The following is a 124,626-nucleotide window of genomic DNA, read 5'->3' on the forward strand; positions in this document are numbered from 1 at the left end:
CACTATGAGACATCTCCTTTACCAGTGGCAAAATATATTGATAGGTTTTTACCCTTTCAACTGGCACAAAAAGGTGCCCTTCAAGTTCGTTGAGATTCCTATGCAGCCAGAATGATCTCCCCCAGACATCGGAGCTTTCACGCTCACGATGTGGAGAGCGCTCGAATCGCCGCCTATCTTGATATCTACACTAATGCTACCCCTATCCCCTCCCTTTGATGCTGCTAATCCTACATAATGCACGGGCATAATATGACTTTGAAACCCCCCGCCCACCTCCTACGCATTTCACAAGTAGTACTAATCCCATATCTGCATTTCCCATAAATATGCTAAATTCCTCTTGATATGCAAATTATTTTGTCAAGGCGCTCTTCTTCCCCCTCCAACCCAGCAGCTTAAATATACGCTCCAAGCCTGGGGTGTTTCATTCAGACGCTGTCTTCCCGACAGCCCTGTTCTTCACCTGAGGACGGCTGCTTGCGTTGTGGCCGAAACGTCGTGAGAATTATTTTATGATGTTTTATTTTTATTATTTTATTATTTCCCTTCTACGTGACTTTACCGAAAGAACCAAGAATGTGATTGTTGCTGTGATTGTTGTTGCTGTGATTGTTGTGATTGTTGTTAATGTGATTGTTGTTGTTATGATTGTTGTTGCTGTGATTGTTGTTGCTGTGATTGTTGTGATTGTTGTTAATGTGATTGTTGTTGTTATGATTGTTGTTGCTGTGATTGTTGTTTCTGTGATTGCTGTTATGATTGTTGTTGCTGTGATTGTTGTTGCTGTGATTATTGTTGTGATTGTTGTTGTTGTGATTGTTGTTGCTGTGATTGTTGTTGCTGTGATTTTTGTTGTGATTGTTGTTGTGATCCTTGTTGCAGTACAGTGTTAATTACAAGACATTGGCTGCTTCCACCCTCAGACTCTAAGCTCCGCTCTGTCCACTCGCCTCCTAATCCCCCCCCCCGATCCCCCTCGAACCCACCACCCCCTCCTCGCACTCACGGCCCCTGCGAGAGATCGTCACGGGCTCCTGGGTGAGGTCAGTGGTCTCCTGATAGAGGTCACGGTCCGTTGAGTGAGGTCACGGGCTCACGGCCTCCGAGTGGGGTCACCACCCCCGGAGGTCTCCTGAGAGAGGTCACGACCCCCTGAGTGAGGTAAGTGGTCTCCTGAGAGAGGTCACGACCCCCTGAGTGAGGTAAGTGGTCTCCTGAGAGAGGTCACGACCCCCTGAGGTCAGCATACCCTGATTGAGGTCACGTCCCCCTGAGTGAGATCAATGGTCCCCTGAGTGAGTACTCTTAGGTTTTTTCGGTAAAGGCACGTAGGTACAAATAAATAAATAATACGGATTATAGAAATAAAATAATACAAATCACGACGTTCATCTTCTTGGTTCTTTCGGTAAAGTCACGTAGAAGGGAAGTAATAAAATAATAAAAATATAACATAATAAAATAATTCTCACGACGTTTCGGCCACAACGCAAGCAGCCGAAACGTCGTGAGAATTATTTTATTATGTTTTATTTTCATTATTTTATTACTTCCCTTCTACGTGAGTTTACCGAAAGAACCAAGAAGATGAATCCCTGCAGTCACGAAAGCTTTAAATCGAAATAGAATAGTACCTGTCAGATAAGATGGTACAAATATGTGTAGTTAAATCTTTTATTCATGGTTAATAACATCTTTCCAATGATTACTCAGTTTGTACCCATTATCACGGTTGAAGCTATGTCTATGTTTGTATATCTCGATGGCTTCGTGCACAAACCTCTGATGGTAGCCAGAGGGTTTGCAGAGCACCTTGGTCTCGGAAAAGACAATCTCATGAGAACCCACAGCGTTGTAGCAATGATCGGCACCCTCGACCTGAGTGATGTCGAGGTGGGGGGGGGGGGGTGTGTGACACGGGACAGGGCGGCTCCTAGCGGGCTTAAGGAGAGCCCCTCCCCCCTCTTAGGGGGCTAAGGGGACCCCCCCCCCCACCTCTAATCTGATCCCCTTGAGCTGCTGCTGCTGCTGCGACTGAACGCGTCTCCTCCTCGACCCCGATCCTCACCTCCCATGGGTAGGAGACTTCTGAGACACACACTCACTCACCAACACACTCACCAACACACTCACCAACACACCAACACGCTCACCAACACACACACCAACACACTCACCAACACACCAACACACTCACCAACACACCAACACACTCACCAACACGCTCACCAACACACTCACCAACACATTCACCAACACACTCACCAACACACTCACCAACACGCTCATCAACACACTCACCAACACACTCACCAACACACTCACCAACACACTCACCAACACACCAACACACTCACCAACACACTCACCAACACACTCACCAACACACTCACCAACAAGCTCACCAACACACTCACCAACACACCAACACACTCACCAACACACTCACCAACACACCAACATACTCACCAACACACTCACCAACACACCAACACACTCACAAACACACTCACCAACACACTCACCAACACACTCACCAACACACTAACACACTCACCAACACACTCACCAACACACTCACCAACACACTCACCAACACGCTCACCAACAAGCTGACCAACACACTCACCAACACACCAACACACTCACCAACACACTCACCAACACACCAACATACTCACCAACACACTCACCAACACACCAACACACTCACCAACACACTCACCAACACACCAACACACTCACCAACACACTCACCAACACACTCACCAACACACTAACATACTCACCAACACACTCACCAACACACTCACCAACACACCAACACACTCACCAACACACTCACCAACACACCAACACACTCACCAACACACTCACCAACACACTAACATACTCACCAACACACTCACCAAAACGCTCACCAACACACTCACCAACACACTCACCAACACACTCACCAATACACCAACACACTCACCAACACACTCACCAACACACTCACCAACACACCAACATACTCACCAACACACTCACCAAAACGCTCACCAACACGCTCACCAACACGCTCACCAACACACCAACACACTCACCAACACACACACCAACACACTCACCAACACGCTCACCAACACACTCACCAAAACGCTCACCAACACACTCACCAACACACTCACCAAAACGCTCACCAACACGCTCACCAACACGCTCACCAACACACCAACACACTCACCAACACACTCACCAAAACGCTCACCAACACGCTCACCAACACACCAACACACTCACAAACACACCAACACACTCACCAACACACTCACCAACACACCAACACGCTCACCAACACACTCACCAACACACTCACCACTACACTATACACTACTATACACTACACTATACACTACTACACACTACACTACACTATACACTACACTATACACTACTATACACTATACTATACACTACACTATACACCAAACTATACACTACACTATACACTACACTATACACACTACACTATACACTACACTATACACTACACTATACACTACACTACACACTACTATACATTACTATACACTACACTATACACTACACTACACACTAGTGCTGTACTAGTCACGAATTGTCCACGTTCTGTTGACGTGACACGAACCCTTACTAATTGGCTGTGTCGGGTGGTGGCGGGTTTAACGACACAACATTTATATATTTACACGATCTAACACCCCAAAATCCTCTATCATGGTTGATATCGGTCGCGAAAGCGACGATCAAATGACGATGGTGATGATGACCAAGGCACGGAGATGATGACGATGATGATGATGTTGTAGCTGATCGTAGGGTAACGCTGTCGGCTCGCGCGCGGTCACGTGCGCATGTCTTTGTATGGACGCAAGCGACGTATGAAGACGATAAAGACAAAGGTCCCCCGTATAGCCTCCGCATACTTTTCGGGCAAGTGCTGTTAGCGACTAGCGCCTATGAAGTTCCACGAGGGGGGTGGGGGTGACCATCACCACGCCCGACCGCCTTTGTCTCCCCAGTGGCGATGTTTACTACACACCGCACCGGGTACACATTTGAGGCTGAGTCGACCTAAGGGAGGCCCAGGGCCGGTTCAGATAATCGCCACTTGGTGTTGGTGGGTGGTCGTGAGCGGGAATCGAACTCGGCCTTATGGTCGATTCACACCGCAGCGCGCTAACCGCTGCACCACCGCTCCCCACGCATGGAACCCCTATCTACAGCACAGTACGTGTGTTTGCCGATATATATTTGGATATTTGGAACACGCAAACATTATTGCGTGCACATATACGACACGCGATCGGATGCACGGATGCATGTATATGCGTGCATATGGATACTTGTGCATACGCATGCTACACGCATGTTACACGCGTGCACGTGCGCGTGTGTGTTTGCAAGATTTCGGAGCTCAGAGCAGATGACGTCGTTGCCTTCAGCTTCACCCCCCCCCCACTACTCACCTCCCCCCCCGATTCCCCCCCCCCCTTCACTACCCCTCCCCCCTGACTCCCCCCCCTTCACTAACCCTCCCCCTGACCCCCCTCTTCACTAACCCACCCCCCTGACCCCCTTCACTACCTCTCCCCCCTGACTCCCCCCCCCTTCACTACCACTCCCCCCTGACCCCCCTCCCTACCCCTCCCCCCCTCACTACCCCCCCCCCCCTGCATCCCCCCCCCCCCACCTGAATCGAGAATCTGTGAATTTCACCAAACCCTGGGTCTGCTTTCCATTCCCTTCTCAAAATGATAATACATTTATTTTAAAATATATAAAATAAAATTAATACAAATCTTCAAATGTTAATAGACGCGCATTCAGTTCGTTCATCACCGCTCCGTTCATTCGTTCTCTCTCTCATTCGTTCATTCATTCATTCCCACCCCCTCTCGATCCCTCCGTGCACCACCAACTCCTCGCTCGTGCGTTTCGTTCCTTGCGTGGTGCGTCCGAGACTCGGTGCCATTCTCCCCGGCGCGATCTGCAAAATTTCATTCGCCCACTCGCCCCATTCATTCATTCACAGCGGCTGGGAATTGTTGTCTGAGCGAAGGGTTAAACGGGGAATTATACAAAAAAAATCCTTCATTAATAATTCATTCATTCACTTACTCATTCAATCACGCGGCCACCCCATTGCACGGTGGCGAGCATTGTGGTTGCGAATGATGCGGCCAGGTTAGCTGACCCGTTCACCACCTACGATTGTAAGCAGGTAAATAAGGCTTTGTTGACACACTAAGAGCTTAGTGTCTTTGGAAGACAAGACCCCCCCACACCCCCCGTTGACCCCCACCCCTCCCCCCGGCCCCTCCCCCCACACAGCCCCCCACCCACCCACCCACCACCCCCTTCAGTCGACCATTGTCTGCGTTCCGCCAAGCGTAGTTTGTGAATTCTCGTCTGCAGACCGGCTCGGTCACGTGGCCTGGTGGCAGATTTCTACAGATTCCCACGCTCCCCCCCCCCCCCACAACGACCCCCCCTCCACCCCCCCTCCAACCCCCTCCACCCCTCCCCCACCCCCCCTTCACCCCCCATCCCATAGCAATTCACAAATCACGCAATTGCACCAAAGATTGGATGGATGATCGACCACAGACTTGCACAGAGACGTGTAGACACACAGAGACCCATAGACTCACACAGAGACCCATAGACTCACACGGAGACCCATAGACTCACACAGAGACCTGTAGACTCACACAGAGACCCATAGACTCACACAGAGACCCATAGACTCACACATAGACCCGTATTCCCTGACAGAGACCCATAGACTCACACAGAGACCCATAGACTCACACAGATACCCACAAACTCACACAGAGACACATAGACTCACACAGAGACCCATAGACTCACACAGAGACCCATAGACTCACACAGAGACCCACAGACTCACACAGAGACCTATAGACTCACACAGAGACCCGTATTCCCTGACATAGACCCATAGACTCACACAGAGACCTGTAGACTCACACAGAGACCCATAGACTCACACATAGACCCATAGACTCGCACAGAGACCTGTAGACTCACACAGAGACCCAGCGTCCGCGTAGTGGCTCGGGGTGGTCACTCGGGACCGCTGGGGTTATCACTGATGTCGTCGGCCGTGGCCCGGAATCGAACTCAGGCCACTGGGTTCGTGGCGCGGTGCGCTAACCACTGCGCCACCGCTCCATTGAGTTCCACACTCGTGTTTGTGTAAAACAAACTTTGTATTTTTATTTTGGCAGGTAAGGCCTCCCACTCAACTGCTACGTAGCCTGTTTTCTGAAGCCACCTGGCCATCACAAATGACAGCTCACCAAAGTGGGATCATCATCATCGCCACGTGTCGCCTCGACGGACCTGGTTTTCACCTGATGACGCCTGCTTGCGTTGTGGCCGAATCGTCGTGAGAATAATTTTATTATGTTTTATTTTTATTATTTTATTACTTCCCTTCTACGTGACTTTACCGAAAGAACCAAGAAGATGAATCCCTGCAGTCACGAAAGCTTTAAATCAAAATTTAACTAGGTGAGGTAGTCAACATCTCACCACGGAGAGAGAGAGACGCAAACTCAAAATATACAGCAGCAGGCATCGTCAGGGTCGGGATCGAACCCACGGCCTCCTGTAGACCAGGCGAGGTAGTTAACATATCACCATGGAGAGAGAGAGACACGCAAACTCCAAATATACAGCAGGCGTCAGGGTCGGGATTGAACACACGACCTCCTGTAGACCAGGCGAGGTAGTCAACATCTCCGAGCCACCGTGGCGCACAGACATCGAGTCTCAAGACTTGTTAAAAGGAGGCTGCTGCTGCTGCTTGATCGATGCGTGACCAGGTCACATTTCCACATCGTGAGTGGTGGCAGGGCGGAGCGGTGGCGCAGTGGTTAGCGCGCTGCAGCAGAACCCCGACGGCGATTCCCGCTCACGGCCACCAACAACACCCAGCGTGGCGATTATCTGAACCGGTCCCGGGCCTCCCCTAGGTCGACTCAGCCTTAAATGAGTAACCTTGTGCGGTGTGTAGTAAACATCGCCACTGGGGGAAGACAAAGGCGTCCGGGCGTGGTGCTGGCCACCTCCCCCCCTCGTGTGCCGTGCCGGCCTTCACAGGTGCTGCTCGCTAACAGCACTTGCCCCAACAGTCTGTTAAGGCTACACGGGGGGTCTTTATCTTTGTTGTGTGTGTCTCTCGCTATGTCAGTGTTTCATTATACATCTGAGAGGATGAAGGTGGGGGGCGGGGGGGGTTGTGTGGGGGGGGCGGGGGGCTGGGGGGGGGTCTCCCCTCATCACTCGCCCCCCCCTCTCCACCCCCTCCTCCACCCCCCCTCGCCCCGCCCCTCGCCCCCCCTCCCCCCTCCCCCCTCTCTGCTGCTCCGCGAGCCAAGCGCGCGGCGCTCACTCTGCACGCGACGCGGATTGAGGAGGATGTGAATCTGGGATCGAACTGAGATAGAACTAGGATCGGATTGAGGTAGAACCAGGAGCGGATTGAGGTAGAACCAGGATCGAACTGAGATAGAACCAGGATCGGATTGAGGTAGAACCAGGATCGGATTGAGATAGAACCAGGATAGGATTGAGGTAGAACCAGGATCGGATTGAGGTAGAACCAGGATCGGATTGAGGTAGAACCAGGATAGGATTGAGGTAGAACCAGGATCGGATTGAGATAGAACCAGGATCGGATTGAGGTAGAACCAGGATCGGATTGAGATAGAACCAGGATCGGATTGAGGTAGAACCAGGATCGGATTGAGATAGAACCAGGATCGGATTGAGATAGAACCAGGATCGGATTGAGGTAGAACCAGGATCGGATTGAGATAGAACCAGGATCGGATTGAGATAGAACCAGGATCGGACTGAGATAGAACCAGGATCGGATTGAGATAGAACCAGGATCGGATTGAGATAGAACCAGGATCGGATTGAGATAGAACCAGGATCGGATTGAGGTAGAACCAGGATCGGACTGAGGTAGAACTAGGATCGGATTGAGATAGAACCAGGATCGGATTGAGATAGAACCAGGATCGGATTGAGGTAGAACCAGGATCGAACTGAGATAGAACCAGGATCGGATTGAGATAGAACCAGGATCGGATTGAGGTAGAACCAGGATCGGATTGAGATAGAACCAGGATCGGATTGAGATAGAACCAGGATCGGACTGAGGTAGAACCAGGATCGGATTGAGATAGAACCAGGATCGGATTGAGGTAGAACCAGGATCGGATTGAGATAGAACCAGGATCGAACTGAGATAGAACCAGGATCGGATTGAGGTAGAACCAGGATCGGATTGAGATAGAACCAGGATCGGATTGAGATAGAACCAGGATCGGATTGAGGTAGAACCAGGATCGGATTGAGGTAGAATCAGGATCGGATTGAGGTAGAACCAGGATCGGATTGAGGTAGAACCAGGATTGGATTGAGATAGAACGAGGATCGGATTGAGATAGAACCAGGATCGGATTGAGGTAGAACCAGGATCGGATTGAGATAGAACGAGGATCGGATTGAGATAGAACCAGGATCGGATTGAGGTAGAACCAGGATCGGATTGAGATAGAACCAAGATCAGATTGAGATAGAATTCGGATCGGAGTTGAGATAGAACCAAGATCGGATTGAGATAAAACCAGGATCGAACTGAGATAGAACCAGGATCGAACTGAGATAGAACCAGGATCGAACTGAGATAGAACGAAGATCGGATTGAGATAAAACCAGGATCGAACTGAGATAGAACCAGGATCGAACTGAGATAGAACCAGGATCGAACTGAGATAGAACGAAGATCGGACTGATTTCTAAACCCAGGACCGGATCGTAGGTGGGGAGGCATGGATGAGAATGAAGAGAAATGTGGACAGAAGCGAGGTAGGCACTCTGCAGCAACATTCGCATCAGCAGCAGCATCAGCAGCAACAACATCATCATCAGCAGCAACATTCGCATCAGCAGCATCATCAGCAACATTCACATCATCAGCATTATTCAATCAGCAGTAGTAAAACCATCATCAGCAACAGGCCCATCAATCATCTACACCATCATCATCAGCATCATCATCATCAACATCATCATCAGCATCATCACCGTGAGCGAGAGGACCAAGTGGGATGTGTGTGCGTGTCCGAGTGACCGTCCCACATCAGCGGCGGGTCACGGGTTACGTAACACGTGACACAATATCCAGGCAGGTGACGTGCCGACGCGATGGTGATTTGTGGTGGTGGTGGTGATGGTGGTTGTGATGGTGGTGGTGGTGGTGATGGTGGTGGTGCGTAAAACATCGCCACTAGGGAGACAAAGGCGGTCGGGCGCGTTGCTGACCAACCCACCCACTCGCGTGCTTTCGTGTCGGCCTTTATCGGTGCTACTCGCTAACTGCACTTGCCCCAACTGTCGGTTAAGGCTACACGGGGGATCTTTGACTTTGGTGGTGGTGAGGGTGGTGATGGTGTGGGGAGCGGTGGTGTAGTGGTTAGCGCTACGAACCAGACGACCCGAGATCGCCAACACCGGTGACGATTATCTGAACCGGTACTGGGCCTCCCCTAGGTCGACTCAGCCTCAAATTAGTACCCGGTGCGGTGTGTAGTAAACATCGCCACTGGGAAGACAAAGGCGGTCGGGCGCGTTGCTAACTGCACTTGCCCCAACAGTCTGTTACAGGCTATACGGGGGATCTTTGTCTCTGATGGTCATCACGGTGATGGTGATCACGGTGCTGATGGTGATGATGGTTGATGATAGTGATGATGGTAAACAAGATAGTAGTGATGATAGGGTTGATGATGATGGTGGTGGTGTTGATGATTGACACAAAGTTCTCCCTACGTAGCTTGCACAGCGAGTTGGGGGCGAGTGCTCTTGCAAGCGAGTAAACCACTCATACACAAGACAAAGATCCCCCGTGTAGCCTTAGCAGACTATTGGAGCAAGTGCTGTTAGCGAGCACCTATGAAGGCCGGCACGGCACACGAGGGGGTGGGTGGCCAGCACCACGCCCGGCCGCCTTTGTCTCCCCAGTGGCGATGTTTACTGCACACCGCACCAGGTACTCATTCGAGGCTGAGTCTACCTAGGGGAGGCCCAGTACCGGTTCAGATAATCGTCACTGGTGGTTTTGGCCGTGAGCGGAAATCGAACCCGGGTGGCCAGGTTCGTAGCGGCGCAGCGTAGCGCTAACCACTGCACCACCGCTCCCCACAACAACCGCCATTCGCCACTAAGTGGCGGTGATGTCACCACGACGCTTGTGCCAGGCTATGTGAACACACACACAGACACACACAAACACACACACAGACACACACACAAACACATACACACACAGACACACACACAGACACACACACAGACACACAAACACACACACAGACACACAAACAGACACACACACAGACAGACACACACACAGACACACACACAGACACACAAACACACACACAAACGCACACACAAACACACACAGACACACACACAAACACACACACAGACACACACACAAACACACACAGACACACACACAGACACACACAAACACACACACAGACACACAGACACACACACAGACACACACACAAACACACACACACAGACACACACACAAACACACACACAGACACACACACAAACACACACAGACACACACACAGACACACACACAGACACACACAGACACACACACAGACACACACACAGACACACACAAACACACACACAGACACACACACACAAACACACACACAGACACACACACACAGACACAAACACACACACAGACACAAACACACACACACAGACACACACACAGACACACCCCAGACACACACAGACACAAACACATACACACACACACAGAGACACACACACACAGACACACACACAGACACACAAACAGACACACACACACAGACACACACACAGACACACACACAGACACACACACAAACACACACAGACACACACACAGACACACACACAGACACACACAGACAGACACACACAGAGACACACACACACAGACACACACACAGACACACAAACAGACACACACACACAGACACACACACAGACACACGTACGTGCACTCTCTAATAATATATTTCGTGACCACAACGTGGGCTCTGCCTCTTGAAGTTGTTTCAAAGGTGGCTCGCTCAGCACGTGAGCTGGTGGGAGGGGGGGGGGGAGTTAGGGGGGGGGGTTAGGGGGGGGGGGCTCTGCACTGCCCTCACTACACAGCCCCTGACCCTTAACCCTGCTGACCTTGACCGTAACCCTGACTCGAACTGACCCTCACCATGTAATCCTCCGCCGATAGGCAGCACGTACAACGCTGACGCCATCCCCAGCCCTCGCTCTTCACCTGAACTCTCACCTCTGACCTGGATCGAACCCCGAGTCCATAAACCACGATTATCGCACGAAACTCAAACTCGTTTCCGTACTGGAATTGAAGTTTTTGTGACTGCAAGGATCCATACTCTTTGGTTCTTTCGGTAAAGTCACGTAGGTAGAAAATAAAAATAACAATAAAATAAAAATTAAATTAAATTAACTAAATAAAATCTCGGCATTTCGGAAGCAACACAAGTCTCCGTCATCAGGTAGGACAGCCACAGCAAAACATATTTTCTTGATTTAATTTAGTTTTAAAGCTTTCGTGACTGCAGGGATTCATCAGCCACAACGCAAGCAGCCGCCTGAGGACGGCTGCTTGCGTTGTGGCCGAAACGTCCTGAGAATTGTTTTATTATGTTTTATTTTTATTATTTTATTACTTCCCTTCTACGTGACTTTACCGAAAGAACCAAGAAGATTAATTTAGTTATTTTAATTTTTATTTATTATTATTCTTTATCTAAATTTCGATTTAAAGCTTTCGTGACTGCAGGGATTCATTTTCTTGGTTCTTTCGGTAAAGTCACGTCGAATGGAAATAATAAAATAATACAAATAAAACATTATAAAATAATTCTCACGACGTTTCGGCCACAACGCAAGCAGCCGTCCTCAAGTGGAGAACAGGTCTGTCTACGTGACTTTACCGAAAGAACCAAGAAGATATTTTTATCTAGTTACTTTCATTTTTATGTTATTTTTATTTTCACCTACGCGACTTTACCGAAAGAATCAAAGAGTGTCGTATCCGTACCCCTAATTCTAACCCGATCTTTAACAGCATCCCCAACTCTAACCTCAAACGCTGACCCCAAAAATATAACTCTAAACCTGACCCTAACCATACCCCTCATTCTAACCAAACCCCTACCATGTACCCCTAACTCGAACCCGTAACTCTTCTCCTAAATCTAATTCTATCCCTGATCTAATTGGAATCCTTAATAGAAATAACCATAATCCCAATCTCTAACAAACCCTAACCCCTAACTCTAACCCATAACTCTGAAGCCAAAATCCCATAGCCCCACCCTTCACCCCCCGGGGGTGCCACCGTCACCGCCACACCACCCATCTCCCTAGCAACGGTTGCCAGGGCGATGCACTACCGTTGCCACGGCAACCTGGTCCCCCCTCCCCGCCCTCGCCTCAAAACGGGGGCAGGTAGAAACCTGCGGCAGCCCTCGCGTTGCCAGGCAACGATCAGGGCTCGAGATGGAGTGTGTGTGTCAGATTGTGTGTGTGTGTCAGAGTGGTGGTGGGGAGCGGTAGTGTAGCGGTTAGCGCGCTGCACTGCGAACCTGGCGACCCGGGTTCGATTCCCGCTCACGGCAAACACCAGTGACGATTATTTGAACCGGTCCTGGGCCTCCCCTAGGTCGACTCAGCCTCAAATGAGTACCTGGTGCGATGTGTAAACATCGCCGCTAGGGAGACAAAGGCGGTCGGGCGTGGCGCTGGCCACCCACCCCCTCGTGTACCGTTCCAGCTTTCACAGGTGCTCGCTAACAGCACTTGCCCCTACAGTCTGTTAAGGCTACACGGGGGATCTTTGTGTGTTCAAAGAGGGTGGAGCGGTGGTGTAGTGGTCAGCGCTACGCTGCGCTACGAACCTGGCGACCCGAGTTCGATTCCCGCTCACGGCCAACACCGGTGACGATTATCTGAACCGGTCCTGGGCCTCCCCTAGGTCGACTCAGACTCAAATGAGTACCTGGTGTGGTGTGAGAGTAAACATCGTCACTGGGGAGACAAAGGCGGCCGGGCGTGGTGCTGGCCACCCACCCCCTCGTGTGCCGTTTCGGCCTTCACAGGTGCTCGCTAACAGCACTTGTTAAGGCTATTCGGGGGACCTTTGTTTTTTTTATTTTTTTTGTGTGTGTTCAGTGTGTGTATGTTTGTTGTCTATAAGTGAGAGTGAGTGGGGAGCGGTAGTGTTGTAGCGAGCGCTACGAACCCATCGGCACCGATTCCCGCTCGCGGCCAACACCAGTGACGATTATTTGAATCGCTACTGGGCCTCCCGTAGGTCGACTCAGCCTCAAATGAGTACCTTGTGCGACGTGTAAACATCGCCACTGGGGAGACAAAGGCGGCCGGGCGCGGTGCTGGCCACCCATCTTCTCATTTGCCGTGCAAGCCTTCAAAGGTACTGGGCAACAGCACTTGCCCCTACAGTCTGTTAAGGCTATACGGGGGATCTTTGTCTTTCGTCCACTGTGGTGGCGGGCATCCACATAGGATCCCATTCAAGCCCACAATAGCCTGGTCTCCTGGTGCAGAGGGGGCATGGGTGAGGTCCAGGACTGTAACTACCTCGCCTGGTCTGCAGGAGGTCGTGGGTTCGATCCTGACCCTGACGCCTGCTGCTGTATATTTGGAGTTTGCGTGTCTCTCTCTCTCCGTGGTGAGATGTTGACTACCTCGCCTGGTCTACAGGAGGTCGTGGGTCCGATCCCGACCCTGACGCCTGCTGTATATTTGGAGTTTGCGTGTCTCTCTCTCTCTCCCCGTGGTGAGATGTTAACTACCTCGCCTGGTCTACAGGAGGTCGTGGGTTCGATCCCGACCCTGACGATGCCTGCTGTATATTTGGAGTTTGCGTGTCTCTCTCTCCTCTCCACATTTCGAAACATGAGTTGAGTATTTGACTGCTGCAATACATTCGCACACGATGAGCCACTTCGTTGAGCTATCATTCGTGGCCAAGTCGCTTCTGCAAAAGAGTTACGTAGCTAAGTGGGCCTTACCTGGTAAAAAAAATTGAAATATATAACAAAAGAGTTGAGTTTGGTTTTTAGGGTACACGGTGCAGGCCTCCCCAGAGACCCTGGCTAATGGAGGCGTATGCTGCTGGCGAGCTGATCGAAGGTGACAGGCCCACTCCCACCGTCTCCAGCATCCCAACATCCGAGAATGAGGCTTTACCAGAGCCTTCGCTCGGAGGTTCGGAGATCCGTGCGGCGCTGAAAGGGCGAGTGGTGGTCGCGGGTCGCTGAGAAGGGGATGGAAACTGCATCGGCATTGCCCGATCACAAATCACTCTTTGATTCCATCAACAAATGACCTCGCAGCGCCACACATATCACCGTCGTTCATAAACAGGTCCGCACGTGCACCGAGCATTTCTTTGAGCCTCTTAGAGGAGGCGAAGCCCCTCGGTCCAGTCGCTATCACGGGGCAAGGTGGGAGTTGACCCTTGCTGTGGCTGCCGTGCCTCAAATGTTGGAGGAAGTAGTCACCCAGTCCTGTGAGTGGCTGGCTGCTGTGCCATCTGTTGAGGAAGTGTGCAGGGCGATGTGGTGCTCGAAACCAGGTAAAGCCTCGGGTCGAGGTGCTCTCCCAGGTGAAGTGTTGTGTGCAGGCTGCCCCACGTGACATCATCACAACAGTCTGCACCGCAGGACGGTTTCCGCAAGGGTTGGAAGGATGCCCTGGCGGTCCCCGTTTATGAGAAGGGTGACCGCACTGATTGTAATAACGACAGGGGCATCTCCGTCCTCGGTGTGAGGCCGGGGGAGGTCCTGGCAAGGATCATTCCACATCGTGTCCTTACCAGGCACGTTCAGAAGAGTCTTGCGGAGCCCTAATGAAGATATCAGACCGGGACGATCCTACACGAACGCCATACTCTCTAGAAAATTTCAAAAGGACCTCCATCTCTGCTTTATTGAGCAGGTACAAGGCCCTATGATACCATGTGCCTATGTTTTGTCTCTCTCTCTATGTATCTCTGTGATATCTGTCTCTACTTATATGTCTGTCTATATGTCTCTGGTTCTGTGTTTTATTTCTCTCTCAAATTTAGCATTCTCAGGAAGAACGTAATCAACCAGGTAGGGTGTTGACTGTGATGTTATCCGACTCTCTGCTGTATTACATTACATTTCTAAGTATACTAGATTTGTGTTTTTATTTCATTTATACCTGATGATGATTGCTTGTGTTGCAATCGAAACGTCGTATGGTAGTATTTAATTTATTATTTTATATTTATACGTCACTTTACCGAAAGAACCAAAGAGTACCATCAAATAGGTCAGGGCTGTGGGTTGTTCTGCGTGCTTTCGGGGTCCCTGACCCTCTGCTCTGATGGTGGCTGAGAGACAGAGCCATTCCCCCTTCGCCCTGGGGTGCGACAGGGATGTCCTCTGGCCCCCACACTTCTCAACAAGTTCTTTGATCAACCTTGGTTCTTTCGGTAAAGTCACGTAGAAGGGAAGTAATAACATAATACAAATAAAACATAATAAAATAATTCTCACGACGTTTCGGCCACAACGCAAGCAGCCGTCCTCAGGTGAAAACCAGGTCTGTCGAGGCGACAGCGTCTGAATGAAACAGCACACGTGCTTGGAGCATATATATAAGCTGGGTTGGAAGGGGGAAAAAGGGCGCCTTGACAAAATAATTTGCATAGCAAGAGGACTTTAGCATATTTATGGGACATGTCGTTTGTCAAGGCGCCCTTTCCCCCCCTTCCAACCCAGCTGATATACATGCTCCAAGCACGTGTGCTGTTTCATTCAGACGCTGTCGCCTCGACAGACCTGGTTTTCACCTGAGGACGGCTGCTTGCGTTGTGGCCGAAACGTCGTGAGAATTATTTTATTATGTTTTTTATTTTTTATTTTATTACTTCCTTTCTACGTGACTTTACCGAAATAACCAAGACGATGAATCCCTGCAGTCACGAAAGTTTTAAATCGAAATTCTTTGATCAACTTGGATCGAAAGGAGTTCCATGGCTGTAGCGGAAGAATGTCCGTCCGGTTGGCATTGCGGGTGGTGCCGAGGGATGGCTCCCTCCCGGTCGGCCGTGTCGTGCGCGCTGATGTCCTGGTGGTCGCTCCTCACTCTGAGAAGGAGTTTGCGACTCTGCTGCTGAACCTGGAGCGAGAAACTAAGTGAATAAGAGATGGGGGGAGGGGCTGAGCATTGACGCCCTCCCACACAAAAACAAAGCACCCGCCTGCGTGTTTTGTGCCATCACACGCTGGTTGTGGCTAGGGTTGTGGTTATATTGTGGCCGTTGTCGTGGTTGTGGTTATTGTGGTTGGGGTTGTTGTGGTCACTGCTGTGATCGTGCATCTGATGATGATTACGATGGTGCTGCTGAAAATGTTAATGCAGCTGCTGCTGCTGATGCTGCTGCTGTTGCTGATGATGCTTCTGCTGATGATGATGCTTCTGCTGATGATGCTTCTGCTGATGATGATGCTTCAGCTGATGATTCTGCTGCTGAAAATGATAATGCTGATTCTGCTGCTGCTGATGATGCTGCTGATAATGATAATGCAGCTGATGCTGCTGCTGCTTCTGCTGATAATGCTGCTGATAATGAAGCTAATGCTGCTATTGCTGCTGCTGAAAATGCTTCTGCTGCTGATAATGCTGATGCAGCTCTTGTTCCTATTGCTGCTGCTGATGATAATGATGCTGCTGATCATGATGCTGCTGATGCTGCTGCTACTGCTGCTGCTGCTGATGATGATGATGCTGCTGCTGATGATGATGCTGATGATGCCGTTGGTGTTGTTGATGAACCCACAGCTGCCTCCCCCCCCCACTGTTGATGGGGGAGTGGAGGGGGGGGGGCTCTAATCACGTGGTGCGCCCCCTCCCCTCCACCCCCACCGAGAGGGGGGGAGAGTGAGGGGGGGGCAGCCTCGAGCGCCACGGGGAGAGCAGTGGAGATACAAAGACTGAGTAGAAGGGGGAGGGGAGGGGGGGGGAGGGGAGGGAGAGAGGGGAGGGAGGGGATGGAGGGGAGGGACGAGGGAGGGGAGGGGATGGAGGGGAGGGACGAGGGAGGGGAGGGGAGGGAGGGGAGGGGAAGGCGGAGAGGGAGACATCAGAAACAGCAGCAACAGCAGTGGTATCAGCAGCATGCTTAGCAGTAGCATCAGCAACAGCAGCAGCAACGGCGGAAGCAGCATCATCAGCATCATCAGTTGCATTCCCATTACAATCACCATCAGCATCATCAGCAGCATCATCAGCAGCATGGTGGGCAAGAGACGGCATTGCAGACATGGATTATTGGATCTGTCTCCTGAAATTCACGGAGACCCACAGACTCACACAGAGACCCATAAAGTCACACAGAGACCCATACACTCACACAGAGACTCATAGACTCACACAGAGACCCATAGACTCACACAGGGACCCACAGACTCACTCAGAGATCCATATACTCACACAGAGACCCATAGACTCACACAGAGACCCACAGACTCACACAGAGACCCACAGACTCACACAGACCCACAGACTCGCTCAAAGACCCACAGACTCACACAGAGACTCATAGACTCACACAGAGACCCATAGACTCACACAGGGACCCACAGACTCACACAGACCCACAGACTCGCTCAAAGACCCACAGACTCACACAGAGACTCATAGACTCACACAGAGATCCATATACTCACACAGAGACCCATAGACTCACACAGAGACCCACAGACTCACACAGAGACCCACAGACTCACACAGAGACTCATAGACTCACACAGAGACCCATAGACTCACACAGAGACCCACAGACTCACACAGAGACCCACAGACTCACACAGACCCACAGACTCGCTCAAAGACCCACAGACTCACACAGAGACTCATAGACTCACACAGAGACCCATAGACTCACACAGAGACCCATAGACTCACACTGAGACCTGTAGACTCACACAGAGACCCATAGACTCACACAGAGACCCATAGACTCACACAGAGACCCGTAGACTCACACAGAGACCCGTAGACTCACACAGAGACCCATAGACTCACACAGAGACCCATAGACTCACACAGAGACCCATAGACTCACACAGAGACCCATAGACTCACACAGAGACCCATAGACTCACACTGAGACCTGTAGACTCACACAGAGACCCATAGACTCACTCAAATACCCACAGACTCACACAGAGATCCATAAACTTGCATAAAGACCACGCTCCCCTTCTATGCCCCTCCACCCTGTGCCCCCCCCCCCCGTGCCCCCCCCCGTGCCCCCCCCCCCCCCCCGTGCCCCGCCGCAGGCTGTGCGGACTGCTGCGTGCGCTGCCTGGGCGGGGTTCCCTACGCCTCGCTGCTGGCCACGGTGCTGTGCTACGCGGGGGTGGCGCTCTTCTGCGGCGGGGGCCACGAGGCGCTGTCGGGCACGCTGGCGCTGCTGCAGGCAGACTTCGGATTCCCGCACGACCCCGACCTAATCTTCTTCACCGTGTGCGCCCCCCGTGACCTCGCACCGCGACCTTTCGCCCTGATTGCACCGCAACCTTTCGCTTCACCCTGACCTCACCGCGACCTCATCGCGACCTTTCACCCTGACCTCACTGCGACCTTTCGCTTTACCCTAACTTCACCGCGACCTTTCACCCTGACCGCACTGCGACCTTTTACCCAGACGCTGACCCTGACACCATGACCCTCACTATGACCCAACGCTCACCCTGACACTCACCACCAGCCTCTCCGTGTGACTCTCCGCGCTCACGAATCCCTCGTAATGCCTCCACGTGTCTACTCTTAGGTTTTTTCGGTAAAGTCACGTAGGTAAAAAATAAAAATAATAATAATAAAAATAATAGAAATAAAATTATAAATAAATGTGCTTTATTATTTTACTTCTATTATTATTTTTATTTGATTTTTATTTTTTTACCTACGTGACTTTACCGAAAAAAAAAACCTAAGAGTATGAATCCTTGCAGTCACGAAAGCTTCAAATCTAGAATCTCCACGTGTCTTTCTCCCGCCCCACGTGACTGTCTTCCCGCTCCACGTGACTGTCTTCCCACGTGTCTCCTGCCGCACGTGTCTCCCGCCCCACGTGTCTCCCGCCCCACGTGACTGTCTCCCCACCCCACGTGACTGTCTCCCGCCCCACGTGACTGTCTCCCGCCCCACGTGACTGTCTCCCGCCCCACGTGTCGTCTCCCGCCACAGCGTGGAGGTGGTGAGGTTCGTGATCTACGGCGTGGCGGCCGCCTTCTTCCTCTACGGGGTGCTGCTCTTCACCGAGGGGTTCTTCACCACCGCCTCCATCCGGGACTCCTGCGGCGACTTCAAGACGTCCGCGTGCGGGCGCTGCGTCAGCGCCTGGGTCGGTGGCGCACGCACGACTCCCCCCCCCCCCCCCACTGCCAGTCAGACACTCACCCAGCCACTCACTCACCCAGCCACTCACCCAGCCAGACACTCACCCAGCCACTCACCCAGCCAGACACTCACCCAGCCACTCACCCAGCCAGACACTCACCCAGCCACTCACTCACCCAGCCACTCACCCAGCCACTCACTCACCCAGGCACTCACTCACCCAGCCACACACTCACCCAGGCACTCACTCACACAGCCACTCACTCACCCAGCCACCCAGCCACCCACTCACCCAGCCACTCACTCACCCAGCCACTCACCCAGCCACTCACCCAGCCACTCACCCAGCCAGACACTCACCCAGCCACTCACTCACCCAGCCACTCACTCACCCAGCCACTCACTCACCCAGGCACTCACTCGCACAGCCACTCACTCACCCAGCCACACACTCACCCAGGCACTCACTCACACAGCCACTCACTCACCCAGCCACTCACTCACCCAGCCACCCACTCACCCAGCCACTCACTCACCCAGCCACTCACTCACCCAGCCACTCACTCACCCAGTCACACACTTACCCAGCCACTCACTCACCCAGCCACACACTCACCCAGCCACTCACTCACCCAGTCACACGCTCACCCAGCCACTCACTCACCCAGCCACTCACTCACCCAGCCACTCACCCAGCCACTCACCCAGCCACTCACCCAGCCAGACACTCACCCAGGCACTCACTCACCCAGCCACTCACTCACCCAGCCACTCACTCACCCAGGCACTCACTCGCACAGCCACTCACTTACCCAGCCACACACTCACCCAGGCACTCACTCACACAGCCACTCACTCACCCAGCCACTCACTCACCCAGCCACCCACTCACCCAGCCACTCACTCACCCAGCCACTCACTCACCCAGCCACTCACTCACCCAGTCACACACTTACTCAGCCACTCACTCACCCAGCCACACACTCACCCAGCCACTCACTCACCCAGTCACACGCTCACCCAGCCACTCACTCACCCAGCCACTCACTCACTCACCCAGCCACTCACTCACTCACCCAGCCACTCACTCACCCAGTCACACACTCGCCCAGTCAACTTGCTGTGTTTTAGCCACCCGGCGCTCCGCTCGTTGTTGTGAGCGTCGCTCCTCCGCCCTCCGTTGTTGTTGGAGGGCGACTGCCTCCAACTGCCCAGTAGCGTCCTTCACGAGCCTCCTCCACAGAGGCCGATCTTGACACCGCTGGTACCAGTCATCGGCAAGTCCACTCAGCTCCACGTCCTCCTGTACCACATCACTCCATCTATTCTCTAGCCCGTGCCGCGCCCATTTAGTCCCCTCGATCCGGCCGAACAAAAGCTGTTTAGGCATGGGGTGGCTGGGCATGCAGGCTACATGACCCAGCCAACGCAGCCTTGCCTGCCGGAAGAGCTCACCAATCGGACTTTGCCCAGATCTTTAAAGGATTTGTGAGCTCTTCACACAATCCAGCCTGGTTAAACCCAGGATGGATCATAGGCAGGCCAGCCTAAATGTTTCCAATCGGCGAAGATGCTCCATTAGGGGGGTCCACGTTTCGCAAGCGTAGAAAAGGAAGGGAATGACCGTGGCCGAGAAGACCTGAAGCTTCGTGCGGAGCGACAGACCAGGTAGCTTCCAAACAGCGTTACGCTGTCAAACCGGAGCCGGTCATGAGCGCGCTGCCCAGGTATGGTAAACTCTCCACTCTCTCCACAACTGCCCATCACCGATTGGGAGTTGTGGGGGTGGAGTGCCCGATGGTACAAAATACCCAGGCACGTGCTTAGTTTTGGTGGGGCTGATGGTAAGGCCCCACCTCTTAGTGGCACGCTCCAGGTTCAGCAGCAGTGCCTCCAACTCCTCTGAGTGAGCGGCAATTAGCAAAAAAAAGTTTTTTTAAATATTATTTATTTCATATTGTTGTTGTTGTTACTGTTGTTGTTGTTGCAGTTCCTGGGCATGACGTACGCGCTCGCCGTGGTGTGGCTGGCGCTGCTGGTGCTCTCAGCGCTGCCAGTGTTCGTCGCCTTCAGTGTGCAGGCCTCCTGTGACGTCATCGCGCCCCCCCTCTTCCTGCCAGCCCCCTCCTCCTCATCCTCATCCTCCTCTTCATCCACCTCCTCCTCCAACGCCACACGCGTGTGCATCGACATGCGCCAGTACGGTGCGTACTGAAGCTTTAATTGTAATTTTTTTCTTGGTTCTTTCGGTGAAGTCACCACGTAGAAGGGAAATAATAAAATAATAGAAATAAAACATGATAAAATAATATATAATATTATATATTATTTTATTATGTTTTATTTTTTTTCTTTCGGTAAAGTCACGTAGAAGGGAAATAATAAAATAATAAAAATAAAACATAATAATATTATATTACTTTATTATGTTATTTTTATTATTTTATTATTTCCATTCTACATGACTTTATGATGATGGTGATGATAATAACGATGATGCTGCTGCTGATGATGCTGCTGATGCTGCTGCTGATGCTGCTGCTGATGATGTTAATGATGCTGATGCTGCTGCTGATGATGATGATGTTGCTGATGATGATTGCGCAGGGATCATCCCGTGGAACGTGAGCACAGGGCAGCTGTGCGACGCTCAGCTGGCCAACCTCTGCAACTCCCAGACGGTGAACACCCACAAAGACAAATCTCCCCCGTGTAGCCCACACACGGCTGTTGGGACAAGGGCTGTGAGCCAGTGCCCGATTATTGTCGTTGCACAAGTAGCTTACTATGTACTAGCTCCTACACGTGTAGTAGCCACTACACGTGTAGGAGCTACTATACATAGTAGCTGCTACATATTTAGTAGCTAGTACACGTGTAGTAGCTACTACATATGTGTAGTAGCTACTACATCGTAGCTACTACACGTGTAGTAGCTACTACATATGTGGTACTACATGTGTAGTAGCTACTACATATGTAGTAGCTACTACATATGTGGTACTACATGTGTAGTAGCTACTACATATGTAGTAGCTACTACATCGTAGCTACTACACGTGTAGTAGCTACTACACGTGTAGTAGCTACTACATATGTGGTACTACATGTGTAGTAGCTACTACATATGTAGTAGCTACTACATATCTAGTAGCTACTACACGTGTAGTAGCTACTACATATGTGGTACTACACATGTAGTAGCTACTACATATGTAGTAGCTACTACATATGTAGTAGCTACTACATATGTGGTACTACATGTGTAGTAGCTACTACATATGTAGTAGCTACTACATATGTAGTAGCTACTACATATGTGGTACTACACGTGTAGTAGCTACGGACCCCGTACTTTCAAGGGCCCCACGCTAAACGGTGGTGCAGCGGTTAGCGCCACGCTGCGCTCTGAACCCAGCGACACGACTTCGATTCCCCTAGGTGGACTCAGCCTCAAATGAATACCTGGTGTAGCGGTGTGTAGTAAACATCGCCACAGGGGAGACAAAGGCGGCCGGGCGCGGTGCTTGCCACCCACCCACCCACCCCCTCGTGCGCCGTGCCGGCCTTCATAGGTGCTACTCGCTAACAGCACTTGCCCCTGCAAGTCTGTTAAGGCTACACGGGGGACCTTTGTCTTTGTGTGTTCTCAGTTCAAGCTCACCTACAGTCTCTACATCGTGGCCTGTGCCGGTGCTGCAGCAACTGTCATCGCCATGGTAACGGCCCCCACCGCCTCTCCAGCCCCCCACGGCCCCCCAAATCCTAACCCCCTTAACCCCCTTGACCCCCTTCGCCCCCCACTGAGGCCCGAACCTCGAGCACGCTCCACTCCACGTTCCCACCCCGCACCCACTGCACATTTGGTGAGGGTGAGGGTTAAGATCATGAGAGTTAGCGTCACCATCATCATCAGCAGCGGCATCATCAGCAGCAGCATCATCAGCAGCATCATCATCATGATCAGCACCATTAGAAGCAACAGCATCATCATCATCATCAATCGCATCGTTAGTAGCATCCTTCTCAGCATCATCATCAGTAGCATCATCGCCAGCATCACCAGCAGCAGTATCCACATCATCATCAGTAGCATCATCAGCAGCAGTATCCACATCATCATAAGTAGCATCATTATCAGCATCATCAGCAGCATCATGATCAGCATCGTCATCAGTAGCATCGTTATAATCATCATCATCATCATTATCAGCATCATCATCAGCATCATCATCAGCATCATCATCAGCATCATCGCCAGTAGTAGCATCATCATCAGTAGCATCATCGCCAGCAGCATCATCATGAGCATCAGCAGCAGTATCAACATCGTCATGATGAATCACAAGGAGAACACGGCCAATAATAAACCCCCACGATCATGCCCATTGGAGACGATATTCGCATGATTGTGCCTTCCTTACGTAACTCTTACTGGTAGGAACCTCCTGGTTACACGAGCCCACAGGGGATTATTGTGTCCGTCGTGCAGGGAGGAGCTGGGTGGGGAGAGGAGGGTGGGGAGGGGCTGGGTGGGGAGGGAGGGTGGGGCTGGGTGGGGAGGGGCTGGGTGGGGAGGGGCTGGGTGGGGAGGGGCTGGTCACCCCGTGGTGCCCTTATAAAACTCAACGTTTAACATACTCACGCCGGCTTGTGCCCGCCCTCACAGTCGGGCATATTTGCGGAATACACCACGCCGCCGTTGACCCTGCAGGCCATTGACCGAGCGACCCAACGTTCCTACCAGCTCCCTCCGCAGGACAATGTGTTTACACCACACGAGACGGGCACCCTGACCCAGGGATCAGACTCGGGTGGTGGCTACACTGCTGCACGCTGCTGACTGCCGTGGGGGTAACAGCAGCAGCTAGGGTAGGTGGATCACGCGCGGATGGGCTGTGAAAGTCCCTCCCTACCCATGACTCTGCGAGGCGGTGTGGGAGCGAGCGTTTCCCCCTCGCGCGCACGTGGGTTTGACCCCGGGCGCTCCGGTATAAGGCGATCGTCAATTGACCGGTAACATCTGAGCATACGTAGAGGACCGCAGAGCTCAGGCAATCGTTGGCTCATCACCACCGCGTGGCTGCTGCTGCTGCTGCCTTCATGTTCGTCTCTGGCGCCTTAGAGTCGTCGATGCCGCTGATGATGCTGGCACCACCGATGCTACTGCTGTTGCAACTGCCGATGATGATACCCCCCTCACCCCCCCTCCTCACCCACCTCGTCTTCCCTAACCCACTCAACACCCCTCCTCCCCCCTCCTCCTCCCCCCTCCCTCCTCCTCCTCCTCCTCCTCCCCCCCTCTTCCTCCCCCCTCCTCCTCCCCCCTCCCCCCTCCTCCTCCTCCTCCCCCTCCTCCTCACCCACCTCCTCCCCTCCTCCCTTCTCCCCCGTCCTGTCCCTCCTCCCTAACCCGCCCATCCCCCCTCCTCCTCCCCCCTCCTCCCCCCTCCGTCCCCCCTCCTACCCCCTCCTCCTCCTCACCCACCTCCTCCGTCCTGTCCCTCCTCTCCTCCCCCCCTTCTCCCCCCCCCTCCTCCCCCCCTCCTCCTCCCCCTCCTCCTCCCCCCTCCCTCCTCCTCCTCCTCCCCCTCCTCCTCCTCACCCACCTCTTCCCTAACCCGCCCATCCCCCCTCCTCCCCCCTCCTCCTCCTCACCCACCTCCTCCGTCCTGTCCCTCCTCTCCTCCCCCCCCTCCTCCCCCCCTCCTCCCCCCTCCTCCCCCCTCCTCCTCACCACCCCTCCCCCGTCTTGCCCCTCCTCCTCCCTAACCCCCCCTCCCCCCCGCCCCCCGCCCCCCTGCAGGTGCACTACCTGCTGGCGCTCTCCGCCAACTGGGCGGCTGTAGGCGCCCTGCGCCGCCTGGGCCACGAGGCGGCGCTGGGCTCCCGCGAGCAGCAGCAGCAGCAGGAGCCGCGGGACGTGGAGTCGGCACGCTCCAAGGAGCGACTCAACGCCTACGCCTAGACCCCCCCCCCCTAGACCCCCCCCCCTAGACACCCCCCCCCTAGACACCCCCCCTAGACCCCCCCCCCTAGACCCCCCCCCCTAGACACCCCCCTAGACCCCCCCCCTAGACTCCCCCCCTCGCCACTCCCCTCCTCGCCACCCATCCACAGACCGTTTTTGTCGACCTTTGACGACCCTGGCCACTGGCCACCACCAACCCAACCACCCACCCACTCAGCCACCCACCAATCCAACCACCCACCCACTCAGCCACCCACCAACCCAACCACCCACCCACTCAGCCACCCACCAACCCAACCACCCACCCACTCAGCCACCCACCAACCCAACCACCCACCCACTCAGCCACCCACCAACCCAACCACCCACCCACTCAGCCACCCACCAATCCAACCACCCACCCACTCAGCCACCCACCAACCCAACCACCCACCCACTCAGCCACCCACCAACCCAACCATCCACCCACTCATCCACCCACAGAACCACCCACCCAACCACTCATCCACCCACCCACGTACCCTCACCACAACCGTGACCTCTGACCCACCATGTGTGTGACTCATCGGCCACAGGGAGATGGATATTAATTAATCACATGCCCCCCCCCCCCCCCCCCGCTAATAATTATCTTCAAGATGCCATCGTCCTTATCACCCCATCGACCCCCCCCCCCCGCCTCCAAAGAAGAAGTCATGTCAAGCAATGTTGGGTGGTGGTTAGGGGCAGTCCATAAATGACGTCACGCACCTAGGGGGGGGGAGTGTCAGACTTGTGACGGGGTTTGAGAAATGTGACGTCACGTAAAAATGCGCAACTTTAAATGAACATTGACAACACCTACTAATTAATTAAATAGACTTTTTAATAAATGTTTAATCCTACGACATCAGAGTGCAGCGACATATTAAATACGCACTACAATGACAATAAAGTCACGTAGAAGGGAAGTAATAAAATAATAAAAATAAAACATAAAATCAAATAATTCTCACGACGTTTCGGCTACAACGGCTGCTTGCGTTGTAGCCGAAACGTCGTGAGAATTGTATTTTATTTTGTTTTATTTTTATTATTTTATTACTTCCCTTCTACGTGACTTTACCGAAAGAACCAAGAAGATGAATCCCTGCAGTCACGAAAGCTTTAAATCGAAATACAATGACAATAGTTTAAAGCGATTTGAAGCATTTTGGGTGGGGGGGGGGGGCAGAGCTTTGTGACGTCATATTTGAGGGGGGGGGGTCTGACTTTTTGTGACGCCGTATGACGAATGGGGCGGGGGGTCAAAAATCGTTCAAAATCGCGTGACGTCATTTATGGACGGCCCCTTATTGGTGGTTGGTGATGGTGGTGGTGAAGGTGGTGGTTTGTTGCTGTCGGATTTCTCACGGGATGATTCCCCCACCCCACCCGCCCCCCACCCCCACACCCCCCCACCCGCCCCCCGATTTCACCCGGGGCCGCGTGACGAACCGACGGGTGAAATCTCCCGGCTCGCGGATTGGCTGCAGCTCAGATCCCCCCATTCCCCCCCCCCCCCCCCGCTAATGTGAACCAATCACAGCGCGGGAGCGGTGCCAGGGGGCGGTGGCCACGACGCAAGCCCCGCCCCGTGTGAACCGAGCCAACCAATCGGGGCTTCGAGCTGGCCTAACCAATCGCAGCGTGAGGGCAGGGCGAAGCTTATCACTGGCCACGGCGGCAGTGATGTCACAATGCCAGCCCCCACGAATGGATGAAGCCGGCCAATCAGGAATGGACGAATCCAGCCAATCAGGGCTCTGATCCATTTGGCACATATACAGACACGTGTGTGTATGTGTATGTTAGCTGGTTATGTAGCGTTGACTGGCTTTGCTTTCCATCGGAACAGGATGGAGTATTCGCCAGAAACCTGTGTGAATCACTACCCAGGGTGTGTGTGTGTCTGTATGTAAGTGTGCGTGTGCATATGGGCATCTCAGTATGTGCGTGGTGTGTGTGTGTGTGTGCTGGTTAGGTGTGCGTGTGTGTTGAAGGATGTGTCACAGAGCGTGCAGGTGCGTGTCTGAGTGTTAGAGTGTATATGTGTGTGAGTGTGTCTTTGTGTGTCTAGGTGTGTGTGAGTGTGTGTGTCCGTTTACCCACTATCAGGGTTCATTCCCTGCGGTTAAAAGTGGAGGGGAATTTACATAACAGGGTTGCTTGTGGTTAAACGGAAGCATTCTAGATTACAGGGTTCAGTAAATGTGGTTAAACGGGAGCATTCCTGGTTACAGGTTTCAGTAACGCGGTTAATTGGGAGTGTTCCGTCTAACAGGGTTTAGTAAATGTGGATAAACGGGAGCATTCTCTATAACAGGGTTCAGTAAATGTGAATAAACGGGAGCATTCCTGGTAACAGGTTTCAGTAACGCGGTTAATTGGGAGTGTTCCGTCTAACAGGGTTTAGTAAATGTGGATAAACGGGAGCATTCTCTATAACAGGGTTCAGTAAATGTGGATAAACGGGAGTATTCCTGACAACAGGTTTCAGTAAAACGGTTAATCGGGAGTATTCCATATAACAGGGCTTAGTAAATGTGATTAAACGGGAGCATTCCAGATATCAGGGTTCAGTTATTTCGGTTAAACAGGAGCATTCCAGATAACATGATTCAGTAAACGTGGTTGAACGGGAGCATTCCAGATAATAGGGTTCAGTAAATGTTGTTAAACGGGAGTTCCATCTAAAATAATTCAGTAAATCCGGTTAAATGGGAGCATTCCAGATACCAGGATTCAGTAAATGTGGTTAAACGGGAGCATTCCATATAAGAGGGTTCAGTAAATGCGGTTAAACGGGAGCATTCCAGATACCAGGGTTCAGTACATGTGGTTTAACAGGAGCATTCCATATAAGAGGGTTCAGTAAATGTGGTTAAACGGGAGCATTCCAGATAACAGGGTTCAGTAAATGCAGTTAAACGAGAGAATTCCTAAAAGCAGGTTTAAGTAAATGCTGTTAATCGGGAGCATTCAGAGAACAGGGTTCAGTAAATGAGGTTGAACGTGAGTATTCCTGATAACAGGATTCGATAAATGCGATGCTATCCGTGCGTTCAGCTGGGTCCACATCTGAGCGAGCGAGTTTCCACGTGACACTCGCGCAATGGGGCCTCTGGCCTCTCAGTTCGTGCGCTATGAAGAAGGGCCATTGCCCGAAACGTCGCCTATCACGCACGGCTGTTGTTCCACCCTTTTTAAGGTCACAAGCACACGCGGAAGGCGTTGGGGTCGTCTTGTCGTGTACTCACAAAGCGTGCCACCGGTTAATATTGGGCAACTGGCGGCTACTGGATCGTTACGATCCTGATGAGGGGAGGAGGTGGGGTGGGGGTGGGTGGGAGGGGGTGGGAGGGGGTGGCCTGGCGGTGGAGGTGAAGTGGGAGTGGGGGCGGTGTTACCCAGGGAAAGGGCGGGGCCAGACAACACATCCATCCATACACGCCCCCTTATTGTTTTGCGCAACTGCTCGCCCAGATGTGGACAAAGCGGCGGGGGTAGCGGAGGCGCGGACGCGGTTTTAGATTCGTCGTGTTGACCCTAGCGGAGTCGTTCTTGCCGACCTCCGCACAATGTCCCCGTTTTTACAGTGCTAGTTTTTAAACTCTCCCTCCCGATCTGTCCCCTGCTCCTTTCTCCGTCGTTCTCTCTCCTCCTCCTTCACCTCCTTGTCTCTCCCTCCTCCTGTCCCACCTTTTTTCTCCACTTCTCCCTCTTCTCTCCTCCTTATCTTTCTGTCCTCTCATCCTCCACCCTTTTGGACGTGAAACTTCCAATCGGAAGCAGCGGTGGTGCTGGCCCAGTGAGGCAGGGGGTCCCTAGTCAGGGAAACAAGCCCCCCCTCGCCCCCCTCTCTCTCCTAGCAAGATAACTGAAGAGACGTAGGCGAGACACAGAGAGGTCGTGAAATGCGTGAGGTTAGACCAGAGATGGAGGCGAGAGACGGATGAATTGGCGCGTCCGTGTCAAATTGATCTCGTTACGTTTATTAGAATTAGAATTTTGTCCCGATATTTGAGTCCTTGTTTTTATGGGGAGTGTGGAGGGGGCAGGGGAGAGGGGGTCTCCCCTGAGTTACTTGGGACCCCACCGCTTTCGCTGGTGTTGCTTGCACCCAGCACCACCGCTGTTTTGTGATCCCTTTGGAATCGTTTCCGCCTGGAATCCGGCCGGACACTCTTTATTGTTCAGGTTCCGCGGTTCTGTTTCTTACGAAAACTAAACAAACAAAAAAAAAGCTGTGTTTGAAAAAAGCGGACGGATGTTGTCATTGATTAGACGAGGTAGCGTACGCGGTTGTGCCTGTTTATATTGTAAGAATAATGCTCGTTGGGGGCCCGGGGGGCAGGGGCGGTCACGGTCAAGGTCCTCGCGGGAACGTGGGTGGCTCTGGACAGGGCGCGAGGTTGGATTTTGTACAACAGGACGCGGAATGCAGAGCGCAAGGACGTCTTAGGACACGCCGCAGATTTGTCGTAAGTTCGTAAGTTACGGATGTCACGACGTTTCCGCATCGTAGGGCCAGCAGAGATCTTCGAAGCGGTCAGGACCACTCGCACGTCAATTGTAACTAAACAGTCATTCATAACACGACGTAATTAATGAGATTCATAATTCGCAACGTTCATAACGAAAATCGTCAACGTTGATGACGTGAATATACCCCAGCTGTTGACCGACGGCCATGTTGCATGGGTGACGTCATGGCGGCCATGTTTTCTGGGGGAGGGAGATGTAACGACGGCCATATTACATGGGTGACGTCATGGCGGCCATGTTGCCTGAGGGGGAGATGCAACGACGGCCATGTTGCATGGGTGACGTCATGGCGGCCATGTTGCCTGAGGGGGAGATGTAACGACGGCCATGTTGCATGGGGGACGTCATGGCGGCCATGTTTTCTGGGGGGGGGGGGGGGACGTAACGACGGCCATATTGCATGGGGGACGTCATGGCGGCCATGTTGCCTGAGGGGGGGATGCAACGACGGCCATGTTACATGGGTGACGTCATGGCGGCCATGTTGCCTAAGGGGGAGATGTAAAGACGGCCATATTGCATGGGGGACGTCATGGCGGCCATGTTGCCTGAGGGGGGGATGTAACGACGGCCATATTGCATGGGGGACGTCATGGCGGCCATGTTTTCTGGGGGGGGGAGATGTAACGACGGCCATATTGCATGGGGGTAATTGGCTGGTACAGTGGGAGTGTAATACGTGCTCCTGAGCGACCGTTCTTAAACTCACAGTTGCAGCGATCTCTCAACGCCCATTTTCCTTGGACTTTCGCGCCGTTTTATCTTACGACGGTTCACGATTGTGTGGCAATCGTAGCCTTACGAGACTTACGACAAATCTTAAGGCGATGCTCTGTGCACTCTGGCTTCAAACAAATTCAAGAAATTCCTCTAACCCCCCCACCCCTCTACAATCAGCATGGCGTGGGGAGGACCTCATCCAGCAGCGGATTGAGAATGCGGGGAACTGTACATGATGTGCACTATGAGGAAGAGGAATGGGTCATAGCCAGGGCCGCCTATAGGGGGGGGGGGGGGGGCTCGGGCCAAAGCATCCCGCTTGCCCCCCAACCCCAGCGCCTTCAAACTAAACCGGAAGTATTACATCTACTGGGGGGGGGGGGGGGTACCCCCAAAGCGCGGGGCCTGGGGCAGTCGCCCCGATTCGCCGTGTACCCTCAGGGACCGCTCTGGTCATAGCCTAGGTCTTTGCAAGCCCCCCACTGTCCCCACGCGGTATGCCCCCCCCCACCCCACCGCCTCCCTCCCCTCGCTACCGCCCCCCTTGCTGGCTGAAGACGTAACCCACAAAAAACTACGAGCGTGCCATTCCTTTTTTCGATTTAAAGCTTTCGTGACTGCAGGCATTCATCTTCTTGGTTCTTTCGGTAAAGTCACGTAGAATGGAAATAATTAAATAATAATAATAAAACATGATAAAATAATTCTCAGACTCTGTCTTCTCGACAGACGTGTTCTTCACCTGAGGACGGCTGCTTGCGTTGTGGCCGAAACGTCGTGATAATTATTTTATGTTTTATTTTTATTATTTTATTATTTCCATTCTACGTGACTTTACCGAAAGAACCAAGAAGGTGCCATTCTTTTTTTTGCGTAGCGTTTCTATCGGGTTCTCCCAATCACTGGGCAGCAGACCACGCCTGGGTGACGCCGTCTTGGCTGGGGCGATGCAACGGGGCAGATGCGATTTGGTTTACCGGAGTCGGGCCGGGCTAAAGTTGCTCGCGGGAAAAGGAAGCCCTTCCTCTACACGCGTCATCACACAGCAACCAACCCACGCCTCTCATTGGTCGAGGAGCCACGTGCTTTATTTTTAAATCCTCTATATTAAGTTCACTTGCTTGCTTGCTTGCGCGCTTACGACCGTGCAAATCTTTCGGTCGTTTTTTAACCCACTTCCCGTGATCCAATCGAGCTGACATTTTGCACACAGACTCGTTGTGCGTGACAATTTATTTTCGTGAAAAAAAATTTTTCCAAAATTTTCCACTTTTTAGGAAAAAAAAAATGTCATATTTAATTTCAAATACCAATGTGATAAAAATGAAACTCTTACTCAAGAAAAACAGAAATGAATAATAAAATAAAACGGATGCCACGCATATTAAGGATTTATAGTGAAAAACTTTGTTTTTACGGGTTAATGTTTTGTGGGTTCCGTCTTCCGACGATGCAGGAGGCCGGAGGCGATCGCCTCCACGCTCGGTGTCTCAATATAACGCGTCACGTGAGTCAGTGGTGTCCGCTAGCCCGATGGGTAGTGGGGGGGGGGCACCGGTCCCACAAGGGCCCCCCACTCCACACGGTCTACCCCCCCCCCCCTCCCCAATAGGAGCAGTGTTAATTGCGTCATTCGCGACAATTATTGACGGAAAATGTTCGCGTTGTGATTTGAGTCGTCGGTGACCGAGTGGACGGAAATCATCAACGTGACGCCTACGGCTACTACCCACGCAGTACCACCATCATCACAGTCATCACCATGATTATCACTATCATCATCACTACCATCATCATTACCATCATCATCATTACCGCCACTACCATCATCACCACCATCAGTATCAACACTCTCATCATCATCACCATGACCCGCACCACTACCGTCATCACCACCATCATTAGTATTGACACTACCATCATCATCACCATGACCGGCACCACTACCATCATCACTACCACGACCATCATCACCACCATCAGTTTCAACACTACCATCATCATCACCATGACCCGCACCACTACCATCATCACCACCATCAGTATCAGCACTACCATCATCATCACCACTATCATCACCACTACCATCATCACCACCATAAGTATCAACACTACCATCATCATCACCACTATCATCACCACTACCATCATCACCACCATCAGTATCAACACTACCATCATCATCACTATGACCCGCACCACTACCATCATCACTACCACGACCATCATCACCACCATCAGTATCAACACTACCATCATCATCACCATGACCGGCACCACTACCATCATCACTACCACGACCATCATCACCACCATCAGTATCAACACTACCATCACCCTCACCACTACCATCATCACCACTACCATCATCACTACCATCAGTATCAACACTACCATCACCCTCACCACTACCATCATCACCACTATCATCATCACTACCACTACCATCATCACCACTATCATCACTACCACTACCATCATCATCACCATCAGTATCAACACTACCATCACCCTCACCACTACCATCATCACCACTATCATCACTACCACTACCATCATCATCACCATCAGTATCAACACTACCATCACCCTCACCACTACCATCATCACCACCGCGACTTCACGAGTCGTGATGAAGGTGCAGACCCGGACAGCCGAGGCCGCTCCGCTGGAGACCGCGGGGCCGTTCGTTGCGGGAGACGTCGCGCGCGCCGATTGGCTGCGTGCGAGTATGACGAGTCATCATCCGGGCTCTCCGATTGGCTGACATCTCTCGCCTGTCGCCTGATGATGCTGGTTGTTGTGATTACCGGTGAAACGTCGTACTCAAGATTGTAAATGTCGTGGCTTTGCTCTCCAACACACAACCGGTGTAGTGCTGTACTAGTGACGAATTGGCACGTTCTGTTTACGTGACAAACCTTAACAATTGGCTGTGTCGAGTGGTGGCGGGTTTAACGACGCATTTATATTTACGTGATCTAACCCGAAATAAACCCGTATGATGGATCTCTCGTCTGTTCGACTGGAAGCAGTGGCTCTTCTTCTTAACCCGGGGTGCATCTCGCTTAGAGAGCCACCGCTGATCCCCCCCCAACGAACTCAAAGTGCAAGCCCCAGTTCTGAAGAAATTTCCTTTTCCCATCAAGATGATGATTTAAAAGACCACAGCGCTAGCGGCTTCCGAACATCGCACACAAGAGCGTTCCAGACGGCCGCAGAAGCACATCTGAAAGCGCTGTTTTCGTTCCATGGCTGGACAAAAGCCACTGATTTAACAATTTTTGTTCAACGAAACTACTTTTGTATTTGACCATGTAAGGCCCACTGAGGTGTGTGGCTCTCTGGAGCGATGTAGCTCCGATCACAAATGGCAGCTCAGCGAATTGGCTCATCATCATCACGTCGAAATGTACAGCAGCCAAACACTCGAAACGCTGTGACGTCGATTCTGAATGTGTTGGGGAAAACCCGAGGACGCAGAGACAAAATCAACACGCGACCACGGGGAGAGAGAGACACGCAAACTACCAAATATACAGCAGCAGGCGTCAGGGTCGGGATCGAACCCAAGACCTCCTGTAGACCAGGCGAGGTAGTTAACATCTCACCACGGAGAGACATGCAGACTTTAAATATACAGCAGCAGCAGTGGCGGCTCCTGCAAAATCTCTCAGGGGGGGCAAATGTCTGGATGATTGATAAGGATAAGGTCCACCCTTGCAATGGATAAATTAACAGCTTAAGCATGTAAAGGCAACTTCACTTCTTTAATATTAATGAAAAATAAAGTGACTCTTACAATACATCTTGTTTGTTTCTATACTCACTATTAATATACAATCCACTCAAGTTTCTTTTATTAAAGATTCCACTAGGTGGCGACAAATTATATTGTTGGATGAAACGTGCTTACGTATGATGACGTAAGCACGTTAGGGCGAGCCCTCTCGGAAGCCATAGAGAATGCATTGCAGCGCCCCCGTTCGAAAAAAAACATCTTTGAACGTAAGTCTATGGGAACACTCTGGGCGATTCTCAGCCGGAGTGAAATCGCCCAAAAAGAGGCGGTACTCCACAGAACGTGACATGACGCTGATTGGACTATATCCAGAGGCACAGTGACGGCTAGCGTGACTCTGTGGTTGAATGACATTGGTGGTGCGTCGCCCAATCGCCCTAATGAAGAAACTGCCCCTGAGCAGCAGGCATCAGGGTCAGGATCGAACCCACGACCTCCTGTAGACCAGGCGAGGTAGTTATCATCTCACCACGGAGAGAGAGAGACACGCAAACTACAAATATACAGCAGGCATCGTCAGGGTCGGGATCGAGCCCACGACCTCCTGTAGACCAGGCGAGGAGACGTTCAAGGGAGGCTCCTGCCACCTCTTTCCCGCACCTCCCATCGTCGCGGTTGGCCACGTGACGTCGCGAAAGAAGTGAAACACACGAACGAACCCGTTCGGTTCATGGAACCCCCCGGATTACGATTCGTGATTTATTTATTTTGGGGGGGCAGGAGGGGGGTCACATCGCCGCGTTCAGTGAAGTGTGTCGTCAACCCCTCCCTCCACCCGGCACAGCCCAATCGATGCAGACAATCGCCACCGGCGATGCTGGCCACGGCTCCCACGTTAGCACACTGCACCGGATGCTCACTTTAGGCCGAGTCAACCTAGGGGAGGAGTTGGTGGCCGTGAGCAGGGAATCCAACTCGGGCCCGCCCGGTTCGCAGCGCTGTGCGCTAACCGCTGCGCCACCGCTCCCCCAAATGTCACCTCCCGACACACGAATAGCTCACGTGTGGACCCGTAGAATCACACACGTGTGGACATACACACACGTGTGGACATACACACACGTGTGGACATACACACACGTGTGGACATACACACACGTGTGGACATACACACACGTGTGGACACGTGGACACGGGTGCGTGCGCGCTCGTGTTTATTTGTTTACAGTGCAAATTGAAGGCCTCGGTCAACAAACACTACCGCGTCACCCGTTCAGACAGTAGCCCTTTGAAAATTGCATTGTGGGAAGTTGTAAACATGGAAGCTACCGTAAGCTGGATGCTGATTGGTTGGCTGCCATCTCCCAGCAGCCCGTGCTGTCCCACAAACTCACACAGTGACCCATAGACTCACACAGAGACCCATAGACTCACACAGAGACCCACAGACTCACACAGAGAGCCACAGACTCACACAGAGAGCCACAGACTCACAGAGAGACCCATAGACTCACACAGAGACCCACAGACTCACACAGAGAGCCACAGACTCACAGAGAGACCCATAGACTCACACAGAGACCCACAGACTCACACAGAGACCCATAGACTCACACAGAGACCCATAGACTCACACAGAGACCCAAAGACTCACACAGAAACCCACAGACAGACCCACAGACTCACATTCCACCATCCACACGAGGGTTGCCACCTGTGCTGTCTGGCGCAGTTTTTCAGCGCCAGTTTCATTCAGAGTTCGGTGGGAGGGTGGGAGGGGGTGGGGTGGCGTGGGGGGTCAAGTCCCTGACGAGGTGGGGGGGGGGGTCACGGGCCCCCCCGGGGTGCGGCCGCTGCGGCTGCTGGAGGAAGGCGACGACCCGTGGGGGCAGGGGGAGGCGAGCCGCGAGGCCCGGGGCCCCCAGCTGGGAGCGCACCAGCCGGCGGCACAGCTGGGTCAGCGGCGCGGGAGCTGCGGGGGCACACAGGTAAAGGTCCCCCGTGTAGCCCACGCAGAGCTGCTGCTGCGGTGGGGGCAAGTGCTGTCGGAGGGCGACAGCCCCCCAGGATTCACCAACTCACCCCCCGTGCCACCTACCCCCCTTGCCCCCCCATGCCCCCCTCACATGCCCCCACCAACCCATGCCCCCATAGTTCACTCCCTCATCTCAGGGCCCCCTAAACTCTATCACTGCCCCCCCCCAATGCTCCCCCGTGACTGCCCCCACCCCCCGTGCCCCTCCCCCTCCCCCCCCCTTGCCCCCCCCCTCCCCCGTACCATCCCTGCTGCGTCTCAGCAGCGCCCCGTGCCCCTCCCCCCCCGTGCCCCCCCTCCTCCCCCCCCCGTGCCCCCCCTCCCCCCCCGTGCCCCCCCCACCCCCCCGTGGCCCCCCTCCCCCCCCCGTGCCCCCCCGTACCATCCCTGCTGCGTCTCAGCAGCACATCGTGCTCCAGGCTGCCGGGGGTCGCGAGGTCAAGCGGCCGCCTGCCCTCGGCGTCGCGAGCCTCAGGGTCCGCGCCGAACTCCAGCAGCAACGACACCAGGTCGTCGTCCGGGGGGCCCCCACTGGGGGGGGCCCGCGGGGGGGGGCCGGGCGGAGGGGGGGCCGCAGGCGGCGGTGTCGGAGCGGAGCGGGAGGCGGCGGAGTGGAGCGGGGTGCGCGCTCCGTCTCCCGCGTCCGGGTTCGCGCCTGGGGCGCGGGGCGAGGACCGCTCATCGTCATCGGCGGCAACAACAGCGACATCATCAGTAGCAGCAGCAGCAGTAGCAGCAGCAGCAGTAGCAGCAACATCATCAGTAGCAGCAGCAGCAGTAGCAGCATCAGCAGTAGCAGCAACATCATCAGCAGCAGCAGTAGCAGCATCAGCAGTAGCAGCGACATCATCAGTAGCAGCAGCAGCAGTAGCAGCAACATCATCAGTAGCAGCAGCAGCAGTAGCAGCATCAGCAGTAGCAGCAACATCATCAGCAGCAGCAGTAGCAGCAACAGCATCATCAGCAGTAGCAACAGCATCAGCAACATCAGCACCATCGTCATCATCAGCAACATCAGCAACATCAGCACCATCGTCATCATCAGCAGCATCACCCCCTGAGTCACCCCCCTGAGTCACCCCCCTGAATCACCCCCCTGAGTCACCCCCCTGAGTCACCCCCCTGAGTCACCCCCCTGAGTCACCCCCCCCCCCGTGAGTCACCCCCCGAGTGAGCCTCACCGGCCTGCAGGAGCTGCCTGGCACAGCCGAGCCTGCCGGCGTCACACGCCAGGAGTAGTGGGGGGCCGTGCCCCCCCTCGCTCGAGTTCACTTCCGCGCCGGCGCCCAGCAGCAGCGACACGCAGCCCTCGTGGCCTGGGTCACGGGGTCACGGGGTCACGGGTCAGGGGGTCAGGGACACAAGCAGAGGGACGTGGGACACGGGGACACGATGAGGGTCACATAGTGGGCTCAGCGTGGGGGTGACAGCCACGCTGCCTACCCCCCCCCCTCAACCCCGAGTCCACCCGTGACCCCGAGTTCACCCGTGACCCCGAGTTCACCCGTGACTCCGAGTCGACCCATGATCCGAGTCAGCCCGTGACCCCGAGTTCACCCGTGACTCCGAGTCGACCCATGATCCGAGTCAGCCCGTGACCCCGAGTTCTCCCATGACCCCGAGTCCACCCATGACCCCGAGTCAGCCCATGACCTCAAGTTCACCCATGACCCCGAGTTCACCCGTGACCCCGAGTCAGCCCGTGACCCCGAGTTCACCCGTGACCCCGAGTCGACCCATGATCCGAGTCAGCCCGTGACCCCGAGTTCACCCATGACCCCGAGTCCACCCATGACCCCGAGTCAGCCCGTGACCTCGAGTTCACCCGTGACCCCGAGTTCACCCGTGACCCCGAGTCAGCCCGTGACCCCGAGTTCACCCGTGACCCCGAGTCGACCCATGATCCGAGTCAGCCCGTGACCCCGAGTTCACCCATGACCCCGAGTCCACCCATGACCCCGAGTCAGCCCGTGACCTCGAGTTCACCCGTGACCCCGAGTTCACCCGTGACCCCGAGTCAGCCCGTGACCCCGAGTTCACCCGTGACCCCGAGTCGACCCATGATCCGAGTCAGCCCGTGACCCCGAGTTCACCCATGACCCCGAGTCCACCCATGACCCCGAGTCAGCCCGTGACCTCGAGTTCACCCGTGACCCCGAGTTCACCCGTGACCCCGAGTCGACCCATGATCCGAGTCAGCCCGTGACCCCGAGTTCACCCATGACCCCGAGTCCACCCATGACCCCGAGTCAGCCCGTGACCCCGAGTTCACCCATGACCCCGAGTCCACCCATGACCCCGAGTCAGCCCGTGACCTCGAGTTCACCCGTGACCCCGAGTTCACCCGTGACCCCGAGTCAGCCCGCGACTCACCGAGCTGAGCGGCGACATGCAGGGGTGAGAGTGAGGCGGGGTGGGGGGCCCTGGGGGAGGCCCCCCCCCCCCAGCAGCAGCTCCACGCAGGGGGGGCTCCCGGCGCGCGCGGCGCACAGCAGCGGCGTGGCGCCCTCCACGTCCACCACGTCCACCTGGCCCCCACCCACCACGCGGGGGGGGGGGGGGGGGCGGGGGGTGGACGTCATCGTTACCAGCGACTTCAGCAGGAGCAACAGCAGCGGCAGCGGCAGGGGATGAGTGTCTCGTGTGGGTGAGTGGGTGGGTGGCTGAGTGAGTGGGTGGATGAGTGAGTGGGTGGGTGAGTGATTGGGTGGGTGGATGGATGAGTGAGTGAGTGGGTGGATGAGTGAGAAGGTAATAAGTGAGTGGGTGCATGAGTGAATGAATGGGTAAGTGAGTGGGTGGGTGGATGGGTGAGAGGGTGAGTGGGTGGATGAGTGAGTGGGTGAGTGAGTGGGTGGATGGGTGAGAGAGCGAGTGGGTGGATGAGTGAGTGGGTGAGTGAGTGGGTGGATGGATGAGTGAGTAGGTAATAAGTGAGTGGGTGCATGAGTGAATGAATGGGTGAGTGAGTGGGTGGGTGAGAGGGCGAGTGGGTGGGTGAGTGAGTGAGTGAGTGGGTGGGTGGATGGGTGAGAGTGTGAATGGGTGGATGAGTGAGTGGGTGAGTGGGTGGATGAGTGAATGGATGGGTGAGTGGGTGTGTGGATGCGTGAGTGGGTGTGTGGATGAGTGAGTGGGTGTGTGAGTAGGTGATGAGTGAGTGAGTGATTGAGTGAATGAGTGAATGAATGGGTGAGTGAGTGGGTGGGTGAGAGGGTGGGTGGGTGAGTGAGTGGGTGCATGAGTGAATTAATGGGTGAGTGAGTGGGTGGGTGGGTGAGAGGGTGAGTGAGTTAGTGAGTGGTTGAGTGGGTGGATGAGTGAGTGGGTATGTTAGTAGGTGATGCGAGAGTGGGTGCATGAGTGAATGAATGGGTGAGTGAGTGGGTTGGTGAGTGAGTTAGCGAGTGGTTGAGTGGGTGGATGAGTGAGTGGGTATGTGAGTGGGTGCATGAGTGAATGAATGGGTGAGCGAGTGGGTGAGTTGGGTGGGTGACTGTCTGAATGAGTGAGTGAGTGGGCTGGTGGGTGGGTTAATAAGTGATGAGTGAGTGTGTTAGCGAACGAGTGAGCGAGCGGGCGGGCGTGTTGGTGAGTGAGTGGGGGTTGGGGGGTTATAGCCTGGTGGGGGGGGGGGGGGGGTTGAGAGCACTCACCCGGGCCCCCCCTTTGAGCAGCGCCTCCACGCAGCGAGCGTGGCCCCCCAGACACGCGGCGTGCAGCGGCTCCATCCCGCCACGCGTGCGCGCGTTCACGCTCGCCCCCTGCCACCAAAGACAAAGGGTCCCCACCGCCCCCAGGTAGCCTTAACAGGGCCGTCGGGGCAAGTGCTTGTTTGGAGCGAGCGGAGTGCGACACCAACGCTCACCAACGCCCACCAACGCTCACCACTACTCACCAGCACTCACCACCACTCACCACCCTAACCACCGCTCACCACCCTCACCACCACCACTCACCACCACTCACCACCACTCACCACCACTCACCACCACTCACCACCGCTCACCACCACTCACCAGCACTCACCTGCCCTCACCACCACTCACCACCACTCACCACCACTCACCACCGCTCACCACCCTCACCACCTGTGCTCACCACCATCGCTCACCTGTGCGAGGAGGTGGGTGAGGTTGAGGAGGTGTCCGTGCAGGGCAGCCTCGTGCAGAGGAGTGTAGTCCCAGAATGCACCTGCACACACACACACGTCATAGCCATCATCACCGCCACCACCGCCACCACCACCACCACCGCCACCACCACCGCCGCCACCACCACCGCTGACCACCACCACCGCCACCACCGCCACCACCACCGCCGCCGCCACCACCGCCACCACCACCACCACCGCCGCCGCCGCCACCGCCGCCGCCACCACCGCCGCCGCCACCACCACCGCTGACCACCACCGCCGCCACCACCGCCGCCACCACCGCCGCCACCACCACCACCGCTGACCACCGCCGCCGCCACCACCGCCGCCACCACATCCACCGCCACCACCACCACCGCCGCCACCACCGCCACCACCGCCACCACCGCCACCACCGCCGCCACCGCCACCGCAACCGCCACCACCGCCGCCACCGCCACCACCGCCACCACCGCCGCCACCGCCACCACCGCCACCACCGCCACCACCACCGCCACCGTCTGGCACGCAGTGGCGGTGACATCACCACAGCGCGTGGGCCAGGCCGGGTTCAACTTGAGTAAAAGTGTAAACACACAACAACAGCAACAAAGATAAAGATCCCCCGTATAGCCCGAACAGACTGTTGGGCAAGTGCCGTTAGTGAGCAGCACCCTACGAAGGTTCAAGCAATCCTGACACTGCTGATGAGACAGTGCAGTGTGGAAACCGGTGCAGAGTTTGTGGCTGTGTTGGAGAGATGGTTCAAGCAAGTCTGACACTGCTGATGAGACAGTGCAGTCACTCACCACACACTCACTCACCACACACTCACTCACCACACACACACACTACACACACACAGTCACCACACACTCACACCACACACTCACCACACACTCACCACACACACACCACACACACACTCACTCACCACAAACACACACTCACCACACACACACTCACACTCACCACACACACTCACTCACCACACACACACACTCACTCACCACACTCACCACACACACACTCACCACAAACACACACACACTCACCACACACACACTCACTCACGACACACACACTCACTCACCACACACGCACTCACCACACACTCACTGACAACACATACACACTCACCACACACTCACTACAATCACCACACACACACTTGCCACACACACACACTCGCCACACACACACACTCACCACACACTCACCTCACTCACACACTCACCACACTCGACACACTCAGCACGCACACTTGTACAACACACAGACGCACACTGTTACGTAACACACACACACGCTTACACGCTTTTTCAAACAGCCACACAGCTTAGACAAAGACACTCCCAACACACACACTCACCACACACACACACACTCACCACACACTCACCACACACACTCACCACACACACACTCACCACACACACTCACCACACACACTCACCACTCACCACACACACACGCACTCCCCACACACACTCACCACACACACACTCACTCACCACACACACTCACCACACACACTCACCACACACACTCACTCACCACACACACTCACCACACACACTCACCACACACACACGCACTCCCCACACACACTCACCACACACACTCACCACACACACACGCACTCCCCACACACACTCACCACACACACACTCACCACACACACTCACCACACACACACACTCACTCACCACACTCACTCACCACATACACTGTTATACAACACACACTCACCACACACACACTCACTCACCACATACACTCTCACTCACCACATACACTGTTATACAACACACACTCACCACACACTCACCACACACACACTCACTCACCACACTCACTCACCACACACTCACCACACACACACTCACCACACACTCACCACACACCACACACACTCACTCACCACACACTCACCAGACACACACTCACTCACCACACACTCACCACACACACACTCACCACACACACACTCACTCACCACACACCACACACACTCACTCACCACACACTCACCAGACACACACTCACTCACCACACACTCACCACACACACACTCACTCACCACACACTCACCACACACTCACCAGACACTTTGGGAAAACAACTCCGTGCAAGGGTCACGTGGCAGAGACCGGTTTTGGTATTGAGCCTCGGGATATCTCACACGGTATCACATTGATCATGATTGTGGTGATGATGATGGTGATGATGATGATTGTGGTGATGATGATGGTGGTGACAATGATGATTGTGGTGATGATGATGGTGGTGACAATGATGATTGTGGTGATGATGATGATGGTGACAATGATGATTGTGGTGATGATGATGGTGGTGACAATGATGATTGTGGTGATGATGATGGTGGTGACAATGATGATTGTGGTGATGATGATGGTGGTGACAATGATGATTGTGGTGATGATGATGGTGGTGACAATGATGATTGTGGTGATGATGATGGTGGTGACAATGATGATTGTGTGATGATGATGGTGGTGACAATGATGATTGTGGTGATGATGATGGTGGTGACAATGATGATTGTGGTGATGATGATGGTGGTGACAATGATGATTGTGGTGATGATGATGGTGGTGACAATGATGATTGTGGTGATGATGATGGTGGTGACAATGATGATTGTGGTGATGATGATGGTGGTGACAATGATGATTGTGGTGGTGGTGGTGGTGATGATGGTAACAATGATGATGATTGTGGTGGTGGTGGTGGTGGTAATGATGATGGTGGTGGTGACAATGATGATTGTGGTGGTGGTGGTGATGATGATGGTAACAATGATGATGATTGTGGTGGTGGTGATGATGATGGTGGTGACAATGATGATTGTGGTGGTGATGATGATGATGATGCTAACAATGATGATGATTGTGGTGGTGGTGGTGATGATGATGGTGGTGACAATGATGATGATTGTGGTGGTGGTTGTGATGATGGTGGTGATGATGATGACAATGATGATTGTGGTGATGCTGATGGTGATGATGATGGTGGTGACGTTGATGATTGTTGTGGGTTGGTTGTGTTCTTACTCAAATCGCTGTCTCCCCATGGACTTTCTCCTGCCATAGCATCACCTGGGCACAGAGGTGAGCACACGCGTGTTAACTTGTGTGCGTGTGTGGTGAGTGTGGTGAGTGTGGCATGGTGGTGAGTGTGGCGGGGTGGTGAGTGTGGTGAGTGTGGCATGATGGTGAGTGTGTGGGTGTGTGGGTGTGGTGAGTGTGGTGAGTGTGGCATGGTGGTGAGTGTGTGGGTGTGGTGAGTGTGGTGAGTGTGTGAGTGTGTGAGTGTGGTGAGTGTGTGGGTGTGGTGAGTGTGGTGAGTGTGTGGGTGTGGTGAGTGTGGTGAGTGTGTGGTGAGTGTGGTGAGTGTGTGGGTGTGGTGAGTGTGGTGGGTGTGGTGAGTGTGGTGGGTGTGGTGAGTGTGGTTAGTGTGTGAGTGTGGTGAGTGTGGTGAGTGTGGCGGGGTGGTGAGTGTGTGGGTGTGGTGAGTGTGGTGGGTGTGGTGGGTGTGGTGAGTGTGGTGAGTGTGTGGGTGTGGTGAGTGTGGTGAGTATGTGGGTGTGGTGAGTGTGGTGAGTATGTGGGTGTGGTGAGTGTGGTGAGTGTGTGGGTGTGGTGAGTGTGGTGAGTGTGTGGGGGTGGTGAGTGTGTGGGTGTGGTGAGTGTGGTGGGTGTGGTGAGTGTGGTGAGTGTGTGAGTGTGGTGAGTGTGTGGGTGTGGTGAGTGTGTGGGTGTGGAAAGTGTCTGGTAAGTGTGGTGAGTGTGTGGGTGTGGTGAGTGTGTGGGTGTGGTGAGTGTGTGGGTGTGGAAAGTGTCTGGTAAGTGTGGCGAGTGTGTGGGTGTGGTGAGTGTGTGGGTGTGGTGAGTGTGTGGGTGTGGAAAGTGTCTGGTAAGTGTGGTGAGTGTGTAGGTGTGGTGAGTGTGGTGAGTGTGGTGAGTATGTGGATGTGGTGAGTGTGGTGAGTGTGTGGTGAGTGTGGTGAGTGTGGCGAGTGTGTTGGGAGGCGGCGTGGTGAGAGAGTCTGTGAGTGAAAGGGTCTGTGTGAGTGTCTGTGTGTGAGTGAGTCTCTGTGTGTGTGTCTCTGTGTGAGTGTCTGTGTGTGAGTCTCCGTGTGTGTTTCTCTCTGTGTGAGTGTCTGTGTCTGAGTGTCTGTGTGTGAGTCTCTGTATGTAAGTGTCTCTGTGTGTGTCTCTCTCTGTGTGAGTGTCTCTGTGTGAGTGTCTGTGTGTGTCTCTCTCTCTCTGTGAGTGTCTGTGTGTGTGTCTCTCTGTGTGAGTGTCTCTGTGTGAGTGTCTGTGTGTCTCTCTCTGTGTGAGTGTCTCTGTGTGAGTGTCTGTGTGTGTCTCTCTCTGTGTGAGTGTCTCTGTGTGAGTGTGTGTGTGTATAAGTATCTACCTGAGTATGTCTGTGTGTGAACTACATCAGTTTTGCTGCTCAGCCACTCCCCGTGCCTCCACTCCCGTGTCCTCTCTCCCCCTACTCCCTCCCCCTCTCCCCCTACTCCCTCCCCCTCCCTCCCCCTCTCTCCCCTCCTACTCCCTCCCTCTCCCTCCCTCCCCCTCTCCCTTCTCCATCACCACCGCTAGAGGGCGCTCCGAGCCCAGGGTTCAGTGAGGACTCAGTCAACTCGTGCCATTATTTCAGCGCCCAGGGCGACTGAATTCTTGATGAGTATTTTTATTAAATCCTTTATATTAAGTTCGCTTGCTTGCTTAGGACCGTGCAAATCTTTCGGTCGTTTTTTAACCCACTTCCCGTGATCCAATCGAGCTGCCATTTTGCACACAGACTCGTTGTGCGAGACAATTAATGTTCGTGAAAAAAAATTCCTAAATTTTACACCGTTTAGGGAAAACAAATTAAATATTTAATTACCAATTGTTTAATACTGCAGACAATCATCTGACCCATAGGTGGCAGCCATCTCAAGCCAGAGGACGAGAGGACTCTAGCCGCCACGCATATAAAGGATTTAGAGTGAAAAACTTTGTTTTTACGGGTTAATTTTTTGTGATTATTGAAGTGGAACGGGGGGGGGGGGGGGTTTGTGTGGAACTCATAAACGGCGACTGTTCGCACAGCCAACTCAGAATCGGTATTAACCCTCCGCAAACGTCTCCAGCAAAATGTTCTTGTGTCTTTCGGTAAAGTCACGTAGAAAAGCAATCGTCATCAGGAGGGGGAAAAAACTGAGTGAGAAAGCTGAGAATAGTTTTTTTTTACCCATTTTTCGTCAACAAAACTGAAACCTTTTACGAGTAATCACGTCTGCATTGACCACACTGCTTGTGGTCAGAATGCAAACAAAAAAACACACTGATAAGAAATGCATTGTCTTTGAAGCTGATTGGTCCACACCAGAGACAGCTTTCTTTTGAGCCTCGTCTCAAAACGGTGTTAGACCCACAGGTCCGTCCTTGGGGGGGGGGGGGTGGGGGGGGTGCTGAGGACAAATTCCACCGCGACATCGAATCCCCCCCCCACCGCCTCCCCCCAACTCGTGGGGCGCGGGGCAGTCGCCCCGATTCGCTGCTGTACCCCCGAGGGACCGGCTCTGGCGACTGGACGTGAAACCCAGGGGGCTTGGGACCGAGAGGACCTGGGGCCTTGGGGAACCATGGACACACGTAGAGGTACGTGGAGACTCAGAGATACACAGCGACTCAAAGAGACACACAGAGATACACAGAGACTCATAGAGTCTCATAGAGATACATGGAGACCCATAGACACTGGTAGAGGTACGTGGAGACTCAGAGATACACAGAGACTCATCGATATCCACAGAGATACATGGAGACCGATATACACTCGTAGAGATACACAGAGACTCATAGGAGATACACAGAGATACACGTAGACCCATAGACACTCATAGATATACGTGGAGACTCAGAGATACAGAGACTCATAGAGATACACAGAGACTCATAGAGTCTCATAGAGATCCACAGAGACCTATAGAAACTCAGAGGCACGTGAAGAATCAAAGATACACAGAGACTCACAGAGTCCCATAGAGATCCACAGAGATCCATAGACACTCATAGAGATACGTGGAGACTCAGAAATACACAGAGACTCATAGAGATCCACAGAGATTCGGAGACCCACGAAACTCAGAGATACGTGGAGACCCATAGACACTCATAGAGATACGTGGAGACTCAGAGATACACAGAGACTCATAGAGATAGAGACCCATAGACACTCATAGAAATACGTGGAGAGATGCACAAAGATGCACAGAGTCTCATAGAGACTCACAGAGATCCACAGAGATCCATAGACACTCGAGATGCGTGGAAACTCAGAGATACTCAGAGAGTCTCATAGAGATCCACAGAGATAAACAGAGACCCATAGAAACTCAGAGGCACATGAAGAATCAAAGATGCACAGAGACTCACATAGTCCCATAGAGATCCACAGAGACCCATATACACTCATAGAGATACGTGGGAACTCAGAGATACACAGAGACTCAGAGAGATACAGAGGCCCATAGACACTCATAGAAATACGTGGAGAGATGCACAAAGATGCACAGTGTCTCATAGAGACTCACAGAGATCCACAGAGATCCATAGACACTCAGAGGCGCGTGAAAAATCAAAGGTACAGAGACTCACAGAGTCTCATAGAGATCCACAGAGATCCATAGACACTCATAGAGATACGTGGAAACTCAGAGATACACAGAGACTCATAGAGTCTTATAGAGATCCACAGAGATAAACAAAGACCCATAAAAACTCAGAGGCACGTGAAGAATCAAATATACACAGAGACTCATAGAGTCTCATAGAGATCCACAGAGATCCATAGACACTCATAGAGATACGTGAAGACCCATAGACACTCATAGAGATACGTGGAGACTCAGAGATACACAGAGACTCATAGAGTCTCATAGAGATCCACAGAGATCCATAGACACTCATAGAGATACGTGAAGACCCATAGACACTCATAGAGATACGTGGAGACTCAGAGATACACAGAGACTCACAGAGTCTCATAGAGATCCACAGAGACCCATAGACACTCGAGATGCGTGGAAACTCAGAGATACACAGAGACTCATAGAGTCTCATAAAAATCCACAGAGATCCATAGACACTCGAGATGCGTGGAAACTCAGAGATACACAGAGACTCATTGAGTCCCATAGAGATCCACAGAGACCCATAGACACTCATACAGATACGTGGAGACTCATGGAGACCCATAGACACTGATAGAGATACGTGGATACTCAGAGATACACAGAGACTCACAGAGTCCCACAGAGATCCACAGAGAAACGGAGGCAGCTGCAGTCAAGGCACTGTACCTGCAACCTGCCCTCCTCGACGGAGGAGGAACAGTCGCGTTGATTACCCCCCTAGCCCCTCCCCCCTCGCCCTCACCTGTCCGCACAGGTGTGGCGGCTCAAGGTAAATCAGGAAACTCAGGTGAGGTCACGCACTGTAAAAGCAGCAGCATCAGCATCATCAGCGGCAGCATCAGCATCATCAGCAGCAGCAGCATCAGCATCATCATCAGCAGCAGCATCAGCAGCAGCATCAGTGTCTGGATTGTCCAGGTGATTGGTGCGGTGGGAGGAGTGGAGGTGGTGGTGGCGGTGGGGGGGTGATGTTTGTTTTGGTTGACAAGCTGGCGAAGCGGGTTTGTGAGTACGAGTGGTGTGAGAGTGCGAGTGTGTGTGCGTGTCAGTGTGTGTGTGTCAGTGTGTCAGTGTGTGTCAGTGTGTCAGTGTGTGTGTGTCAGTGTGTGTGTCATGAGTGTGTGTGCGTGTGACAATCAGTGTGTGCGTGTGTCAATGAGTGTGTGTGCGGGTGTTAATCAGCGTGTGTGTGAATGAGCGTGTCTGTCAATAAGTGTGTGTGCGTATGTCAATGAGTGTGTGTGAATGAGTGTGTGTATCAATGAATGTGTGTGTTTGCATCAGTGTGTGTGAGTGTGCGTGTGTCAGTGAGTGTGTGTGTGAATGAGTATGTGTGAGTGCCAATGAGTGTGCGTGTGTGTCAATCAGTGCGTGTGTGAATGAGTGTGTGTGAGTGCCAATGAGTGTGCGCGTGTGTCGGTGAGTGTGTGTGTGAATGAGTATGTGTGAGTGCCAATGAGTGTGCGTGTGTGTCAATCAGTGCGTGTATGAATGAGCATGTGTGAGTGCCAATGAGTGTGCGTGTGTGTCGGTGAGTGTGTGTGAATGAGTATGTGTGAGTGCCAATGAGTGTGCGTGTGTGTCAGTGAGTGTGTGTGCGTGCATATGTGCCGTGCCGGCTTTTATAGGTGCTCGCTAACAGCACTTGCCCCAGCAGTCTGTTAAGGCTACACGGGGGATCTTTGTCTTTGTGCGTTAGTCAGTGGGTGTGAATCTGTGTGTCAACGTGTCAACGTGTGTCCATCAGTGTGCGTCAGTGTGTGGGGAGCGGTAGTATATGAACCGGTCGTGGGCCTCCCCTAGGTCGACTCAGCCTCAAATTAGTACCTGGTGCTGCTCGCTAACAGCACTTGCCCCAACCTTGCGTTGAAGCTATACGGGGAGTCTTTGTCTTTGCAGGGGTTCAGCGTTGCACTGCGATCATTCCTTCACGCTTTGCAACAATTATTCATTCAATTCCCGTCGTTCTTGAACTCATGAATTCATTCACACGCGAATGCTCTTCTCGGTTTTAAATTCATTCGCTCAGGGCTTTCATTCATTCATTCACTCGCACGCGCATTAAACTATTAATTCCTTTATTTACTGACTCGTTCATTGTTTCATTCATTCACTCCCTCATTCATTCACCCATTCATTCGCTCAGGTTGTTAATTCACAAATTAATTAACTCGCTCATTATTTTATTCATTCACTCACTCATTTATTCGTCAAGTTGCTCAATCATTCACCCATTCATTCACTCGTTAAGTTGTTAATTCACTCATTGTTTCATTCATTCACTCCCTCATGCATTCGTCAAGTTGTTCATTCATTCACCCTTTCATTCCCTCATTAAGTTGTTCATTCAGATAATAAATTCACTCGTTCATCAAAGTCGTTTGTTCATTCTCTTCTTCATTCATCCTCAGCGCCCCCCCCCAGCCCGCATGGAGCGGCACTTTGAAGACCCCTCAGCGGGACCCCCTTGGGAGGGGGGCCCGTGGGACGGGGGCCCCGAGGGGCTCTGGGGGACCCCGGGGCACGATGAGGAGGGCGAGGATGAGGCGGTGGTGCTCAGCGCGCACCTGGAGAGGGTCAACTCCCGGTGAGTGGGGGTCCCAGGCCCCTGGGTCACATGATCCTTGAGTCCCAGGTACCTTGTTCCCAGGCTCCCTGGGTCCCAGGTTCCCTGGGTTCCAGACTACCTGGGTCCCACCAAGCCACAACCGACAAACCACAACCACCAAGCCACAACCACCAAAACACAACCACCAAAACACAACCACCAAACCACAACCACCAAACCACAACCGCCAAACCACAACCGCCAAACTACAACCACCAAACCACAACCACCAAACCACAACCGCCAAACCACCAAACCACAACCACCAACCCACAACCACCAACCCACAACCAAACCACAACCGCCAGGCCCAGCGTGTTCACCCTTCCCCGAGCGAGCGAGCGAGCGAAGGTCAAAGATAACGCAGCCACTACAATCACAGACACGACGTAGATAACGCAGCCACGACAATGCCCCCTCCCCCCGCTGCCCCTTAACCCCCACCCCTCCCCCGCTGCCCCCTGCTGCCCCCCCCAGATTCTCAGAGCTCCAGGAGGGGGTGCGAGAGGCGGCGTTGGGGACTCGTCGTGCCGAGGAGGCTCGGGACCGCGCTCGCTCCTCGCTCGCAGCGAGCAAGGAGCGAGCGCTCCGAGCGGTGGCGCAGCGGTGGGGAGAGCTCGGGGAGAAGGTCGAGGAGGAGCACGCCCGGGTCCAGCGGGTCAGAGGCCAGCACGAACATCGTCGTCATCACTATCATCATCACCATCATCGCCACCAACATCGTCATCATAATCGTCATCGTCATCATAATCGTCGTTCGCATCATCATAGCCATCACTATCATCATCACCATCATCACCATCATCACCATAATAATCGTCATCATAATCGTCATCATCATAGCCATCACTATCATCATCACCATCATCACCATCATAATCGTCATCATAATCGTCATCATCATAGCCATCACTATCATCATCACCATCATCACCATCATAATCGTCATCATAATCGTCATCATCATAGCCATCACTATCATCATCACCATCATAATCGTCATCATAATCGTCATCATCATAGCCATCACTATCATCATCACCATCATCACCATCATCATCAGAAGGACGGCGACGCTTGGGATCCAGGGTCCTGTCCTCAGCGCAGGTCTTTGGTCTTCATCTTGGAGGTGACTGCCCCTATCGTTCAGAGGTCCGACTTCTACACAGGCCCGGGGCTTGCTCTGCCCCGGCCACGCCTTCCTTCCAGAACCTTCCACAGGGTCCTGGAAGGGTGACGTCACCCCCCAGTGCCCCCTCCCGGGGTTTGGGGATTGTGTCCCAGGATCCGTGATCTCAGAGATCACCGGTGGCCCCTTTGACCAAAGCCCCTGAACATCGGCGCAGCCACTCTGCTGCTGCCGCCCCCTGTAGCCCCCTGTAGTGATGCTACCCGCTGACAACATGGGGAGTCATCTTCTTGGTTCTTTCGGTAAAGTCACGCTGTCTCCCCGACAGACCTGGTCTTCACCTGAGGACGGCTGCTTGCGTTGTGGCCGAAACGTCGTGAGAATTATCTTATTATGTTTTATTTCTATTATTGTATTACTTCCCTTCTACGTGACTTTACCGAAAGAACCAAGAAGATGAATCCCTGCAGTCACGAAAGAAGCTTTACATCGAAACATGGGGAGTGCGGAATAACACCTCCACGCAAATACATGGCACCCCCCCCGTGCCCCCCACTTACCCCCCCCCCCGTGCCCCCCACCTTCCCCACCCCCCGTGCCCCCCACCTACCTCCCCCCCCCGTGCCCCCCACCTCCCCCCCCCGTGCCCCCCACCTTCCTCCCCCGTGCCCCCCACCTCCCCCCCATGCCCCCTACCTTCCCCCCCCCGTGCCCCCCACCTCCCCCCCGTGCCCCCCACTTCCCCCCCCTTGCCCCCCCCGTGCCCCCCACCTCCCCCCCCGTGCCCCCACCTCCCCCCCCCGTGCCCCCCACCGTGCCCCTCACCTCCCCCCCCGTGCCCCCCCCCGTGCCTCTCACCTCCCCCCCCCGTGCCCCACTCCCCACGCAGGCCCTGCAGGAGGAGATGGCGCGTCTGTCCCTCGCGCTGGAGTCTCTGCAAGTGAGCTCCGTGCCTGCCTCTCGACACGGAGCAGCCGGGATCCCCTCGGAGCCGGAGAGCCCCCCAGCGGGGTCCCCGGGGTCCCGGGGGTCCGGGGGGTCCCGGCCCCACGCCGAGACCCTAGACTGGAGCCACCTGGACATGGGTCCCCTCCTCGAAGCGATCGCCGCGTTTGGGCCCAGCGCGCTGGAGGAGAGGGGTCGTCCCGCGATGAGGGGGCCGCTGAAGACCCCCAGAGGTGACGGGGGTCCTAGTGGGGGGGGGAGGGGGGGGTCAAGGGAGGGGTAACCCGGGGGATCACGTGGCTAAGGAGGGGGGGGGGGAGTGCAGGTCACGCCGGACTGACGGGGCAGTTGCACCGCCTGCGCACCGCGCCACGAATTCCTTCCCCAACTTTGTCCCTCGCCGTTGTTTGTTGTCGGATGTCTCAGCGCCCCCGGAGGGGACCCCCCGCATCGGGCCCCCCCCTCCCCGCGGAAGGCCGGGGCCTGCCCCGTCCCACTCGACCCCCAAGAAGGCCGCCGCGTCACCGAGGGGGGCTCGCAGCCTCCCCAGGAGCGGGGCTCGGGACCCCTCCCGGGACCCCCCTCGGGACCCCCCTCGGGACCCCCCTCGGGACCCCCCCCGGGACCCCTCTCCGTGCACGCGGGCGCCCAAGTCCCCGCGGCCGAGGGCCCTGACCCCAGCGGGCCGAGTCCGGGTCGCGGGGACGACTCCGCACGCGGCGGCGAGGAGGGATCGAGACGACCACCACCACCAGCACAACCAGCACCACCAGCACCACCAGCACAACCAGCAACAGCAGCAGCAGCAACAGCAGCAGCAGCAACAGCAGCAGCGGGATGAGGAGGAGGCAGATGAGGATGGACTCCTCTTCCAGTTTGGTGAGTGGGTGGGGACACGGGGGGTGGACACACGGGGACACACGGACACGGGCATATAAAGACGTTAAAGCTACCAACATTGTGTGAGGCTCCACATGAACACACACTCACCCCTCCCTCTACCCGGCACCCAGGTAGCCCCGCCCACTACTCGGCTAGCCCCGCCCACTACCCGGCTAGCCCTGCCCTCTACCCGGCTAGCCCCGCCCTCTACCCGGCTAGCCCCGCCCACTACCCGGCTAGCCCCGCCCTCTACCCGGCTAGCCCCGCCCACTACCCGGCTAGCCCCGCCCTCTACCCGGCTAGCCCCGCCCACTACATGAGTGTGCGGCAGGTGTCGCGTGCGCTGGGGTAAAGCTGGTGGCTACTCCCACCTCTCACACCAGAAGTGTCTGGCCAGGGTGGAAGAGTAGACCAAATACACCTGGAGAGGGAGGGGGGTGGGGGCAAGGGGGGGGGCTGAGGTGGGCGAGCGGGGGGGGCTCTCTCCCTGGAGCTCCCCCTCCCTTATGCCGCCTCCAGCAGACACACAGAATCAGACACACAGAATCAGAGACACAGAATCAGACACACAGAATCAGACACACAGAATCAGACACACAGAATCAGACACACAGAATCAGACACACAGAATCAGACACACAGAATCAGACACACAGAATCAGACACACAGAATCAGACACACAGAATCAGACACACAGAATCAGACACACACTCACAGAATCAGACACACAGACACACAGAATCAGACACACAGAATCAGACACACAGAATCAGACACACAGAATCAGACACACAGAATCAGACACACAGAATCAGAGACACAGAATCAGACACACAGAATCAGACACACAGAATCAGACACACAGAATCAGACACACAGAATCAGACACATAGAATCAGACACACAGAATCAGACACACAGAATCAGACACACAGAATCAGACACACAGAATCAGACACACAGAATCAGACACACAGACTCACAGACACACAGACACACAGACACACACACACACAGACACACAGAATCACAGACACACAGAATCACAGACACACAGACACACAGACACACACACACACAGACACACAGACACACAGAATCACAGACTCACAGACACACAGACACACAGACTCACAGACATACAGACACACACACACACAGACACACAGACTCACAGACACACACACACACAGACACACAGAATCACAGACACACAGAATCACAGACACACAGACACACAGAATCACAGACACACAGAATCACAGACACACAGACACACAGACACACACACACACAGACACACAGACACACACACACACAGACTCACAGACATACAGACACACACACACAGACACACAGACTCACAGACACACAGACACACAGAATCACAGACTCACAGACACACAGACACACAGACACACAGAATCACAGACTCACAGACACACAGACACACACACACACAGACACACAGACACACAGACTCACAGACACACAGACACACACACACACAGACACACAGACTCACAGACACACAGACACACACACACACACAGACACACAGAATCACAGACTCACAGACACACAGACACACAGACACACAGAATCACAGACTCACAGACACACAGACACACACACACACAGACACACAGACTCACAGACACACAGACACACACACACACAGACACACAGACTCACAGACACACAGACACACAGACACACACACACACAGACACACAGACTCACAGACACACAACACACACACAGACACACAGACTCACAGACACACAGACACACACACACACAGACACACAGACTCACAGACACACAGACACACACACACACAGACACACACACACAGACACACACACACAGAATCACACACACAGACACACAAAATCGTGGCGAGGTGTTAACCTAACACTGCCCCCCCACCCTCCGCACCGCGTGTGACCCCCGCAGGCAGCCAGGGTCGAGGCATGGGGGAGTTCATGAACCTGCAGGGGGTCGCCGTGACCCCCTCTGGCAGGATCGTCACGGCCGACAGCGGCAAGCACGCCGTGCAGGTGCGGGGAGGGGGGGGGGGTCCCCTGGCCCAGATCCCCTCGACTGGGGTCCCCTTCACCCGGGCCTCCACTCTCCAAGCGGGTCCCCCCATCCGGGGGTCGTCTTCCTTGTGTACCCCCTCTCCACGGGGTCCCCTCTCCTGAATCCCTCCAGCGGGTCCCCTTCACCAGGGTCCCCTTCACCAGGACCCCCTTCACGCCTCCATCTCTCAACGTCTCCCCAACTCTCTCCCCCCTCTTCCCTAACTCTCCCCTCCCTCCCGTCCCTCTTTCTCCCCCACTCCCCCCGCACCCTCTCCCCCCCACTCCCCCCACCCTCTCCCCCCCACTCCCCCCACCCTCTCCCCCCCCACTGCCCCCCCCACTCCCCCCACTACCCCCCCCCCCACCCACTCCCCCCACCCTCCTCCCCCCCACTGCCCCCCATCCTCTCCCCCCCACTCCCCCCACCCTCTCCCCCCCCACTCCCCCACCCCTCCCCCCCACCCTCTACCCCCCACTGCCCCCCCCTCCCCCCACACTCCCCCCCACCCTCTCCCCCACCACCCCCCCACCCTCTCCCCCCCCACTCCCCCCCCACCCTCTCCCACCCACTCCCCCCACCATGTCCCCCCCACTCCCCCCACTGCTCCCCCACCCTGTCCCCCCCACTCCCCCCCCCCACTCCCCCCCACCCTCTCCCCCCCACTGCCCCCCCCTCCCCCCACAAGGTCTTCCTCAGCACGGGCGAGTTCCTCACCCAGTTCGGGGTCAGGGGTCGCGACCCGGGCCAGTTGGTCCACCCCTCGGGGGTGGCGGTGCGAGCCAACGGGGACCTGCTCGTCGCCGACCCCGAGACCAGGTCCATCAACGTCTACGCACCCGACGGCCGCCACCGGGTAGGTCCAGCGGGGGGGCCCCCCACCCCCTCCTCCACCAACACCCCCCCCCCCCCCCACATCCTCCCCCCACAACATTGTCCACCCATCGACGTCACCCTACGCGTCATGCCCCCCCCCCCCCCCCCCGTATGCCACGCTCACGTAGGGACACCTCATCCCCCACGTGTCATAACCCCCCCCCCCCTCTTGTTCCCTCGAGTCCCCTTGCCGCTGTGGCCACGTGTCCCCCCTTAGACCCCCTTAGACCCCCTTGACCCCCTTAGACCCCCTTAGAACCCCTTAGACCCCCTTAGACCCCCTTAGAACCCCTTAGACCCCCTTAGACCCCCTTAGAACCCCTTAGAACCCCTTAGACCCCCTTAGACCCCCGAGGTATTGCGAAACTCCATGCCTCATTCTCACGCTGTCCCCCCGTGTGTGTCTATGAACTTGACCTGCCTCACGTGTGTGTCCCCCATGTGCCCCCCTTGACCCCTCCGTATTCCCCCCACCCCCGGATGGCCCCCCCTCCCCCTCCATGTGCCCCCCCTCCCCCCATGTGCCCCTTCCCCCCCATGTTCCCCTGTGTGCCCCCCCCTCCCCCCCATGTGCCCCCCCCGTCCCTTCCGTATTCCCCCCACCCTCGAATGGCCCCCTCCCCCCCCCCCACGTGCTCCCCCCCATGTGCCCCCCATGTATCCCCTTCCCCCGTGCCCCCCCTCCCCCCCCGCCGCCACGTGTACTCCCCTACCCCCCTGCCCCCCACGTGCTCCCCCCCAATGTGCCCCCTTCCCTCGTGCCCCCCCCTACCCCCCCTGCCCCCCTGTAGTTGCAGCTGGGCGTGGGCCTGCTTCAGGCCCCACGCGGCATCTGCACCACCGACTCGGGCCTGGCGCTGGTGGCCGACAACAAAGCCTGCGCCGTGGTGGCACTGACGGCCGCCGGGAGGGTGCACGCCAAGTTCGGGGGTCGCGCCGCAGACCTGGGCCGCCTCCGGGGTCAGCAGGGGTCGCGGAGAGGGGGTCGGGATGGGGGTCCCCAGGGGTCCGTTGTTCAAAAGAGGCCTCTTGCACCGTTGGAAATTTTGCAATCGGTGCATGACCAGTTCACCGCAGCATTAACCGCAATTTAAAAAAAAACAGCAAACAAACATAGACTCCCACAGAGACCCATAGACTTACACAGAGACTCGTAGACTCACACAGAGACTCAGAGACTCGCACAAAGATCCATAGACTCACACAGAGACTCATAGACTCGCACAGAGACCCATAGACTTACACAGAGACTCGTAGACTCACACAGAGACTCGTAGACTCACACAAAGACCCATACACTCACACAGAGACTCATAGACTCGCACAGAGACCCATAGACTTACACAGAGACTCGTAGACTCACACAGAGACTCATAGACTCGCACAGAGACCCATAGACTCGCACAGAGCCCCATTAACTCGCACAGAGACCCATAAACACACACAGAGACCCATAGTCTCACAGCAGCACTGGGGAGACAAAGGCGGCCGGGCGTGGTGCTGGCCACCCACCCCGCCGTGCGCCGTGCCGGCCTTCATAGTTCCTGCTCCACGCTACTCACAGCACTTGCCCCAACAGGCTGCGTGGGCTACACGGGGGACCTTTATCCGTGTGTCTGTGCCGATGTCTACCGCCCCCCCCCCCCCCCCCCCCAGGGCCGAACTACGTGGCGCTCAACAGCAAGGGCGACGTCATCGTTTCCGACTTCCTCGACCATTCCGTGAAGGTCGTGACCCAATGACCCCCGCGAACCCGTGACCCCGTTTCACCCCCAGTACCCTGCACACCACATCCAGTATCCCACCAATAACTATCAAACATCCACGATCTCCTCCCATAACCAGCCCCACCCCACCGTGACCTGTTGACCCCCGTGACCTTTTGACCCCCCTCCCCCAGGTGTTCTCTGGGGGGGAGTTTCTGTTCCAGTTTGGGGGCTTCGGGAGTGCGGAGGGGCAGCTGCACGGGCCCACGGGCGTCGCCGTCGACCCGGCAGACAACATCCTCGTGGCCGACTGGGGCAACGCCCGCATACAGGTGCCCCCTGACCCCCTGACCCCCTGACCCCCCCCCCCCCCACCCCACCCCACTTGATCCCATCTTGATAACCACTACGATCGCTCCCGGCGCAAAAACTTGATCTCACCTTGATACCCCCTCGCCACCTCCCCATGCTTCCACGTTGACCTCCCTTGATTCCATCATGAGCCCCCCTCGATCCCCCCTCCATCCCAAACCGATTCCACACTAATCCCTCCTGACACTATAAAAGCTCCATGATTCCCGATTCACATTGAGACCAACTTCACCAATCCCCCCTCTGATCCCCTCTCCTTGATCCCACATTGATCCCACATTGATCCCACATTGATCCATCGGATCTCGATTCCTCCTTGACCCCCCCCCCACCCCGCCCCCCTTCCTCCCCCAGGTGTTTAACTGCGTGGGGGCCTTCAAGGGAGTGCTGGCCCCCTCTGTGCACCCCCTCAGCTGCCCCCAGGGCCTGGCGCTCAGCCCTGAGGGCACGAGGCTCGTGGTGGCAGACACGGGCAACCACTGCTGTAAAGTCTACAGCTACCACCAGCACTGAGGGCTCACGCACCACTGCTCGCCACCACGGAGTACTCACCACCACTCACCACCACTCGCCACCACTCACCACCGCTCACCACCACTCGCCACCACTCGCCACCACTCACCATTCGCCACCACTCGCCACCACTCACCACCACTCACCACTCGCCACCACTCACCACCACTCACCACCACTCACCACCACTCACCACCACACGTGATAACCTCACAAGAACGTCTTTTGCCGTCCGGCACTCGGCAATGAAGACATTCGCAAAAAAAATAGCCACGAGGATGGTGACGTTGCCGCGTGGTGACGTCACTGCGCTGTGACGTCACGGTATTGTGACGTCACGGCCATCAGTCAGCAACGACACACGGGGCTCCCGTGGGACCGCTGCCAATCGCCGGCCGTGTGTGCGGACGCGACGCAGGCAGCGTTGACTGCTGATCGCGTCACGTGGGACGTGTTTGTTTGACAATCATCAGGCGCGTGCGGCGTGCAACGAGTTCGTTTTGCATGGGGAGGGGTAAATTGGTGAAGGCGGTGGTGGGTGGCGCGGACGGACCGGAGTTTGGGGAAACCTTCGCCACAGCCGCTCGCGATGAGTTACAATTACGAATTGTTTTCGTATGTTTCATAATAAAGGTTTTTGGGGTGAGATTGCGTTATTTATAAATGTGTCGCACCCCTCCACCACCCGACACGGCCAATCAGTAAAAAAAGTGTCGCGTTGACAAAAGACAAAATAGTTCACAGCTTTAGCCCACCGGTGTGTTGAAGAGTGGATCCACAACATTTACAATGTTTTTTTAGTACTGTGACGTTTCGCTGGTAATTACATCCAGCATCATCGGGCAATTTGCCAGAATAGCGACACATTTTTTATTGATTGGCCATGTCGGGTGGTGGAGGGTTGCGACACATTTATAAATAACGCGATCTAACCCAAAAAACTTCACTATGGATAATATTGGTCGCGAAAGCCTATGTGTTAAACTGTGTTCGTATTTTATACATTTTAATTCAATATCAGACACTCCTCACTTTGTGCACTCGATGCCATCAGTTTAATAACAGGAAATATAATAATCGTCGAGATTAATGTGCGAGCACGAACGCCGAACGTTTGCAACTCTTTTATAACCGACGCGCGAGCGACGTCGACCACGCCGACGGACAAAATGGCGGCACTTCCTGTGATGTCATCCGCGCAATGGCGGCACTTCCCGTCATGTGACTCGCGCGACGGAGGCACTTGCCGTGGTGGAGACGTCACTTCCCGTGGCAGTGACGTCACTTGCCGCGGCGGTGACGTCGCTTGCCGCGGCTGTGACGTCACTTCCCGTGGCTGTGACGTCACTTCCCGTGGCTGTGACGTCACTTCCTGCGGCGTCATACTTTCGGATTAATTCGGAAATTCGGGAACGCACCCCCCCGCTTCGAAGGTGGGCGCACCTCGTTGCTAGGTAACGCAGTCTAGAGCACTGCTTATGTTGCGTCTATGCAATATTAAACACCTTACCTAGAGCGAGGTGTACACACACGCACACATACAGACGTGCGTGTGTGTGCGCATGTAAATACAAAGTTTCCCCCCCCGCCGTGTAGAGTTTTAACAGGCAAGTGCTGTTGGTGAGCACCTATTAAGGCCGGCACGCCACTCCTACTGGTCACCTGCGACGAGGAGCTCAGCAGCTCATCAGATTCCTGCAGTCTCAATAAATAGTCTGAAATCGAGATTCTGGGCGTGGGCAACACTACGCACTCCCGGCCAGTGCTGATGTTGTGTACGCATGGAAGCGGGCACTCATTTAAGGCTGAGTCGACTTAAGCGAGCCCCGTGTCGATCACAATACGTGACGATTGCGCGGCGGTTAGCGCCACGCTGCGCTACGAACCCAGCGACTGGGGGATCGACTCCCGCTCACGGCCAACACCAACACCAGTAAACGATGATCTGAAGCGGGCCCAGGTCTCCCCCTAGGTCAACTCAGCCTTAATTGAGTAGAAAACAAATCCATTACCCCACCACCCACCGTCTCGTGCGCCGTGCCGACCTTCACAGCTGATTCTCGCCTCCAGCGCCCGTCCCAGCAGTCTGCTGAAGCTACATTGGGGGGCACCGTTTTCTTCTTTTGTATAAATACGAGCAGATTCAGTCTCTAAGCGCTACACTGCACGCTGCAACAACACTGAGCTCAGATGGGGGAGGGGGGGCTTCGGGGGGAGGTGTAAGGTGGTTGATGATGGTGGTGGTTGTGGTGATGGTGGTGGTTGTGGTGGTGATGGTGGTAATGGTGGAGGTCGGTGTGGTGGTCTGGGAGGTTGGTGGTTGTGGTGTTGATGGTGGTTAGGGTAGTGGTGTGGGAGGGTGGTGGTGGTGGTGGTGAGGGAGGTTGGTGTTCTTGATGACGGTTGTGGTGGTAGTGATGATGGCTGTGGTAGTGATGATGGTTATGGTGGTAGTGATTATGCCTGTGGTGGTTGTGGTGGTGGTGGTAGTAGTGATGATGGCTGTGGTGTTTAGTGATGATGGTTGTGGTGGTGGTAGTGATGATGGCTGTGGTGGTGGTGGTGGTGGTGGTAGTGATGATGGCTGTGGTGGTGTTAGAGATGATGGTGGTAACAGTTGTGGTGTTGTAGAGGTGGTGGTTGTCATGATTATCATTTTCATGGCTGTGGTTGACGGTGATGGTGGTGAATGATTGTGGTGATGATGGTGTTGAATGATTGTGGTGATGATGGTGGTGATGGTAGGCACCAATTGATGGTATTGTTACCATAGAGATGATGATCAATGATAGTGAGCATTGCGAATTAACGTGCTACAGTGATGCTGATGTTGATGATGGCAAGTTGGTGATGGTGATGATGGTGATTATGATTTTATAGAACTATTGAGGGCCTGATATGATGGTTATGGGACAGTTTGTTGATGATGACAGTAACACAATGTCGGTCATGACGATAATTGTTGTTTTGTTTACGTGAAGTTATCGTTGTGATGACTGCATTGATGATGACGATGGGGTGATGCTGCCGGTGATGTAATTACACGACAGAGGATAATGTTGGTTAAAGTGATGTTTGTGATGATGGCGTTCGTGGTGGTCATTGCGACGACACTGATGGCGATGATGGTAAATTGATGATGGAGGTTACAGCGATGGTAATGCAGGTTACAGCGATGAAGATTACACTGATGATGACGTCACAAATATCAGCGATGAAGACTACACTGATGATGACGTCACACTCATCAGCGATGAAGATTACACTGATGATGACGTCACACTCATCAGTGATGAAGATTACACTGATGATGACGTCACACTCATCAGCGATGAAGATTACACTGATGATGACGTCACTCATCAGCGATGAAGATTACACTGATGATGACGTCACAAATATCAGTGATGAAGACTACACTGATGATGACGTCACACTCATCAGCGATGAAGATTACACTGATGATGACGTCACACTCATCAGCGATGAAGATTACACCGATGATGACGTCACACTCACGGTGGGGTTGGGGGGGGGGCACCCCTCCCCCCACTTAGCCCTGCCCGTGGAAGCCCCCTCCCCCGCCCCTCTGACCCCCGCCCCCCAAAAGTGGCGTCTCAGCCGAGGGGTGGGTGGTGGTGGTGGTGGAAGCACCCAGCCCCCCCTCCCACACGATCTGCACCTCGGCAGTGGGGGGCCCCGTGGGGGGCCCCGAGGGGGGGGGCGCGCGGGAGTTGACGTAGGGGTCACGGGCCGGGGGGGTGGTGGGCAGGAGGTCGCAGAGCTGCGGGAAGGAAGGCCGGGAGCTAGGCTCCTCCCGCCAGCAGCACAGCATGAGCGAGTACCTGGGGGGGGGCGGAGAGAGGGGGGGGGGTGAGTGTGTGTGAGCAGAGGGGGGGGGAGTGGTGAGCGTGGGTGAGCGGAGAGGGGGGGGGCGGTGAGTGGAGAGAGAGGGGGGCGGTGAGGGTGGGTGAGCAGAGAGAGGGGGGGGTGAGGGTGGGTGAGCGGAGAGAGGGGGGGGGGTGAGGGTGGGTGAGCGGAGAGAGGGGGGGCGGTGAGGGTGAGTGAGCGGAGAGAGGGGGGGCGGTGAGGGTGAGTGAGCGGAGAGAGAGGGGGCGGTGAGGGTGGGGTGAGCGGAGAGAGGGGGGGGCGGTGAGGGTGGGGTGAGCGGAGAGAGAGGGGGGCGGTGAGGGTGGGGTGAGCGGAGAGAGAGGGGGCGGTGAGGGTTGGTGAGCGGAGAGAGGGGGGGCAGTGAGGGTGGGGTGAGCGGAGAAAGAGGGGGGCGGTGAGGGTGAGTGAGCGGAGAGAGAGGGGGCGGTGAGGGTGAGGTGAGCGAAGAGAGGGGGGGCGGTGAGGGTGAGTGAGCGGAGAGAGAGGGGGCGGTGAGGGTGGGGTGAGCGGAGAGAGAGGGGGCGGTGAGGGTTGGTGAGCGGAGAGAGGGGGGGCGGTGAGGGTGGGGTGAGCGGAGAAAGAGGGGGGCGGTGAGGGTGAGTGAGCGGAGAGAGAGGGGGCGGTGAGGGTGGGGTGAGCGAAGAGAGGGGGGCGGTGAGGGTGAGTGAGCGGAGAGAGAGGGGGCGGTGAGGGTGGGGTGAGCGAAGAGAGGGGGGCGGTGAGGGTGAGTGAGCGGAGAGAGAGGGGGGCGGTGAGTGTGGGTGAGCGGAGAGAGGGGGGGGGCGGTGAGTGTGGGTGAGCGGAGAGAGAGGGGGCGATGAGTGTGGGTGAGCGGAGAGAGAGGGGGCGGTGAGGGTGGGTGAGCGGAGAGAGAGGGGGGGTGAGGGGTGGGTGAGCGGAGAGAGAGGGGGCGGTGAGGGTGGGTGAGCGGAGAGAGAGGGGGGGGGTGAGGGGTGGGTGAGCGGAGAGAGAGGGGGGCGGTGAGGGTGGGTGAGCGGAGAGAGAGGGGGCGGTGAGGGTGGGTGAGCGGAGAGAGGGGGGGGGTGAGGGTGGGTGAGCGGAGAGAGGGGGGGGTGAGGGTGGGTGAGCAGAGAGAGAGGGGGCGGTGAGCGAGGGGTGAGCGGAGAGAGAGGGGGGGCGGTGAGGGTGTGACGTGGTGAGTGTGGAAGCGTTGAGGGTAAGCGGTAGGTAATGGTGGTGAGTGAGTGGTGGTGAGTTGTGGTAGTGAGCGAGCGGTAGTCAGTGGTAGTGGTGGGTCAGATTTACAGACACACACAAAGACAAATACAAAGATACTCCATATAGCTTTCAACGGGCTGTTGGGGCAAGCGCTGTTAGCGAGCAGCACCTACGAAGGCCCGCCAAGACACACGATGATGGGGTGGGTGGCCAACGCCCGGTCGCCTTTGTCTCCCCAGTGGCAATGTTTACACACCATGGCACCAGATACTTATTTGAGGCTGAGTCGACCTAGGGGAGGCCCAGGACCGGTTCAGATAATCGTCACTGGTGTTAGCCGTGAGCGGGAATCGAACCCGGGTCGCCAGGTTCATAGCGCAGCGCGCTAACCGCTACACTACCGCACACACGCGCGCACACACGCACACACGGACACACACGCACACACGCGCATACACGGACACACATTGAAACACACACGCACACACAGACACACGGACACACACACACGCGCGCACACACGTGTGCTCACATGTCTGGGCAGCTGTGCGGGGGAGCGGACATGCGATGTCCCTGTTTCAGCATCGAGTAGAACTTGGAGTTGACGGGGAGGCCCGGGTACGGGGTGCAGCCTGGGGGAGCAGTCATTGCAGTGATCAGCATCATCATCAGCAGCATCAGCATCATTATCAGCATCATCAGCAGCATCATCAGCAGCATCATCAGCATCAGCATCATCAGCAGCATCATCATCAGCAGCATCATCATCAGCATCAACAGCATCAGCAGCAGTATCAGCATCATCAGCAGCATCATCATCAGCATCATCATCAGCATCATCATCAGCATCATCGTCGTCGTCTTTAAGAGTGAAGGCATTGCCACTGCAATAACCATCATCATCAGCATCATTGTCATCAGCAGCATCATCATTAATAATAACATCAGCAGCAGCATCTTCGGATATTTACAACGTGGACATCATCAGCATCATCACCCCAAAGTGTGTGTGGTGTGGCCAGCATGCAGCGAGCGGTGGTGCAGTGGTTCGTGCACGGGACTTGGTCCTCCGTCACTAGGCCGACTCAGCCTTAAACGACTACGAGGTGCAGTGTGTATAGAGCACTGGGGAGACAAAGGCGGCTGGGCATGGTCCGGGCCCCACCCCACCCCCTCTTGCGCCGTGCCGGCCTGCATCAGTCCCGCTACTCGCTAACAGCACTTGCTCCGACAGCCCGTCAAAGGCTACACGGGGGGACTTTGTCTTTGTGATCAGCACCACGGACAGCTGCTACCACGGGCTCCACGGCACTTGCCCCAGAGGTCGCAACCGGCTACCCGATACCCGTACCCTACCCGATACCCGATACCCGTACCCTACCCGATACCCGTACCCTACCCGATACCCGATACCCGTACCCTACCCGATACCCGGTACCCTACCCGATACCCGTACCCTACCCGATACCCGATACCCGTACCCTACCCGATACCCGGTACCCTACCCGATACCCGTACCCTACCCGATACCCGTACCCTACCCGATACCCGGTACCCTACCCGATACCCGTACCCTACCCGATACCCGATACCCGTACCCTACCCGATACCCGGTACCCGTACCCGATACCCGTACCCTACCCGATACCCGTACCCTACCCGATACCCGTACCCTACCCGGTACCCGTACCCTACCCGGTACCCGTACCCTACCCGATACCCGTACCCTACCCGATACCCGTACCCTACCCGATACCCGGTACCCTACCCGATACCCGGCTACCAGTACCCGGCCGGGTATCGGGTAGAATACCCGTTTGCGACCCTGGTGCGGCCGGATACGGGTACTGGTAAGGAATCAAAACCCGTTTGCGACCTCTGACTTGCCCCGACGCCCCACGTGGGGTCTAGCCGGGAGTAAGGAGCTGAGCCCATTCCGCTGCTCGTGCGACACTCACCGAGAGAGAAGATCTCCCAGAGCAGCACCCCGTAGGACCAGACGTCGCTCTGGGCCGTGAACACGCCCTGGAAGAGGCTCTCTGGGGCCATCCACTTCACGGGGAGACGAGCCTGGAATGGGGGGGGTGTGGAGGGGGGGGGGCAGTTTAGTGCAACGTGGAGACACGTGGGGGAGGGGGGGGGGTAACACGAGTATTGTTGTGATCGATTCATTGATGACACGCCTGGCTTGCTGGAGTCCTGTGGGCAAGTGATGAGTGTGTGTGTGGTGTGTGAGTGTGTGTGATGTGTGTGAGTGTGTGAGTGTGTGTGTGATGTGTGTGAGTGTGTGTGTGATGAGTGTGTGTGGGGTGTGTAAGTGTGTGTGGTGTGTGTGTGTGAGTGTGTGAGTGTGTGTGTGATGAGTGTGTGTGATGAGTGTGTGTGTGATGAGTGTGTGTGTGTGGTGTGTGTGTGATGAGTGTGTGAGTGTGTGTGATGAGTGTGTGTGTGATGAGTGTGTGAGTGTGTGTGGGGTGTGTGTGTGCGTCTCCGTGCGTCTCTCTGCGTGTCTCCCTGCGTGTATCTCTGCGTGTGTCTCCCTGCCTCTCTGCATGTTTCTGTCTCTCCGTGTGTATGAGTGTCTCTCCGTCTCTCGGCATGTGTCTCCGTGTCTCCGCGTGTCTCTCTGCGTGTCTCTCCGCGTGTCTCTCTGCGTGTGTCTCCCTGCCTCTCTGCATGTCTCTGTCTCTCCGTGTGTCTGAGTGTCTCTCTGCGTGTCTCTCCGTGTGTCTCTCCGCATGTCTCTCTGCGTGTCTCTCCGCGCGTCTCTCCGCGTGTCTCTCCGTGTGTCTCTTCGCTTGTCTCTCAGCGTGTCTCTCCGTGTGTCTCTCCGCGTGTCTCTCCGCGTGTCTCTCTGCGTGCAAGAGTCTCTCACGTTTCCCTTGAGCACGTAGTTGGAGTCAGTGGACACGTCCCTGGCCAGGCCGAAGTCACAGATCTTGAGCATGCGGCCGTGCGTCACGAGCACGTTGCGCGCCGCCAAGTCGCGGTGGATACACTGCGGGGGAGACGCGGGGATCAACAGCGGGGATCATCAGCGGGGATCAACAGCGGGGATCATCAGCGGGGATCAACAGCGGGGAAGACACGGGGAGATACGGAAAGACGCGAGGAGGCCCTGGCAGACGCGGGGAGGCACGGGGAGACGCGGGGATCAACAGCAGGGGAGGCATGGGGAGAGAGACGTGGGGAGGCACGGGGAGGGAGACGTGGGGAGGCACGGGGAGACACTGGGAGACTCGGGCAGAGAGACACGGGCCCCAACAGAGAGGCACGGGGAGACACGGGGAGGGAGACGTGGGGAGGCACGGGGAGACACTGGGAGACTCGGGCAGAGAGACACGGGCCCCAACAGAGAGGCACGGGGAGACACAGGGAGACACGGGCAGGGAGACACGGGGGACCAACGGGGAGACACGGGGAGACACGGGGAGGGAAACGTGGGAGGCACGGGGAGACACGGGGACTAACGGGGAGACACGGGGAGGGAGGCGCGGGGAGGGAGACGCGGGGAGGCGCGGGTAGACACGGGGACCAACGGGGACCAACGGGGAGACACGGGGAGGGAGACGGAGGGAGACGGAGGGAGGCATGGGGAGAGAGAGCTCGAGGACAAGACCACGTTACAATTAATAGGCCACAGGGGATCAAGGGGGAGATGTGGATCAATACGAGCGGAGCTATAATGTATAGCCCACATGGGGATCACAGGATCGACAGAGGGATCAAAGGTGATCAGCAACTCTCCCTGTGGGAGGCTTGAAACGGGGGGGGGGGGGGGGGTCATGGGGTATTGGGGAGGATCAGGGGGGATCGTGGGGGATCAGGGGGGGGTCAGGGGGGATCATGGGGGATCATGGGGGGTCATGGGGGATCAAGGGGGGGGGTCATGGGGATCATGGGGGATCATGGGGGGATCAGGGGAGATCAAGGGGGGTAATGGGGGATCAGGGGGGGTCATGGTGGGATCAGGGGGGATCGTGGGGGATCATGGGGGTATTGAGGGGGATCATGGGGGGTCATGGGGGATCAGGGTGGGATCAGGGGGGGATCGTGGGGGATCATGGGGTATTGAGGGGGATCATGAGGGATCATGGGGAATTAGGGGGGATTATGGGGGGGTCGTCGGGGATCATGGTGGGATCAGGGGGGAATCAAGGGGGATCATGGGGGATCATGGGGGGGATCATGAGGGGATCAAGGGGGATCATGGGGTATTGAAGGGGATCATGGGGGATCATGGGGGATCATGGGGGATCAAGGGGGGGATGATCACTCACGCAGCGTGCCGCCAGGAAGGCCATGCCGCGCGCCACCTGCAGAGCGCAGCTGTGTAGGTCGTCTGGGAGCAGGGGCAGGAGATCCCTCTCCTCCTCATGGGAGCCCCCCTCTTCCCACAGACCTCCCGGGGGGGTCCCCAGGGACCCCTCTCCGTGGGGGTCCGGCGGCCACGCGCCCCCCAGAGACGTGTCGCTGCGTGGGAGGAGAAACGCAAGAGCGATCGTTGTTGTTGTTGTTTTATTTGTTGATTTTTATTTGTTTTTGTTCTTGTTGGTTATTGTTTTTGTTGTTGATTTTTGTTGTTGTTTGTTGAATTTCGTTATTTTTGTTTTTGTTTATTTGTAGTTTTTTGTATATTTGTTGTTGTTTTTGTTGTTGTATATTTGTTGATTTTTGTTATTTTTTTGTTTTTGTTGTTGTTTTCTTTGTCGTTGTTTTTTCATTCCTCCTCCTTCCCTTCCCCGGCCGCTGGTGTAATAATTGTATCCCCCCCCCCCCCCCCCCAAGATGATGATGATGGGCTTAGTGAATTATTGCGTGGGATAGGGAGTGGGTGGGTGAGTGAGTGAGTGAATGAGTGGGTGGGTGAGTGGGTGGGTTGGTGAGTGGGTTGGTGGGTTAGTGAGTGGGTGAATGAGTGGGTGAATGAGTGGGTGGGTGAGTGGGGGGTGGGTGAGTGGGGAGTGGGTGGGTGAGTGGGTGAGTGGGGAGTGGGTGGGTGAGTGGGTGGGTGGGTGAGTGAGTGGGTGGGTGGGTGAGTGGATGAGTGGGTGAGTGGGTGGGTGAGTGGGTGGGTGGGTGAGTGAGTGGGTGGGTGGGTGAGTGAGTGGGTGGGTGAGTGGGTGGGTGGGTGGGTGGGTGAGTGAGTGGGTGGGTGGGTGAGTGAGTGGGTGGGTGAGTGGGTGGGTGAGTGGATGAGTGGGTGGGTGGGTGAGTGAGTGGGTGGGTGAGTGGGTGGGTGGGTGGGTGGATGAGTGGGTGAGTGGGTGAATGAGTGGGTGGGTGAGTGGGGGGTGGGTGAGTGGGGAGTGGATGAGTGAGGAGTGGATGAGTGAGTGGGGAGTGGGTGGGTGGGTGGGGGAGTGGGTGGGTGGGTGGGTGAGTGAGTGGGTGGGTGGGTGAGTGATTGGGTGGGTGGGTGAGTGGATGAGTGGGTGAGTGGGTGAGTGGGTGGGTGAGTGGGTGGGTGAGTGAGTGAGTGAGTGGGTGGGTGGATGAGTGGGTGGGTGAGTGGGTGGGTGAGTGGGTGGGTGAATGAGTGGGTGGGTGAGTGGGTGGGTGGGTGAGTGAGTGGGTGGATGAGTGGGTGAGTGAGTTAGTGGGTGGGTGAATGAGTGGGTGGGTGAGTGTATGAGTGGGTTGGTGGGTGAGTGAGTGGGTGGATGAGTGGGTGAGTGAGTTAGTGGGTGGGTGAATGAGTGGGTGAGTGAGTGAGTGGGTGAGTGAATGAGTGGGTGGGTGGGTGAGTGAGTGGGTGAGTGGGTGGGTGGGTGAGTGAGTGAGTGAGTTAGTGGGTGGGTGAATGAGTGTGCACCTGTAGGTGAGGTTGGCGTAGTGGTGGGGGAGTGGGGGGTCGCATGGCCGGTAATGAGCGCGCTTGGCAATGAGGAAGTTGAGGAGGTCTCCATGGCAACAGTACTCGGTCATAACGAGCACGGGCTCTGGGGGTGGGGGGGGGGACCAGCAACAACGGCAGCATCATCGTCGTCAGTAGCAACAATATCATCCATCTCATCCCCCTGGCCCCCACCTCCCCGCCCCTACACCTGGCTCCTCCCCCCCTCACCCCCACCTCTCACCCCCCCGCCCCTGGTCCCCCCCCCCCCACCCGTGGCTCCCCTTGACCCCCACCTCTCTCCCCCCACCCCTGGCCCCTCCCCCTGGCCCCTCCCCCTGGCCCCTCCCCCTGACACGATGCCCCCACCCACCCTTGGCTCCTCCCCCTGACCCCCCCCCCCACCACTGGCCCCTCCCCCTGCCCCCCCACCCCGACCCCTGGCCCCTCCCCCTGGCCCCGCCCACCTCTCTCGGTGCACGCCCCCAGGAGATTGACGATGTTGAGGTGGGATCCCAGGTGGCTCAGGATCTTGAGTTCGGAGAGCAGCGCCTCCTTCTCCGTGGCGTGCGCGCTCGCTGTGCGGGGGAGGGGGAGGGGGGGAGGGGGTGAGGGGGAGGGGATCGGGGGGGCGGGGGCGGGGGGATGGAGGGAGGGGGTGGGGGGTAGCGTCTTCAATATTGGGCAAAGTTACGATGATTGCGGCGCTGACATGTGGACATGAGAGATTAGAGAGATAGGCAGAGAGAGAGAGAGAGTGGGAGACACGTCCCCGGAGTGCCGGTCCTGCGGTAAAGTGGAGAGGGTGGCGCTCCAATACGTGGAGTGCAAGAGCCTGGGGTAGAGAGAGGGGGTAGAGAGAGAGGGGGTAGAGATAGAGGGGGTAGAGAGAGAGGGGGGTAGAGAGAGAGGGGGGGTAGAGAGAGAGGGGGTAGAGAGAGAGGGGGGTAGAGAGAGAGGGGGGGTAGAGAGAGAGGGGGTAGAGAGATGGGGGGTAGAGAGAGAGGGGGTAGAGAGAGAGGGGGTAGAGAGAGAGAGGGGGTAGAGAGAGAGGGGGTAGAGGAGAGAGGGGGTAGAGAGAGAGAGAGGGGGTAGAGAGAGAGGGGGTAGAGAGAGAGGGGGTAGAGAGAGAGGGGGGGTAGAGAGAGAGGGGGTAGAGAGATGGGGGGTAGAGAGAGAGGGGGTAGAGAGAGAGGGGGTAGAGAGAGAGGGGGTAGAGAGATGGGGGGTAGAGAGAGAGGGGGTAGAGAGAGAGGGGGGGTCGAGAGAGAGGGGGTAGAGAGATAGGGGGGGTCGAGAGAGAGGGGGGTAGAGAGAGAGGGGGTAGAGAGAGAGAGGGGTAGAGAGAGTGTGAGCGAAAGGTGGGGCTTTACATAAAGCAGAGTTTAAAAATGTAAATTAAAAAAAACATTTACGAAATGATGAACGAAACAAAGTGCCGACTACACCGAGCATCTTCTTGCTTCTTTTGAACGTAAAAAAGAGAGAGACACGGAGAGACACACGGGGAGAGAGACACACGGGGAGAGAGACACACGGGGTGAGAGACACGGGGTGAGAGACACGGGGTGAGATACACACGGGGAGAGAGACACGGAGAGAGACACACGGGGAGAGAGACACACGGGGAGAGAGACACACGGGGAGAGAGACACACGGGGAGAGAGACACACGGAGAGAGAAACACACGGAGAGAGAGAGACACGGGGAGTGAGACACGGGGAGAGAGAGACACAAGGAGCGAGCGACAGAGAGAGACACGGGGGGGGGGGTGAGACACGGCGGGGGGGAGACACGGGGAGTGATTTTCTGATGGAAAAAAAATAGAGAGAGGAAGAGAGAGAGAGAGACTTTGACTTTTAAACAACTTTTATTGCCGCCAGCAGCAACAGCACTGGAGGCGATTTCAATATGAATTCAACAGTCACCAGCAAACAAATGAAAACAAACGCTACAAATCGACGCGCTGTGGCGCTAAAAGCACCGCGCACAACACGAAAGAAAAGTCACGTGGTTGTGATGTCATCGCGCACGCCACGGTGACGAGCGAGCGCTTCAGAAGGTGAACACCACGAGGGTGCCGTCCACGCTGCTACAGAGAGGGGCTTGCCCGGCTCCCCAGCGCTCGAAGAAGACGCGCTGCACATCACCGACACGTGTGTGAGAGAGAGAGAGACGGAGAGAGATGGGGAGAGATGGAGAGAGAGGAAGACCGTGTGCTCGGTGGCAGATAACGGAGAGCTCTGCATGCAGATATGAGCTACCCGTCGGAGGCTGTTGGCCTGCGAGAAGGGCTGCGTGCAGAACGAGAGTGAGCGAGCGAGAGAGAGAGAGTGAGCGAGCGAGAGAGAGAGAGAGAGTGACCGAGAGAGCGAGTGAGAGAGTGAGCGAGAGAGCGAGCGAGAGAGTGAGCGAGAGAGTGAGCGAGAGAGTGAGCGAGAGAGCGAGCGAGAGAGTGAGCGAGAGAGTGAGCGAGAGAGTGAGCGAGAGAGTGAGCGAGTGAGTGAGCGAGAGAGCGAGTGAGAGAGTGAGCGAGAGAGCGAGCGAGAGAGTGAGCGAGAGAGTGAGCGAGAGAGTGAGCGAGCGAGAGAGAGAGAGAGCGAGTGAGCGAGCGAGAGAGTGAGCGAGCGAGAGAGTGAGCGAGCGAGAGAGCGAGCGAGAGAGTGAGCGAGAGAGAGAGTGAGTGAGCGAGCGAGAGAGTGAGCGAGAGAGTGAGCGAGAGAGAGAGCGAGCGAGTGAGCGAGAGAGTGAGCGAGCGAGAGAGCGAGCGAGTGAGCGAGAGAGTGAGCGAGAGAGTGAGCAAGAGAGTGAACGAGAGTGAGCGAGCGAGAGAGTGAGAGAGTGACCGAGAGAGTGAGCGAGAGAGTGAGCGAGAGGTGGGGCTTTACATAAAGCCAAGTTTAAAAATGTAAATTTAATTTTAAAAAAATTACGAAATGATGAACGAAGCAAAGTGCCGAATACACCGAGCATCTTCTTGTTTCCACTGATCGTAAAAAAAAAGAGAGGAAGAGAGAGAGATGGAGAGAGGAAGAGAGAGCCACTGACGTTTGAGCATCTTGACAGCGACGCGCAGGGCGCTCTGTCCTGGCCGCAGCCCAAACGCCGTGGCCTCCACCACCTTGCCAAACGCCCCGGTGCCGAGCGTGCGGCCTGGGGGGGGGGGCACGGGGGGCACGGGGGGGGGGGCACGGGGAGGGGGTCAGGGGGTGGGGGTGCAAGTGAGGGTGTGATGTGGTGAGTGTGGAAGTGTTGAGTGTAAGTGGTGAGTAATGGTGGCGAGCGGTGGTGGGTGAGTGAGTGAGTGGTGAGTGAGTGGTGAGCGAGTGGTGATTGAGTGGTGAGTGAGTGGCGGTGAGCGAGCGGTGGTGAGCGAGCGGTGGTGGGTGAGCGGTGAGCGAGTGGTGGTGAGCGTACGGTGGTGAGCGAGCGGTGGTGAGCGAGTGGTGAGTGAGTGGTGAGTGAGCGAGTGGTGGTGAGCGAGTGGTGGTGAGCGATGAGCGAGCGAGCGGTGAGTGAGTGGTGGTGAGCGGTGAGTGAGTGGTGTTGAGCGAGCGGTGAGTGGTGAGCGAGCGGTGAGTGAGGGGTGAGTGAGCGGTGAGTGAGTGGTGAGTGAGCGAGTGGTGGTGGTGAGCGAGTGGTGAGTGAGTGGTGAGTACCAAAGTGCAGCTGCTCGCGAGGGAACTCCCAGGCGGAGGTGACGTAGGGGAGGCTGGCCGGGTCGATGTAGCAGTAGCGGCCGCCCTCGCTCGCCGCAGCGTCCACGATCTTCCAGCGCAGCTCGTAGCGCGGCCTCTACGCGGTGGGAGACATGGGGCAGCAGTGGGAGGTGGGTGAGGGAGGTGAGTGAGGGGGGTGAGAGCAGTGAGTGAGAGGAGTGAGGGAGGGAGGTGAGGGAGGTTAGTGAGAGAGGTGAGTGAGGGAGGTGAGGGACAGCGGTGAGTGAGAGCGGTGAGTGAGAGGGGTGAGTGAGTGAGAGGGGTGAGTGAGTGAGAGGGGTGAGCGAGTGAGAGTGGTGAGTGAGAGCGGTGAGTGAGCGAGTGAGAGTGGTGAGTGAGAGCGGTGAGTGAGCGAGTGAGAGTGGTGAGTGAGAGCGGTGAGTGAGCGAGTGAGAGCGGTGAGAGGGGTGAGCGAGGGGTGAGCGCTGAGCGAGGCTCCCCGCGCTCACCCCGCGCTCACCCCGCGCGCTCACCCCACGTGCTCACCCCCCCCCCCATGCTCACCCCGCGTGCTCACCCCGTGCTCACCCCCCCCCCCCCCCGTGCTCACCCCGCGTGCCTTGTGCAGGAAGAACAGTGTGGATGTGAGCAGCGCGCCCGCGAGCAGCGACACGGCGAGCAGCGACCACAGCGACACGCTCAGCGCACCGCCCGCCACGGGGCCTGCAGCCCCCCCTGTCGAGACGCGGGGGGGGGGGCACGGGGGGGGCACGGGGGGGGCACGGGGGGGCACGGGGGGGCACGGGGGGGTACGGGGGGAGCACGGGGGGGCACGGAGGCACGGGGTCACGGGGGGGGGGGCACGAGGGGCACGGGGAGGGTAAGGGGGGTGGAGAGGTGAGGGGGGGAAGGAGGGGCATGGGGGGAGGGGCGGCACGGGGGGGTCACGGGGGGCGCATGGGGGTCACGGAGGGGAGGAGAGGTGAGGGGCGGAGGAGGGGCATGGGGGGAGGGGCGGCATGGGAGGTCAGGGGGGGCACGGGGGGTCACGGGGGGGGCATGGGGGGTCACGGAGGGGAGGAGAAGCGAGGGGGGAAGGAGGGGGACACGAGGAAGAGGGGCATAGGCGGCATGGTGAGGGACAGTGGATAGTGGAGTGCACGTGGCTGTGTGGCTGTGTGGTTGTGTGACTGCGTGTGTGTGCGTGTGTGTGACTGTGTGTGACTGTGTGTGTGTGAGACTGTGTGTGTGACTGTGTGTGTGACTATGTGTGTGTGTGTGACTGTGTGTGTGACTGTGTGTGTGACTGCGTGTGTGACTTGGGGAGCGGTAGTGCAGTGGTTAGCGCGCTGCGCTATGAACCTGGCGACCCGGGTTCGATTCCCGCTCACGGCCAACATCAGTGACGATTATCTGAACCGGTCCTGGGCCTCCCCTAGGTCGACTCAGCCTCAAATGAGTGCCCGGTGCGGTGTGTAAACATCGCCACTGGGGAGACAAAGGCGGTCGGGCGTGGTGCTGGCCACCCACCCCCTCGTGTACCGTTCTGGCCTTCATAGGTGCTCGCTAACAGCACTTGCCTCTACAGTCTGTTAAGGCTACACGGGGGATCTTTATTTTTGTCTTTGTGTGTGACTGTGCGTGTGTGACTGTGTGTGTGACTGTGTGTGTGACTGTGTGTGTGCCTGTGTGTGTGACTGTGTGTGACTGTGTGTGACTGTGTGCGTGTGTGTGTCTGCGTGTGTGTGTTTGTGACTGTGTGTGTGTGACTGTGTGTGTGTGACTGTGTGTGTGACTGTGTGTGTGACTGTGTGTGTGACTGTGTGTGTGACTATGTATGTGTGTGACTGTGTGTGTGTGTGACTGTGTGTGTGTGTGACTGTGTGTGTGTGTGTGACTGTGTGTGTGTGACTGTGTGTGTGTGACTATGTATATGTGTGACTGTGTGTGTGTACTGTGGTGTGTGTGTGACTGTGTGTGTGTGTGACTGTGTGTGTGTGACTGTGTGTGTGTGTGACTGTGTGTGTGTGTGACTGTGTATATGTGTGACTGTGTGTGTGACTGTGTGTGTGTGTGACTGTGTGTGTGTGACTATGTGTGTGTGTGACTGTGTGTGTGTGACTGTGTGTGTGTGTGACTGTGTGTGTGTGACTGTGTGTGTGTGTGACTGTGTGTGTGTGTGACTGTGTGTGTGTGACTGTGTGTGTGTGTGACTGTGTGTGTGTGTGACTGTGTGTACGTGTGACTGTGTGTGTGTGACTGTGTGTGTGTGTGACTGTGTGTGTGTGTGACTGTGTGTGTGTGACTGTGTGTGTGTGTGACTGTGTGTGTGTGTGACTGTGTATATGTGTGACTGTGTGTGTGACTGTGTGTGTGTGTGACTGTGTGTGTTGTGACTATGTGTGTGTGTGACTGTGTTGTGTGTGACTGTGTGTGTGTGTGACTGTGTGTGTGTGACTGTGTGTGTGTGTGACTGTGTGTGTGTGTGACTGTGTGTGTGACTGTGTGTGTGTGTGACTGTGTGTGTGTGTGACTGTGTGTGTGTGTGACTGTGTGACTGTGTGTGTGTGTGACTGTGTGTGTGTGTGACTGTGTGTGTGTGTGACTGTGTGTGTGTGTGACTGTGTGTGTGTGACTGTGTGGTGTGTGACTGTGTGTGTGTGTGACTGTGTGTATGTGTGACTGTGTGTGTGTGACTGTGTGTGTGTGACTTGTGTGTGTGTGTGACTGTGTGTGTGTGACTGTGTGTGTGTGTGACTGGTGTGTGTGTGACTGTGTATATGTGTGACTGTGTGTGGTGACTGTGTGTGTGTGTGACTGTGTGTGTGTGACTATGTGTGTGTGTGACTGTGTGTGTGTGACTGTGTGTGTGTGTGACTGTGTGTGTGTGACTGTGTGTGTGTGTGACTGTGTGTGTGTGTGACTGTGTGTGTGGACTTGTGTGTGTGTGTGACTGTGTGTGTGTGTGTGTTGACTGTGTTGTGTGTGTGTGTGACTGTGTGTGTGTGTGACTGTGTGTGTGTGTGACTGTGTGTGTGTGTGCGTGTCGCACGCCGCAGGAAGAACGGCGAGGTGAAGTGAACTCTGGAGCTGCTCCCCAAGCGGTTCCAGGCGACGCATTCCACCGTGAACCCTGACCCCAGCACATCCCCCGACTCCCCCCCCGTCCCCTCTCCATCGCCGCCCACGTCCGCGCGTCCCTCCGGCTGCCCGGCCCCCACCGCCTCCCCGATGACCCCCGCGTGACCCCAAAGGGCGGGGGTCAAGGTCAACTCGCTGACGACCGTGACCCCCAGCGGCCCGTCGCCGCCCTGGCCCTCCCCGGCCTCGCGTTCGCGGATCGTCGTCCCGTTGCCGGCCTCCAGTTCCCGCGTGTCGTTACTGCCGCTGCAACTGGATTGGGGGGCAGGGGGGGCAGAGAGGGAGGGGGGGCAGAGGGAGGGGGGGGGCATTGAGAGAGGGGGGCGGAGTGGGTGGCGGGAGTGGAGCGTTGAGTTTGTATATTGGGTTTTGGGGAGCAGTAGTGCAGTGGTTATTTGCTACGTGCGTTGGACTTCTTTCGCACCGTACGTATCCAACCGTGAATTATCGGAGGTGAAGTGTTGAGTCTATGGGCAGTGTTGAGTCTATGGGTAGTGTTGAGTCTATGGATAGTGTTGAGTCTATGGGCAGTGTTAGTCAATGGGCAGTGTTTGTCTATGGGCAGTATGTGTCTATGTTGAACTTTCTAGAAAGTGCATAGCAATAGCACTAATATTCTGTTAAAGGCTATACGGGGGATCTTTGTCTTTATGGGGTGCCACGGTGGTGAAATGTTAACTCCCTCGCCTGGTCTACAGGAGCTGTCAATTGTGGCCCAGGCCGCGTCTGTCAAAGGGCTACGTAGCAAGCTCAGCGGGGCCTTACCTGGTAACATAAGTAACAGTCTCGTATCGCGTGTGTGCGTGTCACACCTGTTGCGTGTGTGTGTGCGTGTCACACTTGTTGCGTGTGTGCGTGCGTCACACCTGTTGCGTGTGTGTGTGCGTGTGTCACACTTGTTGCGTGTGTGCGTGCGTCACACCTGTTGCGTGCGTGCGTGCGTCAAACCTGTTGCGTGCGTGCGTGCGTCACACCTGTTGCGTGCGTGCGTCACACCTGTTGCGTGCGTGCGTGCGTCACACCTGTTGCGTGTGTGCGTGCGTCACACCTGTTGCGTGCGTGTGTGCGTGCGTCACACCTGTTGCGTGCGTGCGTGCGTCACACCTGTTGCGTGTGTGCGTGCGTCACACCTGTTGCGTGCGTGCGTCACACCTGTTGCGTGCGTGTGTGCGTCACACCTGTTGCGTGTGTGCGTACGTCACACCTGTTGCGTGCGTGTGTGCGTGCGTCACACCTGTTGCGTGCGTGCGTGCGTCACACCTGTTGCGTGTGTGCGTGCGTCACACCTGTTGCGTGCGTGCGTCACACCTGTTGCGTGCGTGTGTGCGTCACACCTGTTGCGTGTGTGCGTGCGTCACACCTGTTGCGTGCGTGCGTAACACCTGTTGCGTGCGTGCGTAACACCTGTTGCGTGTGTGTGTCACACCTGTTGCGTGTGTGCGTGCGTCACACCTGTTGCGTGCGTGCGTGCGTAACACCTGTTGAGTGCGTGCGTCACACCTGTTGCGTGCGTGTGTGCGTGCGTCACACCTGTTGCGTGCGTGCGTGCGTCACACCTGTTGCGTGCGTGCGTGCGTCAAACCTGTTGCGTGTGCCGGGACACAGGAGCCACGTTACGTGCGCTCGCGGCAGCGCAGTCGCCGTGCAAGTGCGCCGCTCGCTATCCGAGCTCGCCAGCAGGGAGTCGATCTGGGGGGCCGCTGGGGGGCAGGGGGGTGGGGGGTCGGGGGGGGTCGGTGGGCGGGGGGTCGTTTAGAGGTGATTATTTACAAGGGTGCCAGGCCAGCGTCGTGGTGATGGTGGTGGATGATGGTGATGTGTGTATACATGTTCAGCATCTTTAGCCAACCGCATACCTGTCAACCCCTTATCAGTGCCCTACCTTATTACAGACCAACTTATAATCTCAACGTTCATCCCACAAAGTCCCACCACAAGGGAGAAACACAAATGGACGAACATTTTGTCGCCCGTATTGAAACGGTTGCACGCCGTATGGACCTGTACAAGATTGCGGGGTAGACCGTGTGGGTTGACGGCTGTGCGGCCGTGCTAATCGAGATGATGTGATAACGAGGGGGTGTTGATACCGTCGCTGCGCAGAGCTTGGTGGGCTCTGGCCACGCGATGATTAGTGCTCGGAGGAATTCCCGCAGCCAATGGAATGCAGGGTGAGAGGCACGGGTGACTAGCACGTGCGAGTGAAGAGGAGTTGCGTTAAATGGCCAGGATCCAGGCACCGGCCATTCAGGTGGAAGGGGAAGCGGTCTCGTCGGCTGGGGGCTGCGCAAGGCGGCGGGGTAAACGCGGATCGGGAGCACGCAGAGACGCACGCAGGAATTCTGAGAGCGGCTGAGAAATGGGACGAGGGTTCACTCGAGATCGTGGCGTGGGAGAGAGCATGGGAGACGGAGGGTGCGGGGAGACGGAGGACCTGGGACGTGAAGGACACGGGATACAAAAGGCGCCGGAAACAGAGGACGTGGGGAATGGAAAGCGTGCTAAATGGAAAGCACGGGAAACGGAGAGCTCAGAAAACTAGGGCCGCGTAAAACAGAATGTGCAGGAAACGGAGGGCAAAGTAAACGGACAGCACAGAAAACGAAGGGCGCGAAAAACGGAGGTTGCGGCAAACGGAGGACACAGGGAAAAATTGGGCGTGGGAAACGGGGTGAGCGCAGAAAGCGGAGCGAGACAATACGGAGAGCGAGACAATACGGAGAGCGAGACAATACGGAGAGCGAGACAATACGGAGAGTGAGACAATACAGAGAGCGAGACAATACAGAGAGCGAGACAATATGGAGAGCGAGACAATACGGAGAGCGAGACAATACGGAGAGCGAGACAATACGGAGAGCGAGACAATACGGAAAGCGAGACAATACGGAGAGCGAGACAATACGGAGAGCGAGACAATACAGAGAGCGAGACAATACAGAGAGCGAGACAATACGGAGAGCGAGACAATACGGAGAGCGAGACAATACGGAGAGCGAGACAATACGGAGAGCGAGACAATACGTAGAGCGAGACAATACGGATAGCGAGACAATACGGAGAGCGAGACAATACAGAGAGCGAGACAATACAGAGAGCGAGACAATACGGAGAGCGAGACAATACGGAGAGCGAGACAATACGGAGAGCGAGACAATACGGAGAGCGAGACAATACGGAGAGCGAGACAATACGGAGAGCGAGACAATACGGAGAGCGAGACAATACAGAAAGCGAGACAATACGGAGAGCGAGACAATACGGAGAGCGAGACAATACGGAGAGCGAGACAATACGGAGAGCGAGACAATATGGAGAGCGAGACAATACGGAGAGCGAGACAATACGGAGAGCGCACGAGAGGGAGAGCGCGCGAGCGAGCGTGCGAGTCCTCACCGCTCACGTGGAGCGCGACGCTCGCCCAGTCCGCGCTGTCCGAGTTGTGCACGTCCACGCGGAACCAACCAGAGAGAAGGCGGGAAACCCCAGCCAGCGAGAGCACGCTGCGGTACCTGACCACACAACCACCATCACCACCGCCGCCGCCGCCGCTGTCACAGGGAGCGCCGCTCGCTCCTCATCGGCCCAGCATCTCGACTGGCGCATCGCACCTCACCTCAACCGCTGCACCGCCCTGCTGCAGTCGAGCCCAAGGGACCCCCCCAGTGGAAGCTCTCCCTACGTGGCACAACTTGTGACCCAGCAACGGCGTGTGCGGTTGTGTGTCATTCAGCCAGGAGGAGGTGGGGGGGGGGTGGCGATGTTGCTAAGGGAATGATTGTTTTTTTTTCCAAGTGAGAGATTTGAGTCATTTTCCAATTACGGAACATAGGACAAGCCCCCCCCCCACCGCCCCGGTTGCTGCCCCCATAGCTGTCAACCCCTAATCAGTGACCTACCTTCTTACAGAACAATTCAGAACTTATTAGTCATCCCGCCGTGCCATTATAAATCACAACGTGCATCCGACAAAGTCCCATCACAAGGAAGAAACACAAACAAATAGACAATTTATTTGTTTGCCCGTATTGAGACGGCTGTACACCGTATGGACAAGAAAACTCAATGTCCCTCTAACAGGGGTGCGGAACGTCCGGCCCGCGGGCCGTACATGACCCTCGAAATCATTTGGTGTGGCCCTGCCAAGGCAACCGCAGGCGGGACTCGAAATTCAATAATTCTAGGAGCAAACCTAGAAAAGCAGTTGCGAGTAGCAACATCATCAATACCAGCTAACATCACACGCCTCGCCAAAGAGAAGCAGTTCCAGCCATCGCATTAGGGGCGAGTTAATTAAATGTTTGACCAAATATAACAGTAAAATGTATTATTTTGTATGGCACGCGAATGATGTCATAAACATCCAAATGACCCTTGGCAGAAAAACGGTTCCCCACCCGTGGTCTCCAAGAACACGTGGTGAACCCTGTAGGTCGACAGCTGTGCGCCTCCCACCCCTCACCTGTTGTCCCCCAGGTGCTCCAGCACCGGGCTCCACGTCGCCTCCGCCGCCTCGCCACCGCTGCCCCCGCCGCTGCCCTCGCCCCCACCCCACAGCCCCCCGCTGCCCCCCACCGGCGCCGCCGTCGCGGCCTCGTCGGCGTGACGAGGCCCGGACCACGTGGCAAGCCGCGGCGGGGGGTACGCGTCGATGGTCACGGACAGCTCCGCCGCGTCGCCCTCGTCCGCGCGGACGTCGCGCGACGCGGGTGAGATGCGCACGAAGCCATGGTCTGTGGGGCACATTGTCAGCGCGGCGTCGTCGTCGTGGTAACCGACAACATCATCATCAACATCAACATCACCGTGGTCGTCAGAGTTACTAGGCCAGGGCCTCCGAGCTACTAGGCCAGGGCCTCCGAGCTACTAGACTGGGAGGGACATCAGGAGCTACTAGACCAGGACATCAAGAGCTGCTAGACCAGGACATCAAGAGCTGCTAGACCAGGACATCAAGAGCTGCTAGACCAGGACATCAAGAGCTGCTAGACCAGGACATCAAGAGCTGCTAGACTAGGACATCAAGAGCTGCTAGACCAGGACATCAAGAGCTACTAGACTAGGACATCAAGAGCTACTAGACTAGGACATCAACAGCTACTAGACTAGGACATCAAGAGCTACTAGACTAGGACATCAAGAGCTTCTACACCAGGACATCAAGAGCTGCTAGACCAGGACATCAAGAGCTACTAGACTAGGACATCAAGAACTGCTAGACCAGGACATCAAGAACTGCTAGACTAGGACATCAAGAACTGCTAGACCAGGACATCAAGAACTGCTAGACTAGGACATCAAGAACTGCTAGACCAGGACATCAAGAACTGCTAGACAAGGACATCAAGAACTGCTAGACCAGGACATCAAGAACTGCTAGACCAGGACATCAAGAGCTGCTAGACTAGGACATCAAGAACTGCTAGACAAGGACATCAAGAACTGCTAGACCAGGACATCAAGAGCTGCTAGACCAGGACATCAAGAACTGCTAGACAAGGACATCAAGAGCTGCTAGACTAGGACATCAAGAGCTGCTAGACTAGGACATCAAGAACTGCTAGACTAGGACATCAAGAGCTGCTAGACTAGGACATCAAGAACTGCTAGACTAGGACATCAAGAACTGCTAGACTAGGACATCAAGAGCTGCTAGACTAGGACATCAAGAACTGCTAGACAAGGACATCAAGAACTGCTAGACTAGGACATCAAGAACTGCTAGACTAGGACATCAAGAACTGCTAGACTAGGACATCAAGAACTGCTAGACTAGGACATCAAGAGCTGCTAGACCAGGGCATCAAGAACTGCTAGACCAGGACATCAAGAGCTGCTAGACTAGGACATCAAGAGCTGCTAGACCAGGACATCAAGAACTGCTAGACTAGGTCATCAAGAGCTGCTAGACCAGGACATCAAGAGCTGCTAGACCAGGACATCAAGAGCTGCTAGACTAGGACATCAAGAACTGCTAGACCAGGACATCAAGAGCTGCTAGACTATGACATCAAGAGCTGCTAGACTAGGACATCAAGAGCTGCTAGACTAGGACATCAAGAACTGCTAGACTAGGACATCAAGAGCTGCTAGACTAGGACATCAAGAGCTGCTAGACTAGGACATCAAGAACTGCTAGACTAGGACATCAAGAACTACTAGACTAGGACATCAAGAGCTGCTAGACTAGGACATCAAGAGCTGCTAGACTAGGACATCAAGAACTGCTAGACTAGGACATCAAGAGCTGCTAGACCAGGACATCAAGAGCTGCTAGACCAGGACATCAAGAGCTGCTAGACTAGGACATCAAGAACTGCTAGACCAGGACATCAAGAGCTGCTAGACTATGACATCAAGAGCTGCTAGACTAGGACATCAAGAGCTGCTAGACTAGGACATCAAGAACTGCTAGACTAGGACATCAAGAGCTGCTAGACTAGGACATCAAGAGCTGCTAGACTAGGACATCAAGAACTGCTAGACTAGGACATCAAGAACTACTAGACTAGGACATCAAGAGCTGCTAGACTAGGACATCAAGAGCTGCTAGACTAGGACATCAAGAACTGCTAGACTAGGACATCAAGAACTGCTAGACTAGGACATCAAGAACTACTAGACTAGGACATCAAGAACTGCTAGACTAGGACATCAAGAACTGCTAGACTAGGACATCAAGAACTGCTAGACTAGGACATCAAGAACTACTAGACTAGGACATCAAGAGCTGCTAGACTAGGACATCAAGAACTGCTAGACTAGGACATCAAGAACTACTAGACTAGGACATCAAGAACTACTAGACTAGGACATCAAGAACTGCTAGACTAGGACATCAAGAACTGCTAGACTAGGACATCAAGAACTGCTAGACAAGGACATCAAGAACTGCTAGACTAGGACATCAAGAACTGCTAGACTAGGACATCAAGAACTACTAGACTAGGACATCAAGAGCTGCTAGACTAGGACATCAAGAACTGCTAGACTAGGACATCAAGAACTGCTAGACCAGGACATCAAGAACTACTAGACTAGGACATCAAGAACTACTAGACTAGGACATCAAGAACTGCTAGACTAGGACATCAAGAACTGCTAGACTAGGACATCAAGAACTGCTAGACTAGGACATCAAAAACTACTAGACTAGGACATCAAGAGCTGCTAGACTAGGACATCAAGAACTGCTAGACTAGGACATCAAGAACTGCTAGACTAGGACATCAAGAACTGCTAGACAAGGACATCAAGAACTGCTAGACAAGGACATCAAGAGCTGCTAGACTAGGACATCAAGAGCTGCTAGACCAGGACATCAAGAGCTACTAGACCAGGACATCAAGAGCTGCTAGACTAGGACATCAAGAGCTACTAAACTAGGACATCAAGAGCTGCTAGACCAGGACATCAAGAACTGCTAGACTAGGACATCAAGAACTACTAGACTAGGACATCAAGAGCTGCTAGACTAGGACATCAAGAGCTGCTAGACTAGGACATCAAGAACTGCTAGACTAGGACATCAAGAACTACTAGACCAGGACATCAAGAGCTGCTAGACCAGGACATCAAGAGCTACTAGACCATGACATCAAGAGCTGCTAGACTAGGACATCAAGAGCTGCTAGATCAGGACATCAAGAGCTGCTAGACCAGGACATCAAGAGCTGCTAGACCAGAACATCAAGAGCTGCTAGATCAGGACATCAAGAGCTACTAGACTAGGACATCAAGAGCTACTAGACCAGGACATCAAGAGCTGCTAGACCAGGACATCGAGAGCTGCTAGACCAGGACATCAAGAGCTACTAGACCAGGACATCAAGAGCTGCTAGACCAGGACATCAAGAGCTGCTAGACCAGGACATCAAGAGCTGCTAGACCAGGACATCAAGAGCTGCTAGACCAGGACATCAAGAGCTGCTAGACCAGGACATCAAGAGCTGCTAGACCAGGACATCAAGAGCTGCTAGACTAGGACATCAAGAGCTGCTTGACCAGGACATCAAGAGCTGCTAGACCAGGACATCAAGAGCTACTAGACCAGGACATCAAGAGCTGCTAGACCAGGACATCAACAGCTACTAGACCGGGGCCTTCCGCTAGTGTCCGTGCGCTGCTCGTTACCTACCCAGCACGACCAACTCGATGGCGCTGGAGTCGGCTCCGCCGGCTCGGTTCGAGGCCCGGCACGCGTAGCGCCCCCCGTGGCGAGCCCCCACGGCCTCCACGTGCACGCTCTGCGTCACGTGCAGCACGCCCACGTGGTCGTAGCGGCGCTCCTGGCGGTCGAGCGGCAGCTCCTGGGGGCACGGGGACAAATGTCAGCAGAAACATCATCAGCAGCAGCAGCATCATCAGCAGCAGCAGCATCATCATCATCAGCAGCAGCAGCAGCAACATCATCATCATCAGCAGCATCATCAGCAGCATCCACACCAGGATTAGCATCAGCAGCATCATCAGCAGTAGCAACATCATCAGCAGCATCATCATGGGGCCAGATGATAGCGAGGGTAGTTGGATAGTCGCTGGCTAAAGGGGGTAAAAGGGAGTGGGGGGGTAGTAGGGAGTTGGGGGGGGGCTATGGGTGTGAGTGGGGGGGTAGGAGGGAGTTGGGGGGAGCTATGGGAGGGAGTTGGGGGGGGGCTATGGGTGTGAGTGGGGGGGGGGCCTGTGGGTGTGAGTGGGGGGGGGGCTGTGGGTGTGAGTGGGGGGGGGGGCTGTGGGTGTGAGTGGGGGGGGGGGCTGTGGGTGTGAGTGGGGGGGGGGGCCTGTGGGTGTGAGTGGGGGGGGGCTGTGGGTGTGAGTGGGGGGGGGGGCTGTGGGTGTGAGTGGGGGGGGGGGGCTATGGGTGTGAGTGGGGGGGGGGCCTGTGGGTGTGAGTGGGGGGGGGGCTGTGGGTGTGAGTGGGGGGGGGGGCTGTGGGTGTGAGTGGGGGGGGGGGCCTGTGGGTGTGAGTGGGGGGGGGCCTGTGGGTGTGAGTGGGGGGGGGGCCTGTGGGTGTAAGTGGGGGGGGGGCCTGTGGGTGTGAATGGGGGGGGGGCCTGTGGGTGTGAGTGGGGGGGGGGGCTGTGGGTGTGAGTGGGGGGGGCTGTGGGTGTGAGTGGGGGGGGGCTGTGGTTGTGAGTGGGGGGGGGCTGTGGTTGTGAGTGGGGGGGGGGCTGTGGTTGTGAGTGGGGGGGGGCTGTGGTTGTGAGTGGGGGGGGGCTGTGGTTGTGAGTGGGGGGGGGCTGTGGGTGTGAGTGGGGGGGGGGCTGTGGTTGTGAGTGGGGGGGGGCCTGTGGGTGTGAGTGGGGGGGGGCTGTGGTTGTGAGTGGGGGGGGGGCTGTGGGTGTGAGTGGGAGGGGCTGTGGTTGTGAGTGGGGGGGGGCTGTGGGTGTGAGTGGGGGGCCGCACCGCGTCCCCCGAGAAGTTCCAGTGCAGCAGCACGATGGGGTTGATGCTGGTCACGGTGCACCACAACTCCAGCGGCTCGCCACGCACGCGCAGCAGCGGGGACGACGACGACGACGACGACGAGGATGACGATGAGGATGACGCGTTCAGCGTCACGGTGAGCGCCGAATCTACACCACCACCACCACCACCGTCATCATCATCAGCGGATACATCGTCATCAGCTGCATCACCACGAGCTACATCAGCAGCAGATACATCGTCATCATCGACGCGTTCAACGTCACAGTCAGCACCGTCTCGCTCAACCAGTCTGCACAACCAGTCTACACAACCAGTCTACACAACCAGTCTACACAAACAGTCTACACAGCAAGTCTACACAACCAGTCTACACAACCAGCCTACACAACCAGTCTACACAACCAGTCTACACAGCCAGTCTGCACAACCAGTCTACACAACCAGTCTACACAAACAGTCTACACAACAAGTCTATACAACCAGTTTACACAACCAGTCTACACAAACAGTCTACACAACAAGTCTATACAACAAGTTTACACAACCAGTCTATACAACCAGTCTACACAGCCAGTATACACAACCGGTCTACACAACCAGTCTACACAACCAGTTTTCAAAACCAGTCTACACAACCAGTCTATACAACCAGTCTACACAACCAGTCTACACAACCAGTCTACGCAAGCGGTCTACACAACAAGTCTACACAACCAGTCTACACAACCAGTCTACACAGCCAGTCTACACATCCAGTTTATACAGCCAGTCTACACACACAGTCTGCACAACCAGTCTACACAACCAGTCTGCACAGCCAGTCTACACAACCAGTCTACACAACCAGTTAACACAACCAGTCTACACAACCAGTCTACACAACCAGTCTACACAACCAGTCTATACAGTCAGTCTACACAACCAGTCTACACAACCCGTCTACACAACCAGTCTACACAACCAGCCTACACAATCAGTTTACACAACCAGTCTACACATCCAGTCTAGACAACCAGTCTACACAATCAGTCTACACAATCAGTCTACACAACCAGTCTACACAACCAGTCTACACAATCAGTCTACACAACCAGTCTACACAACCAGTCTACACAACAAAGGCTCAGTCCTAACAGCAGCCTCAGCCGCACCAACCTTACCATAATAAAACATTAACCCGTAAAAACAAAGTTTTTCACTATAAATCCTTTATATGCGTGGCATCGGTTTTATTTTATTATTAATTTCTGTTTTTCTTGAGTAAGAGTTTCATTTTTATCACATTGGTATTTTAAATTAAATATGAAAAAAAAATTTTCCTAAAAAGTGGAAAATTTTTGAAAACATTTTTCACGAAAATAAATTGTCACGGACAACGAGTCTGTGTGCAAAATGTCAGCTCGATTGGATCACGGGAAGTGGGTTAAAAAACGACCGAAAGATTTGCACGGTCGTAAGCGCGCAAGCAAGTGAACTTAATATAAAGGATTAAAAAAAAAAACTCCGATCCAGGGGCCTACCCTGGCTCCGCCCCCCTCAACCAGTATTATTTCCCTTCTACGTGACTTTACCGAAAGAACCAAGAAGATGCAGGGAAAATGTCAGGAACAACACAGACCTCTCTACGCGGCCTTCTTTGACCTCGCCAAAGCCATTGATTCTGTCAACCGAGAATCTCTGTGGAGGATCCTTCAAAAGTCGTGGATGTCCACCGAAATCTGTCGCCATTCTTCGCTTGCTGTGTGATGGCTGTGCGAGCGGTCATTCTACGAAATGGATCCATCTCAGATCACGTGGAAGTTAAGACTCGAGTCAAACAAGGCTGTGCCATCGCCCCAACACTCTTCTCCCAATATTCCTCGCCGCGATGCTACAGCTAAACTCCTGGCAAACTTCGAGCAGGAGTGGAGCTCAACTACCGAATGGGATGGTTAGCTGTTCAACATCAACCGACTACGATCTAATGCTAAGACCATCCCGACAGCAGCTGTTGAACTCCAGTATGCTGCTGACGATGCTGTAGTGTGTGTGCCCACTCAGGAGTGAATGTTCAGGCAATCGTAAAAAACTTTTACTGAGGCATTTTGAGAAAATGGCACTGACGCTTAATATTTGAAAGACTAAGGTCTTCCATCAACCAGTTCTCAATGTGCAGTTCCCAGCTCCAACAATCTACATCCACGGTGAGCCTCTAGAAAATGTTGAGCATTTCCCATACCTAGGAAGCCCTCTTTCTCAGAATGCTGAAATGTGCAAGTGGAACTTTCGGTCGGCTGAGAAAAAGGGGTGTTTGAGGAAGGTGACATGAGGTCCAAACACCAAGACCGTGGCTTTATCAAGCAGCCGTAATCTCTACCTTACTGTCTGGAGCTGAGACGAGGGTAACATTACGGGAGACATCTCAAAGCGCTAGAGAAGTCCAATCAACGCTGCTTGCGGAAGATCCTTGACATCGGGTGTGAAGATGGCAGACGCACTTGCTAACATCAGCGTCCGCTCGCGAACAGACACCGCGAGTTTCGATTTAAAGCTTTCGTGACTGCAGGGATTCATCTTCACCTGAGGACGGCTGCTTGCGTTGTGGCCGAAACGTCGTGACAATTATTTTATTATGTTTTATTTGTATTATTTTATTACTTCCCTTCTACGTGACTTTACCGAAAGAACCAAGAAGAAGACACCGCGAGCACGGATGCCACGATCATTCGACATCAGCTACGCGGGGCCGTCCACGCCGTTCGTATGCCAGACCCCAGACTCCTAAAGCAGCGATGTCTTCCACTCCCAGCTCGGTGGGGGGGGGGGGGTGCGTTCAAGAGGAGGGCAGAGAGAAGCGCTTCAAGGATATCGTCCTCAAGGGCGAGGCCTTACCTCGGAGCACCGCAGATGGAGACAACAACAACAACCGCCATTCGCCACTAAGTAGCGGTGACGTCACCACGACGCTTGTGCCAGGCCATGTGCACGTTGAGGCAGTCACGTGAAGTGTCGAACGCTCGCTGGCAGGAGGTCACGGGGCAGACCCAGCAGGTGCCGCGGGTCGACTGACTGAGATGACTGAGGCGACTGGCTGATGCACCACCTGTGCCCCCGACTGTGCCAACTTGCTGTGCTTTAGCCACCCGGCGCTCCGCTCGTTGTTGTGAGTGTCGCTCCTCCGCCCTCCGTTGTTGTTGGAGGGCGACTGCCTCCAACTGCCCAGTAGCGTCCTTCACGAGCCTCCTCCACTGAGGCCGATCTTGACGCCGCTGGTACCAGTCATCGGCAAGTCCACTCAGCTCCACGTCCTCCTGTACCACATCACTCCATCTCTTCTCTAGCCCATGCCGCGCCCGTTTAGCCCCCTCTGTCCGGCCGAACAAAAGCTGTTTAGGCATGCGGTGGCTGGGCATGTGGGCTACATGGCCCAGCCAACGCAGCCTTGCCTGCCGGAGGAGCTCACCGATGGGACTTTGCCCAGATCTTTCAAGGATTTGTGAGCTCCTCACACAATCCAGCCTGGTGTAACCCAGGATGGATCGTAGGCAGGCCAGCCTAAATGTTTCTAACCGGCGAAGATGTTCCATTAGGGGTGTCCACGTTTCGCAAGCGTAGAGAAGGGAGGGAATGACCGTGGCCGAGAAGACCTGAAGCTTCGTGCGGAGCGAGAGACCAGGTAGCTTCCACACAGCGTTACGCAACCGATGAAAAGATAATGCCGCTCGACTGATTCGGAGTGAGACCTCTGCTGTCAAACCGGAGCCGGTCATGAGCACACTGCCCAGGTATGGGAAACTCTCCACTCTCTCCGCAACTGCCCTATCAGCACCACCACTTCCATCACCACCACCGTCATCACACAACATCACCCCCAACCACCACCACCACCATCACTACCATCATTACCACCACCCCTACCATCACCACAATCATCACAGCGATCAGCAACCACCATCACCACCGTCACCGTCATGCAAACGGGCACAGGCGCAGGCCTGCAAGTGCCTGGCTGCTCACTGCACCGCAGTGGAGACTCCCGTGAGCGAGGGAGAGAGAGACCCATGGCCCACACTTGACCCCGCCGCACGCGACTCAACGGCTGCATCAGCTGCCGCTCCGGGAGATAGTCACGACTCCAGCGAGCTCACCCCAGCAGGCACCCCAGTCACGGCCTCCTTTGTCTCACCTCACCTGCCCCCCCCATCTCACCTCAGAACCTCCCCCCCACCTCACCTGCCCCCCCCCCACCTCACCTCACCTCACCCCTCCCCCCACCTCACCTGCCCCCCCCCATCTCACCTCACCTCACCTGCACCCCCCCCCACCTCACCTGCACCCCCCCCACCTCACCTCACCAGCCCCCCCATCTCACCTCACCCCCTCCCCCCCCCACCTCACCTCACCTGCCCCCCTATCTCACTTCGCCCCCTCCCCCCACCTCACCTCACCAGCCCCCCCCCCCCCCCACATCTCACCTGCACCACCCTCCCCCCATCTCACCTCACCTGCCCCCCCCCACCCCACCTCACCTCACCCACTCCCCCCCACCTCACCTGCCCCTCCATCTCACCTCACCAGCCCCCCTCTCCCCATCTCATCTCACCTGCACCCCCCTCCCCCCCACCTCACCTGGCCGTGGAGTCCCGTTGACGGTGAGCGGCGCGAGAAGGAGGACGAGGTGGAGGACGAGGTGGTGTTGGTGTTGGTGGTGGAGGAGGTGGTGGAGGAGGTGGACGAGGTGGACGAGGAGACCCATGGACGCGCTTCTCTCTCCTCTCCGCGTGTCGCGCGCACGCGAGCGGTGGACTCGGAGTGCGGGAGACGGAGCCAGCAGAGCCCCGCGCGCTCCCCCCCCACCCCCTCTACCCCCACCCCCTCTCACCCCCCCCCCTCTCACCCCCCCCCACACCCCTTTACCCCCTCTCCCCCCCCCCACCACCACCACCACCCACGATCACACCACTCCCCCTGACAATAACAACAACAATAGCATCGCAATAACACATTGCTGCTGACACCCCCACCTCGCTCTCTCCCTATCACCTCCTCCTCACTCCTCCTCACCTCTCCCTCTCTCCTTGCGATCCACACCTACTCACTCGCCTACTCACTCGCCTACTCACTAGCTATCAACACCTACTCACTCATCTACTCACTCACCTACTCACTCACCTACTCACTCACTATCAACACCTACTCACTCACCTACTCACTCACCTACACACTCGCCTACTCACTCACCTACACACTCACCTACTCACTCACCTACTCACTCACCTACTCACTCACTCACCTACTCACTCGACTACTCACTCACCTACTCACTCACCTACTCACTCACCTACTCACTCACCTACTCACTCGCTATCCACTCACCTACTCACTCACCTACTCACTCACTATCCACTCACCTACTCACTCACCTACTCACTCACCTACTCACTCACTCACCTACTCACTCGACTACTCACTCACCTACTCACTCACTCACTCACCTACTCACTCACCTACTCACTCACCTACTCACTCACTATCCACTCACCTACGCACTCACTATCCACTCACCTACTCACTCACCTACTCACTCACCTACTCACTCACCTACTCACTCACTATCAACACCTACTCACTCACCTACTCACTCACCTACTCACTCACTATCAACACCTACTCACTCACCTACTCACTCACTCACCTACTCACTCACTATCCACTCACCTACTCACTCACCTACTCACTCACCTACTCACTCACTCACCTACTCACTCGACTACTCACTCACCTACTCACTCACTCACCTACTCACTCGACTACTCACTCACCTACTCACTCACTCACCTACTCACTCACCTACTCACCTACCTACTCACTCACTATCCACTCACCTACTCACTCACTATCCACTCACCTACTCACTCACCTACTCACTCACCTACTCACTCACCTACTCACTCACTATCAACACCTACTCACTCACCTACTCACTCACCTACTCACTCACTATCACACCTACTCACTCACCTACTCACTCACTCACCTACTCACTCACTATCCACTCACCTACTCACTCACCTACTCACTCACCTACTCACTCACTCACCTACTCACTCGACTACTCACTCACCTACTCACTCACTCACCTACTCACTCACTATCCACTCACCTACTCACTCACCTACTCACTCACCTACTCACTCACTCACCTACTCACTCACTATCAACACCTACTCACTCACCTACTCACTCACTCACCTACTCACTCACTATCCACTCACCTACTCACTCACCTACTCAATCACCTACTCACTCAATCACCTACTCACTCGACTACTCACTCACCTACTCACTCACTCACCTACTCACTCACTATCCACTCACCTACTCACTCACCTACTCACTCACTATCCACTCGCCTACTCACTCACCTACTCACTCACTCACCTACTCACTCACCTACTCACTCACCTACTCACTCACTATCAACACCTACTCACGCACCTACTCACTCACCTACTCACTCACTATCAACACCTACTCACTCACCTACTCACTCACCTACTCACTCTCTATCAACACCTACTCACTCACCTACTCACTCACTTACTCACTCACCTACTCACTCACTCACTCACCTACTCACTCACCTACGCACTCACTCACTCACCTACTCACTCACCTATTCACTCACTATCCACTCACCTACTCACTCACTCACCTACTCACTCACCTACTCACTCTCCTACTCACTCACTATCAACACCTACTCACTCACCTACTCACTCACCTACTCACTCACCCACTTACTCACTCACCTAATCACTCACCTATTCACTCACCTACTCACTCACCTACTCACTCACCTACTTACTCACTCACCTACTCACTCACCTACTCACTCACTCATTTACTCACTCACCTACTCACTCACTATCCACTCACCTACTCACTCACTCACCTACTCACTCACCTACTCACTCTCCTACTCACTCACTATCAACACCTACTCACTCACCTACTCACTCACCTACTCACTCACCCACTTACTCACTCACCTACTCACTCACCTATTCACTCACCTACTCACTCACCTACTCACTCACCTACTTACTCACTCACCTACTCACTCACCTACTCACTCACTCATTTACTCACTCACCTACTCACTCACTATCCACTCACCTACTCACTCACTCACCCACCTACTCACTCACCTACTCACTCTCCTACTCACTCTCTATCCACACCTACTCACTCACCTACTCACTCACCTACTCACTCACTCACTTACTCACTCACCTACTCACTCACCTACTCACTATCCTACTCACTCTCTATCCACACCTACTCACTCACCTACTCACTCACCTACTCACTCACTCACCTACTCACTCACCTACTCACTCACCTACTCACTCACTCACTCACCTACTCACTCACCTACTCACTCACTCACCTACTCACTCACCTACCCCCCCCCACGCCTTCTATTGGAAAGGGGGGGGGGAGGTGAGGAGGCGAGGGGCGGGGTTGATGGCGTGGGGGGGTTACCTAGACAACGCTCAGGCGCTCGCGCCACGTGACGTCACTAACTCCCACCCCCTCCCTCCTTACCCCTCCCCTCCTCCATTGATCCCCCCCACCCCTCAACCCAACGGAGGAGGGAGGGGCAAGGTGAGAATGGGGGGGGGCGCGTGCCCCTTACTCCCTCCCTCCCATTCATGATTAAGGAGCCAGGTGGTGGGAGAGGGGCGGGGCTGGAGGAGGAGGGGGAGGGAGGGGGGCGGTAGAGATGCACAGGGGGGTAAGGGGGGGGGTGGGTTGTGGGGGTGATTGGTGAACCCTGCAATGAGAGATAATGAGAGGGGTGGTGGTGGGGGTGGTGGTGGGGGTGGTGGTGGGGATGGTGGTGGTGGGGGTGGTGGTGGGGATGGTGGTGGTGGGGGTGGTGGTGGTGGGGTGGGGGTGGGGTGGTGGGGGTGGTGGGGGTGGTGGTGGTGGGGTGGTGGTGGTGGTGGTGGAGGTGGTGGTGGTGGTGGTGGTGGGGGTGGTGGTGGGGGTGGTGGTGGTGGTGGTGGGGGTGGTGAGGGTGGTGGTGGTGGGGGTGGTGGTGGGGGTGGTGGGGGTGGTGGGGGTGGTGGTGGGGGTGGTGGTGGGGGTGGTGGTGGGGGTGGTGGTGGGGGTGGTGGGGGTGGTGGTGGTGGTGGTGGTGGTGGTGGTGGTGGGGGTGGTGGTGGGGGTGGTGGTGGTGGTGGTGGTGGGGGTGGTGGGGGTGGTGGTGGTGGGGGTGGTGGTGGGGGTGGTGGGGGTGGTGGTGGTGGTGGTGGGGGTGGTGGGGTGGTGGTGGTGGTGGGGGTGGTGGTGGTGGGGGTGGTGGTGGGGGTGGTGGTGGTGGTGGTGGGGGTGGTGGGGGTGGTGGTGGTGGTGGGGGTGGTGGTGGTGGGGGTGGTGGTGGGGGTGGTGGTGGGAGTGGTGGTGGGGGTGGTGGTGGGGGTAGTGTTGGGGGGGGTGGGGGGTGGGGGGTGGGGGGTGGGGGGTGGGGGCTGTGGAGACCTCGCGCCGGAATCGAGAACTCGTTAGCGACGGAGCGTCTCGCGCGTGACTCTCACCAGCCCCGCCCCTCAACACCCCCACCCCCTCCCCCCACATCACCCCCCCCCCACATCACCCCCCCCCCCCCCCCACTTGCATTGTGACGTACGCCTCCCTGGCTTCCCGTCACACACCTGGCCTGGACATCGCTTCACGTGACCCTCACCTGTTGACCTCACCTCTGAAGCACGTGACCCGGTCTCAGGTCACGTGAACGCGGCCTGGAGTCGAACTTGACCTTGAACGAGTTTTCGGGTGAACTTGACACCACCTCGTCTCGCATGAACCTGACCTTTGACCTAGTTTCAGATGAACTGGAGCTGACCGAGTTTCGCGTGAAGCTGACCGTGACCCAGTTGAACGTGACCTTCACCTGACGTGACCCCGTGTGGAAGTGGCTCAGCACAGATGCGCGAATGAACGAGGAATGAATGAGGAACGACGACGATGACGACGATGACGACGATGATGATGAATCATTCGTCATGACCAATGGGGGAGCGGTGGGTCTGGTGGTTGGCGCACTGCGCTGGCGAACCTCGCCGCCAACTTACGGAGTGACACTCCGGCTCACGGCTGACATCAGTGGCGGGTGACATCTGAAGCCAGTAGTGCTGCGATGAATGAACGGCGGTGGTGAAAGAATGGTGGTGAATTATGAATGATTCGTGCGTTTACCGTGCCGGGGGGAGGGAGGGTAACGGAGGCACACCGAAGTGAACACGCGGGTTAGAGAACACACGCAGAGTAGGTGACATCGTCACACTGATCTTCATCAAGCAGTGGGTAGACCACGATGATGGTGGTGGTGGTGGTGATGGTGGTGATGATGGTGGTGATGGTGGTAATGGTGGTGGTGGTGATGGTGGTGATGATGGTGGTGATGGTGGTGATGGTGGTGATGGTGGTGATGGTGGTGATGATGATGGTGATGATGGTGATGATGATGGTGATGATGGTGATGATGGTGATGATGGTGATGATGGTGATGATGATGGTGATGGTGGTGATGATGATGATGATGATTCGAAGCGAGCGGGGCTCGTGCCAACAGGGCTACGCTGCGTGGGCGGCAGGCGGAGGGGGAGGGAGCGTTGCTCGTGATGAGATGATGAACGAGGCAGTAATGAATGAGTTGATGAGTGAATGAGTGAGGGGGTAGGAGACCCAATGCCTCTCTCTACCAGGCCGAGCGAATGGACAAGTGGGCGAGTGAGTGAGCGAGTGAGTGAGTGAGCAAATGGGTGAGTGAGTGAGCGAGTGGGTGAGTGAGCGAATGAGTGAATGAGTAAACGAATGAGTGGGTGAGTGAGCGAATGAAAGAGTGAGTAAGCGAATGAGCGAATGAGTGAGCGAGTGAGCGAATGAGTGAATGAGTGAGTGAGCGAATGGGTGAGCGAGGTGAGCGGGTGAGCGAGGTAAGCGAGCGAGCGAGCGAATGAGCGAGCGAATGACTGAGCGAGTGAGCGAATGAATGAGCGAGCGAGCGAATGAATGAGCGAGCGAGCGAATGAGTGAGCGAGTGTGCAGGGAACTTTGCGTCTGTCTCTACCAGACGGTCACGCACCTGAGGCTTGGGATGCATTATTCATACGGGACACAGAGACGCCCTCACTTACGGGGATATCATCAGCATCATCACCATCATTACCAACATCATCATCACCACCATCATTATCACCACCACCACCATCATCACCACCACTATCATCACCATCACCACCATCATCACCATCATCACCATCATCATCATCACCATCATCACCACCACCATCATCACACAGAGACCGATCACAGGGACATCACCAAACGAGCACGAGGGATATCATTGTGATCATAATGGAAGTGATCGTGGTGTCACAGGTCGCTAGACCATGATGGTGTGGTGATGATGGTAGTCATGATAATAGCGGTGGTGATGATGGTGGCGATGGTGGTGATAGTGGTGATGGTGTAGATAGTGGTGATGATGGTGGTGGTAGTGATGATGGTAGTGATAGTGGTGGTGGTGATGATAGCGGTGATGATAGTGGTGATGATGGTGGTGGTAGTGATGATGGTAGGGATGGTGGTGGTGGTGATGATGATAGCGGTGATGATAGTGGTGATGATGGTGGTGGTAGTGATGATGGTGGTGGGGGTATTGATGGTGGTGTTGATAGCGGTGATGGTGATGATGGTGATGGTGGTGGTATTGATGATGATAGTGGTGGGGGTATTGATGGTGGTGTTGATAGCGGTGATGGTGATGATGGTGGTGGTATTGATGATGATGGTGGTGGGGGTTTTGATGGTGGTGTTGATAGCGGTGATGGTGTTGATGGTGATGATGGTAGTAATGATGATAGTGGTGGTGGGGGTATTGATGGTGGTGTTGATGGCGGTGATGGTGATGATGGTGATGGTGGTAGTATTGATGGTGATGGTGGTGGGGGTATTGATGTTGGTGTTGATGGCGGTGATGGTGCCACAGTTGGCTGCACACACGCTCCGTAATCCCCGTGACAGGCAACGCTTTGCGTTCAATGTCTCTGTGGAGGGGCGGGGTGGATGGGGGATGAGGGGGGGGGGGGATGAGGGGGGGGGATGAGGGGGGGAGGGATGAGGGGGGGTGCCCCCCCCCCGCCGCCGCCACTATCACCCCCTCGCTCCCTCCCCCACCCATTATTGCCCCGATCGATGCCCGCTGTTGTTGTGTCTCTGAGTGGCGCTGATGATGGTGGTGGTGGTGGTGATGGTGGTGGTGATGATGGTGGTGGTGGTGGTGATGGTGGTGGTGATGGTGGTGGTGATGGTGGTGGTGGTGGTGGTGATGGTGGTGGTGGTGATGGTGGTGATGATGGTGGTGGTGGTGATGGTGGTGGTGATGGTGGTGGTGGTGATGGTGGTGGTGGTGGTGATGATGGTGGTGGTGGTGGTGATGGTGGTGGTGATGGTGGTGGTGATGGTGGTGGTGGTGGTGGTGATGGTGGTGGTGGTGATGATGGTGGTGGTGGTGGTGGTGGTGATGGTGGTGATGGTGGTGGTGGTGATGGTGGTGGTGATGGTGGTGGTGATGGTGGTGGTGATGGTGGTGATGATGGTGATGATGGTGGTGGTGATGGTGGTGGTGGTGGTGGTGGTGATGGTGGTGGTGGTGATGATGGTGGTGGTGATGGTGGTGATGGTGGTGATGATGGTGGTGGTGGTGGTGATGGTAGTGGTGGTGATGGTGGTGATGGTGGTGGTGGTGGTGATGGTGGTGATGGTGGTGGTGATGGTGGTGATGATGGTGGTGATGATGGTGGTGATGATGGTGGTGATGGTGATGATGGTGATGATGGTGATAGTGGTGATGATGATGGTGGTGATGATGGTGGTGATGGTGGTGATAGTGGTGATGGTGATGATGGTGGTGATGGTGATGATGGTGGTGATGGTGATAGTGGTGATGATCATGGTGGTGATGATGGTGGTGATGGTGATAGTGGTGATGATGATGGTGGTGATGATGGTGGTGATGGTGATGATGGTGGTGATGGTGATGATGGTGGTGATGGTGATAGTGGTGATGATGATGGTGGTGATGATGGTGGTGATGGTGATAGTGGTGATGATGATGGTGGTGATGATGGTGGTGATGATGATGATGTTGATGATGGTGATGGTGGTAATGATGGTGGTGATGATGGTGTTGATGGTGATGATGGTGATGTTGGTGATGATGGTGATGATGATGGTGATGATGGTGGTGGTTGCGTTGGCCACCGAACAACATTCCCGATAAAACTTTCAACAGCGACTGATCCATCCCAGTGATTTGTAAACACAAAAGCAAAAAAACCCAAACTCACCCCCCCCCCCATCACCGTGTAGCCTGCATCAGAGCGCTGTGTCAGGCTGCACGTGTGTGGAACTTCTTTCGCACCGTACGTAGCCCACCGTGCTCACCGGAGGTGAGGTGTTGAGTCTATGGGCAGTGTTGAGTCTATGGGTGGTGTTGAGTCTATGGGCAGTGTTGAGTCTATGGGTAGTATTGAGTCTATGGGTAGTGTTGAGTCTATGGGTAGTATTGAGTCTATGGGTAGTGTTGAGTCTATGGGTGGTGTTGAGTCTATGGGCAGTGTTGAGTCTATTGGTGGTGTTGAGTCTATGTGCAGTGTTGAGTCTATGGTGCAGTGTTGAGTCTATGGGTAGTGTTGAGTCTATGGGCAGTGTTGAGTCTATGGGTAGTGTTGAGTCTATGGGTAGTGTTAGTCTATGGGTGGTGTTGAGTCTATGTGCAGTGTTGAGTCTATTGTGCAGTGTTGAGTCTATGGACAGTGTTGAGTCTATGGGTGGTGTTGAGTCTATGGGTAGTGTTAGTCTATGGGCAGTGTTGAGTCTATGGGTGGTGTTGAGTCTATGTGCAGTGTTGAGTCTATGGGTAGTGTTGAGTCTATGGGTAGTGTTGAGTCTATGGGTAGTGTTGAGTCTATGGTGCAGTGTTGAGTCTATGGGTAGTGTTGAGTCTATGGGTGGTGTTGAGTCTATGGACAGTGTTGAGTCTATGGGTGGTGTTGAGTCTATGGGCAGTGTTGAGTCTATGGGCAGTGTTGAGTCTATGGGTGGTGTTGAGTCTATGGGCAGTGTTGAGTCTATGGGCAGTGTTGAGTCTATGGACAGTGTTGAGTCTATGGGTGGTGTTGAGTCTATGGGCAGTGTTGAGTCTATGGGTGGTGTTGAGTCTATGGGCAGTGTTGAGTCTATGGGTGGTGTTAGTCTATGTGCAGTGTTGAGTCTATAGGCAGTGTTGAGTCTATGGGTGGTGTTGAGTCTATGGGTAGTGTTAGTCTATGGTGCAGTGTTGAGTCTGTGGGCAGTGTTGAGTCTATGGGCAGTGTTGAGTCTATGGGTGGTGTTGAGTCTATGGGTAGTGTTAGTCTATGGTGCAGTGTTGAGTCTGTGGGCAGTGTTGAGTCTGTGGGCAGTGTTGAGTCTATGGGCAGTGTTGAGTCTATGGGCAGTGTTGAGTCTGTGGGCAGTGTTGAGTCTATGGGCAGTGTTGAGTCTATGGGTAGTGTTGAGTCTATGGGCAGTGTTGAGTCTATGGGCAGTGTTATTCTATGGGTAGTGTTAGTCTATGGATAGTGTTGAGTCTATGGGCAGTGTTATTCTATGGGTAGTGTTAGTCTATGGATAGTGTTGAGTCTATGGGCAGTGTTATTCTATGGGTAGCAGTGTGTGTGTACGTCGAACTTCTTTCGCACCGTACGTAGCCAACCGTGCCAATCGGAGGCGCGGGTTTTGCTGCGAGCGAGCAGCAGCTTTTGCGAAGGGGGGTTGCCTTGCCGCAGCACCACCCCCGGCCGCCTTTGTCTCCCACATGGCGACTTTCAATGCATACCCCCCCCCCCCCCATCATCATCATTTGGGCCCTCTCAGCGCGCACACGGCCACTCGGCTGTGGTCATCTTCGTCGGTGGCGGCGCAGAGCTGCGGGTGCCACTCCTGCGATGGGCGCGTTCGTTATTTCACGAGCCTCATCAGCCACAGGATGACGATGATGATGATCTGTCGGCTGCTGATGATGATGTTGATTTTATTTCTGGCTCGAGGTGATGATCTGGCCGCTGCTGATGATGATGTTGATTTCATTTCTGGCTCGAGATGATGATCTGGCCGCTGCTGATGATGATGTTGATTTTATCTCTGGCTCGAGATGATGATCTGGCCGCTGCTGATGATGATGTTGATTTTATCTCTGGCTCGAGATGATGATCTGGCCGCTGCTGATGATAATGATGTTGATTTTATCTCTGGCTCGAGATGATGATCTGGCCGCTGCTGATGATGTTGATTTCATTTCTGGCTCGAGATGATGATCTGGCCGCTGCTGATGACGACTTTGAATCTGGCTAGTGTTGATGCTCATCTTGGCTGATGCTGATGATGTTAATTTAGTTTCTGGATGGATGTGATGATCTGCCTGCTGCTGCTGATCATGATGATGTTGATTTTGGCTAGTGATTATGATGGTGATGATGATGCTGCTGCTAATGTTGATGATGTTCATGATGATGTTGATAATGATGATGTTGATGATGATGTTGATGATGATGTTGTTGATGATGTTGATGATGTTGATGATGATGATGATGTTGATGATGATGTTGTTAATGATGTTGTTGATGATGATGATGTTGATGATGATGTTGATGATGATGTTGTTGATGATGTTTATGATGATGATGTTGTTGATGATGTTAATGTTGTTGATGATGATGTTGATGATGTTGATGATGTTGTTGATGATGATGATGATGATGTTGATGAGGTTGATGATGATGCTGTTGATGATGTTTATGATGATGATAATGATGTTGATGATGATGTTGATGATGATGTTGATGATGTTGATGATGATGTTGATGATGATGTTGATGATGATGTTGATGATGATGTTGATGATGTTGATGAGGTTGATGATGATGCTGTTGATGATGTGATGATGATGTTGATTATGTTGTTGATTATGTTGTTGATGTTGATGATGTGGATGATGATGATGATGTTGATGATGTTGATGATGATGATGTTGTTGATGATGTTGATGATGATGTTGATGTTGACGATAAAGACGCGCTGGTCTGGCACGCTCCGTAACAGAGTCGCACTCGATCTGCCCATTTCTCGCCTCGCTTCACAATCAGTGCGGCCGCGTGCTCCAGGCGGACACGAAGCACCGGGGGGCGGGGCAGGTGGGGGGGGCTCCATGGGGGAGGGAGGGGGGGGCATGAGGGGGGGGGTGGGGGCATGAGGGGGGGGCTGGAGGGTTGTTTAACGATTTCCAACTCATGTTGATCGTTTCGTGTGTCCAACTATTAGGGATTGTGTTTTCTGTGTGTCTGCGTGTAGCTGTGTCTGTGTGTAGCAGTGTCTGTGTGTATCTGTGTCTGTGTGTAGCTGTGTCTGTGTGTAGCAGTATCTGTGTGTAGCGGTGTCTGTGTGTAGTGGTATCTGTGTGTAGCTGTGTCTGTGTGTAGCAGTGTCTGTGTGTATCTGTGTCTGTGTGTAGCAGTGTCTGTGTGTATCTGTGTCTGTGTGTAGCGGTGTCTGTTTGTAGCTGTGTCTGTGTGTAAGCGGTGTCTGTGTGTAGCTGTGTCTGTGTGTGTCTGAGTGTAGCGGTGTCTGTGTGTAGAAGTGTCTGTGTGTAGCGGTGTCTGTGTGTGTCTGTGTGTAGCAGTGTCTGTGCGTAGCTGTGTCTGTGCGTAGCTGTGTCTGTGCGTAGCGGTGTCTGTGCGTAGCGGTGACTGTGCGTAGCTGTGTCTGTGCGTAGCTGGGTCTGTGCGTAACTGGGTCTGTGCGTAACATTGTCTGTGCGTAGCTGTGTCTGTGCGTAGCTGTGTCTGTGCGTAGCAATGTCTGTGCGTAGAAGTGTCTGTGCGTAGCAGTGTCTGTGCGTAGCAGTGTCTGTGCGTAGCAGTGTCTGTGCGTAGCATTGTCTGTGCGTAGCAGTGTCTGTGCGTAGCTGTGTCTGTGTGTGTCTGTGTGTAGCTGTGTCTGTGTGTAGCGGTGTCTGTGTGTAGCTGTGTCTGTGTGTAGCTGTGTCTGTGTGTAGCGATGTCTGTGTGTAGCTGTGTCTGTGTGTAGCTGTGTCTGTGTGTAGCGGTGTCTTTGTCTGATTATCCAACTGCAGTGCAATTCGAGTCGTTTGCTGCCATTCTGCCCAGAACTTGGGAGACCCAAACCACGGTGGCTATGAGATGTTGACTACCTCACCTGGTCTACAGGAGCTCGTGGGTTCGATCCCGACCCCTGATGCCTTCTGTATATTTGGAGTTTGCGTGTCTCTCTCTCTCCGTGGTGAGATGTTAATTACCTCGCCAGGTATACAGGAGGTCGTGGGTTCGATCCCGACCCTGACGATGCCTGCTGTATATTTGGAGTTTGCGTGTCTCTCTGCACGTGGTGAGATGTTAACTACCTCGCCTGGTACACAGGAGGTCGTGGGTTCAATCCCGACCCTGACGCCTGCTGCTGTATATTTGGAGTTTGCGTGTTTCTCTCTCTCCGTGGTGAGATGTTAACTACCTCGCCTGGTCTACAGGAGGTCGTGGGTTCGATCCCGACCCTGACACCTGCTGTATAATTTGGAGTTTGTGTGTCTCTCTCTGCCCGTGGTGAGATGTTAACTACCTCGCCTGGTCTACAGGAGGTCGTGGGTTCGATCTCTCCGTGGTCTCATAGATTGTTTTCCAGATCCTCCGGTCCCCCCCCCCCCCCACAATTATAATCACCACCACGCGTGTACGAGTCTTTGCCTGCTTGCTGTACATTGTCCACGCGATAAGCATCTTGGTTGGGCTAGCATCTGCTATGGCCTCACCTGGTAGATAAAAAAAACGTTAAACAATAACAACGGGTAGAATTAAATATCTGTTTGCAAACACGCAAATGCATGTTGCTCCGCGTGCTACCGCGACACCCCCGGCTTAGCCACGATTGTTCTTCCTTGTCTTTGAACCGTGCACGCCCTGCCGATCCACTGCTCGATGGGGCTGCTGGTGTTGGTGGTGGTGGATGGGGTTATTTGACCAGACTTCACCACGCTGGCTGATGACGGTTTGGCTGAATAGGAGGCAGAGGTCGCAAACGGGTTTTGATTCCTTACCCGTACCCGGCCGCACCAGGGTCGCAAATGGGTACCCGTACCCGGCCGGGTATGGGTACCCGTTCCCTACCCGTACCCGTACCCTACCCGAAATGAGTAACAAACAGTTACTCACCAGTGACTCACGGCCTACCCGTACCCGTACCCGGCCGCACCAGGGTCGCAAACGGGTACCCGTACCTGGCCGGGTACGGGTAGCCGGGTATCGGGTACCCGGTTGCGACCTCTGATGGGAGGAGAGGAGGGACGATCGGTTGGCTCGGAACGCGAATTGAATGCGCAATGCGATGCGCTAACCACTGCACCACCGCTCCGCCGTCTTTATTTATTTAATTAATATACGGGGGGAGGGGGGTAGACTGCAGCGGTGTGCGTGAACAGACAGTAACAGCCGGTTTTAACCACATGAACATTAAAGTTTCAACAGCAGTTAACCAGCCCAGGGGAACTTTACATACACGCAAAGACACACTCTCACACACACTTACATTCACACAAAGACACACTCTCACACACACAGACATACACAGACACACACACACACAAAGATCCCCCATATATCCTTAACAGACTGTAGGGACAAGTGCTGTTAGTGAGCACCTATGAAGGCCGCAACGGTACACGAGGGGGTGGGTGGCCAGCACCACGCCCGACCGCCTTTGTCTCCCTAGTGGTGATGTTTACACACCGCACCAGGTACTCATTTGAGGCTGAGTCGACCTAGGGGAGGCCCAGGACCGGTTCAGATAATCGCCACTGGTGTTGGCCGTGAGCGGGAATCGAACTCGGGTCGCCGGGTTCATAGCGCAGCGCGCAAACCGCTACACTATCGCTACACACATACATACACACACTCACATACACACACACTTAGACTCACATACATACACACAAAAACACACTCTCACACACACACACACTTACATACACATACACACACTCACATACACACACTTACACTCACATACATACGCACAAAGACACACTCTCACACACAAAGACACATACATGCATACACTCACATACACAACAACAACCGCCATTCGCCACTAAGTAGCGGTGACATCACCACGACGCTTGTGCCAGGCTATGTGCACCTTGAGGCCACGTGAAGTGTCGAACGCCCGCTGGCAGGAGGTCACAGGGCAGACCCAGATACCACAGGTCGACTGACTGAGATGACTGGCTGATGCACCACCTGTGCCCCCAACTGTGCCAACTTGCGGTGCTTTAGCCACCCGGCGCTCCGCTCGTTGTTGTGAGCGTCGCTCCTCCACCCTCCGTTGTTGTTGGAGGGCGACTGCCTCCAACTGCCCAGTAGCGTCCTTCATGAGCCTCCTCCAGTCATCGGCAAGTCCACTCAGCTCCACGTCCTCCTGCACCACATCACTCCATCTCATCTCTAGCCCGTGCCACGCCCGTTTAGCCCCCTCGATCCGGCCGAACAAAAGCTGTTTAGGCATGCGGTGGCTGGGCATGCGGGCTACATGACCCAGCCAACGCAGCCTTGCCTGCCGGAGGAGCTCACCGATGGGACTTTGTCCACATCTTTCAAGGATTTGTGAGCTCCTCACACAATCCAGCCTGGTTAAACCCAGGATGGATCGTAGGCAGGCCAGCTTAAATGTTTCTAACCGGCGAAGATGCTCCATTAGGGGGGGGGGGGGGGTCCACGTCATCCCAAGCGTAGAGGAGGGAGGGAATGACCGTGGCCGAGAAGACCTGAAGCTTCGTGTGGAGCGACAGACACACACGCGCGCGTATTTCTGTCCGCATCCCATCAGCCAAACGGAATTGAGCCTGGTGGTGTATCTTGAGCAGGGTTGCGATTTCCGCATGGAAAATGCGGAAGGAGGGTTCAAATTTTCCCGCATTTTTGCTAAAGTCAACCGCAAACGGTGGAAAGACTACACCTATGACCGCGCGCTTTTAACAACACGTTAATGCGTTCTATTGGAAAGGATACATCATGTACATGTGCTCGTAATCACGGCTCCGCATTTGAATAAAGTATGTGGTTCTTGTGCGGAAATGCGGAAATCATATATTCATTCCAATCAGTAACTCAAAGCCCTACGTGATGCTGGGCCTTGCATGTATCCTTTCCAATAGAACGCATTAACGTGTTGTTAAAAGCGCGCGGTCATAGGAGTAGTCTTTCCACCGTTTGCGGTTGACTTTAGCAAAAATGCGGGAAAATTTGAACCCTCCTTCCGCATTTTCCATGCGGAAATCGCAACCCTGATCTTGAGCAGCACCTGATGATGATTGCTTGTGTTGCAGTCGAAACGTCGTAAGAATTGTATTGATTTATATTTGTATTATTTTATTGTTTCCCTTCCACGTGACTTTACCGAAACTTTTCACTTGTAATAATAAAATGTTTTTTAACCACTTTTTTCTGGCAACAAAACTGAAAGCTTTTAAGAAGGAATCATGTTTATACATTAACCACAATACCTTGCATTCTGGCCGCAGGTTTTGTGGTTAATGTAAACACGATTCCTCGTTAAAAGGTTTCAGTTTTGTTGCCAGAAAAAAGGGGTAAAAAAAACCCATGATTATATTTCGTCACTGCCAAAGGAGGCCTCGTGATTTATACTTTTCACTTCGTTCCTTGAGGGCCTCCAGTTGGCAGAGGCCCCTGAAGCCCCCACGCCTTGACCCCGCCCTGGCTGGGAGGATCGGAGGGCCCCCTTAGCGGGACCATCGGGGCTCTAGCTGGTAGGGGGATGATCTCCGCTGGTAGGGGGATGATCTCCGCTGGTAGGGGGGTGATCCCCACCGTGTCGCTCAATTCCATGGTGGTCACCATCTCGGGACGCCGGTGGTCAGACAGCCTACTGCTGGTAGGAGCCTCCTGGTTACACCAGCCCACAGGGGATTATTGTGTCCGTCGTGCAGGGAGGGGCTGGGTGGGGAGGGAGGGGCTGGGTGGGGAGGGTGGGGAGGGTGGGGAGGGGAGGGTGGGGAGGGGCTGGGTGGGGCTGAGTGGGGAGGGGAGGGTGGGGAGGGGCTGGGTAGGGAGGGTGGGGAGGGGAGGGGCTGGGTGGGGAGGGTGGGGAGGGGCTGGGTGGGGAGGGTGGGGCTGAGTGGGGGGTGGGAGGGGTGGGGCTGAGTGGGGAGGGGCTGGTCACCCCGTGGTGCCCTTATAAAACTCAACGTTTAACCTACTCACGCCGGCTGGTGCCCGCCCTCACAGTCGGCCATATTTGCGGAATACACCACGCCGCCGTTGACCCTGCAGGCCATTGACCGTGCAACCCGACGTTCCTACCAGCTCCCTCCGCAGCAGGAATGTGTTAAGTAGTGCCGCGCACAATAGACGGTCCTGACAATAAAAATAGTGGTAGTATATTCTTGGTTCTTTCGGTAAAGTCACGTAGATATAAAATAAATACAATAAAATGAATTAAAATTAAAGCAAAAAAAAAGCCACCACCTTTCGATCGCAACACAAGCGGTCTTCGTCAGGCGGAGAGAAAGTTTCATCTCGATTTGAAGCTTTCGTGACTGCGGGAATCGATACTCTTTGGTTCTATCGGTAAAGTCACGTGGGTAGAAAATTGATACAATTACTTTTCTATGCAAGTAAACATTTGTGTTTGAATTACTTGTTTCTTATTAGTATTATTTAGGGCCCCTTTGTAACATCATAGCTACAGGTCCCGCACTCGCTTCGTCCGGCACTGCAGTGAGCGTCAATTCGTGGATGCGTGCGATCCACGCGCACGGCGCTAACCACTGCGCCACCGCTCCCCAACGCGGTCGTCTGGGGGGCAGCCCCGCCCCCACCCCCCCGACTGCCCCCCCCTCCCGCCCCCCCCCCCCGCGGAGCGCGCGTGAGATATGGAAGCTCATCAACATCACCACCATCAACATCACCATCATCAACATCACCATCACCACCACCATCACCATCATCAACATCACCACCACCACCAGCATCAACATCACCACCACCACCACCACCATCATCAACATCACCATCACCACCACCATCACCATCATCAACACCATCACCAACACCATCACCATCACCAACACCATCCCATCACCAACACCATCACCATCACCAACACTATCAACATCACCACCACATCATCACCACCACCATCACCAAGACATCACCATCAACATCACCACCAGCATCACCATCACCAACACCATCACCATCACCAAGACATCAACATCACCAACACCATCACCAACACCATCACCAACACATCAACATCACCACCACCAACACCATCAACATCACCACCACCATCATCAACATCACCATCACCAACACCATCAACATCACCACCAGCATCACCAAGACATCAACATCACCACCACCACCACCATCACCATCAGCATCATCAACACCAGCATCAACATCACATCAACATCACAACCAGCATCATCAATATCACCATCACCAAGACATCACCATCAACATCACCACCAGCATCATCACCACCACCATCACCAAGACATCACCATCAACATCACCACCAGCATCACCATCACCAACACCATCACCATCACCAAGACATCAACATCACCAACACCATCACCAACACCATCACCAACACATCAACATCACCACCACCAACACCATCAACATCACCACCACCATCATCACATCACCATCACCAACACCATCAACATCACCACCAGCATCACCAAGACATCAACATCACCACCACCACCACCACCATCACCATCAGCATCATCAACACCAGCATCAACATCACATCAACATCACAACCAGCATCATCAACATCACCATCACCAAGACATCACCATCAACATCACCACCAGCATCATCACCACCACCATCACCAAGACATTACCATCAACATCACCACCAGCATCACCATCACCAACACCATCACCATCACCAAGACATCAACATCACCAACACCATCACCAACACCATCACCAACACATCAACATCACCACCACCAACACCATCAACATCACCACCACCATCATCAACATCACCATCACCAACACCATCAACATCACCACCAGCATCACCAAGACATCAACATCACCACCACCACCACCACCATCACCATCAGCATCATCAACACCAGCATCAACATCACATCAACATCACAACCAGCATCATCAACATCACCATCACCAAGACATCACCATCAACATCACCACCAGCATCATCACCACCACCATCACCAAGACATTACCATCAACATCACCACCAGCATCACCATCACCAACACCATCACCATCACCAAGACATCAACATCACCAACACCATCACCAACACCATCACCAACACATCAACATCACCACCAACACCATCAACATCACCACCACCATCATCAACATCACCATCACCAACACCATCAACATCACCACCAGCATCACCAAGACATCAACATCACCACCACCACCACCACCACCATCACCATCAGCATCATCAACACCAGCATCAACATCACATCAACATCACAACCAGCATCATCACCACCACCATCACCAAGACATCACCATCAACATCACCACCAGCATCACCATCACCAACACCATCACCATCACCAAGACATCAACATCACCAACACCATCACCATCAGCATCATCAACACCAGCATCAACATCACATCAACATCACCACCAGCATCATCACCACCACCATCACCAAGACATCACCATCAACATCACCACCAGCATCACCATCACCAACACCATCACCATCACCAAGACATCAACATCACCAACACCATCACCAACACCATCACCAACACATCAACATCACCACCACCAACACCATCAACATCACCACCACCATCATCAACATCACCATCACCAACACCATCAACATCACCACCAGCATCACCAAGACATCAACATCACCACCACCACCACCATCACCATCAGCATCATCAACACCAGCATCAACATCACATCAACATCACAACCAGCATCATCAACATCACCATCACCAAGACATCACCATCAACATCACCACCAGCATCATCACCACCACCATCACCAAGACATCACCATCAACATCACCACCAGCATCACCATCACCATCACCAACACCATCACCATCACCAAGACATCAACATCACCAACACCATCACCAACACCATCACCAACACATCAACATCACCACCACCAACACCATCAACATCACCACCACCATCATCAACATCACCATCACCAACACCATCAACATCACCACCAGCATCACCAAGACATCAACATCACCACCACCACCACCACCATCACCAACACCATCAACATCACCACCACCACCACCAACACATCAACATCACCACCAACACCATCAACATCACCACCACCACCATCACCAACACCATCAACATCACCACCACCAGCATCAACATCACCACCACCAACACCATCAACATCACCATCACCAAGACATCAACATCACCACCACCAGCATCAACATCAACACCAACACCATCAACATCACCACCAGCATCATCAACATCACCATCACCAACACCATCAACATCACCATCACCAACACATCAACATCACCATCACCAACACCATCAACATCACCACCACCATCACCAACACCATCAACATCACCATCACCATCAACATCACCACCACCATCATCAACATCACCATCACCAACACCATCAACATCACCACCACCAACACATCAACATCACCACCACCATCACCAACACCATCAACATCACCACCACCATCACTAACACCATCAACATCACCACATCGTACAGCACCATCAACATCATCACCACATCGTAGAATACCATCATCACCACCATCACCATCACCAGCGAAGTATTATCTGAGCCGGTCGTGGGCTTCCCCTAGGTCTACTCAGCCTCAGATGAGTAACCTTGATCGGTGTGTATTTAAAAAAAAACATCGGCACTGAGGGAGAGACAAAGGCGGCCGGGCGTGCGTGATGCTGGCCCACGATACAGCCTTGCTGCTGCTACTCGCCACCAGCACTTGACCCAACAGCCCTCCAAAGGCTACACGGGGGACCTTTGCCTTTGTAGGATTACACTGACAATGGTGATGGTGATCATCACCATCACGCTGCGATTTAGCCTCTTGAGCAATGTAAGACCGAGCCCCCCCCCATCTCCCCATCCCCCCCCCCCCACCCCTATCGGTACCCCCCTCTCACACCCCCCCCTCCACAGCCCCCCCCATCCCCCTAGCCCCCCCCCCCGGTACCCCCCCGGTACCCCACTCCCCCATCCCCCCTCCCCCCTCTCACATTCTCCCCCCTGCACCAGCATCGGTACCCCCCCTCCCACATCCCCCCATCCCCCCTCCCACATCCCCCCCTCTCACACCCCCCCTCCCCCCCTCCCACATCCCCCCTCCCACATCCCCCTCCCCCCTCCCACATCCCCCCCTCTCACACCCTCCCTCCCCCCTCCCACATCCCCCCCCTCCCACATCCCCCCCTCCCCCCCTCCCACATCCCCCCTCCCACATCCCCCCTCCCCCCTCCCACATCCCCCCTCCCCCCTCTCACACCCCCCTCCCACATCCCCCCTCCCCCCCTCCCACATCCCCCCTCCCCCCTCCCACATCCCCCCCTCCCCCCTCTCACACCCCCCCCTCCCACATCCCCCCTCCCCCCCTCCCACATCCCCCCTCCCCCCTCCCACATCCCCCCCTCCCCCCTCTCACACCCCCCCCTCCCACATCCCCCCTCCCCCCCTCCCACATCCCCCCTCCCCCCTCCCACATCCCCCCCTCCCCCCTCTCACACCCCCCCTCCCACATCCCCCCCCCTCCACCGCCACCGGTACCCCCCTCCCCCCTCCTACATCCCCCCTCCCACATCCCCCCCCCCCCCCCCAGCAATGTAACCACGGCAACCGGTCCCCGACTCTAAATTACGAGCGCCACTCATTACCCACGCGGCGCGCGGCGGGTTCATTACCGAGAGGCGAGCATTCATCAGCAGACGCTCCGCGCCCGGGGCCTCCTGCAGGAGTAATGATGGGGCGGTGGTGGGGGGTGCGTAACGGGCGCAAGCGTGGCGGGGTGACCATAGCGGCGCTCGTGCCAGGCTAGGTGCGTGTACGCGTGTCGATGAACACACAAGATCGAGGGAGCCCGTGCCACCTTGACAGACGGTGGGGGCGAGCGCTGTTAGTCGCGAGTAGCAGCACCTGTGAAGGCCGGCTCACTCACACACAGACACAGACACACACACAGACACACACACAGACACACACAGACACAGACACACACACACACAGACATGCACACAGACACACACACACACACAGACACACACACACACAGACACACTCACACACACAGACATGCACACAGACACAACAACAACAACAACCGCCATTCGCCACTAAGTGGCGGTGACGTCACCACGATGCTTGTGCCAGGCCAAGTGCACCTTGAGGCCACGTGAAGTGTCGAAAGCCCGCTGGCAGGAGGTCACGGGGCAGACCCAGGTGCCACTGGTCGACTGACCGAGATGACCGAGATGACTGGCTGATGCACCACCTGTGCCCCCTACTGTGCCAACTTGCTGTGCTTTAGCCACCCGGCGCTCCGCTCGTTGTTGTGAGCGTCGCTCCTCCGCCCTCCGTTGTTGTTGGAGGGCGACTGCCTCCAACTGCCCAGTAGCGTCCTTCACGAGCCTCCTCCACTGAGGCCGATCTTGACACCGCTGGTACCAGTCATCGGCAAGTCCACTCAGCTCCACGTCCTCCTGTACCACATCACTCCATCTCTTCTCCAGCCCGTGCCGCGCCCGTCTAGCCCCCTCGATCCGGCCGAACAAAAGCTGTTTAGGCATGCGGTGGCTGGGCATGCGGGCTACATGACCCAGCCAACGCAGCCTTGCCTGCCGGAGGAGCTCACTGATGGGACTTTGCCCAGATCTTTCAAGGATTTGTGAGCTCCTCACACAATCCAGCCTGGTTAAACCCAGGATGGATCGTAGGCAGGCCAGCCTAAATGTTTCCAACCGGCGAAGATGCTCCACCTAGGGGGGTCCACGTCTCGCAAGCGTAGAGAAGGGAGGGAATGACCGTGGCCGAGAAGACCTGAAGCTTCGTGCGGAGCGACAGACCAGGTAGCTTCCACACAGCGTTACGCAACCGATGAAAAGATATTGCCGCTCGACTGATTCGGAGTGAGACCTCTGCTGATAGACTGGAGCCGGTCATAAGCACACTGCCCAGGTATGGGAAACTCTCCACTCTCTCCACAACTGCCTCATCACCAATTGGGAGTTGTGGGGGTGGAGTGTCCGATGGTACAAAATACCCAGGCAGGTGCTGAGTTTTGGTGCGGCTGATGGTAAGGCCCCACCTCTTAGTGGCAAGCTCCAGGTTTAGCAGCAGCACCTCCAACTCCTCCTCTGAGTGAGCAGCGATTACCAGATCATCGGCATACATAACGTGGTTGACCAATAGGGAGCCATCCCTTGACCGCACCCGGGCATCGATAAGCCTCCCATTGTATCTGTACCGGATGGAAATTCCTCCGGTACAGCTATTGAAGGCCTCACGAACTACGTGGTCAAAATAGACGTCAAATAATGTGGGAGCCAGATGACATCCCTGTCGTACCCCAAGGTGTACAGCGAATGGCTCCGACTCCCGGCCACGTAGCTTTACCCGGGCCCGCTCACCATCATGAAGGTCCTTAATGATCGTGAGCAGAGGGTCAGGGACTCCGAAAGCACGAAGAACAACCCATAGCCCAGGCCTACTGATGGTATCATAGTCCTTGACCAGGTCAATAAAGCAGAGATGTAGGTCTTGTTGGAATTCCCTACACCTCTGCTGTAGCAGACGGACAGAAAATATGGCATCCGTGCAGGACCGCCCTTTCCTGAAACCACATTGAGGCTCCGCAAGCCTCTCCTCAGCATTCCTGGCAAGGCGATGTTGAATAATCCTTGTCAGGACCTTTCCCGGTACACTGAGGAGTGAGATGCCCCTGTAGTTGTTACAGTCTGTGCGGTCTCCCTTCTTAAAGATGGGGACCACAAGGGCATCCTTCCAATCCTGCGGAACCCGTCCAGCGGTCCAGACTGTGGTTATGATGTCATGTAGGGCAGTCTGTGCACAAAAACGCCACCCTCCCTCAGCATTTCGCTTGGGAGATCATCTCTGCCCGGTGTCTTTCCTGGTCTCATACACTGGATCGCCTTCAGTACTTCCTCAACAGATGGCACCTCAGCCAGCCACTCACAGGGGGTGACTTCTTCAAATATTTGAGGCACCGCTTTGTCCCACGATTTTTTCCATATCGTGGGATTTCCCTTCCCCCAGGACTTCACAGAAATGCTCAGCAAATCTGCAAACCTGTTCCTGGGGGTCGGAGATTGGATCACCGTTTTTTCCCCTGATGATGGTAAGATGTGTGGCGCTGCACACACACTGACACACTTACACTCACTGACACACACTTACACACACTCACACACTGACACACACTTACACACACTCACACACTGACACACACACACTTACGCACACACACTGACGCACACTGACACACACACACTGACACACACACACCGACACACACACACTGACACACACACTGACACACAGACACTGACACACACTGACACACACACACTGACACACACACACTGACACACACACACTGACACACACACACACTGACACACACACACACTGACACACACTCAGTGACACACACACATTGACACACACAAACAGACACACACACACTGACACACACACACACTGACACACACACACACTGACACACACACACACTGACACACACACACACTGACACACACAAACAGACACACACACTGACACAAACACACACTGACACACACACACACTGACACAAACACACACTGACACACACACACACTGACACACACACTGAGTGTTTCCTGTGACGGACGTTCTCCCCGAGTATCGCGCGACAATGCGCTCATGAATGATTGAGTCAGTGACAGCATCAGCCGCCACAATGGACAGCGAGAGAGACAGGGAGAGAGAGACAGGAAGACAGAGACAGAGAGAGAGACAGAGGGACAGAGAGAGAAAGAGACAGAGAGACAGGGAGAGACAGCGAGAGAGAGACAGAGAGACAGGGAGAGAGAGACAGAGACAGGGAGAGAGACATGGAGACAGACACAGAGAGGGAGGGAGAGGCAGAGACAGAGAGACAGGGAGACAGACAGAGACACAGAGACACAGACAGAGAGACACAGAGACAGAGAGACAGAGACACAGAGGGACAGAGACACAGACAGACGCACACAGACAGAGACACAGAGGGACAGAGGGAGGGGCAGAGGGAGACGCGCAGCTCACAGAGCGCGGCGCTGAGCGAATAATTCATCAGCACCGAGACCCCCCCCCGCCCCTCCTCCCCGCCCAGCAGCCCCTCCCCCCCGCCCACCCCCCCCGTCCCAGAAGAAGCCTGCGGCTACACACAAAGACAAAGGTCACCCGCATAGCGTTAAAGAGGCAGTGGGGGCAAGTGCTCTTGGCGAACAGACCGAAGGTACGAATGAAGTGTAACATTCGTAAAAAGGTAGCGCACTGGGGGGGGGGGGGGGGGGGGGGGGTGGTTGTGGCCGGTACCACACACACACGCACACACACACGCGCACACACACACGCACACACACACACGCACACACACGCGCGCACACACGCATACACACACACGCACACACACACGCACACACACCCGCACACACACACGCACACACGCACACACACGCGCACACACACGCACACACACGCACACGCACACACACACGCACACACACGCACACACACACACACGCACACACGCACAGACACACACACACGCACACACACACGCACACACACACGCACACAGACACCGACACACACACGCACACACACACACGCACACACACACACGCACACACACACACGCACAGACACACACGCACACGCACAGACACACACACGCACACACACACACACACGCACACACACCCGGCCGCCTTTGTCTCCCCAGTGCTGTCTACTCTACCCACCCCACCAGGTAGCCCACAGAAGGCCGAGGCGACCTTCGGGGAGGCCCAGCAAATGATTCGAGTGCAGTAATCGTCGTACATACACACACATGTGTGTCACGTGTGTCACTCACACACGTGTGTGTGTGTCACTCACACACGTGTGTGTGTCACGTGTGTCATTCACATGTGTGTCACGTGTGTGTCACTCACACACACACGTGTGTTACTCAGCCACGTGTGTCACTCACGTGTGTGTCACGTGTGTCATTCACATGTGTGTCACGTGTGTGTCACTCACACACACGTGTGTTACTCAGCCACGTGTGTCACTCACGTGTGTGTCACGTGTGTCATTCACATGTGTGTCACGTGTGTGTCACTCACACACACGTGTTACTCAGCCACGTGTGTCACTCACGTGTGTCACGTGTGTCATTCACATGTGTGTCACGTGTGTGTCACGCACACACACACACGTGTGTTACTCAGCCACGTGTGTCACACACGTGTCACGTGTGTCATTCACATGTGTGTCACGTGTGTGTCACTCACACACACACACGTGTGTTACTCAGCCACGTGTGTCACTCACGTGTGTCACGTGTGTCATTCACATGTGTGTCACGTGTGTCACTCACACACACACACACGTGTGTTACTCAGCCACGTGTGTCACTCACGTGTGTGTCACGTGTGTCATTCACATGTGTGTCACGTGTGTGTCACGCACGCACGGACACCCACAGACTACTCCCCCCGCCCCCCGTCCCTCGCCCAGCCCCGCCCCTTGACCCCCCCCCCCCTCTCCTCCTCGAGGCTGGGCACCGCTCCGCAGTTGTCACTACCCATAATGCATCTCGCCAGAGCATGTGGCGCACAGGTGCGAGATAGAGACACGAGATAGAGACACGGGTGGTGAGAGAGAGACACGGGTGACAGAGAGAGACACGAGATAGAGACACGGGTGGTGAGAGACACGGGATAGAGACACGGGTGGTGAGAGACACGAGATAGAGACACGGGTGGTGAGATACGGGGTGTGAGAGAGACACGAGAGAGAGACACGGGTGAGAGAGACACGGGGAGAGAGACACGGGGAGAGAGACACGGGGTGTGAGAGAGACACGGTGAGAGAGACACGGTGAGAGAGACACGGGGAGAGAGACACGGGGTGTGAGAGAGAGACACGGGGAGACACGGGGTGTGAGAGAGAGACACGGGGAGAGAGATACGGGGTGTGAGAGAGACACAGGGAGAGACACGGGGAGAGAGACACGGGGAGAGAGACACGGGGTGTGAGAGAGACACGGGGAGAGAGACACGGGGAGAGAGAGAGACACAGGGAGAGACACGGGGAGAGAGACAAGGGGTGTGAGAGAGACACGTGAGAGAGAGACACGGGTGGTGAGAGAGAGCCACGGGGTGAGAGACACGGGTGGTGAGAGAGAGACACGGGTGGTGAGAGAGACACGGGGTGTGAGAGACACGGGTGGTGAGAGAGAGACACGGGTGAGAAAGAGAGAGACACGAGAGAGAGACACGGGGTGAGAGAGAGAGACACGGGGTGAGAGAGAGACACGGGTGGTGAGAGAGAGACACGGGTGACGAGAGAGAGACACGGGTGACGAGAGAGAGACACGGGTGGTGAGAGAGAGACACGGGTGAGAGAGAGACACGGGTGACGAGAGAGAGACACGGGTGAGAGTGAGACACGGGTGAGAGAGAGAGAGAGACACGGGGTGTGAGAGACACGGGTGGTGAGAGAGAGACACGGGGTGAGAGACACGGGTGGTGAGAGAGACACGGGTGAGAGACACGGGTGAGAGAGACACGGGTGATGAGAGAGAGACACGAGTGATGAGAGAGAGACACGGGTGAGAGAGACACGGGTGATGAGAGAGAGACACGGGTGATGAGAGAGAGACACGGGTGAGAGAGAGAGAGAGACACGGGGTGTGAGAGACACGGGGTGAGAGAGAGACACGGGTGGTGAGAGAGACACGGGTGGTGAGAGAGACACGGGTGGTGAGAGAGAGACACGGGGTGTGAGAGACACGGGGTGTGAGAGACACGGGTGAGAGACACGGGTGAGAGAGAGAGAGACACGGGGTGTGAGAGACACGGGTGGTGAGAGAGAGAGACACGGGTGAGAGAGAGACACGGGGTGAGAGACACGGGTGAGAGAGAGACACGGGTGATGAGAGAGAGAGAGAGAGACACGGGGTGTGAGAGACACGGGGTGAGAGAGAGACACGGGTGGTGAGAGAGACACGGGTGGTGAGAGAGAGAGACACGGGTGGTGAGAGAGAGAGACACGGGGTGTGAGAGACACGGGTGGTGAGAGAGAGACACGGGGTGTGAGAGACACGGGTGGTGAGAGAGAGACACGGGTGGTGAGAGAGAGAGACACGAGAGAGAGACACGGGTGAGAGAGAGAGACACGGGGTGCGAGATCACGGTTGCCGCACAATCGATTCCAACGTCGAATCGATTCCGCTTAAATCGATCCGCGTATTTTCGAATCGCGTTTCGTCAGCGCGCGTGCGGAAGTTTGCACGTCCCCTTGCGTGGACCCGTAGCCTCGTCAAACCCCCGCGCATTTTGAGTTTCACCACCGAGGGGACCTTGGGGGTAGGGAGAGAGGGGTTCTTGGGGGTGGAGAGAGGGGGTCTTGGGGGTGGAGAGAGGGGGTCTTGGGGGTGGAGAGAGGGGGTCTTGGGGGTGGAGAGAGGGGGTCTTGGGGGTGGAGAGAGGGGGTCTTGGGGGTGGAGAGAGGGGGTCTTGGGGGTGGAGAGAGGGGGTCTTGGGGGTGGAGAGAGGGGGTCTTGGGGGTGGAGAGAGGGGGTCTTGGGGGTGGAGAGAGGGGGTCTTGGGGGTGGAGAGAGAGGGGGTCTTGGGGGTGGAGAGAGGGGGTCTTGGGGGTAGGGAGAGAGGGGGTCTTGGGGGTGGAGAGAGGGGGTCTTGGGGGTGGAGAGACCCCGTCTTGGGGGTGGAGAGAGGGGGTCTTGGGGGTGGAGAGAGGGGGTCTTGGGGGTGGAGAGAGGGGGTCTTGGGGGTGGAGAGAGAGGGGGTCTTGGGGGTGGAGAGAGGGGGTCTTGGGGTGGAGAGACCCCGTCTTGGGGGGGGTGGGGTGGAGAGAGGGGGGTCTTGGGGGTGGAGAGAGGGGGTCTTGGGGGTAGGGAGAGAGGGGGTCTTAGGGGTGGAGAGAGGGGGTCTTGGGGTGGAGAGAGGGGGTCTTGGGGGTAAAGAGAGGGGGTCTTGGGGGTAGGGAGAGAGGGGGTCTTGGGGGTGGAGAGAGGGGGTCTTGGGGGTAGGGAGAGAGGGGGTCTTGGGGGTAGAGAGAGGGGGTCTTGGGGGTAGGGAGAGAGGGGGTCTTGGGGGTAGAGAGAGGGGGTCTTGGGGGTGGAGAGAGAGGGGGTCTTGGGGGTGGAGAGAGGGGGTCTTGGGGGTAGGGAGAGAGGGGGTCTTGGGGGTGGAGAGAGGGGGTCTGGGGGTAGGGAGAGAGGGGGTCTTGGGGGTGGAGAGAGGGGGTCTTGGGGGTAGGGAGAGAGGGGGTCTTGGGGGTGGAGAGAGGGGGACCTTGGGGGTGGAGAGAGGGGGTCTTGGGGGTGGAGAGAGAGGGGGTCTTGGGGGTGGAGAGAGGGGGTCTTGGGGGTGGAGAGAGAGGAGGTCTTGGGGGTGGAGAGAGAGGGGGTCTTGGGGGTGGAGAGAGAGGGGGTCTTGGGGGTGGAGAGAGAGGGGGTCTTGGGGGTAGGGAGAGAGGGGTTCTTGGGGGTGGAGAGAGAGGGGGTCTTGGGGGTGGAGAGAGAGGGGGTCTTGGGGGTGGAGAGAGAGGGGGACCTTGGGGGTGGAGAGAGAGGGACCTTGGGGGTGGAGAGAGGGGGTCTTGGGGGTGGAGAGAGGGGGTCTTGGGGGTGGAGAGAGAGGGGGTCTTGGGGGTAGGGTGAGAGGGGGTCTTGGGGAGAGAGAGGGGACCTTGTGGGTAGGGAGAGAGGGGGTCTTGGGGGTCAGTTGGGGTCATTACAGGGGTAGATGGAGCTAGGGGGTCTGGGGGCGTCTAGTGAGCGTGGTGGTGGTGAGTGAAGGGTGAGCGTCATGTGATGATGAGTAGAGTGGTGAGGAAGGTGTTGTCGGTAGTGGTGAGTAGGGTGGTGAGTGGTAGTGAGTAGGGTGCTGAGTGCAGGGTGAGCGTCATGTGAGGGTGAGCGAAGGTTCGGGTGAGGAGGGTGGTGAGGTTGAGGTGAGTGAGGCCGGATTGGTGGGCGGCTATTTGGCAGGTGAGCGTGAGGCAAGGTGAGGGTGAGGAGGGGTCGGTAGTGGTGAGGAGGGTGGTGAGTAGTGGCACCTGCTGGGTCTGCCCCGTGACCTCCTGCCAGCGGGCGTTCGACACTTCACGTGATAGCCTCAAGGTGCACGTGGCCTGGCACAAGCGTCGTGGTGACGTCCCCGCCACTTAGTCGCGAATGGCGGTTGTTGTTGTTGGAGGGTGGTGAGTAGTGGTGAGGAGGGTGGTGAGTAGTGGTGAGGAGGGTGGTGGTGAGTGGGGTGAGTAGTGAGGAGGGTGGTGAGTAGTGGTGAGTAGGGTGGTGGTGAGGAGGGTGGTGAGTAGTGGTGAGTAGGGTGAGTAGAGTGGTGAGTAGGGTGAGTAGGGTGGTGAGTGGGGGTGGTGAGTAGTGGTGAGTAGGGTGGTGAGTAGGGGTGAGTGGGGGTGAGCAGGGTGGTGGTGAGGGTGGTGGTGAGTAGGGTGGTGAGTAGTGGTGAGGAGGGTGGTGAGTAGTAGGGTGGTGAGTGGTGGTAAGGAGGGTGGTGGTGGTAGTGGTGAGTAGTGTAGTGGTGAGTAGTGGTGAGTAGGGTGAGTAGTGGTGAGTGGTGGTGAGTAGTGGTGAGTAGGAGGGTGGGGGCTATGCGCGGGCCCGTCCTGGCCGTGGTTCTGGGGGTGCGGGGTCCGGGCCCCCTGGACCCCACGTGTGCAGAGTGCGGCGCGGGGGTCACGTGGGACTCACGTGACCACGTGGGGTGCGACACTCACCACACTCACCTCACTCACCACACTCACCACTCACTCTCACCACTCTCACCACACTCACCACACTCACCACACTCACCACTCACTCACCACACTCACCACTCACCACTCACTCACCACACTCACCACTCACCACACTCACTCACCACACTCACCACTCACTAACCACACTCACCACACTCACCTCACTCACCTCACCCCACTCACCCCACTCACCTCACTCACCCCACTCACCACACTCACCACACTCACCACACTCACCTAACCACACTCACCACACTCACCTCACTCACCTCACCCCACTCACCACACTCACCACACTCAGCTCACCCCACTCGCCACACTCACCACTCACCTCGCCCCACTCACCACACTCACCACTAACCTCACCACACTCACCACACTCACCCCACTCACCTCACCACACTCACCACACCACACTCACCACACTCACCACACTCACTTCACCTCATACAATCCATCATACAATACCACACTACACCATCATACCATACACACCATCATACATTACACAACACACTAAACACACACACCATCATACTATACACACTAAACACTACACACCATACACACCATGATACAATGCACACCACACACCACCATCTGCACTGCTTCCGTATCAGACCTTGCCAATAGATGGCAGCAGTAGCCAGCACTGTGCGGGTGTAGGGGGAGCGGTGGCGCAGCGGTTAGCGCACTGCGGCTACGATCCCGGCGACACAAGTTCCATTCCCGCTCACGATCAATAGCAGCGAGAGCGAAACTCCGAACCGGTCCTGGGCCTCCCCAAGGTCGACTCGGCCTCAAACTAGTACCTGCTGCGGTGTGTGTATAGTAGTGTTGCATAGGCTACACCACCACCACCTCGTGTGCCGTGCCGGCCTTCATAGGTCGCTTGCTGACCGCTAACAGAGGGGGGAGGGGGCGTTACCCTTTGCGTGACCTCACAAAGCCTGCACGCGCTCGGCCCACGTGACCTCAGGACGCAGGCGAGGCCACGTGGGGAGCCGTCGATGGAAGGCGACTCGCGTCCGCCCCCTTGCGGAGTCGGCACGCGGTGACGGAGCGCGTGGCTCGCACGTGGACTTGTTTGAAGTTCGCCAATCATCATCCCCGTCCTGTGCGGGGTAGATAAACTGGGTGCAGTACCCCCACTTTGTTGGGCAGGACGATGAACGGCGATTTGTCCGCCCATAGCAGTGTGGAATTTCCACCACCGGGCTGTCAACGTGGATTCATAATTTTCTCACGAGGTCACCGACACGCTTTGACCGCAGGGGCTTTCTAACTCTCGGTTCGAGCCCACGCGGCCACCCTGGTTAATACCGCGCGCTCTGCGTACGTGCAGGTTGGAGTGTGCGCGGTGCGGACCGGCCGGGGTGCGGTGGCGCTACCGCTTGTGGGTGACGGTGGCGGTGTTGGGGCCCGCCGGGGAGGGGCCCACCGGCCACGGGGCGGGTGGTGGTGGTGGTGGTGGAGGGGAGGTCACCCCGCGACCTCTCGCCTTCATCACGGTGTTTGGCCCCTGCCTGGATGAGTTCATGGGAGGCCCGGCACCCACTTTTAGACGGTGAGATCACACACACGCACACACAATCACTCGCATAATCTTCTAGCAAAAAAAACGAGCGGACCATTATTTAGTTTCACGTATATCCATCTCCGCACATGAACAATGCAAGCGTTTTTATTCTTTACCCATCCCATCAGCGGCACGGTCTAACGCAAGTGCATCACTTCAGCAGCAGCAGCGGTTCGGTACAATCAAACTCTGGACCGCCTTTGACATCCAGTGTCTCGTCAGCAAGAGTCGGGCTCGGCTGGACCCAATGTCGGTGATGTGCGGTGCGGTCCAGTTGCTCTGTGCTGAGCCAATGCTGCCGATATGATGCACTCCCAGATTGAATGCCGTGTGTAAAGCAAGGCCGTTATTATAATATATTCAAATATGCTCAAAATGTCCCCCCCAATATATTGTTGTAAAATATATTTCTGTTTATATGATTGTGGTTATGGTTGTACTTTATTAATCACTAATCTCTGCCATTACATACAATGAAACAAGAAAGGTAAAGAAGAATATACAGAGCAGTGTAACACAATACACTATTAGACATTATTGTTAAAATGTAATAAAAGTCCATCCCATGTGTTACTGAATTTTTTAATATTTTAGGCAGGAAATTCGTTTTCAAATTTAGATTTTTTTTTCTGGGGGGGGCACCCCCAGACCCCCAGGAAGATTTGGTCCTCCCCAAAGTTGACTCCATTGCTACGGCCTTGGTGTAAAGGAATACTCGTGTGTGGGTGTGTGGGTGGGTGTTTTATGTGGATGGACGGATATGGGAGTAGCAGGTGGCGTTTACGGACTCTGCTGTGCGTGGTGATGAACGTGGCTTGTCGCGCTCGTGGGGGGAGCGGTGGCGCAGTGGTTAGCGCCGCTGCGTACGAACCCGTCGACCCGCGTTCGATTACCCCACTCGTGGGCCTCCCCCGGCACAGCGTTCTTCATTGCAAGGCCCGTGGGCCACTGGCGGCCCCTGGTTGCCTGTAGTGCGGCCCCTAAACCTGCGGGCCCTGACAATCACGCAGCAAGTGGCAACACCTCCCGTCGTCATCGTCATCGTCCCCGTGCTGTCAAACCCCCAATGGTTCCCAAATGTGCGGCGGCCCTCCTCACGGCCGACGATGTCTCATCGGCGAAGGTGGGCCGCCCGCCCCTCTGAAAGTGAGCGACAAACGCTGCCCCAGTTCGACTCAACCTTGGTACGAGTACCCGGTGCGACGTGTGAACGTCAGCGCTGGGGAGACAAAGGTTGCCGTGCTCGGTGCTTGCCGTGCTTACCCCCCCCTCGCGTGCTGTGCAGGCCACGGCTCGCGAACAGCGCTTGCCCCAACAGTCTGTCGAAGGCTACACGGCAGAGTTCGCAACCGGGTACCCGATACCCATACCCTACCCGATACCCGGCCGGGTACGGGTACCCGTTTGCGACCCTGGTGCGGCCGGGTACGGGTAGGCCGTGAGTCATTGGTGAGTAACCGTTTGTCACTCATTTCCCAACGTCTTGACTCTTCTCACAATTCAAGTTCATAGAATCAACCCACCCGCGCCTGTAACATGGCTTCATCCCAGAGGTCGCAATCAGGTACCCGATACCCGTACCCTACCTGTACCCGGCCGGGTAGGGTACGGGTACCCGTTTGCGACCCTGGTGCGGCCGGGTACGGGTACGGGTAGACCGTGAGTCACTGGTGAGTCACCGTTAGTCACTCATTTCCCAACGTCTTGTCTCTTCTCACAATTCAAGTTCCTAGAATCAACCCACCCACGCCTGCAACATGGCTTCATCCCAGAGGTCGCAATCGGGTACCCGATACCCGTACCCTACCCGTACCCAGCCGGGTACGGGTAGGGTACGGGTACGGCCGGGTATGGGTACCCGTTTGCGACCCTGGTGCGGCCGGGTACGGGTAAGGAATCAAAACCCGTTTGCGACCTCTGCTACACAGTGGGTGTGTAATCTTCGTCTTTGTTCTGCAGGGCGGTGATGAGCGTGTGGAGAGGGGAGGGAGATCGCGGGGAGGGGGCCGGTGGCCGCGGGCCCATGGGGGAGCCCTGGGCCCTGTTGTGCTGCGCCACCGAACAGTTCTTTGTGGGGCGAACGTTCATCTTCGGCCTGCAGGTGAGGGTCCTGCAGAGTGGCCCAGAAGTCACGTCACGTTGGGTTGTTGTTGTACAGGGTGGGACACATTGGGTTGTTGTTGTTGTTGTTGTGCAGAGTGGGCCCAAAGTCAGGACACATTGGGTTGTTGTTGTTGTTGTGCAGAGTGGGCCCAAAGCCAGGACACATTGGGTTGTTGTTGTACAGGGTGGGCCAAAAGTCAGGTCACATTGGGTTGTTGTTATTGTTGTTGTACAGGGTGGCCCAAAAGCCAGGTCACATTGGGTTGTTGTTGTACAGGGTGGGCCAAAAGTCAGGTCACATTGGGTTGTTGTTATTGTTGTTGTACAGGGTGGCCCAAAAGCCAGGTCACATTGGGTTGTTGTTGTTGTTGTGCAGAGTGGACCCAAAAGCCAGGACACGCTGGGTTGTTGTTGTTGTACAGGGTAGGCCAAAGTCAGGTCACGTTGGGTTGTTGTTGTACAGGGTGGGCCTCCGCATTTAGAATCAACAACATCTGTTGAGAGTAGTTGGCTGCTATAAATGTCCACATGATAAGCCACCTCGTTGAGCTGTCATGTGTTGCCAGGTCGTTTCTCAAGAAGAACAAGAGCTACATTGTAGCTCTGTGAACCTTACCTAGTCAAATAAAACGACGGATTTTAGTTTTCACCACTCCGCCATCACCGCTCCGACATAAATTTTCTCTACCCCCCCCCTCCGCCCCCCACCACTCCTAGCCCCCCTCTCGCCCACACAGAGCCCCCCACTGTACGAGTTTCGTGGCTTCCCACCTGTGGTGTACGCAGCCTCTCCCCCACGGACTCACCGTGCTCTCCATCGTGAAGCGGCTCGCTCAGGTGCACTTTCATTGAGGAAGCTGCGTAATGTTGTCTTGCTGTGGACTGTTGTTGTTGTTGTTGTGCCTTGCAAAACAACAAGGGGATTCTCATAATGCACACCACACACACCATC

At 55.3% G+C, this 124,626-nt stretch overlaps 5 protein-coding genes across 7 annotated transcripts; 3 read left to right on the top strand and 2 right to left on the bottom strand.

Annotated features, from left to right (window-relative positions):
* Positions 1 to 7,467: 7,467 nt before the first annotated feature.
* LOC133357770 (neuronal membrane glycoprotein M6-b-like) lies at positions 7,468 to 25,568 on the top strand. Its single transcript, XM_061575888.1, has 7 exons — positions 7,468 to 8,937; positions 18,525 to 18,711; positions 19,435 to 19,591; positions 21,578 to 21,791; positions 22,195 to 22,268; positions 23,241 to 23,306; positions 25,394 to 25,568. The coding sequence occupies exons 1-7, from the start codon at positions 8,901 to 8,903 to the stop codon at positions 25,553 to 25,555; spliced, it is 897 nt and encodes a 298-aa protein (XP_061431872.1). The 5' UTR covers positions 7,468 to 8,900; the 3' UTR covers positions 25,556 to 25,568.
* Positions 25,569 to 37,185: 11,617 nt separating this feature from the next.
* On the bottom strand, positions 37,186 to 50,296 carry LOC133357778 (ankyrin repeat and SOCS box protein 9-like). 2 transcript variants are annotated; one of them, XM_061575897.1, is made up of 7 exons: positions 50,045 to 50,296; positions 43,834 to 43,878; positions 40,736 to 40,815; positions 40,278 to 40,385; positions 38,995 to 39,149; positions 37,803 to 37,937; positions 37,186 to 37,276 (listed from the first exon to the last, which is right to left on the bottom strand). In XM_061575897.1, the coding sequence occupies exons 2-6, from the start codon at positions 43,868 to 43,870 to the stop codon at positions 37,844 to 37,846; spliced, it is 474 nt and encodes a 157-aa protein (XP_061431881.1). In that variant the 5' UTR covers positions 43,871 to 43,878; positions 50,045 to 50,296; the 3' UTR covers positions 37,186 to 37,276; positions 37,803 to 37,843. The 2 variants fall into 2 exon arrangements, with proteins under 2 accessions (XP_061431881.1, XP_061431880.1); XM_061575896.1 differs by lacking the exon at positions 50,045 to 50,296 and adding an exon at positions 45,203 to 45,269.
* LOC133357756 (uncharacterized) lies at positions 46,308 to 59,641 on the top strand. 2 transcript variants are annotated; one of them, XM_061575864.1, is made up of 11 exons: positions 46,308 to 46,440; positions 49,889 to 50,064; positions 50,563 to 50,743; positions 52,104 to 52,392; positions 52,586 to 53,038; positions 55,002 to 55,105; positions 55,816 to 55,983; positions 56,795 to 56,963; positions 57,660 to 57,730; positions 57,904 to 58,041; positions 58,436 to 59,641. In XM_061575864.1, the coding sequence occupies exons 2-11, from the start codon at positions 49,907 to 49,909 to the stop codon at positions 58,592 to 58,594; spliced, it is 1,890 nt and encodes a 629-aa protein (XP_061431848.1). In that variant the 5' UTR covers positions 46,308 to 46,440; positions 49,889 to 49,906; the 3' UTR covers positions 58,595 to 59,641. The 2 variants fall into 2 exon arrangements, with proteins under 2 accessions (XP_061431848.1, XP_061431847.1); XM_061575863.1 differs by lacking the exon at positions 46,308 to 46,440 and adding an exon at positions 48,291 to 48,395.
* Positions 59,642 to 59,665: 24 nt separating this feature from the next.
* On the bottom strand, positions 59,666 to 93,216 carry LOC133357749 (mast/stem cell growth factor receptor kita-like). The gene is made up of 18 exons (XM_061575853.1): positions 93,050 to 93,216; positions 90,338 to 91,227; positions 85,706 to 85,875; positions 84,438 to 84,609; positions 80,763 to 81,033; positions 79,697 to 79,812; positions 77,883 to 78,000; positions 76,212 to 76,552; positions 73,770 to 73,894; positions 73,160 to 73,295; positions 72,549 to 72,653; positions 69,968 to 70,078; positions 69,480 to 69,606; positions 67,945 to 68,137; positions 66,540 to 66,662; positions 65,623 to 65,734; positions 64,197 to 64,296; positions 59,666 to 62,439 (listed from the first exon to the last, which is right to left on the bottom strand). Exons 2-18 carry the CDS (start codon positions 90,462 to 90,464, stop codon positions 62,148 to 62,150), a joined length of 2,739 nt encoding a protein of 912 aa, XP_061431837.1. The 5' UTR covers positions 90,465 to 91,227; positions 93,050 to 93,216; the 3' UTR covers positions 59,666 to 62,147.
* Positions 93,217 to 119,717: 26,501 nt separating this feature from the next.
* On the top strand, positions 119,718 to 124,526 carry LOC133357713 (DNA damage-induced apoptosis suppressor protein-like). The gene is made up of 4 exons (XM_061575807.1): positions 119,718 to 119,958; positions 121,338 to 121,559; positions 123,531 to 123,672; positions 124,392 to 124,526. Exons 1-4 carry the CDS (start codon positions 119,846 to 119,848, stop codon positions 124,524 to 124,526), a joined length of 612 nt encoding a protein of 203 aa, XP_061431791.1. The 5' UTR covers positions 119,718 to 119,845.
* Positions 124,527 to 124,626: the final 100 nt, after the last annotated feature.

This window comes from Lethenteron reissneri, chromosome 59, assembly GCF_015708825.2.
Source record: "Lethenteron reissneri isolate LAM-NWPU_2019-01 chromosome 59, ASM1570882v1, whole genome shotgun sequence".
Lineage (NCBI taxonomy): Eukaryota > Metazoa > Chordata > Hyperoartia > Petromyzontiformes > Petromyzontidae > Lethenteron > Lethenteron reissneri.

What these genes read in the sequence shown, in the direction of transcription:
- LOC133357770 (XM_061575888.1), top strand. Translation starts at nt 8,901, where the DNA reads ATGGATGAGAATGAAGAGAAATGTGGACAGAAGCGAG. An exon ending in GACCTAATCTTCTTCACCGT is followed by an intron (nt 18,712 to 19,434) that starts GTGCGCCCCCCG and finishes CTCCCGCCACAG; the next exon opens with CGTGGAGGTGGTGAGGTTCG. An exon ending in ACCTCTGCAACTCCCAGACG is followed by an intron (nt 22,269 to 23,240) that starts GTGAACACCCAC and finishes GTGTGTTCTCAG; the next exon opens with TTCAAGCTCACCTACAGTCT.
- LOC133357778 (XM_061575897.1), bottom strand. Translation starts at nt 43,870, where the DNA reads ATGGCAGGAGAAAGTCCATGGGGAGACAGCGATTTGA. An exon ending in ATGGGGAGACAGCGATTTGA is followed by an intron (nt 40,816 to 43,833) that starts GTAAGAACACAA and finishes GTGTGTGTGCAG; the next exon opens with GTGCATTCTGGGACTACACT. An exon ending in TGCTCAAAGGGGGGGCCCGG is followed by an intron (nt 39,150 to 40,277) that starts GTGAGTGCTCTC and finishes GGTGGGGGCCAG; the next exon opens with GTGGACGTGGTGGACGTGGA.
- LOC133357756 (XM_061575864.1), top strand. Translation starts at nt 49,907, where the DNA reads ATGGAGCGGCACTTTGAAGACCCCTCAGCGGGACCCCCTTGGGAGGGG. An exon ending in GCGGCAAGCACGCCGTGCAG is followed by an intron (nt 55,106 to 55,815) that starts GTGCGGGGAGGG and finishes TCCCCCCACAAG; the next exon opens with GTCTTCCTCAGCACGGGCGA. An exon ending in TCCTCGACCATTCCGTGAAG is followed by an intron (nt 57,731 to 57,903) that starts GTCGTGACCCAA and finishes CCCCTCCCCCAG; the next exon opens with GTGTTCTCTGGGGGGGAGTT.
- LOC133357749 (XM_061575853.1), bottom strand. Translation starts at nt 90,464, where the DNA reads ATGGGTCTCCTCGTCCACCTCGTCCACCTCCTCCACCACCTCCTCCAC. An exon ending in CATCGAGTTGGTCGTGCTGG is followed by an intron (nt 81,034 to 84,437) that starts GTAGGTAACGAG and finishes TGTGCCCCACAG; the next exon opens with ACCATGGCTTCGTGCGCATC. An exon ending in GAGCACCTGGGGGACAACAG is followed by an intron (nt 79,813 to 80,762) that starts GTGAGGGGTGGG and finishes TTGTGTGGTCAG; the next exon opens with GTACCGCAGCGTGCTCTCGC.
- LOC133357713 (XM_061575807.1), top strand. Translation starts at nt 119,846, where the DNA reads ATGCGCGGGCCCGTCCTGGCCGTGGTTCTGGGGGTGCGGGGTCCGGGC. An exon ending in GACTCACGTGACCACGTGGG is followed by an intron (nt 119,959 to 121,337) that starts GTGCGACACTCA and finishes GCGTACGTGCAG; the next exon opens with GTTGGAGTGTGCGCGGTGCG. An exon ending in CCGGCACCCACTTTTAGACG is followed by an intron (nt 121,560 to 123,530) that starts GTGAGATCACAC and finishes TTTGTTCTGCAG; the next exon opens with GGCGGTGATGAGCGTGTGGA.